The sequence below is a fragment of the Lactuca saligna genome, chromosome 8 (assembly GCF_052625555.1).
Source record: "Lactuca saligna cultivar CGN05327 chromosome 8, ASM5262555v1, whole genome shotgun sequence".
In the NCBI taxonomy this organism is placed as follows: Eukaryota; Viridiplantae; Streptophyta; class Magnoliopsida; order Asterales; family Asteraceae; genus Lactuca; species Lactuca saligna.
The window spans coordinates 67,382,709-67,526,887 of NC_136424.1; the positions used below are offsets into that span (position 1 = coordinate 67,382,709).

The window sequence follows — 144,179 nt, forward strand, 5'->3', positions numbered from 1 at the left end:
ATCGCGGGAAGGCAAGGGCGTGATCGTACAGCTCCTCATATCTCATGATTTTATGATTGGATTTTGGGGATACTCTGATGATTAAACTATTTTGAAAACAAACTGTAATAACTTAATGGTTTAAAATGTTTTAAAAAGTTTTAAATTGGCTTGAATTTTTGGAGGTGTTACAAGTTTGTATCAGAGCCTTGGTTTGAGTGAATTGGAGGAACACTCGTGTGAATCCAGTCTTAAATCAAAGAAAGATTTTCAAAATGATTTAAATGGTTTTCAAAATAAATAAAAGAGGATATGAAGTGTATGATCAGCCGGAGCTAGTAAGTAGAACCCAAAATACCATACAGTTAATTGATATTGTGATATGTTAGAACAACATGCTAGTACAAGGCTAGGGATCTTCGGGAATTGCATGATAGAATTGTCTGATTACATGATGCTTGCTAGCCTAGGGTTTTCCTTATATGAGATTAACATCATTACTGTAGTTGCTTGTGTATGCATCACAACTGTATATAATTAAGATCTTATAGCCTGAGAATGTTTGATTTAGCCTTATGTTCTGTTCTTATTGATTAGGGCTTAGGGTAGGATTGGATATTCGAAATTCTATAGGGTCCAGTGTTATGTATGGCTAGCATACATTAGTGCTGCAGGGTTGGTGGAAATTTCATGGATGGGTGGGCTGTGTGAGGCCAGGAGGCCGGTTACAAGATATCTAGCATTCCTCTAGGAGTGAGGATCGAGCGCTCGCCATGTTTATGTATATTGTTAGGGTGTTGTGGTGATACTCGAGACAAATATGGGTAGGTGTGGAAGGTAGTATGGGCCCGTACTGCTGAAAGCATAGGACCTATAAGCGTATCAAGGAAGTCACAACCCCTAGGGTTGGGTAGGGAGTTGGTCCCCTGTCATATTATGGATTATCATAGATCTTACTAGTATCTTACCAGAATAGTGGTTATGAGATGTCTAGAGGTCGGCTCCAGGTTAGGATCGGGAGCTGCCAGCCAAGATAGGACAACATTGTCAGAGGACCGTGTCAGTGAGATCATCCGGGAGGAGGTGATCGAGTTTGTCTGGGGACAGTTACCGGAGATGTGTGGGTCTATTAAGACCGACATGGTTGAGTATTTCGATGAGTGCTATGAAGCCATTGTTGAGACGGATGTCGCAATAGCTTCAACAGTTTTAACGTTGGCAGGGGAGGAGCCAGTCGGGCTTTCCAGTATCGGGACTTCGATAACGCGAAGCCCCGAACTTTGGCAGGGTTTAGGACCTGGTTATAGCCATGAGGTGGACATATGATATGGAGGGATGTTGCTTCACATGTTCATGTCCTACTAACCAGAAGGTCGGGCACGCTCTGAACCTGTTGAGGTTCGGGGCGAAGGATTGGTGGGAACTTGTTACTGGGACGTATTCTGATGAGCAGAGGGTTGCAGTTATCTGGGATTAGGAAGATGAGTTGTACTCGTTATATTTTTGTGGGTTGAGCAGGAGAGGCTAGTACATGAGTTTCTAGATTTTAGGCTCCGGGGTTTGCTCGAGGCCGGAATGAGAGTTGAGGGGACTCCGAAAAGGAGTGATGACTATGTTCAGCTAGGTTTTTGCAGCTTGAAGTGGAATGGTTAATTGATGGATTGGATTGTCATTTTATAGGGCAAGAACTGTGCCCTTTCATTTTTTTTCGAGCTCAAAGGAGTGAGCAGGCTTGTGACCCCAGGACCAAGTTGTATTCCAGCTCGAGGTTAGTTGGTTGCAGGGATAGACAACATTATTTCAGTGCCGGTGAGCGCAGGTGGGTCGATATGGCATAAGTGTGTTGTGAGGTCTGGTTCACCTTGGATATCTTGTATCGGACGGTAAGGATTGATTGTGCGATGTATTGCACTTTTGGGATTGTAGACTATGTCTTGGGAGTAGTTGTAGCCCGGTTTAGGGCAAAGGTTGTTTGCAGGTCAACTGTGGATGATTGAGCTGGTGAGTGAGACAGGGTGTGAGGCCCTGAATGATATGAATTCTAGATCCGAGAGCGGGAGGATTGTTGGAACACTTTGGGAAGAAGGGTATTATGTGGAAGGTCTGCGGACAGGGTCCTACATAATGGTTATTCAACATTGTCAAGACTCATTGGTTTTAGTAACCGTTATTGACTGGCGGGGGAAAGCACCAAGGGAAGTAGCTCATTGTTGAGACATTAGTTGGAGCATCTATTTTTGGTCTTCAAGATTTGGGTGTGGGATCATTTGGGCTTTAGGGAATGTTGGTTTCCATGGGATTCGGGAAGTGTTCATCTAGTTATTAGAAGTGTGTGATCATTCGGGGTTGGCTACTAATGATAGTAGTTGGAAAGGTTTGGTTGTCATCATATCGATCAATGCAAAGTAAGAAGGATTGGGAATTCTTCAACTTTAATGTATTGTGAAGACTTAGTCGAATCTAAGTGGGGGAGAATTATCATGGGATTAAGAATATAGGAGCAGTTTAAAAATGGGATAAGTTTAGCATCGTTGTCAGGAAGGAAGACAACCCAAGTGGTTGTTAGGTTTGAGGGTTGTGTGAGTTGGGAGTTTGGTAAAACTCCCCAGCATGTGAACCGCGTCTTCTCTATTGTGATATTCATCAGTTATCATTTAATCTAAAGTATCCAAGGTCCATAACTCTATTGAAATCTTTCTTTGAGCTCTTTCCAAATAGTAGATGCAGTTTTCAAATATACGAGAGATGTAGAAATTTCCTTTAAAGTGAATTCAAAATCCAAGAAATAACGATACTATTATCCCGATTCTATGATTTAAGTCGATTTGCATCAGTAGCAGCAGGAGGTTGTGGAATATCTCGAGTAACAAAATCAAGTTTGTTATTGGCGGCAAGAGCTATAGTCATAGAACGGGACCATGAAGAATAATTCTCCCTGGCGTGGACTTGATTAACAAGAAGCGTGCAGATTGTCTGGGTGATGCCAGTAGTATGGATCATCAGACGATCCATTATTTACAGGAGTAACAAATTTGTTTGACATGTTCTCAAGAAGAATGAATCAATTTGAAACAAAAAACAAAAGAAAATTGAGTTCAACAAATTGAAAATAGAGGATCAATCAATCATGAATCACGATGAAACTGGAATAGAGAATGATACCACATTATCAAGTAAAAGAGATGAAGAATGAATGAAATGTGAAGCTTTGTTATCTTCATTGAACTAGAAACAAAGACATATAATATCTTAAGTTGTGCATCATTATCTATTATGAGCCTAACTAACTATAAACAACTCAAGTTAATTTAACTAATGCTAAAATAACCATAGTAATAAAATAATATATCAATAACTTCTAATTGTCTCTAACTGACAAAGCATAAGGCTAATACATGGAGGTGATTTTCTAACCGTGAACCGTAGATGGGGAGGGGAAATTTGAGGGAGACTAGTGAAGGTAGCAGTGGTGGTCATCCTTTTCAGATGGAGGTGGTGGTGTTAGTTGATATGATTGGAGAAGAGTGTGTGTGAGGTCATCCTTTTCAGATGGAGGTGGTGATGTGAGTTGATATGACTGGAGAAGAGTGTGTGTGTGTGGGGGGGGGGGGAGGGGGAGGGGGGAGAGGAGGAGGTGGGAAACAAGGGCTACAATATGTGAAAGGGGGTTTGGGTTGTGGGGACATTTTATATTTATTTAACAAAAAAAAACCCTTTAAAATGGAAAACAATTGAAAAATAATTATATATATATATATATATATATATATATATATATATATATATATATATATATATCCCTATTCTAATAAAAGAATAGGTCTAATCTCCTATTGACAAGTGTCATGCAATTAGAACACCTTATTAATGTTATATAACTATTATCATGCCACATGTCAAACTATTAATTATTCATTTTAAATTTCAAAGTTTAAATTTTTTCACTCTAATTACATTAAACTAATAATTGATTCTTTTATTTAAATTTCAAATTTTAAATTTTCCCACTCTAATTATATTCAATTAATAACATTAGATTGAAAAATAAAATAAATTTAATACATATTATAAGATGATATAATTTCATATATTTATTTAAATCAATGATTATAATTTTATATAACTAAAAAAATTTCTCTTAAATAATAATTTATTTAAAATAATTAATTAATAATTTTGACTTTTTATATGAAAGTTTAATTAATTTTAAAACCGTGGTTCTCACGGTTATAAACTAGTATATATATATATATATATATATATATATATATATATATATATATATATATATATATATATATATATATATATATATATATAAGTCCTTTGTTAATTTTGGGAGGGACAAATTTCATAAAGAAACTTGCTGAAAATGACTATTTTTTCTAATTTTTGAAGGGTTTGATTTGATTTCCCAAAGAAAAAAAAATACAAACTATAAGGACCATTTTGTAGTTTTGTCAAAAATTAAATAAAATTTGACCCTAAATAAACAAAAAAATAAAAAAATAAAAATACCAATTTTCGAGCATACCAATGAACTTGACCAAACCGATGAGGTGTCATAATGGGTTGATTAGCAAGATCATCAAAAGACCAAATTTTTAAATGTACATCATATCTTTTACCTCTCCATCTCAAAGGGACCATTAATTAACCTTCTCTATACCCTAACCCATCTTCTATGTATCTCTTCAACCTCATCAAACTCTATATTCCACTATTCTTTGCAAATCTAACATCAACATCAAAAAAAAAAAAAAAAAAAAAAAAAAAAAAAAAAAAAAAAAAAAAGGAAAACTCAATATCTATACCCTTATAAATGCTCCATGCCTCATCAAGATTTAGCAAACCGAGCATTAATCCTCTTCTGGATCGGAGTCCTGCAAGAGGGACACTCATTCATCCTCTCCTCATGCTTCACATTGCATGCTTTACAAAGAACTTCATGACCACAAGGAACAAAAACAACAGTCATCTCTTCATTCAAACACATCACACATTCCCTATCCTTCTTCTTCATCATCATCTTCTTCTTCTTCTTCTTCTTTTTCTTCTTACTCATATTTCTGAAACCCTCTAACCCTTTTGAAGAGTCCATGTTCATATTCATACTCATATACATTTCAGCAATCCTCTTACTTTCAGCCTCTAACTTCAACAAGGATATCTCATACTCAATCCTCTTGTTTTCAGTCTCATTCTTTATAAACTCTTCCTCCGCCTTCCCTTTCATTTTCTCATATTCTGCCATAGCCAAAGCTTCAATACGTTCTCTTTCGTTCTTCATACATTCAGCCTTGTTAGCAACTTTAGCAGTCTCCCTTTCCTCATTCGCGACCCTAATCTGAAATTTATCAATCGCATTTATAAATATTGTATTCTATGGTAAAATATTAATAAAAAAAAAAAGTACAAAAATAGATAAATATACCAGGGTTTCTGAGAGGAGACATTTGGCCTTTTCTAGTTCCCGTTGCTTTTGACCCACCTGACGTTTTAACACTTTAAGCTCTTCTTCCAATGAAGTCTTTTCAGACCCAAAACTCGACTGAGACTTTTTCCGAGCTTCTTCCTCTTTGATCAGCGCTTCTTCCAATCTTTTAGCTTCAAAGATGCTTCGATTTCTTTCCCTTTCCATCTCCTCTTTGATAACAGATTGTTCAGCCTTGAGCTTAACAATGGTGGAATTAGCCACATTAAGCTCGCTATTTCTAGTATTCAGAGCAAGCGTCGTTTCCAATCGTCTCTTAGCTGTGTTCTCATCCATGGCTTCATTATCTTTCATTTCCGCCTTCAACATATTGACCTCCGATCGATGCTGGTTCAGCCGATTGGTGACCTCCATAACCTTCGAGGTCGCCCAATCATCCCAGCGTTGAAGCTCTTTCTGCAACACCTCAATTTGAGCAACTGCCTCTAATCTCAGTCTATCCTTGTCATCTCGAGGCACATACTCACCCTTTTCATCACAGGGAATGTTTTTCAAATAGTAATCTAGGGTTTTCGGTTGTTCAGCCTTCGGTGTTCCTTTTGGTTTCTCTTCGGTTTCCTTTAATGGCAAAGATGTGTTCTTGTTTTGTTCAGAAGAAGAAGAAGAAGAAGAAGAAGAAGAAGAAGATGGTGATTGTTTGTTGACCAATGACAACTCTTTCAAGCTAAAAACTTGCTTCTTCAAGCCTTTTCTAGTACGTCGTCCCTTACATGGCTTTTCTAGAAGTAAAGCAGCTTTCGCTCGAAGGGTAGCGTCTCGTTTGTGTTTAGCCACTGCGCACCAGTTTCTACAAGTGCATATGTCAACCGTTTTTTTCCCAGATTTTGAGCTTTGAGGGGGTGGTCTTTTAACATTTGAGGCTATGGTTTCTTGATTTTTAGGTTCAGATTTAGATCCGGATTCAGTTTCGGGTTCTGCAGATGTACCCAATTGTTGAAGGTCTCTTTCCATAACACTTGCTTTTGACACATTCAAATCGCACATCAAAAGACACCAAATTGCTTCGCTAACAGATAGATTCGGTTTCATATCTCTAAGCGTAGTCACCATCTCCAAAACCATGAAATCCACCAATTCGTTTAATTCTTGAAACGTATAATCCGCTGAATCATTGTATTTCTTGTTGTTACTTTTAAGAGAAAGTAAAGCACATTCAACAATGTTTGACTCCAGGTTGTTTTCGGAGTAATGGACAGGAGTGAAAGGACCACATCTTAAAATCGCATGTTCAGCAGCTTCCTCAGTGAACCCTTTTTTAGTGATCTTTGTGATAGCGTTTTGAATGCATAGGTTTAAGGTTTCTGAAAGAAGTTTTACGAGACCTTTAACACCTGTAGTATCGCAGTCAGGATCATTCCAGAATGCTTCGACTTCCTCCTTGGACATGACGAGTTTAGCCTTCATTGACTCCATGACTTTGTCTTCAAAATCTTCATATTCGAACAATTTTGTTAGGAATTATGTGTATAATTCGGGCCAACAAGAGGAAATTTGAACAAATTAATGAATTAAAACATTTTTTTTTTTGACATAATCAAATAAAAGCAGCAAATTAATGAAAAAGTCATCGCGTCACCTTATAATCAATGCTAAATTGTATGTATATTCACATTGGTTTCAGAAAATTATGAAAATAATTAACGAAAGGAGCACCATTACCTTGAGCTAACTCTTTCTCAGTTAAATCCGAAAGGATCCTGATACTCGATTGGAAAATTAATCCCAGAAGAAGAAAGCATAAAAGGAAATGTTCATTCAGTCAATTAAACAAACACATAGACGGACATGAATTGAACTAGACCAGCTTCACATAATCAAATGAAAACCTAGGAATCCCAATTTAGTTCAGAACGGAAAACAGCAATTGAATCATCGGAATCAAGAATTAATCAAATTAAGAAACATACCCATCAATCCATGACCAATGATCTTGTGAGAAACTCGAATAATTCAGAAACACAAACGGTGGCCTCAAACTCAAGCGAAAGAAGCAATGGTAGCAGAATTTACAGAAAATGTAGGATGAAACCCAACTCCATTCTTGTCGTTTTACAACCTTGGAGAAGATTCTGCTGAAAATCAGAAGGTGGTTTGGAGCTATTTATAGGGGTCTCGGAAACCCATTTTCAGCAGGATTGAAGAGAAAAATGACAAAAACGGGCACTTTTTCTATTTTTTATTAATAGTTTTAATTTTCATTCAATGTATATATCATTTGAATCCACAATAGGATTCCAATAATAGAAAATGGATTACAATAATAGAAATGTATGTGATAATTTTTATGTGATATGTTACCTTCTTATTAATTTTATCAATGTTATTTTGTGTTTGTTTTCAATTAATTTTTTTCTATATAATATTTTATGGTTTTTTTCATTTTATTAATTTTCAGATAACATTTAAATGTAATAATAAATGCATATTAACGACTTTCTTTTAATTTCAAATTTTCTAAATTAAAATTTCATCAGTTTCATTGGTTTATTTATCTACATTATCTGTTTAATTAAAAAAAACAAACAACTTATTTTTAACAATTCAATATTTTTCAATTTTTTTTTTATAAATTCAAACTTCTCAAATATATAGAATTTCATATTTTTTTTTAAATGAACTAATGTAATACATGGGTCTTACACCTAGTTTATTAAAATATAAAGTAATGTACACGTATAATCCCTGTGATTATAGTAAATTGCATATTTGGTTTGGTTCATATCTTATTTTCTTTTAACTCAGATTATCTCTATGATTTTTTTTTTGAGTTTGGTTCCTGAATGACTTAAAATATCTAAATACCTTAATAATAAAAAATTTTAGAGTTTATTAAATAAAGTTATTTAAAAAGGGAGATTTAAATGTGTGGGTCCACCCACCACATTAAGGTGATATATTTTTTTTTTCTAAAAAACCACTTCTAACCACTTATTATTGCGTCGCGCAACACATGCGCATCACTTGACCATTCGCAGTTGTTTGTATTTCAAAAGACTTCTTACTTAAAAATTGTTGCGTGACATAACTAACACTTGACCCGTTGCTTCAAACATCTTCACACCTCATTTTAACTTATTGCAGCAGTCTGCAGAGGTTAAGAAATAGACTTTTTATCACAAGTTGTGGCCGTTTGGTCCCCCTCTTTTGCTACAGAGGGTTGCAGATGTGGTTTGCAGACTTCAAGCTTTTTCGCTTCGAAAAACAAACAACATCTAACTCTTCCTATAAAACCTCTTCATCACTCTCGTACCTACCATCGTCATCTTTACTCTTTTTCTCCTCTATCTCATCGGTAAATGTCATCGTCTGAAAACGCCACATATCTTAACGCTGCCTTTACCGAAGAAGTGGCACATCGCCGAAAATCAACATCGTCATCATCTCCTCTTCCACCATCACCACCTGCATCACTGTCGGCCATCAGCATCGCCGAAATCGTAAGTGAAGAGGGGCGAAATGTTTGCGGACATCATCCCCCACCTTTCTTTTCCCTTCCTTCCCTAGGTCTTCCATTAATTTCATCTGGGATTTGGTTTTGAGTTTCGCTTTTAAGTTTCATTATTACATCAGGTTTGAATTCAGATTAGGTTTTAAATTCCAGGTGTACATATCCATTCTGATGTATGGATAACTTTGCACGCCCTCTTAACTGTTAACAATCTTTAGCAATGTAGGTTTATGAAATATTTATAATTTCAACTTTCGTTATTCTTACTATATAATTTTTATTAGTACAATTGAAACAATTTATATAATTGTCTCTGTATAACATATTCGTTCTGCTGTTTAGACAGTTTTTATAATCAATTCGGTTTTGATTTTATTGATCTTAACTGATAAGTTTTCTAAAATTTTATAGAATAAAGAAGTATGAAATGGAATCTTTAAAAAAAATCAAATAGATGTGGAAGAGATAATGAAAATTCAAGTGATCTCTTACTTTGAGACCTAAAATTGAAAATGTTGAAGGTGTAAAAATATTGTTATGAAATATACCATTTGTCAAAAAAGGTTATGTCGAGGATGATGGGTTTTCTTGAATGGAGAAGATTAGGGTAAAAGGAAGGGATTAGGAGCTGGGGTTAGGGTGGGACTCATAACATTTTAATGATAACATAATAGTTATATAAGAAATAAATTAATTAAAAGAGAAATATGTAAGGGTAAAAGAGTTTTTTTATATCTATGAACACCAAACCCGCAACAAAATGATAGCATAGGATGGTCCAAATTAAAAAAAAAATAATGAATGAGAAAACATATAAATTACGCCAAACCACATGGACTATTCATGTAATTTATTCAAAAATATATTATATTACATTATCATATAGAAAAATCTACAAATAAATAAATAAATAAAAAGTCCTTACACTTTGGTTCTATTGACAAAAAATTCACCCTTGATTTTTTTTCCAAATTAACTATTGGAACTGACTATTACGTACAATTTGGCTCAATTTACAGGTTACCACAAACAATAGCAGGTTTCGATTGTTAAAATTTAAACAAGATATCAATGGTGACTTTTTTGTCAATAAGCCAAATTATAATTTTTTTCAATGCATAATAATTTTTAACTTCAACTCTTATATATTTTAAGATTCATAAGGTGTTTAAAATTTTATTTTGAATCTTAAAATTATTTTTAGGCAAAATGACTTATAACTTGTGGTGGTGAAAAAATGAGTTTTTAAAAAATATTTGGATTAGTTTTTATGGTAAGGAAAGTCAATAAGTTATTTTTTTTAAAATGTTTGTCTTAACTTATACATATTTTAAGAGATATCTGACTTTTACAACCCAAAAAAGTTATAATGAGTTTTGAAAAATAAGAAATTCTAACTTATTATTTTTTTTTTGAAATACCCTCTAAATATAATTTATATTTATTAGTGCATCTCTAACCCAATCTCATTCTCTATTTTTTCCCCCATTTCTTCCCCATTCTTCTCCAACCCTCTCTCATTTATTACCTCATTTTGGGGATATGAATAATATTACACCAAATATGGTGTTATACTATTCATTTCTTCCAAAATGGTGGTGAACTTTGAATTGTCGGTTTTAGTTCATCTGTTATATATTTTTACATTTCTAGTTCATTTTTACCTACTAATTATAATTTAAATATAATATTTAATACTTATAATATTTTGTTATATATTAAATTATATTAATTAATTATAAATATAAAGTTTGTTTTTTATCATCAAATTCATATAAAAATTTAAATACATATTGAAATTTTAAAAACCGATAACGTATTTTACAAAAAATTATAATTAAAATATATATTACAAACACGATAACATATGTTATTAAACTTATAGTTAACCTATATATTACAATAATATTCTAATAAAAACCAACAAGTGACAATATTATTATTTATTTATTTAATATTTATTTAAAAATGTGTATGTGTAATATTTTTATAAATGCATGTATAACTAAATTAGTAGAGAGGAATGTTTGACAATCTATGAAAGTTGAAATCATGAAATATACTAGGAATATATTTTTTGGGGGTTAAAATGGGATAAAAATGGAGTAGTGTTGGAAATAAAATATTATTTACCCTATTTTTTACTCCACTTTTGGGGGAAAGAAAATGGAGGTGGGTTGGAGATAGTTTTAAAACAATCATAACAATTAGTTTGATTTTAGCATATGATAATAAATAAATTATACTTCTGTTTAATAAAATATAAAAACGATTAAAATATAAAAATACATTGTTATAAAATATATCAGTCACTTTTTGATGATGGAACTAAATCAAAATTTGATACGAAATATGCATCCATATACCAAGTACCTGGTTGAAAATAATGCATTAATTCATCCATAGATCGATATAGAATATGCAAAACAGTCTCATTTGCATGATATAGAAGCTCTATTGCGATAACTCAAACAATAAACGTCACACGGTCTTCTTTTTCTCTTGGGTTTTCATAATGGTTATCAATGTCAATAGTGGTTTCATAATTGCCTAAAAACCTATTTATTCAACTGAAAAAAAAATTAATCTGCATATTATCTTCATTTTAATCGTGCTTTTGATACCAACCCATGAAGATTTTTCAACCAAGTATTTGGTATGTGGATACATTTCATATTAATTTTTTTATTTAGTTCCTTCATCAAAACGTCACGATATATTTCATAATAATATATTTTTACATCTTAATCGATTTTTATATTTTATTAAATAGAAATATAATTAAAAAATTGTATTTATTTATTATCATATACTGAAAATCAAACGAATTACAATGGTTGTTTAGCAAAAATAGATTATAATCTAAGCATAAAATAGATAAGACTTGAGGTTAAAATTACTATACGTTGAAAAAAAATACTTATATTTTTGCTTATTCACAAAAAAAAAAAAAAAAAAAAAAAAAAAAAAAAAAAAAAAAATCATTGATACTTTGTTTACAATTTAATCATCAAAAACTACTATTGTTTGTGGTAACCTGCAAATTGAGCTAAATTCTAAGTAATAGTCGGTTTCAGTGGTTAAAATGCGCGCACGCACACACACACACACACACACACACATATATATATATATATATATATACACACACACACACGTACGCATAGAGAAAGAGCTAGGTTCAAATGTTTCTAGTAACTATTGTGTGCATGTATGCACCAATGACAACTGAGGAAACAATAAATCATGTAAGGGTATTGTAGTAATATTTGCATATTTAATTATGGTAATTCATTAACTTCCTAAAACATAGTTTTCTCCCCTCTTTATCTTCAAGCAATCATCCTCAAAAACCTGTAGCATCACCGCAATCAGCAACTTCACTGTTGTTCCTCTACCAGCCGAACATCACCACCTCAAAATCAAAGTTTTCAATTTCATCTTGCATTCCTCTACCAGTCAGAGTTGGTCCCATTCACCAACGCTTATGGCGTCGCATCCCAAGGGGGAAGGATGTTGATGTTGTGAACAGTAAGCTGATTTCCTCTCCTCTCCTCCCATCCCTAATTTCAATTTAATCCCTCTATTGTAAAATTAGGTCATCCCTGAGATCAACCTACTTAAATCGTGTGCAGACGTAAACCAACTTGAATGCTCCAACTTCAAGGGGTAACGACCACTCTGTTTGTTTCAACCTAGGGCTTTGTTTTCCTCTTTGCATCCTTTCTCCAATCGACACCTGAATAGAGAAGTTGGTCAAACGACATCATACACATTGAGTCTTTCTCACCAAGTGAAGAAGCTCCGACATCTCATTCCAGCCACCATTTCCTTGTTTCTCCATTTATTAGCTCCTGCGATTGGCTTTATTGTATAACAACATAACACAGGTTAATAAATTGATTATTATTATGTACACAATTGAATATCATTCATCATTTTTCAGAAAACAATCATTCTTCACCAATTATGTGGGAAGAGATTATGGAATAAAGCATTCCATTCCAGGTGACTTTCACAAATGGGTTTCAATTCCCACCCACAGCTTTTCAAGCTTTGCCTCTGGCTTCATTCCATTGAAGCACAAGCCATTGGAATCCCTCATTGATGTTGAGAGAGCAAAGCTTCAAACTCCAGAGGATCTAGCTTCAATTTGGGATGATGTATGTTCCTTTCACTTAGTTATCTCTTTCCATTTGAATCCCACTAGTTTTCTTGAATTATCTTTTTTTCTTAAATTTTAATTTTCAATTATGTGTTACTTGGATTGGTCCATTATTTGTGATCTGGATAATAAGAGGTATATCAGTTTCAGGAACAAAAGATTGATAGAACATTATAGTCGTTTTCCATTATATTAATATCTTGTTTTACTTTCCAATTTTCATCATTTTCATGATAATATTGCTGAAGATATCTGATGATAATTGATAAGCCTTATGGGTCCATCTATTATGAATGTTATTTCACCTACTGATAGTGAGTTTACACTTTGTATTCAGTTTCACATTAGAGGAGGTCATATTGATGTATCAATGAAGACAAAGTTGTATAAATTGCTTGAACACAGAGCTGTTGATTGCTAAGTGACAACTTGACTTCCATAATACATTCATGGCCTCTGAAAGCAACTTTTTCAAACACCGTTCGATGAAATGCCTCAATGAACTCTTCTTTTTTATATTTTAAATAAATAAACATATTATATCTATAAGAGTACATAATATGTCATTCTTGAGACACATCATGTTATTGCATATATTGGGAATTCTTGTAGAAGTTTGTCTAAGGGCCTATTTTAATGGAAAATAAAATGAGAATTGTAATTTTTGTATATAATGAAAGATATTGTTTGAGAAATGCGGTGGATATTCTTTTACCTTTCTATGCTGCTATGTGATTCATATTCTTTTTTAATTGTAAAAATTCTTGTTCACGATTCTTTAAGAACTTGGTTATATTGTTCAAAAAAGAATGTGTCAATTGCATTGTTTAAGAAGGGATAATGACTTAAAAAGGTAACGAAGTTTCAAAAGTGTACAAAAAAGACCATTGTTGTTTTTTTTTGTACACAAAATACCATTTTACCGGCTATTGTAGGTTATCCGGTTTCCAAATGTTCAAAAAATGCCATTGTTGTTTTTTTAGTACAAAAAATACCATTAATGTTACTATTTGTACACAGAATACCAACAAAATACACAAGTGTTCAACTAAAACACTGTGGTAACCAGATACTCCAGGTAAATGGGATGAGATGAGCGTAATCAGCAAGTGCTTGTTTAATTTTTGTTGAAATTGTTGGAAAAGATCTTACTTCCACCGTATGATCAGCCGAACAAGATTAAAGGTGATGCTTCGGCTGATAAATTTTTCTTCAAATCGGTGATGAGAAGAGCGTAATCAGCAAGTGCTTGTTCGGCTGTTAGATAGGCTAAAGTAAAAGCATTCTTGTATGCCTCTTTCTGGCTTCCATATGGCATCGATTCACCATAATATCGATGCTAGATCAAATCACGCAGCTTTTGATAAAATTGTATTATTAAAGGTCTGCAAGTGAACAAATTAATGTAGAGTAGAGTGGGCTTTTACTTCGGGGAAGATGACCATGGCACCAAAACGAGGGCGAGTTCCCAAACGAAGTCGATGTTGGTAGCGAACCATTCGATGTAGCCTTCGTTGCCGCAATAAAGGAAGATTGGGCCCAAACGACTAGGGCCTGGGCCCACCTAGTGATCAGAGTTGATGAGATAATGTTGTTGGAACTTGGGAAGATCATTGAAACTGAAATGATCAAGAGTCTGATCAAAGTATCGTGTCTCGTAAGTGTACTTCGGTTGAACAAGAATTTTTGGGTTTTGAGAAGCCGTGGGGATTTGCCGAGAAACAGAGGTGGCTGATGAGATTCAGGTGTTGATGAAAGTAGGCAGATGATTAGGAGGAAGAATAAGAAAAAGGGTTTTGCCATGGTGGTGGAGGGTGGCGATGAACGACAGTAGTGGCCGAAGTGAAGTGGAGGGTTCTTTATAAAAAGTAGCTAAATTTCCATTACATTCAAAGAAGGAAAAATGACTTAAAAAGGTAACAAAGTTTCAAAAATGTACAAAAAAGACCATTTTTTTTGTATACAAAATACCATTTTACCGGCTATTGTAGGTTACCCACAAGGTATTATTTGAACACATGTGTACTTCATTGGTATTTTGTGTATAAAAAATATACTTTAGTGGTATTTTGAGTACTAAAAATAAAATAATGGTATTTTTTGTACATTTTTGAAACTTCATTACCTTTTTAAGTCATTATCCCGTTTAAGAATTATTCTAACTGTAGTGGTACACATCCTTAGTCTTTGATGAAAAGGGTGAAGCTGACATTCTATCAGAATTTGCATGAAAAGGGTTAAGCTGAGGATTTTTTTGTTATATTAGAATGCAAACACATGTTCATTCTATGAGAATATAAATATTACATAAAACACATGTTGCTAGTAATTCTGACAAAATACATATATACATGCTTTAGAATGTTTATGCATATAGAAAAAAAAAAGACTATGATTTAAGTGCATTCTGTTATATATTCTGTTAGAATTTATATATATATATATATATATATATATATATATATATATATATATATATATATATATATATATATATATATGCTTTCTGGTAGAATGTTTTTTGAGAATGTTTGTTAACAACAAGTGTTTTTGTTTAACTGGTAATACTAACGAGTAATGTATCTTATTATTTCAGAATTACATGGAGAATGAATTCAATATTGATCATACAAGAGAAATATTTGGAATCAAGTTCAATAACAAGTATATATGTGAAGATCAAGTGGATTATATGGATCACTGAAGAAGATCAAGTGTATTTTTTCAATAATTGTATATTCAAGAATGCTATTTTTTAAGAATTTTATTCATTTTTGATGATATTCTGTTAGAATATGTATAAATATGTTAAAATGCATAAAGATATTAGTGTGTAAGAATCAGGTTAATTATCAAAAATACATGTATTGGAAATATATTCTGCAAGAATAAAATCAAAAATATATTTACTAGTTTATGGTTGACATCCTGTCATTCTGATAGAATAAAATAAGATTTTTAAATTTGAATTAATTTTTAATATTCAAAATTTTAAAAATAAATGAATTAATTATCCCTAAAAATCTGAAAATTTCATGTAACACCCCAAAAATACGAGCCAAAAATTTCATTTTTAAAACGTGTGCTTAGCCAAAACATTAGGAGTAAAACATTCAACAATCATATCATTTCACAAAAGATATTGCATGTCTGGAAAACATTGTTATAAAAACATAAACGTGTCAGAGTACAAATCCCCAGGTGATATCATAATGCGGAATATAAGCATGTGTGTGATGTACCGCTACCGCGCCAGCTCCTTCCCCTTCGAATAAGAGGTACCTGAAATCAAAACTGAAAACTGTAAGCACGAACCTTAGCGAGTTCCCCCATCATACCACCTACCATACAATCACATGTCATACATATTGCCAAGCATTTCTGGGGTGCCCGACCTACCCGGTACGGCCATTCTGGGGTGCCGACCTACCAGTGTCAAGCCATTCTAGGGTGCTGACTACCCATGTCGAGCTATTCTGGGGTGCTGACTACCCTTCGGTCCTAACAACCGAACCTTGGGGACTATTTCAACCCTACTACTACTATCACATATATAATAACACAAACATAATATCAGACATGTATGGGGTGCCTGAACTACCCTTCGATCCTAACAACCGAACTCGGGGACTAGTCCCCTCCTACTACCTCTATCGCATATAACGTAACAAGCCAACATACAAACATATCATCATATACCGTCAGACGTATCTGGGGTGTCTGACTACCCTTCGGTCCTAACAACCGAACTCTACTATTATCACATACAACATATCATGCTAGCATATAACATATCAGGTAGTAGCAAACCTAGATGATATCACAAAGACAATCATCTATCATACATCTCCTACTAGTGGGTCGCCATTGTGGCCTTAGACCCACCGCTACTGGAAGGTAACTCACCTCGTAGTAGCTGCTGATCTGTGTGGGAATGGTCTGTCTGCTGCTGCTGCTCCGGAAATCCTCCGGCTGCAATTCCCACCAAACACTTAGTCAAATACTGCTAACCGCCTTCAGGGTAAATTGTCCATTTACCCTTAACAAGTCATGAGTCAAGTCACAGTCAACTGCTAGTTGACCAGCCTCGCCGAGTTGGCTTGCCAACTCGCCGAGTCCCTTTCTCTATACCCAAGGCCAATAGTCCTTCATCCTACTCGCCGAGTTGTATGAACAACTCTCCGAGTTCACCTTCATCCGAAGAACACTCTAAGCTGTGACTCGCCGAGTTGTATGAACAACTCGTCGAGTTGTTCTTGAGACAAGAAGATTGCCATGAACTCGCTGAGTCATGGCATTGACTCACCGAGTGACTTCGTGAGTGAGTCTAGCTTCCGGCCTAGTGAGTTGCACCCAATGACTCATTACTCCCAACCCGCCAATGTGAAAAAGGGGAAACTCGGGGACTCGATACTCGACTCATCGAGTCCGAGTGACGACTCGCCGAGTCGGCCACATGTAATTACTATACACTCGATTTTTCTTGAATCCAGCTCATGCCATTCATATATCTGGGTTTCTAGGGCATGGATTACACGTAAAGTTTCCAACTTTACGTGTAGATAATCACCAATGAAGGTTTTAGGGCTCAAAGTGCACCAAAAGGGGTAGATCTAGGGATTTCATGCAATATGACTCCATAAAGGCAGTAGATCCAAGCTCCAGGGACTCAATCATGCCTAGATCTAGAGGCTAACAACTTATTACAACCCACAATGCACAAACAAGCTTGGGGAATGGCTCAAGAAGGACTTTCATGTAGCTAATAGAGACTACAAGCATGAAAATAGAGGGGAAACAAGCTATACCTCAAGGAAAACGCTGAGATGACACAAAGATGCCTGGCCTCCTTCTCCTCTTCTTGATCTACTCTTCTTTCTCATCAAAATCTTCAAGAACACACCAAAACACTTCAATCTCACAAGGAATAAGGGTATAAACGATGTTGGGAGCTCTGAGGGTGAAGGGGGCGAGCTTAGGGGCAGATAAGAGAGTTTAAATAGGCTGCAAACCCTTGAAATTTAGGGTTTCAACAGACAGCGATGACTCGCCGAGTCGCCAACTTAAACGTGTTCCCGGACCCCGTTCCTACTCGGCGAGTCGGGCCTACAACTCACCGAGTCCAAGGCTAAAAATGACAAATTCTTAGATAAATTTTACGTACCAGGAACCAGGTGCTACAAATCTCCCCCACTTATATTTGACTTCGTCCTCGAAGTCTGCCGCTCGATCCTGAAACAGCTCGGGATAATGCTCCATCATTTCTTCCACTGGCTCCCAAGTGCATTCCGAACCCTTGCGGTGCTTTCATTGCACTTTCACTAGCTCCACCCTCTTGTTCCTTAGATTCTTCGACTTCCGGTCGAGGATTGCGACTGGGCGCTCAATGTAATTCAGGCTGTCATCAACATGTATATCCTCTAATGGCACTATCGCTGAATCATCCACGAGACACTTCCGCAACTGGGAGACATGGAAGGTGTTGTGGATCTGGTTGAGCTCGACTGGCAGATCCAGCCTATATGCCACCTTGCCCACCTGGGCTACAACCCTGAACGGTCCGATGAATCTCGGGCCCAACTTGCCCCGCTTCCTGAATCGAATGACACCTTTCCAAGGCGACACCTTCAGGAGAACCATATCCCCGACCTGGAACTCCAGGTCTGATTGACGCTTGTCGGTGTAACTTTTCTGCCGACTCTGCATAGTCTGAAGCCTGCTCCGAACCTGCTGGATTCTCTCAGTCGTCTTGAGCACCACCTTGGTGCTCCCCATGACCCTCTGGCCAACTTCACCCCAGCATATCAGGGTCCTGCACCTATGACCGTACAACATCTCGAATGGGGGACGGTCAATACTCATGTGGTAGCTGTTGTTGTATGAGAACTCTGCCAAGGGAAGATAGGTATCCCAGCTACCACCGAAATCTAACATGCATGCCCGCAGCATATCCTCCAAAGTCTGGATGGTCCGCTCACTCTGACCATCCGTTTGCGGGTGAAAGGCGGTGCTAAAATGCAGACGAGTGCCCAACTCATCATGAAACCTCTTCCAAAACCTGGAAGTGAACCGTACGTCTCGATCTGATATCGCTGACACTGGCACCCCGTGACGCGCCACTATCTCCCTAATATAGAAATCGGTCAACTTTTCGGCCGAGATACTCTCCGGAATTGGAATAAAATGGGCGCTCTTGGTCAACCGATCCACGATGACCCAAATCGAATCTACTCCTCACGCCATTCGTGGAAGCTTAGTGATAAAATCCATCGTAATATCCTCCTATTTCCACAACGGGATGTCCAACGGCTGCATCTTGTCGTGCGGTCTCTGATGCTCGGCCTTGAACTTCCTACAGGTCAAACACCGTTCGATGTACCACGCCACATCCCGCTTCATGCAGGGCCACCAATAGTCTAGGCGAAGATCCCGATACATCTTCTTCCCCCTGGATGAATAGAGAATCGAGATTTATGTGCCTCCTCCATCAAGATCTGGCGCACGCCTTCATGATACGACACCCATACCCTAGCGGAGTTTGCCCCGATGATTGAGGCGCAACATTTGGCACAAGATTTTCTGGATCTCCGCCAAACTACGAGACTGTGGCAGAGATCAATGTCAAGTTTCGGGAGAGGGCTTATTTGGTACCGCAGTATGCAACAGATAAGGAAATGAAAAAGTTAAGGTAACATGATTGATATTGCCATATTTATACATATTTTTAGGCAATATTTAAGTACATTTTTATATATTTTTTGGTCATTTGTATAGAATAATAGTACTTATAAGGGTAAATTATATTTTGCAGCAAAAAAGAAGACGTTTTGAAGAAAAAGGACTAAAAGCGTTAAAGAATGGAACTTTGGAGGTTGAAGGCTTAAAAGACAAGAAAAACACCCAAAAAAGGCGTACTCACGACGTGAACAGGTGATAGTTCATGACATGAGTAGAAAAGTTAGAAGATAAGCATCCGGGTGAAGGAATCCTTGCCGATCACGATTACTTCGAGTTCACGACGTGAGTTTTAAATTCTTACGACGTGAACAGTAAATTTGAAGAGTATATAAATATCTTTACCCATTATGATTGGGAGACTTTTGGCTGACCTAGAAGGGTTCCTGGTGATGAATTTCAGAGGAAAAGAAGATCTGGAAGCTAGTTTTAACACCAAGGAAGAAGAAAATCATAATTTGGTTTATAGATTGGTACACTTAAACATGTCTTTGATTACAATTTTTGTTTGTTTAGCTGTTAGGATGTCCAGCTAAATCTAGCTGCTTCTGTTAGCTAGATGAAGCTGGAACTCATGGTTTTAATGCATTAGATTTGGCTTTACCTGTTGGTGATATGTTTGTGTTGATTGATTTTACCTAGCATGCTTATATTAATCATTTGATTGCTTAAAATTCTTGTTCTATGTAGTTAGTTAACACAAATCTGCATGGATCTGAATACCTAATAATATATTGAACAATAGTTTATTAGAGCTAAGATCAAACCAATCTTAGATAAGTAATTGAATCATTGAATTGAGTTGTGTTAGAGAACTCATATTATGACTATAATTGTGTTTTGGTTAATCAATCTTCATGGCTCCAATCTTATTTAATAATTGATTTTGTGTTAACTATTGTGTGACTATACATAGATTTACATGAATTGATTAATAATTAGTAGATTTACAACTAAATTGATAATACTCATTTAATGGGTAACCAACAGTAATAGTCAAAGCTAATGTATAACCATTGAGTGAAAGCGGATTCGAACTAACAGAAGTGTTTGTTTATTTATTGTGTTTTTGTTAAAGAATTAAGTTCATCTAAACTTGCAAAATTAGATAAAACCCTCTCCTTTGCTAGTAATTAGGTTAGTTTAGTAGTAAATAAATTAATTAGTCAACACCGTTCCCTGTGATCGACACCCGACTTACCAAACTATTCTAGAATTCGACTAGGTACACTGCTTATGTGCATTTTAGTTAGTTAAGTTAGTTAGGTTATAAATTATAAAATTAGTGGGTAATTTCGTGCACATCAAATTTTTGGCGCAGTTGTCGGGGAACGGCTTAGTTAATTATTAAGTTAGTTTGCTTTAAATTAATCGATCCTTTTTGTAGTGTAAAACCTGCAAAAAGTTACTTTTCTGTTTTATTTTTTTTCTCTGCATTACAGGATTCACGACGTGAACCTTTTAGATTCACGATGTGAATTCTGAAGTCCTTAGTTTTGTTTATTTCAGTTCATTTTTCTTAGTTCAGTTTTATGTTTTTTTTTACAGGAGTTCATGACCAGAGGCTCTAACACCCCTTTGGTTATACCACTTGAAGATCCCAAGTCTACAATTCACAAAAAGAAGGACAAGAGCGTGAAAGAAGATCAAACAACAAAGAAGACACCTTTACAAGAATTCAAATCAGTGTTCTCAAAGAAATTGGGGAAGAAAACGGGGGAGTCAAGTTCATCTTCAAAGAACAAGAGCAACCTTGAACACTTGGATCAAATACCCGTCCAAACCGAATCCGAATACGATACCAAGCCTGAATTTGAAGAACATACAAGTGAACCCGAGAATGATCCAAGGAACGAGATGGCAAATATTGAAGAAATGTCCATCGGAGCTTACAGAAAGATAATTCGAGATGATGTTGGTCCAGGCTTAGTATAACCTGCAATCCCTGCCACTACCACATTCGAGCTGAAGGGACATATCCTTTCCGCACTAAAAGATATCCCATTCTATGGAAAGGATCATGAGGATGCATTCAAGCACTTGGATGAAGTGAACGACATTGTTGATTACTTCAATGTCCCAAATGTTAACAGAGACACCGTCTTGCTAAGGATGCTTCCCGTTACCTTTAAAGGAGCTGCAAAGGATTGGTTAAAAGCACTTCCACCAGGTACAATAACTACTTGGGCTCAAATACGTGAGTAGTTTCTAGACCAATTCTATCCACCATCCAAGATTGCTAAACTCAAAAAGGCAATAGCCAATTTTGAGCAAAACCCGGGGGAGTCACTTTACGAAGCTTGGGAATGTTACAAAGGGTTGTTAAGGAATTGTCCTCAACATGACCTTAACATTCAAAAAGAGGTGTCCATATTCTATGACGGGGTCAATGTGATGACAAGACAACTCCTTGATTCTCAAGGACCACTTACAAAGAAAAATTCGGGCGAAGTCAAGGAATTAGTTGAAGAATTCGCAAAACACTCTCATGAATATCATAGTCCAAGGAATGAAGGCATTAAAGGAGTTGGGGGTGCACAAACTGAAGAGATGGCTGCTGTGATGGCAATGCTTAACAATATGGAGAGGAGATTGACACAAATGGACCAATCAATTCATGCAATTAGAGTTGGTTGCGAGAGATCTAGTGGCCCACATTTGACAAAAGATTGCAACTTGGATGAATATGGAAACAAGAAAGCTCAAGTTTGTTATTTGTGTGGGGAAAAGTATGATGAAGCCTAGAGGAAACCAAAGAAAGAGTGGCCGCCCTATGATGAATACAAGAAGCAAAAGGAAGAATAATATAGACAAACTAGCAGAGGCTTCTACCAAAAAGAACAACCACCAACTAAGAAGAAATCAGAATTAGAGACCATGTTAATGAAATATATGGAAGCTTCAGAAAAAAAAAAAAAAGACATGATGCTACTGACGCTGCAATGGAATAACAAAGAATAATAATGAAGAATCATCAATCAATGATGATAGATCAGCAGGAATTAATAAAAAATCAGCAAGCCTGCATCAATAACCTTGAAGTACAACTTGGTCAACTTACCACTTTGGTTAATGAAAAGATGTTCCCAAAAAATCCTGAAAAGAAGACACAAGCTCATGTAATGGCCATATATATTGAAGAAGAGGCAATCTCTGAGTTCCTAGAAGCATTAGAAGTAGAGCCAAGGCAACCCGAACCAGAGCCGAAGAAATTAAAGATTGACAGTCAAAATTATGCTGAATTACAGAATTCACGTCATGAACCGTCTCTGTTCACGTCGTAGGACCGATCTGAATTAAATAATTCATAAAATGTTCCGGTATATCGTCCGCCTCTACCTATTCCTTCCTTCCCGAGCTAATCTTAGTCTACTGGAAAGAGAGCATTTGGAGTTTATTAAGCACGTGAGGGGTATCCCGATTAATACTCCTTTTGTCGAGACGTTATCCAAAATTCCCGAATATAAATTTTTTTTAAAAGACTTATTAGACACTCGTCAGCAACTAAAAAAGAATTCTAAGGTGATTCTAAGTGAGCAAAGCTCAAAAGCTGTATTAGGAGAGATACCTAAGAAGATGGGGGATCCTGGACGACTCATTCTTCCATGTGACTTTGGGAATAACATGAAGGTTTATGCTTTAGCCGATTCTGGGGCTAGCATAAATTTGATGCCTTACTCGTTCTATGAAAAATTAAATATTCAGAAGTTGAAGGCTACAAAAATAACTATTCACATGGCGAACCGTTCAGTGACACAGCCCCGAGGCATTGTGGAGAATATTCTCGTAAAAACTGGAAAATTCGTTTTTCCAATAGACTTTGTGGTTTTAGGTATGAAAGAAGATCCCAATGTACCAATTATTCTTGGTTTCCCTTTACTTAACACTGCTGGAGCTCTTGTTGATATACGCGAGTCTAAGCTCACCTTGAGGGTTGGTAATGAAAAGGAAATTTTTGGGATAGAAGAAGGCTTTCAAGGGAATCATGCTTAAGAAGAGGTTTTTAACATTGATGAAGAGAATGAAATTAAAGAACTAGAGAAGGGAATCATGCTCAAGAAGAGGTTTTTAACATTGAGGTTTTTAATATTCAAGGGACTCTTTAGATGATTCAACGTAGGAGGCACGGAGTACAGCTCAAGACTCCTCAAAAAGAAGCACTTCTCGAGAGGCAACCCGAGTTTGGTTTGCATTTTCTTTCTTTTTCTTTTTAGTTTGTAGCGTGTTTTAGTTCTTAGGAAGTCGATCATGTCATCCGAATTATTATCTGCCTACGGAGTCATTAAAATAAAGTGTTAACACTTATTACATATCTTACAAAAATTAAAATTGGAGAAATTTGTAGTGGTGTTGATTCTGATGGCATATGCGGAATTAGAAAGATCTAGTGAATCATCATGTAAAATTCAAGAACACAAGGAGTAAATAAATCTTTGTAAGATCTTATTAGATCTAGAAAGATTATACAAATAGGTTTGTATACAATTTCTCTCTTTAGTCTAACACTCCAAAATGGACTCTTACATAATGGGAGTCACTCACTTCCTATTTATAGGAAAAGACTCAACCCATTTACACATACAAAGAGGAAAGCCTAAAAAATTACATCCAAGCATGACTTTGCACCCTAACATTCTCCCCCTCAAAGTTAGGATTGGATGTCCGGCTTTAATCTCCAACGAGCTAGTGCGATCAAGACCAAACTCCCCCTCGAAGTAACACCAGTCTTCAAATCCGCAAATGAATATTCGACAAACCCGAGAAGCTTCGAATACCCATCATTCTCCCCCTTTTTATAATCAAAAATGATTATAAAACCCACTAAGGATGAGAAGCGCCCGAGGTCTTCACGATACTCCCCCTTGATGTGTACCAAAAATGAATCACCAAAAACCTTGCACGAAAAAACAATCACGAAAAAGCCACAAAAATTTTCAATTTATGAAATTTTTTGACTTTTTGGGTGAAAGTTGCAAGATTTTTCAAAAATCGGGTAGATATTGTCACTTTTTGAAACTTCCAGGGACCCGTTGTGCCAAAATAGTCAAATATGCGAAACTCTATCCCTTTTGCGAAACCGGACATAAAGCGTAAATTTGCACAAACTGCAGGGACCAAAACTGAAAATTCTGCAATTTCTCAGCTTTAATTGCCATTTGCGAAGTTGGGTATTTATTTCCAAAAATGCGAAACTCCGGGGACTGTTTTCAAAAATTCTATTGTCTTCCCCAATTCACTAATGTTTCACAGTAAAAATCTTCGCATGTTACACCTAGTCAATTTCCGCATCTTTATCTCACCAAATGCAAATTCAAAGGGTATAAGCAAATGCGAACCTGACTTTTCTTTTATATGAAACTACTCCCAAATGAGAACTCTATATCCCATCTTAATATGCGAACCAAAAAAAATCAAGATGCGAATCTTGTTTGAAATCCAGATGCGAATACGATTTGATTGCATATGCGAATCCACTTGATTGACTTTTCAAAATCCGTGTTTTCGCATTCCAGTCGATATTACTCATCAAACAATCAACCATCTGAATCAAAACAAACTCACAAAAAATAAACTTGCAAACTCACACTTTTTACTTCAATCGATTTCATCAGCCTTCCAAGTTCGTTCCAATCGAGTTCCCAAAACGACTTCACAGCCTTCATTCTTTGACAATCTAACCATCAACAACAAACTCAATTTTGTTTTAAATCATTCACCATCGACTTCTTAATTCTTTTTTATCAGTTACCGATTTCATCCTAACAATCCGTCAATACTTCCAATTTCATGACCAAATCAAGATTCGAACATTGATTTACTCCATCGTCACATCCAAGATGACGTCTATTCACAATAAAAACATTCCAGTTGACTTATAACCCAAAATCAACGGACTCCAAAATCATCGACTTCGACTATTACACATGAACCTTAATCGATTTTGATTCTATATCCAAATCAAATCAGTCAAATTTGAAATTGATCCCAAGAACATTCAATATTCGCAACCCATTCAATCGAAATTAGACTCCAATTAATATCAATCTTCGCATACAAACCCTCAAAATTGATTTACCCAAGAACCTGTTAGTCGTAACTAATTCGATTTTGGAATCCTTCCCCGATTCACTTCTCGATCGATTATTGTTCGACCCTTGTTTTCAACGATCGTTAACAGCAAACAATCGAACACAAATTTCAGATTCTTAAATTCAAACAAATCAAAAATCGATTCCAGAATCAAAATAGAATGAACATCGATCGGGAAAAAATGAGATTACGAGATTAAGAAATCAAGAACAATTGATGGTACAAGAACGATATGCGTATGTTGTAAGAAAGAAATCAGTGACAATGTCATTGTATTATCCATTTCAATTGACTGGGCTCACACAATGATAATGGATCAAAATAAATTTGGGCTAACATTTTGAGATGAACAGTATCGGGAAAATAAATGAATATGAATGGAAATTAGGCTGGTTTACATGAACAGTGAAATTCACTTTTGATAAAATGATTTTGGTTTTGATCTTAAACAAAAAATAATTGGATCAATCAATGGGGTGGAAACGGATTCGATCCAATGAGACAAATCGATCAAAAATTGAAAAAGTAAATTGTTATGTGGATATCTAAATTATTAGATATTTGGTTTTGTGTTTGTTGCTTGTTTGTTTTTGCACATATGGGTCCTAGGAGGGAGGCACCTCTTGGAGTTGCGGGTTTACACCCATTTTACAATTTTCCCACAGCAATGTCCCGCGACATCTTAACCTGATGGAACAACAAATTAGGGTGGCTCTACAACCGAGAGATTGCAGTTGCTCTAACAATTAATTAGACGTGGTTGAGGGAAGTCGGGCTCGTGGACAGGCTGTCCCCATTTTTGACAAAAATGTTTATTGGAAATGGGTATTCATTCACTTGTTCTGGATGGCGCAACCTCTTTCGGATTCAAGAGTGCGTGTATAAGGAATTTTGTGTTGAGTTTTTCTCAATAGTGACATTCCATTAGACTGTTCAAGACCCGCATTGGCTACAAGCTTTGGTATTCTGGTTAGGGGGTGAGTATCGGGAGTGCAGCCTCGTGGAATTCGCTTGGAGGGTTGGAATATATGATTGACAAGAGGAAATGACTCCCAAATTTGGTATGTTCTTGAGCGAGGCAGTTAGAGGGTACACGGAGGGTGTCACTGGATATGCTTTCTGGCATGGTATTGCATCCAGGATTTTTAATTCCGGAGTGTCTCCCGAAAGTAGTATTCGGTCCCCTATCCACCGTTTAATCCACCGTTTCATCACATTCTCCATCAATCATAGGAGGCATGGAGATAAAGTAACCAAGAAAAATCTATTCTTCCTATGGTGTATCTTGCAGCCAAGAGTGTGTTGCAACATTCCTTATTTTTTGGCACGTTTTCTGGCCGGGTCTGCAACTAGTTCTCACTCGGGGAGCCCTATTTGTGGAGGCCAATTTATTACGCGTTTGGCCCGTTCATATCATTTGCTTGTCCATGATATTACTCATTCTATGACTTGTGTGGATGAGCATGATTTTGGCATGGGGTATTTGGAGACCATGCGGGTTGTCAGAAACTTTGGGTCGCATTGGGGGATAGTACCTTCCGATGATGAGGGTGATGAGCATCCTGATACACAACCAGAGCAACAACCACAACCACGTCCGAGGCACAGAAACGTGAGAGGAAGAGAAGAAAGGGGGCAACCAATGCATCCACCCGCACCCATGGTAGGATCCCATATTGGGGACGATATGGCTGGGTATTTTGACCAGTTATCATTGAGCGTCAACTGGATTTGGGGTACTATGGAGAACATGGTTCAACATTTCCATGTGGAGCAGCCGCCTCACCTTAGGTATCATTACCCAATTTTCCCGAGGTGGACAGAGTATCGAGGACATGGAGGCGACGGAGCGGGCACTAACGGGGTGAACGAGGATGATGAGGAGGATTGATCGTTTATTTTAGTTTTGTTTGGTTTGGTTTTATTTTGTTTTTATTTTTATTTGTTTGGGATTGTAAAAATAGTAAGATATTATGTTACTTTTCTCTTTCTTGGTTGTTATTTTTCAGCATTGCTAGGAGCGCATACAAAGGATGTCGAGATATGAGTGTGTATGTATTTAGCCGGGAGTGTTTAAAGTCGAGAGTCAAGACCCATAATTTAAATTAAGTGTGGGGTAAGTCAAGTGAGAAGAAAGTTAGAGAGAAGAGTCGAAATTAATAGGGTTACCAGAGTCTTAATCCATTAAGACATGGGGTTGAATATAAGAATTGAAAGAAAGGTTGGAAGAAATATATTTTTGGGATTCCAGTTTTCATGTCATGAATCTTTTGTTATTCACCTCGTGAGTCAGTATATGGTGACTTTCCAGAACCAGCTCCACATCGAATTCACGTCGTGAATTTTACTAAACTCACGTCGTTACTTTGTAATTTTCACAAAAGGAGTCTTATTTTTCCATATTCATTATGTGGTTCACCACCATTTTTTTTGGGACTATTATGAAGATAATCATGGATCATATTCTCTACCATGCAATGTGGCGTATGCTTTCCCACATTGTTCTATCCGTTTTGAACATTTTTCTGCACCACATTGTTAAAGATTGAAGACTCGATTCCATATTGTGTCGGTATATTACTTATCTCGCATGTTCAAGATCCAAGTTTCTATTTCTCAAAGTCTGTATTCAAGATGCACATTCTATCCGCACTTTTAGAGATGATCACGCCTTTATCATAAGGGAGTCTGTTCCTTTTTCTCCCTTCTCTTAACTTTTATTTTATTTTTAGCATACAATGAGGGCATTGTATGAAATAAGTGTGGGGTAGGGGGTAGAAAAGTAAATTGCTAGATAATTTGGTAAATTTTAAAATTTTTAAATTTTTAATAATTAAATCTAGTAATAATAATTTGAACTGTAGTTGCTAATGTTATATGGGATGATCCGATAAGAGCTCAAATGTTTAGTTGAGCCAATACACATTATAGTGCATTTGTGGCTTCCCTTATTCTAGTGAAATCATTTGACAAAAACATAACCCTGCTTAGTTTGAGGAATGCAATATGTTTAGCAGCCTAAACCTGAAATGTATCCAGGAATGATATGTCTTAACTAATAAAGGTTGAAGTTAAGCGCCCATGCTTAAGCATGTAGGTTTTTGTGTGATATAAAAAAAAGTGAGATACATGTAAAAAAAGAGAGAAATTACCAAAAGTAAAGAAATGGAAGAATTTTGGAGCATAAAAGTATCAAGTTTGAAGAACAAAAAGATCAAAATTCTCAAAGTTAAAAGTTGAAGATGCCAAAAATCATGAAGAAAGTGAATTCAAAGAAGTCAAAGATCAAACATCAAAGAAAGAAGAATTCAAGAGCTCCAACTTGTGGTATCTTCTAAAAGTTATAATTCACTAGTTTATGTATGCTTGGGTAGCTTTACAAAAATACTTTGAGGTTAAGTAAGCTTTCTGAGGATGGATTCGGAGGGTTGCATAAAATGAGCATTGTTCAAAAGGTGAGCAAATGTTTATCAGGATTGTGAGTATTTAGAATTGAGGGGGGTTACTTAGGAAAAATTTTAGACACAAATGCATGCGTTGAGGTCTTGGCATAATGGCTGAGCTGAAATTGGATTGTTTTATGTAATGCTAGTGATGAAGGTTTGAGTTTAAATGAGTAGATTTGCTTGAGGGCAAGCAAAGCCTAAGTGTGGGGTATTTTGATATTGCCATATTTATACATATTTTTAGGCAATATTTAAGTACCTTTTTATATATTTTTTGGTCATTTGCATAGAATAATGGTACTTATAAGGGTAAATTATATTTTGCAGCCAAAAAGAAGACATTTTGAAGAAAAGGGACTAAAAGCGTTAAAGAATGAAACTTTGGAGGTTGAAGGCTTGAAAGACAAGAAAAACACCCAAAAAAGGCGTACTCACGACTTGAACAAGTGATAGTTCATGACATGAGTAGAAAAGTTAGAAGATAAGCATCCGGGTGAAGGAATCCTTTCCGATCACGATTACTTCGAGTTCACGACGTGAGTTTTAAATTCTTACGACGTGAACGGTAAATTTGAAGAGTATATAAATATCATTACCCATTACGATTGGGAGACTTTTGGCTGACCTAGAAGGGTTTCTGGTGACGAATTTCAGAGGAAAAGAAGATCTGGAAGCTGGTTTTAACACCAAGGAAGAAGAAAATCATAATTTGGTTTATAGATTGGTACACTTAAACATGTCTTTGATTACAATTTTTGTTTGTTTAGCTGTTAGGATGTCCAGCTAAATCTAGCTGCTTCTGTTAGCTAGATGAAGTTGGAACTCATGGTTTTAATGCATTAAATTTGACTTTACCTGTTGGTGATATGTTTGTGTTGATTATTTTACCTAACATGCTTAAATTAATCATTTGATTGCTTAAAATTCTTGTTGTGTGTAGTTAGTGAACACAAAACTGCATGAATCTGAATACCTAATAATATAGTGAACACTAGTTTATTAGAGCTAAGATTAAACCAAACTTAGATAAGTAATTGAATCATTGAATTGAGTTGTGTTAGAGAACTCATATTATGACTGTAATTGTGTTTTGGTTAATCAATCTTCATGGCTCCAATCTTATCTAATAATTGATTTTGTGTTAACTATTGTCTGACCATACATAGATTTATATGAATTGATTAATATTTAGTATATTTAGAACTAAATTGCTAATACTCATTTAATGGGTAACCAACAATAATAGTTAAAGCTAATGTATAACCATTGAGTGAAAGCGGATTCGAACTAACAGAAGTGTTTGTTTATTGATTGAGTTTTTGTTAAAGAATTAAGTTAATCTAAACTTGAAAAATTAGATAAAACCTTTTCCTTTGCTAGTAATTAGGTTAGTTTAGTAGTAAATAAATTAATTAGTCAACACCGTTCCCTGTGATCGACACCCGACTTACCAAACTATTCTATAATTCGACTAGGTACACTGCCTAGGTGCATTTTAGTTAATTAAGTTAGGTTATAAATTATAAAATTAGTGGGTACTTTCGTGCACATCAATGATATACACCAGGATGATATCAGGGAGATCGTATGTATCTCGGCGTACGAGACCATGAATGATAGGATTTCTAGAGCTCGAGAGCGGGAGATTGATTTGGAGCACATTAGGAAGAGGGGACAAGATCAGGTACATATATTGGAGGGTCCCAGGAAGAGACCCAAGATTTCAAATCAGCTTTTGAGAGACCAGCAGGGTCAGATTCAGTGCAACACTTGTGGGAAACTACTCGATGGAGTTTTTCGTCCCAAGAGTTTGGGTAAGTGTATCTCTGGGTTTGTTTCCCTGCTCGTGTTTGGGTTATATCTTCAAGTGATTTCATATGTCATTTTCATGTCGTGACTTTTTAGTGGTTAACAAAAGGTCATTTCCCTATTCGCGGGTTGGGAGTGTTCAATATTATCTTGGTTTATGGTCGAGATCGGTTCAGGGGTATTATGTTAAAGGTCTGTGGTCAGGGTTCCATAGGATGATTTTTCAGCATCGTCATGATTTGGTGGTTTTAGTAATCGTTATTGATTGACTGATGGAAGTGCCAAGAAAAGTGGTCTACTGCGGAGGTTTTGGTCTAGGCATCGGTTAATTGGACTTCAAGATTTAAGTATGGTATTCTTTCTAGGCATCGAGAGTTATCAATTTCGCTATAATTTGGAAAGTGTTCTTCTAGTCTTTAGGGGTTACATAATATTTTAGGATTGGCTTGTGATGGAGCACTAGTTGGTAAGCGTTGGTTGTCATCGGATCGATCGTTGGAAAGTAAGAAGGATTAGGAATTCTTCAATTCTCGTATGCTGTTAGAATTTAGTCAAATCAAATTGGGGGAGAATCATTCAGGAACAGGAGTGGTTTAGAAGCTTGGATGAGTTTCACATCCCCATTAGGAAGGAAGGCGGCCTAAGTGGTTGTTAGGATTGAGGATTGTGTGAGTTTAAAGTCAAGGAAGCTTACCAGCATTGAGATCGCATTCTCTTGGTGATTGATAGTAGGCTTCGGGGAAATAGGTTGGGGTCCCAGGCATAGCTCGAGTTATGCTTGGGTGTTTGGTCGAGTGTATGCCTAACTCTAGGAGTGTTCGAATTGATAGATTGGTGGTAAGGCATTGGGTTGCAATTATGTAAGTGGAAGTGTTGTAAGACTGCGGGGTGGCTCATAGCATTCACTAGTTAGCAGTTAGTGTACAAGTGTTATAAGACTATGGGGTGGCCCGTAGCATTCACTAACGGTCAGATAGCATGAGAAGTGTTGTAAGACTGCGGGGTGGCCCGTAGCATTCACTAGTTAGCAGTTAGTGTGGAAGTGTTGTAAGACCGTAGGGTGGCCCGTAGCATTCACTAGTTAGCAGTTAGTGTAGAAGTGTTGTAAGACTGCGGGGTGGCACGTAGCATTCACTAGCGATCAAATAACATTAGAAGTGTTGTAAGACTACAGGGATGACCGTAGCATTCACTAGTGGTTAGTCGGTGTGGGAGTGTGGTAAGACTGCGGGGTGGCCCGTAGCACTCACCGGTCCCTATTCAGCGATGAGATTGTGGTAGATCTGTGACTTGCTCACGGATTTATTCAAATGATATAGACCAAGGAGGGTCAATTTGCAAGACTGTAGGAGGGCCACAACATGCTGGAAACAGGAATTGGTAGGTCACGAGAGATCAGGTATGAGGAAAGACTACAGTTGGTCCTGTAGCGTTCAGCTTTGCATCAGAAAAGTGTTAAGATGTTTTGTTTACGGTTTTTAGTTTTGGTTTCAGGTACTTTGTGGTAGCAAAGGGAATAACTTGGGATGACTTCATTGCACACACCATGATGTTTTAGCATATTATGTTTACTCTGATGTTTTTTATATGGATACTCTGATTATGATGTTTTGGATACTTTGATTTATGTTTTGAGCAGATGTTTTGTTAACTATGGTTTTATTTAATAATTAAAAATGAAATTTTCGGGACCATATTTTATGTATGTTACAATTTCTCATCTGCTACTTGTGTTGGGGTACACTAGCAGACTCATTACCTATAGGTGTTGATGAATCATACTATTCAAGGCGTTTGGATTGTGTGTTCATTAGTGTACTCCATTCTTCTCAAGGTTGTCTTTTATGACTTACACCGACCAATTAATCCCCTAGTTGTATAGTCAAATAGTTGCTTTAAACCATTCGTCAGGTAAGATGATTCTTCTAGATGATCGTTAATTTGGATTCGTGAGAATCGACTAGGCGGGGCATATATGGGTACATTGTTTATAGATGTCCTCATTGGATTATATTTCCAAAGTGTATGAGAAAAGTTGGTTTTGCACGTTAATTGATTCTTATTATAATAACATTGTGAGGTTGAAATCCCTATGTATCTCACCATGTTTTCCAATCTGACTCACTCAGTTTATATGCATCATAGGTAACGATGATAAGACGCTGAAGACTTGAATATGATACCGAGTGATTGAAGAGAAGACACAATAATGTTCAGGACCGTTAGGTCTTTACGTTGTAGCATATGTTGTTTATTGATTATGACATCCTTAGAGTTTCATTATTTTGAGACAATCATTTGTACTCAAATGTTTTAATGTACTGGGATTTTTAGCAAATAAAGATGTCATGAATTTTAAAAGCGTAAAGAATTTTTTTTCAGTTCTAGAAAACAGGAGATGTCACATGTCCCCCCAAATGTTAATGACCGGAGGGGTGGATGACGAAGAAGTCTTGAAATCTAATTGCTTCTCCCACAACCTCTTTGTTGTCTTCTCTATCTCCATATCAATAACTAATGGTCTACTTGTACAAGAAGATCTAGTCATACACAATTAGTAACACCGTGTCCCTGACAATGGTATCAATTTGTTAGGGTGTCAAACCCAACAAATAATATGGGTACAAAATGACTCTAAATACACTGTTAATATGCACTAGAAAGTAATATAAGGAAGCAGCGTCAATCCTCAGAGATACGAGACAATTACTTATGCCTTTTTACACAAGATACAAAGTAGGGATTTGTTTGCAAGATTTGAAAAGACAACTAAAGAAATAACGTGTTGTAAAAGAATTCATATTTGTAAAAATTTCAACTCTATGTTTGACTGTCTTGTTAAAGTAATTCAATTATGAAATAACATTCACTCGATTATATCCAAGTTGGTACTTGGAAGTGTTAACAATCTGTAACACTTCCTATTCACCAAATTATTAGATTTAAAACAAGCTCTTTAAAACTAACCTAATCATTTAATTCAAATCTAAATAAGCTCTTAGAAATAAATCAAATGATTACAATAAACTTTACATGAATGTTCCCAATAACACTTAATGCTCCTCATAAGTTTGGGGTTGGGGTTGGGGGGGGGGGGGGGGGGGGGGGGAAGAAGAACGTGTGAATAAGATTTGCATTAAATTCATTCATTGGAAACCAATTTAGTGTTTGTTACTATGTCTAATTCACAAAACAATTATGGATTTTGCAACTTGGATAACTTGAATGATCTAATCCTAATTTAAATGTCCAATAAGATTCAAAATTAAAATCAAACTCTTTGTTGAAACAAAATCGAATTCACAGAAATTGAACAGAAACATGAATTCATATGATTAAACCACAAACAATAAGTCAAGACATAGAATTGGAAAAACTAGGGTTCTAGCCACATATGACTAGAACAAAATCATCAATCCTAGAAATGAAATGAAAGTACTAAAGTGGCTTACAAAGATGAAATTAAATGTTTCCAAATGATCTCCTAAAAGTTAATAGCTAAAACCCTTCTTCAAAAATCGTCCATTGGCCGTCTAGAATGAGAGATAATGTACGTAATGGTTAAAAGTCCAAAATTAGGTCATAATTTTTTTTTTTGCCAAAAGGCAGTTACGCGTCTCACACAACACTATGTCAAATATGGCTATATTGACACCACCATATGTGGCTTCAAAGTACGTTGCCTTCTTTTGACCCGAAAGTTTGTTGCTAAAAATGGCGAAAATATGCATTGACACAACCTCGTGTCAAATTGTGCTAGGTTGACACAACTCGTGTTAAGTGTGATGACCCGTGTGGATTTTAAAGCACAAACTCACATGACCCGTGTGAAGCCTTCCGTGATAAAAACTCAATTTCCACGTTTTCACTCCAAAATTTTCAAAAATCTACATCGGATCCTTTTTCATCATTACAAATTACCTCCAACCTTCGGAACCACCTGAAATGACATAAAAAAAAATGTGGATATGAAACGTGCCAAAATTCATGCCTAAAACAAGTAAATGCATGGTTTATTATTGAAATGCAATGCAAAAGAGTACTTAGCTTTTTAGTTATCAACTAACTTTTCGGTTAGTATTCAATCTAAATATAGTTTATACAATTAGGCTTTTTCAAAACATTGTTAAAGTGTATGGTGTCATTAACTTAAATAGCGGTCTAGTGGTTGATTTAAGAGCTTGAATGCTCACAGCAAACATAATTCATAAATTAAAACTATTTAACTATTAAGATTCGAAGTTCGAAAAGGATCGTTTTTTAAAGCTTTAACAAATATAATGTGGTTTAGGGGTAATAAATAATAAATATAGTCGAGTTGTGTTCAAATGGAAATTAGATAGATGCCCCGGCCATATAAAGTATAAGTTTAGGTGGAGCTGCGGATGCGACCCACTTCACGACGGGACACACGTGCGGGAGACTGAGAGCTACTCTGAGAAACAGAAACATGGAGAAAGGTTCTGCGAATGGCTCGTCGGCGGTGAAGAAGAGTCCGAAATCGTCGGCTAAGGTTAACTAAAACCCCAATTTATTTGAGTTTGTTGCGATCATGGCTTCATTGTTTTATAATTCTGATAAACACGAAGCATAATACGTCTTTCATCTCCTTTTTAGGGTTTTCAAGCGATTTTAGGGTTTTATGTGTACCTGTTACATGTTGTACATTTTCCTTAATCCGATCTGCGTTTTTCCTCATTGAGATTATGATACGTTTTTTAGTTTGAAGTAATTCTTCCCCGTTGCTCAATCTATGGCCCTACCACCAATAAAAAAAATTGTCCGCTGTTTTTCTGTATCTTGTGTGCTGAATACATGGAACTCTGATAGATTAGCTTGATATGCGATTTTTATTAAGCTTGTGTCAATTCTGCACATGAAAAACACCAGGTTGGGACTAAATGCCTTGTGTTCTTGTAGTGTGTGTCAAACAGCATGGTCTTCAATTTCTTTTCTTGGTGTAATGCTTAGTGTTTTAGTGTTATCTTTGTGTTGCTTACTTACTAAACGGCTTCTGTAACGAGTCTACAGCTGGAAACTACACATTATCTGCAAGTAAATTTGTATCAGGTTCTTTCTTCATATGTAGGGTTTTGAAGATGATTTCGTTTTATCTGAAAGTTTTTTGTATATAAATTGTTTTCAAGATTGATGTGGGTGTTATGCAGAGAGTGAGGGGCCCACCTCAGAGTTCTGTTGACACATTTGCTGTGCAATGTAACGAGTGTTTCAAATGGAGGACATTGACAACAGAAGAAGAGTTTGAAGAGTACAGAAGCAAGCAGAGTGAAGATCCATTTGTGTGCAAAAAACTGGAAGGAATCGAATGTGATAGCCCTGCTGACATTGAATACGATTCCTCAAGAACATGGGTGATGGATAAACCCAACATCCCAAAAACCCCAAAAGGTTTTCAAAGAATAATTATTCTGAGAAGAGATTACTCTAAAATGGATGTGCAGTATGTGACACCTGATGGAACAAGGATAAGAGCAGCTCCTGGAATCATCACATATCTTAAAGAACACCCGGAATACAGTGATATCTCAGCAACTGATTTCTGCTTCACATCTCCAAAGGTAATGAGTGATACCATTCCTGAACATATTGAGAAGAAAAGTCCAGGTGGCAGCAACAAGAAACCCAAAAAATCAAGTTGAATCATGTCTCTGCTTTTGCGTGTTTTGAAAAGCCTTTTATTATGATGATGATGATGATGATGATGATGACATAGAACAAGGTATCCTTTCTATCGTATTGTATGTTAATTTTAAATTTTCTGTAGTTTTTTGGTGACTTGGTAGGAATCAGGGAATGGTATCTTGTATGCAGTCTAGTATGTGGATTATGATGATTATGTTGATGGGATTATATTATTATGGATATATAATTGAGCCTTATGAGTTTCATAGAAAGCTTAACTGGTTATTGTCCATTTCCAGTGTAGCTAGTTTTGGTTTGGTTTGCCTTGGCGCTTCAAACCATAAAAAAACATGTTTAAAATACTCTTCAGATTAAAATAAAGGTGAGCGTCATACATAAAATACCCTGAAAATCAAATATAGTCATGACTCAAATATCAACATAAATAAGGATCGCAATTTGCAAGCCTATATAATGGAGTGGAAATCCCGAAGCTGTAGTGTGGAAACTCTGTCAACATCTTTGATATAACCATTTTATCTCCTCAACACCCGGAGGTATCCAATCTTTTTGGAGATTACAAATTACAAGGAATAAAGCGAGCTCTAAATGTGATCCATTTTTTTTAATAGTTGAATTTTATTAAAAAGGAATTAGTAATAAGAGGGAAAAAATACATGAAAAGTAAAGGGTTTTGTAACCATCCGGTCCAAGAAATATAAGATTTTCTATTTCTACAAGAAAACCAAAAAAAACAAATAATCTACCACTAAATGATAGATAAGCTCGACAAATCGTGTTACCAAAAACTACATCATTCGTGTACCTTCACCTTCTCAGGGGTGGGTCATTTGGACAATTGGACAACCGCTTGAATCACCATTTTTCTTTATTTTGGTAATAGCTACAGAATCTGGTTAAGGCAAAAGCCCTGAATCAAATAATTGCAAAGGTAACAGGACATCCAACCACCTAGCAACAATAGCCCAAGTAAGTGCCGCTATCTCACAATCCCCAAACAAGTGTTGTAAGTTTTCCGTCTCCAACCAGCAAACCGGACAGAGAATCATTGTAACATCAACACCTCTAGTAGGAAGGTTCGTTCTAAGCGGAAGACGACCCATAAGCAAACACCATGTAAAAATGTTAACCTTCCTAGGAAGGTAAACATTCCAAATCATGTTACTCTTAACATCGAGCAACATTCATTGTTTCATATGCCTTCTAGTACTTTTGACCGGAAACTTACCATTATCAACCAAGTCCCACCGCCATCTATCAACACCCATTCCCAACCGATATCCCGCTACAAGATATGTGAGCACGCTAAATCGAGAAGTCTTGAATCCAACAACAAGCTCGCGAGACTAATCACAAACACATTGATCATCACTACATTGATCCCTAACTAAACAAAAAAGGTTATGTTCAAGTTGGAAGAGAGTTTGAAACCAAAAGGTCAAAGGGATTCCACCATACCATGTATCCTTCCAAAAATATGTAGTAATGTGGTCTCCCACATTTCAAAAAGTAGTAGAAAAGGAATCACCCTTTTTTCATGCACAACACACAAAGACTTCAAAATACGATTTCCTAACCCCATCCCCGCGGTTAGTAACACCAAATTCAAGAAAAAACAACTCACATGCAAAGCTTTTATAACTTCTACCCATAGTGCATCATGTTTTATAAGAAACCACCATCTCCATTTTTGTAACATGGAGTAATTAAAACATTTCAGACTTCTGATCCCCACACCACCCTGATCCTTTGAAGCAATCACTAAATCCCAAGCTACCCAATGTATCTTGCGAACTATCTTCAAAACCCAAAAAAAGTGAGCCCTAAGCGATTCCAACATCTTTTTTTTACTTGATTCGGCATAAAAAAACAAGGACATTAAATAAATTCTCAGTGATCCAAGGAAAGATGAAAGTATCATAGACGACCCCCTATGAAGAACATTTCAACTTTCCAAGAAGAAAGCTTCTTCTTAAATCAATCAAAAATGCTCTATCAACTTTGAACTTGAGCCATATTTTTATAGTCACTAGAAGCCCTAGATAAAGAAACATAAGCTTACCCGGGGCACAACCAGTAATCTTTGCCATCTCGACCACTTCTTCAGGTTGAACCCCCCAAACCATACAAATTTGACTTATGAAGGTTCATCTTTAACATCGACACAAGGTAAAAATAGTTAAGCATCATAATCATGTTTTCTGTATTTATCTTAGACCATTCACCCAAAAATAACACATCATCCACCACGAAGGTGTGACAAGATAAGATTATCTGGCCCCACCACTACTCCACTCAAAAGCTCTGCAAATTTTGCATCTTCAAGAGCCACATGTAATCCTTCCATACGAATAATGAACAAATACAAAGAGAGCGGGTCACATTGCCTAAGACCTCTCTCGATACAGAACTTCTGAGACGGGTTCTCATTAACTAACACAGGCGCTTTAGCCAAGTTCAACCATGCTCGAATCCACTCTTTCCATTTAACACCAAAACCTATAAACTCTAACATTTGCATCAGATAATCCCAATTTAACGAGTCGTAAGTCTTTTCAAAATCGATCTTGAACACCATCAGTTTTTTTCTCTTCTTTTAAACCTCATTTACCATTAAGGGCCCATCAAGAATTTGATGACCCTTTACAAAAGCGGATTGCTTTATATTAACAATTAACCCAATTACTGAAGCAATCCAATTGACAAGAACTGTAACGTCCCTAAAATTACAATAGAGATATTTCATTTAAATTAGATTACCAAATTAAAATTGTTTGCCAACAATCATTAAGTGAGATTTATTTGTTTGAAAACCATAAGATTAGCAACGTTGATTTGCAAAACAGCAGAAACCAAAATCTTCGATGTGAGTGTACATTCCCGTCGAGCTCTTCAAACAAGCAACATGCAATACATTGAATCCACAACTGTACGCGTAAAGTTTAGTGAGTTCCTCGGTATACCAAATAATCCACCATATATACAGTTCATACAAAAAAAATTATTGGTTGTAAGGCCGATATGCCAACTCTCCTTTCAACATGCATACCACACACATAATCATCATACGTATCGTCCACTAACACTCTTGCCACTGCACATCTTTCCAGGCTACATCCTAGTCTTTCATTCTATTCATTTCCATATCCAAATCCGGGGTAAGTGCTAATACTGACAACCTCATCATAAATACATATACAAATGTGGTCGGGAGTGAGATAGACAGTCGAATAGATGTTTGTAGCGTCTGATTCCTGTAACGTATTTAAATTCAAGTAATTTCATGTTTTGCTTTGGAACTTGGCGAGTTAGAGGCCCAACTCATCGAGTAGACTCGACTTTATTCAGGGGTTTTAGTGATCTACTCGACGAGTTAGGGGACCGACTCGATGACTAGAAGTTGTTTAGATGAAACCCTAATATTTAGGGTTTGCACGCTATTTAAACAACTTATATTGTCCCAACCCAACCTCCATCGTCCCTCCCAAATCATAGAAACCCTAATTCGAAACCCTAACCTTTTTTGAGTGATCTTGAGCCATCTTTGTGTGTCTTGTGGTGGTTTGAAGCTTGAAGAGGAAGTAGAAGCTTGAGTATTCCAGGAGAAGCAAGAAGGTCCAGAGTTTTTGCTCCATTCTTAGTTCGTTCAAGGTAAAAAGTTTCAACCTTGACCATCTAATTCTTAGATCTCTAGTTAGGGCTCATCTCTACCTTTTCTAAGCCTTTGTAAGGCCATATTCGGGATTGGGTGTGTACCATTAAGTTATACTTCAGATCTGGAACCATTGAGGGTTCCCATGGCATAAAGGTGCCAACTTTATGGCTATGGGAGGCCCATGCATCTTATAAACCTCTTTTCATGGCTTTTAGAGCCAAATACCCCATGCATGGACACCAAGTGTGTAACTTTACGTATAATATGGACCCTAGGAGATCATATCTATGTTTTGGATGCTTTGAGACCCACTGAGATCGGTTATATAGTTTTGGACAAAGAGTGACTCGAGGAGTCTTTCATGGGACTCGGCGAGTTAGGTCGTATTTCTCATCAAACCCTTTCTGTTAAGGGGCCGGGTGTTAAGATAGAAGAGCACCCATTCGTTGAGGCTCATTAGGGACCTGGAAATCATGGAATTCAGCGAGTGTATAAACTAACTCGGCGAGTTCAAGGCAATGTCCCAACCCATGAATATGGACTCGACGAGTTCAAGGAGAACTTGGCGAGTCATAGACTAGACACCTTCATTCGGATGAAGACGAACTTGACGAGTTCAAGGATGAAATCGGCGAGTCGGTTGAAGAAGGTCTCGATGTTTTGGTTAAAGGAGAACTCGTCGAGCTCTTGACCAACTCGGCGAGTCAAGTCAACCGGGCGTTGACTTTGACCAGGGTTTTGACTTTGACTTTGACTTGAACTTGAGTTGACCCTTGTAAGGGGGTTATGAGTATTAAATGGTAATCAAGAAAGTTGTTGTGTAGGAATTGAGGAGTTAAGACGAGTTGATTTCCGTACCAAGGACAGTGCAAACACTACATGACATTAAGGAGAGTTACCTTCCAGTAGAAGTGGGTCTAAGGTACTAAGGTTGGCCCACTAGTATTTGATTATAGTTTAGATGATTGCCTTTATTATATTTTTCTGGTTTGCTACTACCTAGTATGTTTATGTGCTAGCATGATATGTTATATGTTATAGTGGTAGTAGAGGGGAATAGTCCCTAAGTTTGGTTGTTAGGACCGAAGGGTAGGCCAGCACCCCGTAACTGCTTGACATGGGTAGGTCAGCACCCTATAACTACTTGAGGGTAGGTCGGCACCCCAGAATGGTCGGACAGGGTAGGTTGGGCACCCCAGAATTGCCCGGCAGTATGTATTCTATGTGATTATATGGTATGTGGTATGAGCTTTGTGCTTACAGTTTTCATCTTTGTTTCAGGTACCTCTTCAGCGAAGGGGAAGGAGCCGATGCAGTAGCAGCACATCACACGCACACCAGATTCCGCACTATGTGATTCATGGGATTGTACTCTGATTTTATTACTATTGATGATATGATTTTGAAACATCTTTATTATGGTTATGTGGATTGATATGTTATCAATATTGTTTTTGGTAAACGAGTTTATAAATTACTTATTTAAAAATAAAATTTTTGGCCTTGAAAATTGGGATGTTATAATCTTCATACCCGAGAGCAATAAATCAAACAAGAAGCATGAAATAGGCTTTTGATCAAGAGTTCTCAGGCTATCCAACTTAAACCATATCTATTGTGACATCCACATTTTCACGGTCAGAAAAGTCCTTTTTATTTATGTTTATTTTAAAACGGATTTTATTTATAACTGCGGAATTTGTCTTATAAAAGTATTTTCGAAGAAATGTTTTTCATTGATTTATTAAAAACTTGAGATGTCATAACTGGTACAAGACACATAAGCATAAACTTGAGATGTCATAACTGCGAAACGAACCATGTCTAACAAGGTTCGAGTACACCTCTTAGCGACACCATTAAGTTGCAATGTCCTAGGAGGTGTCAATTGTGAAACTATTCCACATTCCTTGAGGTAGCTATGGAATTTGATACTAAGATACTCACCGCCTCTATCTGATCTAAGCATCTTGATCTTCCTGCCCAATTAATTCTCAAATTCTTGTTTGAACTCTGTAAACTTTTCAAAGGTTTCTGACTTGTGCTTGATTAAGTAGATATAGTCATATCTATTATAATCATCAGTAAAAGTCACATAGAATCGATTTGCATCCCTTGTGGTGGATCTGAAGGGCCCATACACATCTATGTGTATGAGATCCAACAATCATTCACTTCTTTCACAAGAACGGGTGAAAGGTGGCTTAGTCATCTTCACTAGTAAACAAGACTCGCACGTATCATCTAACTCAAATGATTCCAACACCCCATCCTTTTGGAGTTGGGCAATGTGTTTCTTGTTGACATGTCCAAGACGACAATGTCACAAGCACTCTTTGTCTAAACCATTAGATGAATCAATTTGTAAAACACTATTACCAAAATTGTCTACAACCATCACATTTTCATACACACCATCACAAGGTAAAGCTTCAAAATAAAATACACCATTTTTATAAGCATAAATAGATCCATTCTCATTGTCAAAAGAATATCTAAAACCTCGTCTATATAAAGCATGAAATGAAATGATGTTTCGTGTCATCTCAGATGAGTAGCAACAATTATTCAAATCTAAACACCACCCAATACCAAGCATTAAGTTATAAACTCTAATCTTGGTAACAGGTGACAATCTCCTATTGCCCATGATCAGGTTCATTCTCCCATGCTCCACATCTTCACTTTTTATTAGCCCCTGCAAATCAATACAAATGTGAAAACCAAATATTGTATCAAGGACCCAAGAATGAGGATGTGAAGAGTTTTTAGATAAGATAGTGTAAATACTTGTCGAGGTTGGCTTCACCTTGCCATCCTTTACGTCTTGCGAGTATTTGGGTAGCTTCGTTTAGTGCCCTTTGCCATGGAAGTAGAAGCAAACAACCTCTTTGGGATCGGAAACAGGGGTACATCAGAACTGGACTTGCCTTTAACTCCATTGCTTGATGACCCAGCTTGGGACTTTCCCTTTCAATTCTGTTTAGGAGGACCTTTCCTCTTCTTCCCCTTTCCTTGTCCAATGACCAAGATAGGAGTAGCAGTAGCAGGAGTGGAGGCAACACTTTTTCCTTTTATTCCACTTTCAGCTGTTCGCAGTAGGTTCTGAAGTTGAGCCAATGTGGTCTTTTGGTTGTTCAGATGATAAGTCATGATAAACTGATCATAACAACTGGGAAATTAGTGCAAGACTATATCAATAGCTAATTCCTCATCAAAGTTCACATTAAGCTTCAGCAAGCGTTCCACACATAGTTGCATTCGTTGCACGTGGTTGCTGATGGACTCTCCGTCTTTTGTCTTACTGTTGATGAGGGACTTTACTGCCTCGTATTTTCTTAATGAGATCGTTGGTGGTACTTTTCCACCAAGTCCTTGTTCATATCATACGGCCAATAATCCTCTTAGAAACTATCTAGCTCAGGAGTCATAGTCACTACCATGATGTGGGCAACCTTTTCCGCATCATTGTAGTGTTGCCTATACTTAGCTAGCTCTTCAGGAATAGCTTTTGTTTCATCAATCTCGAGAAGTTCCTTTTCGAGCATATACTCTGTTTCCTCGAAACGAAGAGCCATCTTGATGTTTCGCATCCAATCATTATAATTGGTGCCATCAAAAGTAACCCTCGAGCAGATGTTCAAGAGTAAGAATGTAACATTCGTTCCTCAAGGTATTATTTTAATAGGTAAATTAACATTAGCCTTGGACTTGGAACTTTTTGGAGTAGACCTTAGAAATTTGGGCCAAGAAGATGGGCCACTCATAACCCGTACACCAGGCATAACATGGCATACACGGGGTGTAATGGCCATTGGATTCGAGGGACGTGGGTGCGTACGCCCAGTGTACGCGGGCATATCCTATAAATACCCCAGTATAGCCTCCCCTTTTGTCCTCCTCACCTATCCATCACCCTCAAAGAAACCCTAATTCGTTTATGCTCTTTTGTGTGTGTATTTGACACTCTTGAGCTCATTTTTGTGAAGAAAAGCTTCGTAGAAGCAAAGTGAAGTTGGAGGAGAAGCCCTTGAGTATCTTGAGCTCAAGGATCTGGATCAAGATCATCATTTGGTAGCAAGAGGAGGTATAAAGCTCTTATCTTTCCTCCTCAAAGTCTAGATCTAGGATTTTGAAGATTTGGACCTTTTTAGGTCCAAAGATTGGATCTTGACTATGCAACTTCGATTTTGAGCTTAGGGTTGCCACCCTTGAAGCTCAGTGAGTTCCTTTAGCTATAAAGTTGCAAGATTTGAGGCTTTTATGAAGCCATGCAAGAGATCTAACCATTTCTATGGAAGTTCATGGTCATTTTTAGTGTTGTGCTCATTTGGTGGGTTGTCAGCCACCAAGTGATCAACTTTAAGGGTTGGGACAAAGCATGGGACTCATATCTGTCATTTGGACGTACTGTCTTAAGGGATTAAGCCATTTTAGAGAAAATTGCTTATCAGAATAGTACGTTGGTCGTACATACCAGTACGCGCAGCGTACAAACCTTTTCAACAATACGCCCAGCGTACACTCAGTCAATGGACTTTTTTTATTTGGGCCTTGGTTTGGGCCAAGTGTTGGACATAGTAGTAAGGAGCTGTGATGGGCTTTCAGAAGTCAGTTAAGGGCCCAAGGATTTGTAGGCTTGAAAGGAAAGCTCATTTGAAGAGTTGGGTCCAATTTAGAAAATTGAGCCATTTGGGAACTTAATGGGCCTTAGTGAGGACAAGAAAGGATTGGGACTAGGTCATGGCCCAAATTTGATCAGAAGGGTAAAATAGTCATTCTACCCATAGAAGAACCTTCGGTTTTTGATTAAGTGTTTATTTGGTCATTATAGTCGGGGAGTAGTTGGAGCAGTAGACAGTGTCACTTTTGCATGAGTTTCAGCAGCCAGATTGAGAGGTGAGTTTTCCTTCAGTAGGAATGGGTCTAAGGCATCAATGCCGGCCCGTTTAAGTAGTTATAGTATGTTGGGGTTAGTCCGATGTAGTTTATATGTTTTCGGACTTTAGTCTGATGCTGGAGCAGTCTCGAGAGATAGTTATGTATGCTAGATGTCTTTGTGATTCATGCATGTTACTTGTTATTTATTGTGTGTTCTGGGCTTCAGTCTGATGTCGGAGCAAGCCTGATGTATGCTAGTCTATATGTTGTATGTTATTTGTTCCAGGCTTCGGCCCGATGTCGGGCAAGCCCAATGCAATATATGTGATTAAGTTATATGTTTATGTTATGTTGTGTATGTTTCGGGGTAATCCCGATGCCGGGGTGAGCCAGATGCCCGATGTAGCCGGATGCCGGGGTGAGCCCGATGTCGGGTAAGCCGATGCCAGGATTCGTCCCAATGCAGTTGGGAGTAGTCCCAGAGTTATGTGATTTGGTATATGTATGTGTATGGCATGTGGTAATTTGGGGGAGCCCACTAAGCTTCATGCTTACAGTTTTCACTTTTGGTTTCAGGTACTTCCGGTAGCAAAGGGAAGAGCTCAGGGTGATCACATAGCACACACCATAATTTTCAACCTGGGATTGTTTGAGACTCTGATATTTTATCATTTTTTTTTGATACAGTATTTTATATGATATTTTGAGTCACGTGACACTTGGTTTCTTATTGTTTATGGATGATTATGGTTTTTATAATATGTTTCAAATGAAAATTTTGGGTCGTATTTTTGGGATGTTACAGAGAAGTTGTTGTTGGAGGAGTTGTTGTTGTTGGAAGAACCAAAAGCATCGTTGGGAGTTGACATCTAAAAAGGAAGAAGGACAAATTTTGGTTAGATAGAAATATTCCTCAATATAACACCTAAATGAAATATTAAGGCTAGGATCCAACTAGATATTACACAACTTACAAAATGGATGTTGTAATCTAATTGTGAAATAAATAAAGGTAGGTAAATGACGATTTACCAATTTCACCACGAAATGAAATTTTTTTTAAACGGATTAGGTTTTTAGTGAAATTCCTAGATTTAATGACATATTTAATCTCGATTATATCATTTTCATTTGTGACTAGGATACCAAAGATCATAAACATCACACCACCTTATTCTCCCAAGATGTACTCCAAGGCCTCAAACATCAAAAGCTTCACATAAACATCAAGAAAAATCAAATGGGGCTAGGTTTTTCGATTTAAGAGGGTAGAGGCTAAAAAGAATGACCTAAACCTAGAGTTAAGGTACTTAAATATGGTGGAAACCCTAAACTTCATAGGCTTGGGTTGCAATACCCACGACGTCATTGCCTCCCCTTGTCACGTCGTGGTGTCCATTCGGACATGCTTTTCACTTAAATGTCATGCCACGTCATGGTTATTAGAACACCACGTCGGAACATAAGGTTTTCCCTAAAAACCTCATCTTTGACCTCATTAAGTCTTCAATTAATCCATTTTGGAAAACGGGTGTTACAAGAACCTTTGCAACAACTTTATATTGCATTCCAATAAGGCTAATAGAATGGTAATCAGTCACAAGCAAATAACTATCAACCTTGGGGATCAAAGTAATAAAAGATGTGTTACACCATAGCAGAATTTGATTGTTATAAAAAAAATCAATCATGTACTCCATCACATCATGTTTTAAGCAATCCTAATTCTTCATAAAAAAAACGGGAATCCATTGGGACCGGATGATTTTTCTGCAGCACAAGACCAAACCACTTTCCACACTTCATCCAACATAAAATGAAAGTACAGAAATATCACTTGATCCAAACAAAGTGATTTATATGCCTAACTACATTTGTAAATCGGTGGCCCTTGATCTCGTTGGAATTTAGATAAGAATAAGTAAATTTATTTAAAAAAATAAAATAAACATTTTATATCTATGTCGGAGCAATAATCAATCCCCATCAATCTTGACTCCATGTATATAGTTAATTGTCTTCTCTTTCGTTTGAGCAAACTATTTTTATGGTTTTATCCCATTAAAAGAAAGAATGTGAATCTCATCCGTAGTTTTCATGGGATTGCATTTCAACATTTTGAACAAAAAAACCGTTACACGCTTTCTAAATACTCCAGAACACTGAGTACAACAGGACCTAGAGTAATATGTGCCTTTTTCTACTAGATATCTCATGAGATGCGTGCACAAACACACACACACACACACACACATATATATATATATATATAGAGAGAGAGAGAAAAGAAAGAAAAGGAAAGAGACCTAGAGAGTGTATGTGTTTGTGTGTGTGTGTGTGAGAGAGAGAGAGAGCAACTAGTCAAAAAAAATGATAATTTTGCAATTATGGGCAATTTTGAGGGAAATATGTATAAAAGTCTTTATATTTTGGTTTTATCGACAAAAAAGTCATCCCTGATTTTATTTTATTTTTGCACTTTAACTATTGGAATTGTCTATTATTTGCAATTTGGCTCAATTTTCAAGTTACCGCAAATAAAACAAGTTTCGATGGTTAAATTTTAAACAAAATATTAATAGTGACTTTTTTGTCAATAGACCAAAATATAGGTATTTTTTAATGCATAATAATTTTTAACCTCAATCTTATCTATTTTAACATTAAGAGGGTGGGTGGGATTTCATTTTGCCTAAAACATTTTGAACCTCAAAATGACTTTTAGGCAAAATTATTTATTGACTTATGGCGGTGAAAAAATAAATTTTTTAAAAATTAGCTTTTGTGGTTTGGAAAAGTGAATATGACAATAAGTTTTTTTTGTAAGTGTTTATCTTAACTTATACATGTTTTAAGGAGTATTTGATTTTTACAGCCGAAAAGTTATAAGAGGTTTCGAAAAGTTAGAATTCCTAACTTAGTGAAATCCTTTTTTCTTGTTGAAACACGCTTTAAATTATAATTTTGCTGAGACAGGCATTGCAATTTATTTGATTTTGAATATATAATAATAAATAAATACAATTTTTTAATTATATTTCTATTTAATAAAGTATAAAAGTCAATTAAAATGTAAAAATATATTGTTATGAAATGTATTGTAGGTTTTTTAAGATGGAACTAAATCAAATTTTGATACAAAATACATCCACACACCAAGTACTTGGTAGAAAAATATTTATGTGGGTTGATGTGTATCAAAAAACACGATTACAAGTAAGATAATATGTAGATGGATTTTTTTGCCAGTTACATAAATAAGTTTTAAGACAATTATGAAACCACTGTTCATATTGGTAACCACTATGAAAATACAAGGTAAACTCTTAGTCTATCTTCTAAAACTAGCCATTTGAGTGAAAGTCAACCCATATCAAAAATTCAATGGTCAAAGTCAACTCTAACTGTCTTCCATGTCGTGGCCAACTAAATGGCCACGTTGTGGTCATTCAACCTGGTCCCACTCAAACTCCGCTTACCACGCCATGGCAGACATGCTACCACGCCATGGCAGAAACCAGACAATATAGTCGCGACCAAACCAACCTCCACATCGTGGCAAGCAAGTCAACATGTCGTGGAAACTCTACGGAGACAACTTAATGGATTAAGCTCTTAACTCCAATTCCCAGAGAGGTACACAGCTCATATTTGAATCTCTACAAGGTCTAAATGGATAAGTTTCTAACTTTATCTAATAGGACACCTTAATAAGACAAGATCTTTACTCCAAAGCTCTTAATGAGTGTACCAAAGGCATAGACACTAAAACGATTCATTTCATACCATTTTCCAACTAACACCATGGTCTAGAAGCCAAAAGATGCACCTAAAGGGTCTGGGGTATACTTAAACTCCAAGGACAAGAAGATTGGTACTAAAAAGCTCATAAAAAGACCTAGAATGAGATCTAGAGAAACAAGGATCAAGGTTGAGACTTTGTACCTCCACAAGGTCTGAAATGAGATGAAGATATTAGATCTAAGCTTGAACCAAGCTAACAAAGCACAAGATGAGCTTCTCATTCCTTCAATCTTAACAAAAAGGCTTCACACACTCGAAATACACACATTAGGCTAGGGTTTGGGTTGGGATCGGTTTTGAAGGATGAAGGCTGCCAAATGAGATAGCAATAGGAGTTAGTGCCCTTAAATAAAATATAAACTTAGATATCTAGGGTTTGCACCAAAATTACCGCCACCCCATGGAAAATAGGTTGCCACGTTATGGCACTACGCAGCTTCGCATTTTAATTAGACGATTGCCATGCTGTAGGGCCTTAGCTACCACGTCATGGCCCACCCAAAAGCTTCACAAATAAATAATTAAAGTAAATTACTTGGGAAAAGCAATACCTGAAAATTGGATGTTGCAGTATGACTTTTTTATAACCACTATTGCTAGTTGTAATGTTTTTTCAACAAAAATATATTATGATTTAGATGGTGTTTTAAGGGAAAAAAAACAATAAGTTGGGATTTCTAAATTTTCAAAAATCTTTATGACTTTTTGGGTTGTAAAAGTCAAATACACGTTAAAACATGTATAAGTTAAGACAAACACTTTTCAAAAAACAACTTATTGATTTGTTGAGTTTTCCCAACCACAAAGCTAATACAAAAACATTTTAAAAAATTAATTTTCACACCACTATAAATTAATAAGTTATTTTGCGTAAAAATCATTTTGATATTCAAAAAGAAATCGCAAACACCCTCTTAATCTTAAAATAGATAAGATTCTAGGTTAAAAATTATTATGCGTTGAGAAAAAAATGTATTTATATTTTGGCATGTTGACAAAAAAATCCACCATTGATCTTTTGTTTACGATTTAACCATCAAAACTTATTATTGTTTGCGGTAACCTGAATTGAACTAAGTTGCAAATAATAGCCGGTTCCAATAGTTAAATTGTAAAAAATAAAAAAATAATAATAAATAAAAAATGGAGTGACTTTTTTTTGTCGTCAGAGACAAAATATAGACGTTGATACATATTTTCTCAATTTTAATGGTGCTTTTTGATTTTTTTTTTTTTTTTCAAAAAAAATCATTGGGTAAATTCGTATGAGAAATAGCAATCTTCGATACTCATCACGTGTGATCTAAAGCTCTAAATCAGATGGAATAATAATTGCAAAAAACTTGAATCTGTGTTGTAAAAGTTACACTTATTCATTATTGGAATGCATCAAAATATGGTATTAAACTATGGTATTTTAGAAGATGCAACACTTTTACACATTAGATCATTTGCAATACTCTCCACAACAAAAGTCTTGGAGACTTTCCGGATCAACCACCTTGAGCAATCACGAACCACTCCACCACAACAAGAACGAAGAGAAAGAAATAAGAGAGACACAAAAGAAGACTAAGAGAGAAGAAGAAAACGATTGGCGTTGTCCTTCGTCTTCTCCACCACAAATCACCACGACCACGCCTGACAACAAAGGTTCGGGCTAGTGTGCATGGAAAATGCTCGCGGCCACGTAGACCACGAGCCCCTTAGTTTTCAGTACTCCAGACGGCCTTACCCCCAAATTTGGTGTTAGACCCACAGGGTTTTGAGGCAACGCCAAACATTTATGGAATTTGATGGTGGAAAAAATATTAAAGAGTGACAAGTTAATAATACATGTTACAAGTAATCTGGTTTGATCTACAACAATCCTCAATTACAAATTTCTCCAACATTTGCCTCAAATGAAACGTTCGATTTTTACACCATTTTAGATTGATGATATCCTTTCAGAGGATTGGCCTCGGCAAACATGCTCCGCCAGTTTGAGTTTTTCTCTCAAATATCACTCGATGTGTGTTTCCAAACTGTAAAGGTGTATGTGTGTAAGGGGAATTTGCCATTATTGATCCTAAACTGCTTAATCCTGTCAACTTAATGACTTTGTTGGACCATTTTATTCTCTAATAATATATTGTCCAATATTTTGTTTTCTTTAAACCCAAAAATACACAAGATCTCTTAAAACTTCACTTTTCTGTAAAAGTCGATCTTTGAAATACTCATTTGTTATTTTCTTAGGCTATATGGAGTGGAACTCGTTAAAGAAAGATGCTAAGACGTATTATAAGTGTTACAGACCACCCCTTAAGAGGTGTTAAGCAAGTTGCTAAGAATGAGGTGTTAAGCTGGTAACAAGAGGAAAGAGTTGAGAGAAATTGAAAATAAGTGTTTTGATTGATTGATATTATTTATTTTTTTTTCCTTTTTTTTCTCCTAAAATCAAACCTATTAAATTGATATGTTACCACTCCCTATCTTTTGTGCTAGACTTGCTAAGATTACATGACATTAAAAATAAAAAATAAATAAATAAAAAACCCTTACATGGCAACGTATTAAGAGCATTATCACTCCCTCTAACATTAGTATTACCATAATATCAATCAACCTTCAATCACATTATTTGACTGAAAAGTTAATCAAACCCTCTATATTTTTAATAGATTTGGCAAAATGACTATTTTAACCTCATTTTTATTTTAGTTTTTATTATATAATTAATTATTACTTGTTTTATTTTTTTAATAAATAAGTAGTCTTTCCTTTTGTTTTTTTTTTCTAATTATTTTTCTATGTACGTTATTCATATATAAAAATTATGTAAGAAATTTTACATATCAACCTTTTGTATTATTTATTTAGTTGAAAATATAGAATTAATAAACATGATACAACATACCGACTATTACCACTCATTCTCATTATGATTGGATTTAAAAATTAAGGCTGACAACTTTTTATACGACTTGTGACCCGACATGAAACCGATAAAAAGATAAATGGGTTAAGGTTGAGTTTTTCAACCTATCAACCCGTTTATTAAACGGGTCGTATATGGGTTTGCAAAAAAAACATACATGTTGACCCGCTAATCAATTTAGGATTTTAATAAAATAAAAAAAGTTATAAACTTTATAAGTGTATTAAGTATTATTCTATTGAATCGGATCTGATATGTTGTCTACCTTAAGGTTATTGACCGGTGATCCTTAACATATTAATCATTTTCACCATGTTTGTCCAAAATAATCTCAAAGATAAAATCGAATAAGCCTTTGCCCTTTAGCCTTATATGCATACCATGACACACTCTATGTTCAGGGGCGGAACCAAAAAAAACTTTTAGGGCGTTATATATATAAATATATATATATATATATATATATATATATATATAAAAGACTGGTCCGTTGATTTTGAAAGCCCTATGCGAAAAGTGAAAATGAAACTGTGAATACAGTTTTTTTTATATAGAATAAATTTAAAAAAGAAAAACTAAAAAATAAATTAAATTAGATAAAATGGAATTATACAAATTTATAAAATTTGAGGTGCGAAATATGTAAATTTTGAAAACTAACTTACTAAAATATTTTAACTTCAAAATATGAAAGACCAAAGTGTAACTTTAAAAATGAATTATTTAAATAATCGGCAAGTGAACTACAAATAATTTTTAAATAATTGGCACCAAAATATGTCTTATTTCTAAAAATTTTAAAAAAAAATAAAAAAAATAAAAAAATAAAAAAAGAGTAGTTTTGAGGGTGTGCCCAAGCCTACCTTGGTCTTAAGGTCGTTCCGTCGATATCTATGTTTGTATTAATGTTTTAATATGAACATATTTGGATGTTTCATTTATACGTTTAAGAAGTATCCACATCGGTTTTTATTTCATCTTGCAAGTGATGACTAAGCATATATCGATATTATATATCATATGGATATGTGTTGTAATTCGTTTAAAGGGCGCATATATCATATTTTATATTTTATATATATATTAGAGGGGTACATATTGTGTTACAGGTACTATTTATATATTATATTTATTTTGACGGGCAGCAAGAAATATATATTGCAAGTTTAGAAAGGTTTGCAATTGTAGGATTTATTTTATTATTATTATTATTATTATTATTAATGTCTACACACAAATATATATTTTAAGATATATAAAACATTTTTTAAATTTTTAGTGGAACCATTTTAGAGAAAATGTTAATATTATAATATATATATATATATATATATATATATATATATATATATATATATATATATATATATATATAATTGTTGATGTGGCAATAGAAACCACGTTTAAAAGATAAGTGTTATTACATTGATATAAGTAATTGCAAAGCTGATGTTGCACAATTAAAACATTAATGATATTGCACCGATATAGATGGTCTAAAACTTATGTTTTCTAAAATTAGGATATTGCATTAAAAAACTACAGGTACCAAAAGTGCAATTTCCTAAATTAAAAACTATTGGGACCAAAAAAAAAATTAGTTAATCCATTGTAAACAACAGGGACCAGAAATGTAATTAATAAATTTCCTTTTAGAATTAAGAACTATAGGGAGCAAAAGTGTAAATTGTTAAACTAAAAACTACGGGACCAAAAGCATAATTAGGCGATTTTCTGTAAATTAAAAGGATAGTATAACAACAGTAACCACAACTCATAATCAACTAACTGAATTATATAAAGGGAAATCTCCATTTTAGTCCTATTATTTTACCCGCGTTTATGATAAAGTCCTAAACTATTAAATGTTAACGAAAAAGCCTGAAATACCGGATAAAACGGCGAGTTGACCCAATTTACCCGGTTACCACTCTTGCAACCGGTGACAAATCGATGTGGCATTATTTTGCTTACATGGAAGTTGACTCAAACATACCTCTCTCTCTCTCTCTCTCTTTCTTTATTTACCTCAGTCTATTATGTTGAGAGTACACAAACCCTAAATCGACCGAATTGCAAGTTTTGAATATGGCCTCCTCCTCCTCCGTCTCCAACAGTAGTGTATATAGGTCAGCCAGGCAAGTTCGAAGAAGGTGCGATTGTGATGAACCAGTTAGCAGGTGGACTTCATGGAAGCCGAAGAACCCTGGAAGGAGATTCGTTGGTTGCCCCAATTACAAGGTGAGTATCTTCGAATCTTTGAGTGCGAGGTTTTTATCTTCATGGAAACGGAAGAACACTATATTAGTTAAATGTGAGGTTTTAATCTTCAAATCTTTGAAATTTCCATTAAACACCATAGTAGTTACACTGCAAAATGTCGTCCAATGCAGGATAAGGAAAAGGATTGCAAATTCTTTAAATGGATAGATCCTCCATTACCAAACAACTGGTACAAACAGATGATCTATGATTTTCACAACCAAGGAATTCATGGAGTCAATGATGAAGGGTTTGAAAACTTTATGGGTGAAGATGTGGAAGGAGTAGTGCAACAGATTCCTCTGCAAGTGGAAGGTGTAATGGTTCTTAAGGGATGGAAGATTTGGTGTTTGGTTGGTTTGATTGCAATTATTTGGGTTATGGTTATGTAATTTTAGGATGTTTACTTATGTTTCTATGTAATGTTAGGATTCCCTGTTTGTTTTGGAATGTAATTGTATGAATTGTGGAAAAATTGATCTTCTAATGTAATGGTATATGAGTATGAAATGCATATTTGGTTTGATTGCAATTGTTTGGGTTTTGGTTGTAATTTTTGGATGTTTAATTATGTTTCTTATGGAATGTTCATACCAAACAAATATAGGAAACTGCATTACAAACCATACAAAAGTACATACCAAATAACTATAGGAAATTGCATTACAAACTGATACAGATTCAGAATGGTTGGGCCTTGATATAAATAAGGGTCCCTATAAATAAACTAGGAATATTACATGTGCATTCTAGAAAGGGAAGAAGGGCAAAAATGGAAAGTGGCTAGAAAGGCAGTTAGAGAGAGAGAGAGAGAGAGAGAGAGAGTAGAATAAAGAGGGAAGAGTAATTTCATTTTGGGGATGTCGATTAAGTATTGTTCAATGTTCTTGGTTCTTACCATTTAGCTAGTGAGAGAGGGAGATTCCCTGGGATTGTTTGAGGTTATTGCTTCATTCAATATAGTTTGTAATTCATTTCATTAGATTTAATGATATCATCTTCTTCTTCTCTGATTCTTCCTATTTCTCTTATTTCATTATCTATTGATTTCTATTTCTCATCACAAACCATACAAAAGTACATACCAAATAACTATAGGAAACTGTTAGTGTTTGACTTTCAAAATAACATTATAAACCATACCAAACTACATACCAAAGTATGTCATAGTGTTTGACTTTCCAAAAAATTTACAAAAAGAGAAATTTTTACCCAAAGAGTTATATAAAGCCAACACAATGACTTAATTACAAAAAAAGGGCTACCATATCACAATCATTTGCCCTATTCAACATTAAGTGGTGTGCTTTCAGTCATCCCAAATTTGCTCACCACCTGCTTCTTCAACTTTAACTCAGTTATCCTCTCTGATGGCTTCCTCCTTCTGATTTGTTGGGTCTTCCTCATCGTGCTTTCTTGGGTGTTGCTCCTCATGATTTCTTGGGTATCCTCATCATTGACCTCTTCTTCATTGATCTCTTCTTCATTCACTTGTACTGTTTGAGTCTCTTCTTGAACATTGGTTTCCTGAATACAAAAACAAATAATTTAAAAAATTGGCTTCTATTTGTAATGCCCTTAAAATTAAACACTCACCACATTTAAACACCCAAACTCCTTCAATTGAGATTCATTAATTCCAAGAACAGACATTATTTCAGCATCACTGTAGTTTGATGACCTCAAATTTAGAATGGAACTTACTATTATATCCATATCTGATATATCAATTCCATCCCCCTCATCCACAACATCATGTTTAACCTCAAACTCAGGTTTAACCTCAAACTCAGGTTTAACCTCAACCTCAGGTTTAACCTCAAACTCAGGTTCAACCTTAGCATTAGGTTCACCTCTACCACCTCCTCTTCCACCTCTATTGCCTTTACCACCTCCTCTTCCACCTCTTCCTCCCCTTCCAACTCTTCTCCAATGGGTAAGATTAGGATCTAACTTAGGCCTTCCCATTTTCTTCTTTGGTTTTGGTTCAGGGATCACCTTGGGATTTTTGCAAGAGACCTTATTGTGACCCTTTTGCTGGCAGTTTGTACATTGGACAGTTCTGCCCTTAGACGATACTTGTGAAAACTTGTCCTCATGTTCAGAAACATGCCTCTTTCTCTTGATGGCTGGCCTTCCTGGCATCCTTCTTTCAATAGGTGGAAGGGGCTTTGGATAAGGAGATTCCACCCACATATTGCTACCATTGACTGGTAGTATGTTGGAACCATATGTTAACATATATTTCTCTTTACTAAACCAACTACTAATGTAGCTCACAGGATCTTGTTGTGTATACATAATGGCAGCTTGGGCATGTACACAAGGTATCCATGATACAGCCCACAAATTACAAGTACAAGAATACTCTTGTAAATTAACACAATAAGAGTAAAAACCATTCCTCACTTCAAAAGCAGTTACACCACTAGGATGAACATACTTCAAAAGCAGTTACACCACTAGGATGAACATACCAGGACCTGTAATTAAGAATACATCAGCATATGAAAAATAATATTAGTGAATTAAATTATAGGATAACTTACTTTAAACTTTCACCAAATGCTTCCATCTTCTTAATTGCTGCTGGACATATTTCAGTATCCCATTTTTGTCCTACTTCCTTTAGATTATAGAATCTTTCCATCATGTATAGTCGTATTTCCTCAAGCATAGTCAGTAGGGGCTTTTTTCTAGCATCCACGATAACTGCATTAAAACATTCAGCCATTCCATTTTCTACTGCCTCACATGCCAATCATCCACCATAGAAGGCCATGCACCATGAACTGGGATCCCTTGCCATTAGATGTTCATAAGCAGATGGACTAATATCACTAATCTTTTGCATGTTCATGTTGAACTCCCCTTCAACAGTTGATTTTGCAGCAGCCCATAACATATTTTTAAACAACACACCAGTATACACCTTTCTGAAGTTGGCATATATATGTCTGGCACATTGTCTATGTTGTGCAAGTGGTAGAACTTCCTTTGTAGCCTCAAGAAGACCCTATTCATAACAAACACAATTACATTAGATAACCTAAGTATGAAATATATAGTAAACAAATACTAAAGTTTTGTGAAGTACCTTGTGTTGATCAGAAATCACTACGATACCCCTTCCACCATCCAATTCTAAATCATCTCTTAACAATTCCAAGAACCATTTCCAGTTTACCTTGTTCTCTATTTCAACTACAGCCCAAGCAATGGGATACACTTGATTATTTGCATCTCTCCCTATAGCAGTTAACAATTCTCCCTTGCATTGACCTTTTAAAAAAGAACCATCTAGCCCAATAACCCTACGACAACCAACCTTCCATCCTTCTTTTATTGCCTTAAAACAGATATATATTCTTTGGAAAGTAGTTGTGTTATCCTGGTTTTGACTGACAGTAATTTTAATTGAACTACCTGGATTTGATCTCAACAGCTCACCACCATAATCCCATACTTTAGCGTAGTGGTCACTCAATCTCCCTTCTATCAAAGACATGGCCCTACACTTTGCTCTATAGCACTTTGACCAGGACACATTGCAGTGGAATCTACTTTGGATAATTACCTGCATTTCCTTACACTTCAAATTGGGCTTCCTAATCAGTTCTTTCAGAAACTGTTTCCTAACCATGTTGGACCAATAAGGCTGGTATTTCTGTAATTCCTAACACACTTATGTTTGTCAACAAGTTTCTTAATTTGAAACGACCTCTCAGTGTTCATCCACGAAGCCCTAACATTAAATGGACATTGAAATTTTTGTGGATCACTAGCACATGCAGCAACTAGCCTAAGACTGTCACATTTCTTGAACTTTATCTTATAACCAATATGAATAGCATGGTTAGTTAAACATAACTTTAGTTGATGGGGTGATTCATACCTCTCTCCCAGAAATGGTCTCATCTTGTTCCATTTAACCGTTGGATCGTGGGTGCTGTACTCGAACTCATGCTTAGAATCTTGCTCGCTTTCACTTGATACTTTTTCATCAGACCCACTTCCTTCTCGCATTAAGTCAAATTGATCTTCATTCTCCACAGCATCATCTTCATTTATGTCAACATCGTCATCCATATGTTCAATTTCAAGGATTGCAAAGTCATCACATTCTTCACCAGCTATGTCGGGACACAAGTTGTTCAAGAACGCATCATTGCATCTCTTGGTTTGCTTCTTCAAATCCTTGTCTACTTCAACATCAATAGTATCAAAATCCCAAACATCTTCTATTTGCAAAGCTTGGAAGACTCGAACTCGTGGCCACACTTGTCGTCTTCTTCACACGTAAAAAACCCTAATTTAATGTCGTCTACAGAGAAGATATTTCCATAAGTGTGTATGATTTACCGTTGAAGGAAAGGTTGTGTGATTTGGTCGACTCACCTTCCACCTAATCTCATTTAATGCCACATCGATTTGTCACCGGTTGCAAGAGTGGTAACCGGGTAAATTGGGTCAACTCGCTGTTTTATCTGGTATTTCAGGCTTTTTCGTTAACATTTAATAGTTTAGGACTTTATCATAAACGCGGGTAAAATAATAGGACTAAAATGGAGATTTCCCTTATATAAATTCACACGAGCAACTCCAAACACGTATTCCCAAACCACAAATACCAGTGTTACAATACAAGATGTGTGTGTACTGTGTACCTCTAAAATACCCTTTCAATTAAAGTATGAACAACAAGAGAATTGTGTTTATATTGTATTTGTATGTATATATGTTTACAAATAAAGAACTCAATGCAATCTCCCTATTAATTCATATATACACAGACAATGTTACAAGATTAATGAATCGATGATACACTCTCTTCCCCCCAAAAAAATTGAAGCTTGACACTTACCCTAATGTTAGCATCTGTATCGTTAGCCAGTTTATCTTTGACTTTGATTTTGACTTTCTATGGAGCTAGTCAAGGCTGGTGTACTCTAGCAGCATGTGTGGTGATCTGTATATTTTCACCAATGTCCAATACAGCACCTCCTCCACTCCAAGCTCCCCTTCTGCCCTTGCAGCATAAATATCCTCACAAATCGCAATCAATCTGCATCCAACAAAAACGTTCATTTACCATCACACCAATAAATGTACCATAATGAGAGTGGGACATGTATGGCCCCACACTGGGATGGAATAGGTACCTGTCACAAGAAGGAAGATTCTCATATGGGATTCTCATTCTCAGATCAGAGCACTGAAGCCTTATGAATCTACCAACTGCAAGCACAAATGTAATATACAGACCCCATATACTGAATTTACTCAGTGTCTCTCCAAGAAATCCCTCTGTAGTTTTTAGAAAAAAAAAAAATCAAAATATCAGTGTCATTAATTCATCACACAAAACTAACAAACCCGCGAAACATCACTTACGTGGCGTTTCTTCTGACACAACAATCGCCATGGGCCCCATCAAATCCCCACACACACTTGAATTCAACAGACTTATATCAAAAAAAGACCACCATTCCGACTCCCCACGGTTCAAAACAAGCATCCCATCCACACCATTAGCCTGCAAAACATCACCATTCACAAAGCTAAGCGAATACATTTACAGTTATACCCTTTTACTTGAACGTGTCATTATTTAAAAGAAGAGGAAGGGTAGTTTTGTCATTATATACCTCCTGGTCAAAGGGTCTGACGTCCCCAGAACCCGTAACACGAAAATACCTCGGATACGTGTTGTTTACCCTAAAACTGTTGCTAAAACCATCAAGAACCCGTTTAACTTGGGATGGGTCGGGAAGATCCGATTGATCTAAAGTTTGCCCAAACATGACAACTTCTTTATTTTTAGGCCTTTCTCGATTCAATATCCAATTAAACTTCATATCCATGCCCTTAGCAAGCGATTGACTGAATCTTGTCTGAACAACTTCTGGAACAAGCCATAGATCTGTCGCATCTCCTTGGCAGCAAATCACTTGAATATCATTCTCATTATATGATTCTAAATAACCATGAGGGTCAAGATTTTCAGAAGAACTGACATTCGTCCATGGAGTGATTGCACATAGAGTCGTTTGGTATAACATTATCCTTCCGCCCTCTGTTTTTATGTCGAATTGAATGCTCGCGTCGTTGATAGGGTTTGCAATGTTTGTCGGATTCCCGCTGCTATACATCTGTCAAGCAAATAAACTCCAGATTAATCTCAAAATCTTTGAAATAAAATGCGAAAAAAAAATTGATGGATTTCTTACAAGCATAGGAGCCCAGATGACGCATATTAATATGAAGAATAAGCATATCCCGTTGCAGAATTTCGTCACTTTGGTTTGCTTGTCTCCTTGTTTATGACCCGCCCTGTTTAAATCAGTGTCACATTTCACGAGGTACAAGCTTGCGTTTATGTCCTCCAACTACACAGGACAGATAACAAAAGACTATTAGACCAAAAAGGGCGGGAAAATGACGATGAAAAAGGGCGGGAGATAGAGAACAGGATACTATACTAACCTTGAGCCAGTCGTACATGGTCAACGTTGTGGTGGTGCATGACCAATCAAGCACACATCTTAACTCGTATAGGAATGGTAGGGCCCGATAGAGTCTGTACCCTAAATAGTTAACCCTGGTTACACTGCTGGTTAAAAATTGTCTGTACAGTGTGCTTTTATGTGGGACCCCCGATCGGATTTGCATGGCTTGAAAGGCGAGAGAAATCGCTTTCGTTACAAATATCGCACGAAGGGCAAACCCTGCTGCATTTTGCTGTGATGGCTTTGTGTTCCACGCGTAGTTTGTGACACAGATGGTGAAAAGAAGGAGGTTACAAATGTAAAATATCACTTTTCCAGTGGCGAATGAACAGAGGTAGATGATTCGATCAAGCACGATCAAGAAGAAGACTGCCATTAAAATGAAAACAAACTCTTTTGGGAACTGGTCTTCGAGTTGATAAACATCGAGTAATTCGCTTTTGTTTTTGATAACGGATTGGTAGAAGATTGCAATCAAGAAGAAAACGACCAAATCTGCACCGAATGTATACGCGTAAAGATCGATTTCTCTTTTTCCTCCACCGATTACTGAAATTATCGGGTATGGAAACCCGACCCGTTTGAAAATATCTTTATTTTGTGCTTCGATTATCTCCTTGGCTACATCTGCTGCAGGAGTCAAAGACTTGTACCTTTCGGTCAAAGTGCATTCGTCACGTGGTGATGAGTATACGACCTCGAAAACAGCCATGGCAATGTTGGAGTCTTCTGTACTCCTTTCGATGCTTTGAACTTGAAGAACACTGGGACACGGGCAAGTTTCCGGGTTGGGTTCTTTACATCTTGCATCATGAACAATTCTAAGAGCTTGGTTTAGACCCGATTCGATTCTCGCGGGTTGAATCCCGTCTTCCGGACGCAAACAAACATCCATTGATAACTGGATAAAGTAAGGTGGCGATTCCGCTTCTTGTGTTAAAGATTTCCAGTATCGAGTACAGTTTCTGATTATCAATATAGCCAAGTTTTTTGCGGGTAGGACAATCTTTCGAGCCTTTTCTTTCCAATTTGAACTTGAAAGAAACTCGTTTTGGTTTACGATTCCTGTGGTAAGACTGCTGAATTCCGTTGATGAAACCAATCCGCTGTCTTTTGCGGTTATCGAGCTTTGAATCAGGGTGAATAGGTACACCAGAAACAGAGGAAACAAACTGATTACAAAAGACGCGGTTATTTTTTTCGCTGGAAAACCCCATTCCGTCAGAAAAGCCGATTGGATTGTGAAACCGCAGTGTTGGATGATGATCTGATACATGTATTGAATCAAGATGTAGAACTCTGTGTACATCAGCATTACCACCCAGAAAGTGTAACTTGGTCCCGTATTGACACACAGTGCGTACAAAAACAGAGCTGCAAGATACACCATTGAAAGCAGGCTAAAGTTCCAAAGATAGACCAGAAGGAAACAACAATAGCAAACAATATCGTTGTTTGACCGCATTTGTGCCCAAATATGTCGAAAGATTTGACCGATGTGGATGCTCGGTGACTCAGAACTCATTCTACTTCTCTCGGATTCCACCGAACCTGATCGATCAAAATCCGTGTAATCTTCGTCTTGGTGTTCGACCTCATGTATAACAGGAACCGAAACCGGAATTGGGACATCGGAATCAGAACCGGAACCGGAATCTTGAGGAGGAATGTTGAAGTAGTTTGCTAGATTCGTAACCGCCTGATTCCCGATCGATTGCACCTGCGAAACACCGTCTCCAATCAACTGTACAGCAGAAATCAAAGACCTTTCCTTTTTCCCCTTATTTTTCTTTTCAATTTCCGGAATATCCTCTTCAGTGATTTCAGAAAGTGATATTTTTCTCGGAGATTGCATCGCCGATAAACTCTCGAAAGGAAACATCGGGTCACCAGAATGTTCGCGGTCAATACTTCTCCGCCTCCTTAACCCTTCCCAGTGCGGCGACCCATCACTACCACCACCCGCCACCGGTGCCGGTACCGGAGCTGGTTCCGTACTATGAAGCTGAATCTGTAAATTGAGCATCTCAGATTTCATCTTTTCAACTTGCAAATTCCTCTGTCTTTTCTTCTCTTCAGCTTCACGAATGTACTGCAATTGTGCGGTTTTCCAAGCCGCCTTTTTCTCCTGTTCGCGTACAATCGCACCGATTTGCTCGGCTTCCAAATACCGGAAAACATAATCGAATTCTTCAGAAGCAAACATATAAGATTGCAAAGACACCAATATAAATATTATGATTTCAACCAATGCGGAACGTGACGTGATTTTGAACCCGTAATCATACTTATAAAACCCGATAACTTCATAAATATAATCAACCGTGTCGCATTTTCCTTCGTTAAAAGAACCAATAAATGGCGATTGATAAGTCAACGAAAGCACGATGACCAAAAAGTTATATATCCGCAACCATCTAAAGATCTTGTTCTTCTTTTTCAAAATCGTGAGCCTCATTCGAAAGAAAATCAACGCGAACGCAAGATATCCAAGGTGTAAAATATCATATTCAAGTGTTCCAGTTATTAAAACCAACGCGAGAACAAGATCCAACAAATGGCAATAACAGTATAACCGAAGATAGTCAAGAAAAGTCCACATTGACTTTGTTTCAAACGAGAGGTCCCGCCACACAAACGCGTTTTTCCTTTGCGATAACATTTGTCGATAAGTAAACGACCCGGAAAAACTTCCGAACCGATCCGCCCGTAATTTGAAACACGCGAACATGAAAACCAGAAAGTAACTGCTCAAGACCCGCGGGTCGTCCACGGTTAACCCGAGCCAGCAGTCAAGACAATAGCTGAAGTACAAATCAGAGCTCCGCCAGCAGTCGTGGCAGCGCGTGGTGGTTTCCGGGATGGTGTTGCGCCAGGTGGCGAAGTATTCGAGTACGAGTACAGTGGCGAACATAAAGACAAATAATGGCCATGCTTTGCGTATAAACTGGCGACCTAAAAGCACACATGCAGCAAGTGATGCGATGTACAGCATTGACACGATGTTTAAAAGTGCAAAACTTGTAAGAAGCAACACGATCATTGTGATTTCAAGCCCGAAGAGAATAAACATGTTTTCCATCCAGAATTTCAAGTAGACTTTCAATGAAGTTTTTTGCATTTCGAATCGTTCTTTTCTCAATGCAAGAACCCGTTTTTTATTCCATTTATGGCTCTCGTTACTACCCCAAAGATACCCGAGAAGATTCCGTTTGCTACTACTTTCCGGAATCCCGGTTTTCTTACCGGAATCATCGATTCCAATTCCGGGCCATGAATTACTCGTTTTGATCTTGGTTTTTTCTAAATTTCGGGCAGACACATCCAAGACAACGGGCAGCACGTCTTCTTCTGAAAAAAACAACGGGCAGGGTTCTTCCCATTGACCGACACCCGAGAGCCAGCTAGGCATCAGTTCGAGCCAATGAAAGACATTGTATTGAAGCGTACAAGCTGCAACCACTAAAACTTTAGCCCGCAATCCGGCTTCCACCCCCCAAAACCCAGGCTCATACACTTTCAACCCAAGAAAAACGGATACATCATAATATTTTTGACCCGGGAACATATGGATCCGTTTACCCAACATTTGAAACAAATACTCAATTGTAACAAGAAACCCCGTGTATGCCAGAAACGATTTCGATGGGACCCGCGAAGCTTTAGGTAAAAGTGAACAGAGCACAATACCAAGAAGATACACGAACCCAAACGCGCTTATTGGTGATAAAGCAGCGTAAAACATCGCGACAAATAAAATCTTTTGACTATGCCAAATCAAAAGCCTTCTGATAAACCCGATTACACCAAACTGTATTCGATTCGGATCTTCAACAGTTCGAAACCTGCTTTGTCTTCTCTCGTAGCTATAAAGTTGCATAACAATGGTGATTGCTAATGGCTCTGAGACATTTTTCAACAGTGAAGCTTGAGGATTGTATCCGAGGATTGTGTAGAGATCGATGTTTTCGGATACCCAGATCTCGAAAGATGGAAAGATGCTTAAACTGTAGATGAGAATGAACATGGTGATGGCGTATGCTTTTAATGGGAACCATAATCGGCGTTTTGTTTTCTGAACAAGTTGTCGACCCGTAATCCAGAAGAGAAGAAGGAAAATGAACCCGAATGATACAAAATTTGGGCTTGCCATGTAGACTGTGATGAGTATTGTTATAAACGCGATGTATGTGCCAAATGACCTGTATAAAGATAGAAATTTCTGCCCGATTGCACTTAGATATGAAGCCACTTTCCTCTCTGAAAGAAAAAAGAAAAAAACACGTGAATATTCACTATTAGTAAATCTTGATACAGTGTAAGGGATGCGTGCTTTGAAACAGATTATTGCAACTTGAATAAGTGGAAATAGAATTAAATAATCAGTTTGAATTGAACATGCATCCAAACACCCATTAAGACATGATGAAATTTAATGTATGACAAAAGTAAAGACCTTGAGATGGAGTATCATCGTTGATTCTTGTTCCCGATGCATAAACAGACAACAAAACCGATTTATTCAAACCTGCTTTCAGGATACTGAATCCAACAGGAGGATATGGTGTATGCTGTACAATTGCTGAGAATGAAAACAGCATTTTATACCCGTGTTTATCAATGGCACAAAAGCACGCAAGCAAAGCTATTTCAAGAAAATCCCATGAGCTACCATGTTCACGAAGACCTGTAGCAAATCTGGTCAGATATTTAAAAAAAGAAAAATGCAACATAATAAAAAATAGTCTAATAGAACCATTAGACATACCCAATTGAGATAAAACTTCCATAGTTATTGAGCCACTTTTCTCCAATGCTTGAGAGACGAGAGTTATTTGAAGAGAATACAACAAAGCAAAATGAAGCTCGCATAAAAGAAGTAAGACGTGGCGTACTTTGTTGCTGATTGTGTGGCTCAAAAGATAAAGGAAAAAGAATATCACTGGATCAAAGAATTAGGGTTTTATATTAGAGACCTTGTTCTGAAAATTGGATTAATAAAAAGATTAAAATTAAAATTAAAACGTACTGTATATAGCATGGATAAAACCGGGTTTCATAGCAATGAGAAATATGAGCACCAGCATAATAGCACGAGAGCATTTTCGTAGTCCCCAAGCAATTGTAGCCACAATCAGCACTTTTGTTTCTTCTTTAACTACAAGAAATAGCAACTTGTGTTCATTCATTTGTTTTAACTGCAAGAAAAAGAAGTTAATCTTGGAAAAATAGGTATTTTGCAAGATCCATTGGCAAAATAAGTGGTTATTTTGTGATAAAAGTTGAAAGGAGATCATTTAGTGATATTACCTTTCCCATTTTTGGTTATTTTTGTGTTTATCCCTAAAAAAACATAATCATCTACTGACCTTCATGATTTACATCTCCATTTGAGGCCTCATGGTCCTCATCAGAAATGTAAAGAAAAACAGAATTGTTGACAAGATTCCCAAGGGCAACCAAAACCCCAAGACAAAACTGAGCAAGTATAAAGAACCCTGGAATCGGATAATGCCACAATCCCACCATTTCCCAAATCTCCATATCCTATTTAACCAAATTCAAAGTCAAAAAAAAAAAAAAAAAAGAAGGAAAGAAGGTGAATAATAAATATTGTTTACCTTTCCAAGTTCAAAGTTGAGGTATGCAAATGCAACATTGAAGATATATGTGCTAACAGCCCATAAGAGAATGAAGATGAGAAGCAGCCCATTTAATCGGTGCAATTGGAATAATGATGGGAAAGCAAATATAATGTAACCCACATATACAAGTAACCCAAACGCACATACACTTGCAAAATAGAAGCTCCATAAAGAAAGTGCAAACAAAGACACCTGTCAATTTCATCACTGAAAATTTAACAAATAAGCCCAAACAAATATAACTGCTTTCAACCTAACACACAATTGTATTTCAAGGGTATATACCGGAACTCCATATGTGAAGAAGTTGATACTGAATGTCCTAAAAACAGCACCTCTCACTAAAAGATTTGTGTGTCTTACACCAGATCTGCAAATAACATCACATTTAATTACAGAGTCAGTAAACTGCATTTTTTGGAACAGGGGTCAAATTTGCTAAAATCAGCTATACTCAGGGACCAAAAATGTGATTTACATTTACTCCTAATTAAATATCTCTTTTGCAAAAAAAGGGGGGGATTAATTACCTTGATTCACGAACAAAAAAAGAGTCCTTTAAGGGCAGAAGATGCTCAGTTATGTTGCCTTCACTTGTGGACATGATGGAATCCATTTCTTCCAAATCATGTTTGACAAAAGATAACTGTGAATCACCAAAAGCGAATGAAAAATTAAGTATGAGTTTTAGAAATAACAGAAGTAAAAGGTTACATAATAATAAGAAAAAGCACACGATACCATGAAGCAATATATGATTAATGAAGCAGCAGAACAAAACTGTGTCCACTCAGAGGTTGTAGAGATTTTGTAGAGGCCAATGAAATCAGCTATTGTAGAAATGAAGTTTGGGAAGTCTAGGGGAAGTTGATAGATGTATAGCAACAAAATATTTAACCCCGCATAAAACCAGAGATATCTCCACCACCTTCATTATGATGTAAACAAACTGTCAACAACTAGGAATGTAACATGTAACATGTAAAATTACCAAACTATCCTTGAGATTACCTGAAGAGGCCATGAAAGTTGCTTGTTAAGGACCAATCAACAAGGCCCACACAACTACAAACAAAAAAGGGCAAAGAAATCCAAGAAGAATTGCTGATTCCAACAACCAGTTGAACAGCAGGCAACAGCAAGCAGAAAGCAACCTTCAAGTGTGAACCTTCCATTTCCATATCATCAAAGCTTCATAAGTTGTTGAAGTTTTCAAGTAAACAGGCAAAATGCAAGATATTTTGTACTTATGAAAAAATCTACCCAAGTTTGTATTTGGATGGCATTGCTATAATTGGAAAGATATTTCAAAGTATTTCTTGTATTTAACCCTATTCTAAAACTGAGGAGCTAAATCAAGTTGTTACTAACCTAATCGGTCAAAAGCTGATGATGAACTCCCGAATAACGAAGTGCTGTGTATAAACAAACCTAATCTGCTTTCATGGAGTTCAATAAAAGCAGCGAATGCAACTAGTAGTTGAACAATCAAAAGATAAATCACTATGGGTGATCTCCATGTTGTAACTCTGAAAAAACAAAAACAAAAAAAACATACCTCATGAGTCTGCATAATATAATAATCACAATAAATGACTGAAAACTGGATTCAAAATCTCACATCATAAATCCTATGAGCTTTGCCCACCAAGGTTCTTCTGCATTGCAGCCTCCACACTCAATAGCCCATGTGATTAGAAATGTTGTTTGTGAAAGGATTACAAGAAATGAGAAGAGTATGATAATCCATAGTAGTGGTCTCCCTCTGGATTGAAATCCTACAAAACATAATGATTATGATTTGCAAAATACACATGGAAAGAGATATTTGTTAGGTTAAAAGTTTAATCGAGAATATAGAAGACTAGATGAAATGCTTTACCTCGTTTAGGAGGAGTGAAAAGAATAAGTAGAGCCGCTAGCAAATTTCCGAGAGAGATCAAACTCCAGTTGAGTAAAGCGGCTGCAAGAGCATAAAGAACGAGAACGTATAAGACAATGAATTACAGACCTCCATTGCAGTTCACAATTGAACATTTAAGTGTGAACTGAATCGTTTTCAACTTCAAAATTGACAAGAACTACTTCCTTTGGATAAAAAAACAAACTTCAAAACTACATTAAACTATCTCAAGTACCAAAATTTACAGACATTTTGGGGTTAAAAACAAAATCTATGTTAGAAATTATCTAGGTTTAAAGCTCTAAATCATAAGTGGGATGAAAGAAGATACCTGTTAAGAGCAGTACAGGCAAAATAAACCCACCAAGAAATCTCCCCATAATTCGCGCTGGTAGATTCAAAAGAAGATCGGTTCATACCACGTTCAGGTCAATCAAATCACCCGGACTTCAAACTTAATCTGGTTTTCACATGAAATTACAGAAAACCCAATCAGGTTAACTTCGTAAGCTGAAATTTTCATCGACAAACTAAACTCACAGAGAAGAAGGCTTTGTTTTGGGTATTTGATTGGGTTTTGCTGAAGTAACGGGTGAGAAACTGAAAGTCAAGATACTATCGGATCTTAAATTCAACTGTGGGGTAATTATTTATTGGTGGGTGTACAGAGTTGAGGGATAGAGGTAAGTTGATCTGTGGAGGTTTGAAGAGGGAAAGCGGATATGTAGCAATCTATTGAGAATAGGGTTCAAGATTTGAACGCATGTATTCGTTAGATTGATGCACTGGTTTTGTTGGGTGTTGTAGCCTTGTAGGACCAAAGTCCTGGCTTGTTTGATATTTGAAGGAAAAGGTTTTTTGTTTGGAAGATATTTTCTTGTGGTTTTCCTTTTCAAATATAAACATTACATTTTTATTAGAATATTATATTTTTAATTATATTTTTAATTGGTTTAGTAAGACATATGTGTTTTCTAAAATATATTAAACTGTAGTATTATGTTTCTATTGTTTTAATTAAAAAAAATTGTTTTAAAAAAATTGGTAGATATCTCAAAATATGTTATTATAAATTTTATTAAACAATTGATAAATATTATCTCTTTCAAAAAGATTTTATAAATAAGAATTATAAGTTACAAATTTGTTTTTAACGTTTTGGTAGTCGACAAAAGCCATACTCTTTCGTACAAATTCCAAACACCTTATGTTTTTTCAAAAGAATTTATTTTCCTTCTACTTTGCTAGAAATGAGAATGTAATGTTCAATGCAAAAACCACATTTGTCGTTGTAAAGCAAAAAACTACAATTCTTTTTCTATTAAAAAAGTATAAAAAACAAAACCAAAAACTGAAGTAATAGCAAATAAGAGTTTGATTTGTAACAGCAAGTTGAAGATAAGGTTGAGTTGACATATAAAATAGTGTCATAGAAATACAACACTTACAGTCCATTTAAAATCTAAAAAATCTAGAGTGGAAAAAACTATTTTTATTGTATTTTCCACATAAAGAGGTAATATTATATATAATAAATAATATCACTTGTTTAATAACAAATCATAGTATCCTATTATTATTTGTTTTCTTTATTTATTATTCTTTATGATTTATTTATTTTTTTAATGCATTTTATTTTGCCATATATCTAATTATAATATTGCATTTTTAACTTTTGTTTCTTATTAAATATTTTACATTAAAAGATCTATCAAGCAGGAAGATTCGTCTCTTTGTGATGCCGCAAACAACCCCATTGATTCCGACAACATTGAGTTTTTTGGATGATAAGACCAAGCATTTAAGTACCTAATTGCAGAGAAAAAAAAAAGCATTAAACTTCATTCACATGAAACATAAATTCTTGACTCATATTGTTGGTACCAACTATTTTTTTTAAAATACCATGAAGGTATCATGGGGCATTTCATATCTAGAGTACCACAAAGGTATCATGGAACCTTTCATTTCTTTGTCTACTTTATTCAGAAGGAAATTTGTGGACCATGTGTTTGTTCACACATATGAAATCGAACATGAAAAGGCAAAATCCTTATGCCAATGGCAACAGGTTCAAAATTACATATATCTGAATTTTGGATATTGTATTTTGATATTTGAATTCGTATTCAGATTCGAAATCTCAAATACTAAAAAATTTTGATATAGATACCAAAATTACAACTTACATATTATTATCTTTTAAACAATCTCATTAAATAGTTATTCTTTATTTATTTAATATCACATGTAAGATCATATAACAAATGTCAATTTATTTATTAGTTGAATACAATAAAAAATAATAATAAAAAAAAAAAGGAACCGTTGTGAATGAACTCCCTTATATTTCTTCAATTGTTGTATCGAAGACTTGTATAACAAATATATAAAAATATTTATATGGATTTTCGATGATTTAAATATCTTTTTTTGGAAAATCACTATCCAAATTCATATAAAAGAATCATGTATCTAAAATTTTGAGTAATTTCGATTCTGATTATTGAGTTTAGATAGATTTTTGAGAAGCTTACAATATATGGCTTACTAAATATTAGTTATTTCGATTATGATTATTGAGTTTTGATAGATTTCTCAGAAGCCTACAATATATGACTCACTAAAGATTAGTTACATCACCGATGAACATGTTCTTAATCATTCATGTATTCGGTATTCTCAAGAGTTTGATTTGATTGTAAACTAACAAACAAGTTAGATATAAACTTTAACTTATGTATTTTTTAAATTTCATTCTACGAAATATTGGTGTTTTTCATTTGAAAAATGTGATTTACGTTTAACCACATATAAACATGATTGTTTTGTATTTGAATTTAATGAAATAAGTTATGAAGATGTTATCTCAAAAAAATAAAGTTTGAACATATCTATTCAGGAATAGTTTTCAAAAAAATAAAGTTTGAATATATATATATATATATATATATATATATATATATATATATATATATATATATATATATATATATATTAGTAGGATACCCACGCGATGCAGCGGCATGAGATAATTTCTTTCGGCGATTAAGGTTTTTTCAGCAGTTTGGTTCGAGATAAAAATATGGCATCTAGTGATTAGTTTCTTTTTAACAGTTGGCGAATAGTTTATTTAGCGGGTGGATGATAATTTCAACTTGACAATTAAATTTCTTTGTAAACATGTAGTAGTTAACAAAAAAAAACCTTTGTTTGTGGTCCTTTTGTTATTAAAATTAATGGCTAATTAAATACAAACTCATGTTAACATTCCGTTTGAAATTAAATAAAATAAGTAAATAAATAAATAATTCTAAAACCCTGAGATATAAATTATATTTTATTTTATATTATTGTAGCCAAAGTCAATAATAATTTAGCAAAGTATTGGCTTCGGGGAGTTAAACATCATAATTTTGAAATTGGGGATTAAAAGTGTAAGTTCGGATTGGTTTTGTAAATATTTTCAGAAGTTAGTGAGTGTTTGGTAAATAATGGACTTCAAAATTTAAAGATTTTGGAGGCTAAGGGGCTGAATGGTAATATATAGACTTAAGTTGAAAATATTTTGTAGAGGAGGGGCTATTTGGTTAAATTTGGAGTTAATTTGAAAGAAAAAGGAAAAAGAGGGACTGATTGTGTCAACATGGGATGAAGTTCTTATGGAGTCAGGGTATATAACTCATCACCCCCCTTAACCCTAACCCTAGTAGTGTTCATAAGCCGCCACCTTATATCCCCTAACCTCCGGCCGCCGCCTTTTTATTTGTCGAAGCCGGAAACCACCAAAGGAGCACCGAAACTTCCATCGTTCTCGTCTCACTGCCGGCGAAAGCATGGGTTGCGAAGCACAAGCCAACACTATGAAGTTGGGAGACCGGTCGAACTGCAACTGTCGGGAAACGAAGTTGCAGGTGTTGTTGTCGTCGTTCTCTAGCTAGACTGCTCTTCTCGTCGCTACATTGCCACCTCCAAGAGGACGAAGCCATCGTCGCTCGCGCCTTCTCTCTGCCACCTTGTGACATCCTCATTTTCACGACTAGAAAATACCGATTTGTTTATGCTTATATTTTGAAAATCAGAGTAACCTTTTAAAGAAAAGTGTTTCGTAATTTGTTCCCAGAAAAAACATGATAAATACGTTATCAAAGCATTTCCGAAGAATGTATTTTATTCATTTTAAAACATTGGGATGTCGTCGTCAATACAGAAACATAAGCATAAACAGACTTTACATTTGTTATCACTAGTGATTTATATCTCCTTAATCTCTCAGTGTAATGTAACTTCATATCGATACCTGTGATACAAATAAACCGAATGGGTCAGATTGGAAAATCTGGTGAGTACATAGGGTTTTCAGCCCACAATAATATAATTATTATGTTTAAACATCAAACAATCAACCCAATTACCCATCCCCATTATATTCTTTATTCTTAAGGATCTATCCTAAGAATCAGCTATTCCTCGTTCAGTCGTTCCTAAGGATTATCCTAAAGAATAGGCACGAAGTCCATCGTCGCCAATATTTATACAACAGGCACTAAGTCCATAGTCATCAGGGTTTATACAATAGGCACTAAGTCCATAGTTGTCAGGGTTTAGGCACTAAGTCCATAGTCGTCATGGTTTATACAATTGGCACTAAGTCCATAGTCACCAATGTTTACTTATATCCTATTTCATCCCTCCTCATTCATCTACCCATGTTTTACCCAACATATTCGTAGATATAAAATACATATAAAGTTTAGGACCTTATAATTGGTAAACAAGTTGTACCAGACGCTTTTCTGCAATAAAATCATGTGCAAGCTTGTTTCAATTTTGTTTCTACTCCGATTCTTATTCTATTTGATTGTTTAATTGCTTAAAGATCCGTTTTAGTACCTTACAATTGGTATCAGAGCAAAACCAATGTCAAAGCATCTTACAATCAAGTTTTTGACCATTTAAACTCGTGTTCTTCACTGTTCGAGACTGGGTTTGGCACTTTCGCTGTTAAAAGGGATCGAATCCTCTTCAAAATCATGTTTTCGTGAACCTCTGGGAGTTTACTGCCACAAGCTTACGACTGTAAACCTAGTTTACAGCCGTAAACTCAAGAACATTAAAGGACCGCAAACTGTGTATCTTCAATAACCGTAAACTAAGCTTCAAAAACCGTAATCAGTGCAACTTTATTAACCGTAAACACTCAGACCATAATCTCTCGACCGTAAACTAATTTTATGGCCGTAAACCCCATCTTGACCGTAAACTCAAGTTTTTACCTAAAAATTGAATTTTTGACAATTTTGTTATAAATCTTTACCTCAAAGCTTAATAATCAATGAATTCTCAAAGCCAAACACATCATCATGAGCCGGATTTTGTCATGGGCACAACTATACGCATTCCAATACTTCTGTCTGCAGATGGTTTTCATGAGTGGAAATACAGGATTGAGAAGTATATTAAAATGAAAGACTCCAAGGTTTGGAGAAGCATCATCAAGGGTCTTGTCCGAATTACCACCACTGTTGCATGACAACTAACTGACAAAGCAGTTGAGAACTATACAGATGAAGACTTTGAAAAAGTTGAGGAACAGGAAAGGGCATTGGCCACTCTGACCATGGCTTTATCTCTGGATATAGCTCAAGGTTTCAGAGAGTATACTTTAGCTAAAGCCTTGTGGGAGGTATTGATTAAGATATATGAAGGAAATGAATATATGAAGGAAAGCCGCCAGGATATGCTGCGTCAAAGGTTCAATATGTTCGACTACATTCCCGAAGAAACCCTAGAGGCACAGCTGCAGTGATTCACAACTCTCACTACCGAAATGAATATAGATGGGATCTTCTTAACTAAATCTGAGATAAACAAAAAGCTGATGAATGCTCTTCCAAAGTCATGGGACGTGAATGTAGCTGTTAGTAAGAAGACCAAGGATCTAGATCGCATCACTCTTGCTGAAACAATGACGATCATCAAAGCTTGTGATATTGATGATAAACAGCGAGAGATTAACCATGTGAATTCGTACTCGACTGCAAATCTCAGAATTACATGTCAATTATTAAGCTGATCCTTCCTCCAACAACGCTCTTTCATCAATCATTCCTTCCTCAGGTCAAGCATTTGTTGTTCAACAACCTCAGATCCCAACCATTACTGCTGCGTCATCCATGCCTCACTCGCAAAGCTAATTACATGTCAATTATTAAGTTGATCCTTCCTCCAATGTACCAGTTCTGCCCTCTTCCTCAAACACAAAGGAATGTGATGACAATCTTGCCTTCGCCATAGGACTAGTGAACTGCTATAATGCTCTTGTTGCTGGAGATTTTCCACCTCAGTTGTCATTTGCTGATTTGGATCAGATTCATCCATAAGATGTGGAAGAGATGGACATCACATGGTAGATAGCTATGGCAGTATTCAGAGCTAAGCAGTTTTTCAAGAAGACTGGGAAGAACAACTGGGCTATGAATGCTGATAAAAAGGCGGGGTTCAACAAAGGGAAGTTGCGTTGTTTCAGTTGTCACGAGCCAGGACATTTTGCTCGTGAGTGCCCAAAGTCGGATATAATATTGAACAATGACAGGAAAATGGTTGCAGTGGGAAACAATCGGGGAGGTGCTCAGGTCAATGGCGAGAAGGCTATGATTGCTCAGTCATTTGATTGGGAGGACCAAATACAAGCGTTGAACATTTCAAGACCTGAGAATGCTCACCTGGCCCAAGTCAATGATGAATACCCCATGAAGAATGTTGCAGCTGATCCATAAGAAAAGATAATGGAGCTGCAGTTTGCACTGATGGTATCTTCTACTTCCGAACCCAAGAAAAGTGAGGTAAGTTTACCGTCTTGTTCTTAGGCATGTGTTGATTATGTTAAACTTCTTCGTGAGGAAATAAAATCATTACGTAGAGAAGTAGAGGACCTTAGATACGAGGGCTATCAACTTAGAAAAGGACAAAAACCCCTAAAGTCCCAATTAGAGACAAAAATAAAGGACTTTAGAAAACTTCAGGAGGACTATAGTAACAAATGTGAAAACTATGACTATATTAAGAGACAGAATGTTGAGTTAATTACTGAGCTTGATACATTAAAAGACAAATTTGAAACTGCAAACTTTGATTTTAAAAAGTACGATGTATCAAGCGAGGTAGTTGCCAACATGATTGACCATTGCCTACAGTTTAAACAAAACCAGAAAAAGGGTTTAGGAGACGATAAAGTGCCTCCCCCTTTCAATCATAATTATCAGTATCACCATGTCTCTGATGAGGAGATTGCCAACAAATCTTTCATGGTTTATGGCAAGCCAATTGGTTTTGTTTCGGGAGGAGTTATTAATGTTGAAAGTTCTAACATTTCTACTTCCCTTGTAGATCAATCCTTAGATCAATCAAAGCACGAAGTTGAAGGATCTGTTTCTGATAACAAAACCGAGTCTGAACCTGAAGTTTTAGTTTCAAATAAATAATTTATTGTTTTTTATGTTAAAAATGACAATGTTTTTCGTGATACTTCTGCATCTGCTGATACTGAATTAAACTTTTTTGAAGTGTTTGATGAATTGTTTGATAATTCTGATGTTTGTAATGCTTCTGATGAAAACACACTAATTCCACAAGTTACACCATCTGACGCACCCTCACTTATCTGACAACCTGCTTCTTGTACATGTTCTTGTGGTAAAAGTAAGGATGTCAGGAAAGAAAATAAATCTGAGAAAACTAGTACCAGTTTTAATAATAAACAGATTTGTTTCAATTGTGGTATTGGTAGACATATAGCTAGGAATTGTCCGAATAGGATTTTTGTACATTACATGTCTCCAAGAGGAGAGAATGAATCTAGAGAAAGGTCTTTAACTAGAAAGTCCTCCAGAACTCGTTCAGAGGATGATGATTGGAAGGATGATCGAAGTAGAAAAAAGGGCAGTTTTTCAAAAGATCAAAAAAATGTTTCATGACAACATCACAAACAGTTTTCCAAAACCGAACAAGGCTTCGCCAAGATCGGTTTCGTCAAAGAGTAGTTCCGGATCTTCAACCAATTCTGGTAGAACATCTAGACGGTCAATGCAAACTAATAAAAAACCTATTTCAAAACCACATGTGACTGTTAAGAAACCCAAATATCAGTGGATGCCTAAATTAACTTCCAATCAATCATTAGCATCCTTTGAAAAAGTTAAAAATGCTGACTTAAATTTGAAAATTTTAAAAGATCATTCAGAGAAAGTGAAGGGTCAACCCAGGAAAGTGATGACCTGGGTTCCCAAATCTAAATGATCCCGCTCATTTTGCAGGGATAGTTGCGGAGGAATGTCGTCAGACCTTGGTACATCGACAGCGGCTTCTCCCGGCATATGACAGGAGACATCTCCCAACTGAGCAACATTCAATCCTTTAATGGGGGGTATGTTTCCTTTGCGGGCGGAGAAGGTGGCAAGATCACTCAGAGAGGAATCGTTACAAATGGAGTGCTAAGCTTTGAAAATGTCAACTTTTCTCCCGAGTTAAAACACAGCTTGTTGAGTGTTTCACAAATTTGTGACAAAGGATATTCTACTCATTTCACCGACAAAGAATGTATGATTCTCAAGCCAAGAATTTTCATCCTATAAGAGTGTATTCTTGTTAAATCAAAGCGGAATGGAAATGCTTACATTATTGATATAAACAACAACATTCCCGAACAAGTCACTTGCCTCTTTTCGAAGGTCTCAGAACATAATGAAATGTTGTGGCACCGAAGACTCGGTCATGCTAATGCCAAGAACCTAAATCGTCTTGAGAATAATGAGATGGTCCGTGGATTACCTATCAGAGATTTTATAACCTTTGAAAAGTGTGTGTCATGCACTCAGGGCAAACATCATAGAAAATCACACCTACCAAAACATGTTAACTCAATCAATCAGGTGCTCCCATTGCTGCATATGGATTTATTTGGTTCAGTCAACGTCCTCAACATCAACAGAAATTCGTATTGTCTAGTTGTGATTGATGACTTCTCTCGTTTTACGTGTGCTTTCTTCTTATCCAACAAAGTTAGGGTTGTTGATCTGATGAAGAAGTTGTTTACAGACCTACAACGGTATCCTCTTCACCATCTGAGGGGAGTCCTTTGCTTCACCTGAGGGGGAGTCATCTACTTCACCTGAGGGGGAGTTATCTGTTCCACTTCATAGTCCAAAATCTCCAGTTCAAAATGATACTCCTGATGCTGATGTTACACCTCTTACTCCTGTTGAAAGAGAGTTCGTGTCTAGAGACGCTTCCGTTATCATTTCAACTCTTATGGAACTACTCTTTTATGAAGAAATTGCTAATGAGTTTGTAGCAGATTTATTTAATGTGGAAAAGTCAGCAAATGATGGAGGTTTCAACATTCACAATTTTCCCGTTTCACCCAATGATATCAGCCAGGAGATACCCTCAAGAATTCAACGCGATCATCCGATCGAAAACATCATTGGTCAGCTAGGCGGCGAAGTTAAAACTAGAAGTCAGAATGGAGATGTTAATGCATGTCTCTACTTTTGCTTTATCTCTCAAATAGAGCCTAAGAACATTAAAATGGATTTGAATGAGCCCAGTTGGGTAGATGCTATGCATGAGGAGCTGAATCAATTTGAGAAGCTTGGGATTTGGAAATTGGTTGAGTTACCGAAGGGCAAAAAGTCTCTTGACACACACTGGGTCTATCGAAACAAGCAAGATGATTTCGGAGTCATAGTGCGCAATAAAGCAAGATTGGTGGTTCGCGGGTTTAGATAGATCGAGGGTCTTGACTACACTGAGGTTTATGCTTCACTAACTCGCTTGGAGGCTATTCGTGTTTTCCTTGCATATGATTCCTACATGAACTTCACGGTTTACCAAATGGATGTCAATACAACCTTCTTGTATGGCAAGGTGAAGGAAGAAATCTATGTTGATCAGCCCCCTGGGTTCGTTAACTCGAAGTTTCCTAAGCATGTCTATAAGTTAGACAAGGCGTTGTACAGGTTACATCAAGCTCCTCGAACATGGTATGCAACTCTCACAAAGCACTTGCTCGAGCATGGATACTCTCATGGCACTATTGATTAAACTTTGTTCATTAAGCATGTGGCTAATGATCAAATTCTAGTCCAGATCTACGTTGACGACATTATCTTCGGGTCTACCAGTACACAAATATGCAAAGAGTTTGAAGGCGTTGTGAAAAAGAGGTTTGAGCTGAGTTCATTGGGTGAGATGACCATGTTTATGGGGCTTCAGGTCAAACAAAATTCAACTGAAATCCTGCTCCATCAAGCTAAGTATGTGGAGGATATTCTTGAGAAGTTCGGGTTTCAAGACGCAAAACCTGCATCGACGCCGATGGCCGAAAGACCCCTGCTGAATCCAAATACTGATGGTGAATCCGTAGATAAGACTCACTACAGATCGATGATCGGATCGTTGATGTATCTTACTGCAAGTCGTCCAGACATCATGTTTGCAATGTGTCAATGTGCACGTTATTAGGCTAATCCTAACCTTTCACATCTTATTGTTGTCAAAAGAATTTTTCGGTATATCAAAGGTAGCCCAAATTTGGATCTTTGGTATCCGAAAAATTTCGAATTTGATTTATATGCTTTTGCTGACAGTAATTATGGAGGCTATGAGCTTGACAGGAAATCTACATCAGGAGGGTGTCAATTTTTTGGAGATAGGCTGGTGTCATGGCAGTGCAAGAAACAGCATACCGTCTCAACCTCAACAGTAGAAACGGAATATGTTGTTGCATCTGCTTGTTGCTCTCAAGTTATCTGGATCCAACATCAATTGTTGGATTACGGTTTGAATTATCTAGAAACCCCCATTTACTGTGATAATGAGGTTGCGATTCAAATTGCTAAAAATCTTGTCCAACATTCCAAAACCAAGCACATTGATATCAAGATCTATTTTATCAGAGATTGTTATGATCGTTCGCTCATCCAGCTGGAACAGGTTCCCACTAATAATAATGTGGCGGATCTGTTTACCAAGCCTTTTAACAAAGCTCGATTCGATGTGCTTGTGAGATTTTTGAAAATGATTCGTTTTGAGGATTAACTTTTTGTTTTAGGTTAGGATAGTTTAAATTTGCGCATTTTCGTATTTTCATTCTCTCCTATGCATAAATTTAGGGGGAGAAATAAACAAAAAAATGAAATTTTCAAAAATCCAAAAAAATTAAAAAAAATCAGAAAATCAAAAATACGTTGTTAATTGTTTTGCTTGTAGGTGATGTGATGGGAAGTGATATTATCAAGTGATAACAGACAATCTGAATCCGCTTAACGTACCAAATTTAAATTGTCTACGCTCTGTGTTCGATACGCTGGTAGGCATGAAAGATTCTAAATTGACTTGACTAGGAAGAGTTGAACTTAAGAAATTCAAGGACTTGATAAATCTTGAACTAGTTAGATCTGTTTAGCCTGACAATACGACGCTTGGATAGGTTGAGCAGGGAAATATACATGAGAATCTACTGGTCACATTAAAAGAATCCGTATCTAGAATTGTGGATTAACTTTTCCTCGATGTGAGGATTCTGTCCTTAATTCCGGTATTGATGGGGTGACTGGGGAATTCCGATAAATTAGGTCTGTAGAAGGTTATTTTCTTTCTTTCTTTCTGTTATTCATATGTTGCCTCCTCTGCGTGATCGATAGATCCGACCTGGATTGTAACATATGCAAATCTATCTCTCTGCATCTTCTATCTATGCAATTCTTTCTATCTGTTAGCCATATATTGTCTCCTTTGCGTGACTTACAATCCGACCTGGTACAGAATATATGCATTATTCTTTTTCTCAATCCCTCTAAAACTTCAGTTAGTCATATGTTTCACCCTCTGCGTGATTGGAAGAGATCCGACCTAGGTGCATAGCATATGCATTCTAAATCTATGTTCTCTTTTAATAAATTGTTTGCTTACCCGATGTAAGGGGTATTCTGGAAGTCCTTGATTACTGGAGCATATCAGAAAGCGGGAAACATATTCTAGTACAATTAAAATTGAACAATTGCAGATTGTCTGTAGATATCACTGCTCAATTTAGGTGGATAACAATATCCCTAGTCGTCGTCAGCTAAATGGTCTCTAGGAAATTTATCCAAGAACACAGGATCAAAAATTCCTTGTCTTTATTAGCTTGTCCAAATTTATTGCGAATTTTCGTGTTTAAGTGGATCACAATATCGGCGATCGACCAGACATAAACATGAAGGTGAAGGTACCGACAAGTGTATTAAGGTTGTCTAACAACTTTGATCCCTGTATCACAAAATTATATTCAGTGTTTTAAGTTTAGTCTTATTGAATTTTTTTTTTATTTTTTTTTATTTATTTTACTTTTATAATTGTCAAAATTTTAAATTTTAAATTTTTAGAAATTATTTTATTTTATTTTTTTATTTTTATTTTTAGTTTATGTTATTTTTAATCTTAATTTTATTTTTTAAATCCTCAAAAAGTTTATTTTTTGAAATATTTGGGTTTTGGGCTATGCCTTACATTGTGTGGACAACAAGTAAAATCGAACAGGGTATAAAAGGTGGGTTTATAGCCGGAAACCCTTCCACTCTTCACTTTTATCTTTCCGGCCGCAAACTCTCTCCCACTCTCTCTCATCTTCGAAAAATTTTTCTTGTGTTTGTGAAATTGTTCGGTTAATCTTGAAGGTATGTCAAAAACGACCATGAATATGTGTTTACTTCATGAAATCGACGGGTTTTGGGGCTTTAATCGAAGGAAAAACGTTTGTTGGAGCTTAAGGCTAGGGAGCTTACGGCCGTAAACTCCGTTTGTGGCCCTGAGCTTACGGCCACGGATTTACGGCCGTATACCCTAGGTTGACCGTAAACTCCAGTTTGGTCAAAATGATATTTAGGGCCAAAATTAAACCGATCAATTAAGAAAACTTAAAACATTAATTGCTCAAATATTTTTATTTTCTTACTTAGCTCGTTTTAGTGCATATCAAATGGCTAACTTGAAATTTGCGGATATGCACAACTTGGCTATCGTGCTAGATGATCCTCCTGCAGCACATGGAGAATTCCGGTCAATGATCCACAGGCTGAGAGACTGTCGCTTGGCTTTTGGTATCACTGTGAATCCCGTGGTTTATCAGAATATCATAAGGGAATTCTGGTAGACTGGAAAAATGAAATGAGATAATGACAGAGCAATTACCGTTGATGCAGTTGTGAAAGGATGCAAGATTGTAATTACTGAACAATTTATCAGACAAGCGTTGCTGATTGATGACCAACCTAATTTTCCTACTGAAATTGGGATTGAGGATGCTCAGAAGGTACTTAAGAAGATGGGTTACAAAGGCACTTTTCCTCCTACAGTGAAGAAGCTTTTGCCACTGTATTGGAGATTTCTAGCTCATGTCTTTGTAAGCTGCATTTCTTGTAACGCCCGTAGATCAGGGCTAGTCAATTTAGAGACGATAGGCGTCAAAAATGAATTTTTGATGAAAGATTATTTATAATGAATAATCTTAACTAAGTTGTAGTATATGTTACAAGGATTCCGTACATATAAAGAACGTCGAAATCCGAGTTATAACGAAGAAGTTATGACCTGTCGAAGTTTCGCGACAGAACCGGCACGACACGGCGCGACGTAAAAAGTGAATTTACGTTAGAGCGATATTTAGCCTTAGAAATCTAAATGAAAGTCGTAGAATACGTTAAACCATGAGCGTGCATAAAAAGAACGTCCAAATCTGACTTCGTATGAGGAAGTTATGATTTTTCGAAGTTTCGACTTAGCAGTACACAACCCGAATGCTCGATTTGAGACCGATCGGTTTTTAGCCGAAACAATCTAAATGAGAATTGAAGATCTCATTAATTGTAGTAAAACGATAAAAAGATAGGCGAAAACGGACGTCGGGTGAAGAAGTTATGATTTTATAACGGAGTTTTCCTGTCCCGGCCTACTAAAAATAAATAATAAAAATAAATTCAAAATTAGCCAATGGAGTCTAAAAGAAAGTTGTAGATTGTAGTCTCACCTACGCGTGGATACAAAGAACGTCGAAAACGGAGTTCGTATGAGGAAGATATGAATTTTTGAAGTTTATTAAATATTTTCGATATTTTATTTAAATATAAATTTTCGATATTATCCAAGGGGGGAGTCACCAGGCTTATCCAGGTTACGCCCCGCGTAAATCGGACTTCCAACCCCTATAAAAGGGTGTCGAGGGCAGCCGAGTAGTTTGCTCATTTCTTCCCGTTTTCTCGCGTTTTTGCATCTTTTTCGTGCAAGAATCATCCCGAAGCCCCGGTATCATTCCCGAGCCCCGAAGCAAGTCCTGAGGCCCCGAAGATCCCGAGAAGTGCAATTCCCGAGCCGAAGCTCTGCCCGCGAGGAGTCCGGTTTTTGTGAAGATCTTCCAGATCTACCGAAGAATATTACTTCTACAAGCCGTAGTGTTGTCCGATCAACTTCTGATCAAGTGAGTGTGTAGTTACTTTATTCTAACGCATAATTATGAAGTATTTTATACGAAATACATGTTATGTGTATGTATATTGTTGTTTATATGTATGAGTGTGTGGTTACTCTCTTCTAAACACATAAATATAAAGTATTAGGTATGAAATCCGTGCTATGCGTTATATATTAATTGTCTATATGAGATGGGCTTGGAATTGATGTTTTTATACGGGTGTTAAATGATTTAAACTATATATGTAATTTATATCTACAAATATGTTGGGTAGAACATGGGTAGATAAAATAGTTGGTGTGTGTTGAAAGAATGTGATAAGAGAAAGGTGAGGATATTATGGTGATGATAATTAGGTGATGATAGATAGGTGATGAATTACGAGTCCAGGCGATGTTGTAGCTATGTATTCATGCGATGATAGTCTATCCCTTATTATGAATTATGAGTCCAGGCGATGTTGTGGCTACGTATTCATGCGATGATAGTCTAACCCTTATTATGATTTACGAGTCCAGGCGATGTTGTGGCTGTGTAATCATGCGATGATACCCTAACCCTTACTAGACATATATTGAGGGAGTGATCCCCGAATTAGTATTGTCTATATGATACATGCGATGATCCTTAGGAAAAACTTCTTAGGAACAAGCATATAAGGATATAAGATGTAAGGAGATGAGCGGTAAATATGATATAGGAGATGACCCTTAAGATAATATCTTTAGGGAAGTTAAAAGAAGATAATGGGGATGGGTAATTGGGTTGATTGTTTGATGATTGAATATAATAATTATATTATTGTGGGTTGAAAACCCTATATGCTCACCAAGCTCCCAAGCCTGACCCACTCAGTTTAATTGTATCACAGGTATCGATACGAAGCTGCTTTGCACTAAGAGATTAAAGGAGATGTAAATGATTAGTGTAATTAAATGTAAGTTCTGTTTATGCTTATATGTCTGTATCGGAACATGACATCCCGAGGTTTTATTATTAAATGAAAATACATTCTCTTTGAGAAATGTTTTGATAAGTTATTATCATATCTTGTTTTGGGAACAAATTCCGCAACCGTTTTCTTTAAAAGATTACTCTGGTTTTATAAAACAAAGCATAAACAAATCGGTCTTTTCTGGCCGTGAAAATGGGGATGTCACATTTTTGGCAGGAGGTCTGTCGCTGATGAGATCTCTCTAAGGAACACTGGAGCCATAACATCTCTTGCTATACGAATAGACTTCAACTTCTCGAGGTTTATACTGGACGAGTTCGTGGTGAACATCAATGCAATAACCCAGGATACTTTCTTGCTATATCCAAGGTTCATCCAAATGTTTATTAACATTCAATGAGATGGTCAAAGAGGGTGAAACCCTAGATATGAAGTCACTAGGCCCTCACACTGTTGGGCTTATCAAGCAAAATCGCAAGGGTAAAGTCATTTTCCAAGGATTGTATCCGCTTGTAAAGTTTGGAAAATTTTCTGAATTAAACGAAAGTTTTGAGTCTCATGGATCGTCTGATAAAATATCCTTTGAGTCTGCTTCTTCAGAAAGGGTAATTTCAGAAGATAAAGTTATCACGATGTCAGAACATGACGAAGAAAGAGAAGATACAACTGTTCCCATTGCAGTTGTGGTTGAGGAACATGATCTGACTTCAGTTCCACTACAAAGTGATTACAATGAAGGGTCTTTAAAGAGTGTGACTGAAACTGACTTTTATGAAGATCTTGATCTCTCTGGCTTCGATAAGGATAAAATTCCGGTGAATTTTGGAGGCAATGAAGATTTCTTGTCAACTGATAATCTCAACTTGCTACTTGACAATATCGATGATGTTGCTCATCCAGCAACGGAGATACGGAACTCTGATGATATTCTTGAACCAACGCCTCCTACTACCAAACAAGTGGTTAAAACATCAACTCCTATGGTGACGGTGTCAGGGAATACTCCCCTTGACATTGTTTCTCCTACTACAGAACCACTTCAGAGTGATCATACAACAACCCAAACCTCTCAACCTCCTCTGAAAAGGAAGAAGACGTGATCCCAGACAGGGAATTCTTGATTCTGATATACTTCAAGACCTCCAAATTCCTCCAACCACCACTCATGTTATTGTCTCATCATAACCTATAAGTGAAGGTCCTAGCACCACGTATGAAGCTGGCGGATCTTCAATTCCTATAGGATTCTCTCCTTCCCGGCCAGATCTTGATGCTGCCTCCGTGAGGCTGGCCCTGCATTTGGCTCAGGAACAAGGTTCAGTGCCTTCCCCCAGAGCCAAGGGAATTTCTTTTTAGGGAAGGTATCACAGGAGAAGACAATCCTTCTATTGTTGAGCTTCAAAAGGAAATAAGTGTGTTAAATTAAAAGAACATTGAGCTTTACATTAAGGTGACTTATCTTATGAGTGAAAATATCATGCTCAAGACTCAAGTTTTTGATCTTGAAGAAGATAAGACTTTAAAGACTAAGCAGATCTCCAATCTTCAGACTCACTTTGGTCTCCTCACAGCTTGTTATTTTAACTTGAAAAAGAAACTGGCAGAAGAACTTGGTGACAAGTTTAAGTCTACTGTTGATGAATCGAGTATGTTTCTGCCATCTCAAGATCCTCCGGTCGTTCCACCATCTGCTCAATCATCCCACGTTGTAGATCATTTTGAGGTAGATCTTGTTCAAGCTCCTAATGCCGTGGCTCTTAAACGTGCTAGACTAAATGAATCTACTGAGAAGGGATAACTTTTGTTTAAGAAGAGATCTAATCTAAATGCACCTGGGAATCAACAAAAAATAATTGTTACTAATCTCGAAGAAATACGTTTTCCAGATACATACAGTGATAGGTCCAGAATTGTCTCTTGGGGATTTCACGACACGTTAAATATGTGGATTGTGAGAAGGAAGAGTGGCAATGCAGAACTTTACGAAGATTGTCATGACTTCCATTCTTGGACCAGGGTTGATCTTTCAGAGTTATCTCAAACTCCTTTTGCAAATCCCTCACAAGATCCAAAGGCAACTCACTTCAAGCTCTTTTTGGAAGACCAAGTGAAGAAAGGCTTTCCGGTAATGAAGACTGTAGAGTCTATTATCAAGCAATATCCTGATGTGATTGATCCTAAGACTGGTTATCCACTTCAAGTTATGATGTGGCATGCTGCCAGTCAGGTTAAGCAAATTTCGGTGCTTCAAAACTATCCAGATGGATCCTTAAGCTCCATGCTTTACTAGGTGTTTGACGAAACAACATCCTTCGGTGTCATCAAGCTTAAAGATGGATGCATTCTTCTATATGACCGCAGAGATCTGTTCCAGTTTGGGTAATGGGATATCCATCAACTAAGTCTTTATCAGATTAAAGTTGCAGAGGAAATTTTTGAGCAAGCTGCCAAAGAGTGTACCTCTATGGTTGCTGATATTATCAACAAACAAATGCGGAACAGAGCAATGGGGAAGTCAGACGTGTTGGTGGTCGACAAATATTGAATCCAAGCTAGCCCCAACCCAAGGGGGAGATTGAAGGGATCAATTAATGGTTTGGTCTAGGCTTTGAGTTGTAGTAGTTCTTTTGAGTATTTTTGGTGTAATAGTAGGTCAAATTAGGGTTCACGGTTTTGTGGTGAGTTTACGACCATAAACCCTATTTCCAGCCCATGTCCTGTTTGTGGTCATTGTCCCCTATAAATAGAGGTTGTGTAGGTCATTATTGGTTGTTGATACCACAGAGTTCACGGCTACTGTAAACAGGTTGTACCATACGTTTTTCAGCAATAAAATCGTGTGGAAGCTTGTTTCAGTTCTGTTTCTACTCCGATTCTTATTCTATTTGATTGCTCGATTGCTTGATCATTGATAAAGATCCGTTTTAGGACCTTACACATATGAGTTGAAAAAGACTCGGGGGTGAAATTGACCTAGGGGTGAAATAGACCCGGTATAGACTTGAGCTGACGTCTATGTATGGTATGTGGTATTTTGGGGAAATCACTAAGCTTTGTTCTTACAGTTTTCAGTTTAATGCTCAGGTACTTCCGGTTCGGAGGGGAAGAGTTCATGATGATCGCATTGCACACACCATGATTTTCCGCTTATTTGACTCTGATGTACTTTGGGGTGTTTTTTAATACACTATGATCACTTTATAATTTTCGACAAATATGTTTGGTTGATGGTTTAATTAATATAAAAATGAAAAATTTTGGTTCTGAGTTTTGGGACGTTACTAGCATAATATTGAAGCTATATTTCAAGGGTTGTCATATGTTTAGCAAATTGAAGGTAAATTGTCATGGACCAACTTATCAATAAAAGTAATAAGAAAAATAAGGGAATGGTTGGAAATGCCTCTACAACAAAAGATCGGTGTTAGTTGCCTCTTCCTCCTTATGTTGTTTTTGATGTGCATAGATTTGAATTAAAACAATGTATGTAAACTTTTAAGTCATCTTATGCTCAAGCTTCACATGATAATTCAAAGCTTTGAAGAAAGTAGAGTAATAAAAAATCTATCTCGTAAGTCATACATAATGATGTCTGGACCAAGGAAAAAGAATCAAGAATGACCCTGTACCTAGCTATTATCGATCATATAAGAGCGTAGGATTTTTCCAAATCAAAAAAACATGAGTCATCATCTTCTTCAATATCTATATTCATCGTCTTCTCCAATATTCATAGATAATGTGACAGAAATTTGGAGAGAGGGACTATGTGAAAAACTGAATCCACAATCTTTAATATCTCATCGTCTTATCCAATATTTAGAGTCGTTGTCTCGTATTTTTCCTCCATTGGTTTGATAATCAGATTTTACTGCTTCTTGGTTCCTAAATTAATACAACGATAGTGTAATGTTAATTCTATCTCGCTCTCACTCTGTAACTTGTTGGTATAAAACTGGTGATGAAGATCATTTGAAGGAACATGTAGTTAGGGGAACATGATAGACAACAATAGGAAATTAAAGACAGAGATAGGATTTGTGGGGCAGAAGAAACATCATGGAAGCGGAGAAGAGGAATGGGAAGATAGCGTCGTGGAAGAGCTGAAGACGGAAGTGTGCAGGGAAACTGAAGAAGATAACGGTAAATAGTGACTTTAAATGTCTATGTAAAATAGCTGTTAATCTAATGGTTGTGAATGGAGAGATGGTTTTTAACCGCTCTCCGTTAATAAATATATAATATTGTATTCTTTTAATCATGTTTTCAAACAGAAACTATTCTTCCTGACAGATACACTACTCTTATATACTTGAAAACTATGACCGCAAAACAAACGCCACCAAAAGTTGGTGTTGTACGATGCTCCTTTTTATTTGTACTCAATGCTTTCTTTTTTTAGGTCTTATCTTTTATTCATGATTCTTTATTTTTTTTTAATATAATTAGATAGTGTTTGAAAGTGTTTTTCAAAATGATTTATTAATTTATTGTTTTTTTCTAAAAAGTTAATAAGCTAAAAAAATATTTGGTAAACACTAACTTTTTAGTGAAAAAATGACCTTTTAAAAAAAATCATAAAATTTTGGTTTTTCCAAAAAATTAATAAGTAAGATCAAAAAGCACTCCTAAACATGAGTTTAGTCATAAGAACACCATACTCTAGTAGTTCTACAAGTGATACCATTGTATAATCATTACTTTATTAAGAGGGTGTGTGGTGAAAGCTTAAAAAATGATTTTTTTGGCTTATTATCGGTTGCTAATAAGTATAAGGCCCCGTTTAATACGCATATTTTTAGGTCCAACCAAATTTTTCTGGTCGAATGGACCGGAAAGACTGTTTGATTTGCACAAAAAATGGTTTTTTTTCAGTAAGATATGTCTTTCCCAGAAAGCCCCTTAAATCATATTTTTCTGGCTGAATGAGCTGGAAAGACAATTATGCAGTAAACCCCGCCTCTTTATTTCTTTCTTGGATTATTAATTTTTTTAAGTAACATTTTTTTAAATTTATTATTTATTGAATTAATACTTTTTTAATGTATTGTTTTATATTAAGAAATCTTGTTTTAATATATAATATTTATGTATGAATAAAAATTATTTTATTGGATTATTAATTTCTTTTAAATATATATATTTTTTTAAAATTTTCTTTTTAAGGATTAATTCTTTTTATTGGATTATTATATATTCATAAATATTATAATATATAATATATAATATTTATATACTAATAAATATTAATTTATTGGATTATTAATTTTTTTAGTTAATTTTTTAATTTATTTTTATTAGATTAATTTTTTTTGGACAATACCACCATCATCCTAATTTATTTAAAAAAATCTCATTCATCCCGCCACTATTGGAAATAAACCGAATTATTTTTTATCCTTCAAAACAGTCAATTAAATGTATAATCAAACAAAATAATTTCTTTCCCGATCAGTAAACTTTTCCAGACATAAACTATTAAATGGATCTAAATAAAAAAAAAAGTTTGAAAGTACTTTTTTTTTTTTTTAAAAACACATATCTAATAGATCGACTAATATATCCCTTTAACCTAACGTTAATCATTTTTAAGTTACTTTGCCCGAAAACTCCTTATTTCACCCTTTAACAGATTGACTAATATACCCCTTTAACCTAACGTTAAACATCGACACAAGAACGCTCGTCTGTTCTCCATCGCATCTGTTCATCGCTGCTGCTGTTTGTCTACCGTGAATCGCCACCCCTCCCCTGCTCGCAGCCGTTAGCCTTCTCTCCCCACCGGACGGATATCGTCGCAGCCACAGGTAAGCTACCGTGAATCGCCATCTGTTCCTCTCTTTCTGCTTTCCTTCGTGTTTGTGCTGCTGTCGATTTCCCTAGCATCAAATCCATGTGCTGTGTCGATTTTTTGATTTGAATTGGAGCTGTCGATTTTCTTGTTTCTCTTAGTGGCCGTCAGACAAATATACTAATATATTAACGTGTTCAAACAAATTCACAATGTAGAAATCCAAAAACTCAACTTCAATCGATTTGGAGTTTTTGGATTTCTACATTGTGAATTTGTTTGAACACGTTAATATATTAGTATATTTGTCTTGCGAAAATCCCTAGGAAGGATCAACATTAGCTAACAAAGTTATGCCCATGAGGTGTTTGATGAAATGTCTCAACAAAAAAAAAACATGAAACTAACACCCAAAGTTTCATCTCACATTAACAGGTAGCTCAAAAATGGCAGCAAGTTCTGTTTCCAAATGTTTTCGTGGTAAGTTTTGAATCCTTTCTCTTAACAAATTTTTCCATTTCATGATTCTTTCTGATCTATTTTGTATAGTGGGTCATTCTTTGTTGTCTTCCAGTATCCAAAGATCATCATTATCACAAGAAGCCACCTGCAACAATCTCTTAACTCAGGTCTGTTCTTTAATGTATAAAGTTTGATTCTTTTTAAACCATTTTACAAAATCTTGAATCTTTTTGTACTTTTCAACAGCAAATAAGGACATTCATACAGATGAGGACGAATCTGAAAGTTGTAGACAACTCAGGGGCAAAACGGGTAATGTGCATACAGGCTTTAAAGGGGAAGAAAGGGGCAAGATTAGGGGACACGATAGTTGCATCAGTGAAGGAAGCACAACCAGGGGGGAAAGTGAAGAAAGGGCAGGTTGTTTATGGTGTGGTTGTTAGGGCAGCTATGCAAAAGGGAAGGTGTGATGGAAGTGAAGTGAAGTTTGATGATAATGCTGTTGTGCTTGTGAATAAACAAGGTGAGCCTATTGGGACACGTGTCTTTGGACCTGTCCCACATGAGTTGAGGAAGAAAAAGCATGTTAAGATATTGAGTCTTGCACAACATATTGCTTGAAGGTATTGCTTTGTTTTTTTACAAGGTGAAATGAATAAGATTTTGAAGATTTTTGGAACCAAAAGTTGTTATGGTATTATTATGATGTAATCAGTGTATTCTGTTTTTTGAAAATGATTCTTGTGTTTGTTAGCTCTTAATTGTGACATGTACCTTAATTCTAGCTTCTAAACGCTTGAACACGATTTATTAAAAACAAATTTAACATTTCCAATGAATGGTGTAAATAGAGAAAAATGAAATTAAAATTAAAAATAAAGAATAATTTCAAACCTGACTTTGCTGCCACGAATGAAGACATGTTCAAACTGAGCCACCTTTGCCATAATGAAAATGTGCACAACCAACAATATCAGGCTACAGGTTTTAAAAAAATATATAAACTTAATTTCATTAAAAAAAAAGTTCATGTTTAACGTTTCCTATATCTAGGTTATGATTGTTTAACTAGCTTTATGCTTCGTATCTTCTCCATATTTTTTCTGATGACATGTTTCTTATAGTAACAATGTTTCATAAAAGCAACACAACGACTAAGAGACAAGGATCTTGAAGTAAAGTTTTCTAAAACAATTTCTGAAAATATTCTCTAATAAAGAAAGGGACAGGTAATATTCTAGCAAAACAGGAAGTTTTTCCTGTGCCATTGCAATTTTCTTCCACTCCATAATTTCTAAAGTTTAGTAATCAGTATTATGACTTACGATTAACTAAACATACCAGTCAAAACATATGTACTCAAATCCTATTTTAATCATAGAATTTCACAGGTATCTGCAACTCAGTATTCTAGTTATGTTTGTTATTTCTTTTAATATTTGTGTTCTTCATTGCCCATGCTGCAAAAATTCTAAAAGTGATCTTGTTATGTTCTTAAACAAAATGCTACGAAAGTGGGAACTTTTGTTTGGATTTTTTTTTTTTCTTTTTGTAGTTTTGCAACATAAAATTAAAATTGATACAGGAAAGTTAACATTTGTGTTTTGGAATTTGTCAAAGCGGATTTCTTTGACCATTTTTGTTACGAACAAAACAACTTTGTATGTGAAAAAAAAAAGAACAATATCACATTGCATGAATGAATGATGAATCATGTAATATGAACGTGAAAATAACGACAATATTTTTACTAACTTCTTCACAAGTCTACGCATTGTGTGTGAACAGGTGGAACTTTACCACCCGAAACAAACATTTGACCTTCACCTCCCTTTGAAAAACTCAAAATAGAACATTTGAAATTAAAAATACGAATATAGTATATTTCAAAAAAGAATCATCATGAATCCTGTTAAATAACTCCCATAAATTGGCGGATATTATTTTTTTTTTCAAAAAAAAAAAAGATTCAATAATTTTTTAGATAATGCCAACCTATTATGTCACATAAGCAACACATGGAACAAACTCAACAAATAATAAATGGTCAATTTTACACAAAAAAAAAAAAATGAAAATGTGATGACTTTAGGAGGAAAAATAAAATTATGGGTAAAAGCAGATAAAAAATAAAGTTATGTCAAATAAAATCTTTTATAAGACGGTAGTTCTTTCACCATTTTCTCTACAGTATTACATATTTTGGTAAAACAATATCACAAAACTGTATATTTAGTCTAAAAATTACCTTTATGCCATAAAATATAGCAAAAGATGAAATTTTATTATACAAACAAATATTGAATTTAATACTAGTATTAAACAAACAATTGTTTGTGTTTGTGAATACCACGTGTAACTTTATGCTACATCACTTGTAAAATACATCAAATTAAACTTATTTTTATAGAAACCTATGTAGGTCTTTGTGTATAATATTTTATGATAAAATCATAAAAAGTTAAAATAAAAAGCAATCAATTTAAGTCTCATACAAGTTAAGTGATATGTGGAAGAGAAAAGGATCTTGTCAATGTATGTTTTTAATGTGTCCAAATATGACTTGACATTTGACAATATTACATGTAATCGTGACTTAAATTAGCCACTATTTTCAGCCTTGATTTACCCCATACACATCGTCATCATTGATTATGTACTTTCCATTACCAAAACCCTCTTGCTATTCCTACAAATCACTCTCACTCGAGTTTTTGTGAGGAGAGGGTTTCCATAAGATTTTCATTATGCCTTGAAATACAAGAAATAACAAACTATTTTCACTTGTTTGAGTAGTATATCATCGGATGTTGATTTATTTATATTATAACATTCTACTTAAAAAATACTACACATGAAATATCTGTTATCTATTCCAATTATAGAATCTTTTATTTTTATTTTTCTTATTAGGACATTACACTTGAACTTTTATTTGGGTAGATTTTTTAAGAGTACAATGTTGTAATAGAAAGATCTTAAAGTAGGATGTTACAATAAACAAACCATCAAAAATAAATTGCTACTTTTTGTATTTAACCCAAATCTAAAAGATAATCACTATAGAAATCTTAGACATGAGTAATGTTAGGGTGTAAAGTTCTCATTGGATGTGATTTACCCTCTTTGATTGTGTAATGGGTTGAGTTTTTCCTATAAATAGAAAGTAAGTAGTTCCTATTTTATGTAAGAACCCCTTTGAGAGATTGGTCTAGTGAGAGAACTATTACATAACCCACTTTGTAATAGATTGCTAGATTAATGAGAGCTTAAACCGTCTTATATAATTTTTGTGTGTTCTAGACATGATTTGATTCACTTTATCATTACAATTCCACATTAATCATCGTAATCGGGTCACTACAATTGGTATCAGAGCGAGTGCTTTGAAGTTTTTAAGAAATTGATCCATGATGACATTTTTTGATTGGGTAAATCATAAATCAAACTTCATGTTGTAGGTTTTCTTTCTTTTGAGGGTATTTTTGGTTCTAGAAATCGAATTAGTTCTTTGATCTTGATTAAAATTCGATTTTCTCTCTCTAGAATTCATGTAGAAATCACTTTCTCTTTAGATATACTTTCTATCTTTAGAAAAATCTAAGTTCTTGTGATCATTTCGTTTTTGGATTTGAATTGGAAGAATCAATTTGTGACAAATGGTTTGTACAGGAAGGAGGTCATGCATATTCATATAATTTTGAAGAACTTTTTTCTTTGGTTATTGGGTATCTTAAAAACTATTGTGACATCCCCAATTTCACGGTCAGAAAAGACCGATTTGTTTATGCTTTGTTTTATAAAATTAGAGTAATCTTTTGATTAAAAGAGTTGCGGAATTTGTTCCCAAAATAAAATATGATAAAATTTATCAAAACATTTCTCAAAGAGAATGTATTTTCATTAAATAATAAAACCTTGGGATGTCATGTTCGATACAGACCAAAAGCATAAACAATATAAAATAAATCTTACAACAGTTATTTATGACTACTGATCTATAATCCAAAATCTCTCGTCAAGTCCACCGACTTATACTCTTGTGCCATCACCTGTAATGTAAAGAAAACTGAGTGGGTCGGGCTTGAGAGCCTGGTGAGCATATAGGGTTTTCAACCCACAATAATATAATTATTATATGTAATCAGCAAACAATCAACCCAATTACCCATCCCTATTATCTTCTTAAGGTTTTACCCTAAGAACCAACTATCCTTCATTCATTTATTCGTAAGGAATTTGGCACGAATTCCATTGCTGCCAAATCTTATTTATCAAGTACTAAATCCATAGTTATCTGGCGCTAACTCCATAGTCACCAAGGTTCACTTAACAAGCGCTAACTCCATAGTCGCCAAGGTTTACTCAACAAGCGCTAACTCCATAGTCGCCAAAGTTTACTCAACGTGCGCTAACTCCATAGTCGCTAAGGTTTACTCAACGTGCGCTAACTCCATAATCGCCAAGGTTTATACAATAGGCGCTAACTCCATAGTCACCAACTATTCCATCTACCTATGTTCTACCCAACAATTTTGTAGATATAAATACTTACACAGTTTAAATCATTTAACACCTGTATAAAACTCCAATTTCCATGCCCATCTCAAATAGACAAATAACATATAAACACATAGCACGTATTCCATAGTAAATACGTCATATTTGTGTGTTAGAAGAAAGTAACTACACACTCACACATATAAACAACAATAAACTTAATACCCTCAAACCATACTTGTATTATTATCGTGTTTATGAAAGGTAGTATACACTCACTTGATCAGAAGATGATCGGACAGCACTACGACTTGTAGAAGTAGTATTCTTCGGTAGATCTGGAAGATCTCCACAAAAATCGAACTTCTCGCGGGCAGAGCTTCGGCTTGGGAACCGCACTTCTCGGGATCTTCGGGATCTCGGGACTTGCTTCGGGGCTCGAGAATAATACCGGGGCTTCGGGGTATTTCTGGCACGCAAATCGATGCAAAACGGGAGAGAGAATGGAGAAAAATAGCAAAGAAGCCGGCTGCCCTCGCATCCTATTTATAGGAGGCTGGAGCCTCGGAGTACGCGGGGTGTACTGGTCCGAAATCGTCACTGCGTTCGTCATCCGAAGTCCTCGAGTGCGAGTGTCGACATCTTCGGTGTACGCGGGGCGTACACAAGTACGCAGGGCGTACTTCGGATCGGATCGCTGACTCCTCTTCGGATAATGCCGGGGTTTAATAATTAATTTTAATTATTAATTATTTAATAAACTTCGGAAATGCATATCTCCTTCATACGAACTCCGTTTTCGACGTTTTTTATATCCACGCGAAGGTGAGACTACGCTCTACAACTTTCGTTTGGATTCCGTCGGCTAATTTTGACTTTATTTTTATTATTTATTTTTAATAGGCCGGGACAGAAAATTTCGTTATAAATTCATAACTTCTTTGTTCGACGTCCGTTCTTGCCTAAATTTTCGTCGTTTCGCTACTAACAACGAGATCTTCGATTCTCGTTTAGATCGCTAAGGCTAAATATCACTATAACGTAAATTCACTTTTTACGTCATTCGGCGTTGTGCTGGTTCTGTCGCGAAACTTTAACAAGTCATAACTTCTTCGTTGTAACTCGGATTTTGGCGTTCTTTATATGCACGGAAACCTTGTAACATATAGTACAACTTAGTTAGGATTATTCATCCAAAATAATCTTGTATCAAAAAGTCATTTTTGACGCTTATTGTCTCTAAATTGACTAGCCCTGATCTACGGGCATTACAACTATTTACCCATTTCTTGTGGTGAAAAAGATGAATGTGGAAAGATGATTGATCATCCTCTTAATCATGATAATCATAAAGTTTTGCTTATCGTTTGGTTACTATTTATCATGAGAGAAGAATGAATATTGTCGATCGGCTAGGTAGAAACACGTCCCGTGTTAATGCGACAAGAATCGCGTTTCAAACGTAGTCCTTTACTATGATGACAATGTAACAATGAATCGGGTTATGTCTTCATGTTTTCTGCAATGGAATGATCGGTTCATCTTCTCTTCATTCTCAAAAGCTCCATGCCTCCAAGTTCCATGTCCCATGCATCCAAACTCCATGCTCCATAATGCCTACAAAATAAATAAAAAAAAAGTGAAGTACCAGACATTCCTGACGAAATATGCAATTGCCCTAATAATCAACTAAATGCAAGAATTATAAAGTAGAATGCTATGAAATGACAGAAATAAACATGCAAAATAGGTGCATAAAATGCACCTATCAAAAATTAAAAATCATAAACCTGATACCTGCAAGACAAATGATTCTAGAAACTAAAAATTGTTCCAGAAATCTCCAACTCGTTTAAGAAATCAAATGTTGTAGCAGATCCTTTTAAAAACCTAAAATCTACACACTGGTTTTTCTGCCTTTGATCTCAACTGGTTTTTACTGAAACCCTTAAGCCGTTATCGCCATTTGTTTCCTCGTTCTTCTTCCAGATCAGAGAACACAAAACACAAACACACATGGTGTATGTGTATTGATCCGAGAGAAAGAGAGTGTGAGAGAGAGAGAGAGAGCAAACAAAATGTCGCCATCGTTACCTATACTCTAGGGTTTTGAGAAATAAGGAGGAGATGTGTGGTTTCAAATCAAGAACTTTAGGGGTTTCATGAAGGATTTCACTTTATGGGTTTTAGATCGAGCGTTACCACCAACAATAATCTCTTTTTCCTTCGTGTATCACAACCACAGTTGGAGTTTAACTGGTGGTTTCAGGAGTAGAGTATACATAGTGGGAAAGAGGTTGTACACGCAGAGAAGGGCCATCGATGGAGACCATTTGTGTTTGATCTGAACCTGCTTCTCCGATTTGAATCCCACTATTCTCCGATGGACTTGTGACTTGGTCCGGTAAGGAGATGCACAAAGACAAACTGAAGTATAAATGGGGGGAGGGAGACGATCTGTAGGTTTAGAGTCTATTTTTTTATTAAAAGAAATAAATTTTTTATGATAACAAATTCAATAAACAATTAACAAATAACAATTAAATAGAAAATAAATCAAAAAAGAAATAAACAAGGGCAAAATTGTCTTTTTATGTCGGGAGGGATGAAGCGTGTAACTTTTAGCCAAACGAGGGATGATCCGAGTTAATTTTTGAAAATAGGGACTGAACGCGCATTTTGGCACCTGAACAAGGGATGATTCGTGTAATTTACTCTAAATAAAAACATAAACAAACATTTACCAAAAAAGAATTCTATACTAAAACATTACAGTAAAAAAATTACCAACTAAAAGTTTGTTGTGTACTCCAAGCTTCTATTTTTATCAATTTCTACGTTGAGTGTTGACCACATGCAAGTTATAATGAAGACAAACGTTAAGACTGGTAAAAACAGAAGCTTGGGGTTAGCCTTTAGAAGAATAGTAGGGTTATGGTCATCTATAATTGAGCAAATAAGTATTGAGTACAAGAATATTGAATTCTACTGGAACTATCATATGAAAAAACATCGATAAAAACTCACAGGAATACTAGTAAAAACTCATTCTGGTTAATTTATCTAACCAAAAAAAGGAAGTTTTCCCAACAATTGTTAATTACTTCAAAAATCCAAGCAAAGAAAGCATGCTCTAAGAGTTGATTCCCCTGAAACCACAACCATTTATCGGTGAGGGAAAAAGCAGCAGCCACTGGTGGTGAAAGAAGCAACGGGCCAACATCTAGGGATTATAGGTTCAACACAACCAGTATCTTTATGTGTAAAAACGAATCTGTAAGGGCTGTGATACAATAAAAATGAAATACCAAAATCACAAATATGAAATGGTTTGTTCAAGACAATAAAGCAATAAAAAGGAGGGTAACTTGTTAAAATTGTAAAACACCAAGAAAAACCGTAGGTTGATTCAACATTCGTTGGATGGAAAGTTCCATATTTTTGGACCTTCAAAACAAAATCAACCATGGTTCGTTCAACATTATTTAGCACCCCATAAATCAATCCAAGTAAAAAAAACCCAACCTTTCTCTTGTTTTTTTAGTACACCCTTGGAGGACTTTAAGACCATCTGAGCCTTAGCAAATGAAATCGAAACCCACACACAAACCGGTTAACACACACGACAAAAGGAAGGAGATCGGGGTTGACGTTTTTGAGCGAGACAACAGGAAGAATATCAGTGAGTGAAACGACAGTCATGGGGGTTCATCGTAGGAGAAGTAGTGCGAGAGCAGATGGAGATAGAGATAGAAATATTTGGTGGTGTAATGGCATAATATTGGTGGTGGCGCGCTATGGGTGAAATAGTGGTGTGGCACAAAGGGGAATGAGAAATCGATTCATGATGGGGGCTTTTTTTTTGGTTTATGGTGTGCGATGTCTGGTGGCGATGGTGGAGCCACTCTAGGGTTAGGCCTTGCAGTTAACAGTGTCTGGCGGTGGCGTTGATGGTGTCAACGATATGGAGTTAGCGTTTCTCATCTAGACATAAGGTAGAAGCGGGGATGCAGACGTCGGTGAAGGTAACGACAACGTCGGGAGGGTGGCGATAGCGACAACTTTAGGAGGATGGTGGCAACGGATGCCTATCGGAGATTGAAGAAAGTAAGAAGGTAGACAGAATAAATTTGGAAGAAACGACGACTGATAATGGGTAGAGGATATTAGGATTTTCCACATACATAAGAGAAGCTACGACCGTACGTTATGATGATACGTGCATGTATCCGTTTACATTATAAGCTTAATAGGATTGTATATCGTGTTATAAAATGTATACCTCTTAATTTTCAAGGTATGGGCAATATGCTTAATAATATAGTGGTGTGTGTATATATATATATATATATATATATATATATATATATATATATATATATATAAGCGATATGCTCTATATTCTAAGGAAAATGGAAGCTATTGAATTAATGTAGGATTTTGTTGGATTATTGTAGAATTTTTGTTGATTTTTGGGGAATTTTAGAAGGAGGTCAAGTTTAGGAGTGGATAGGCGGCATCCTCTGTGACAACCGTCAAATTCTGGTCAATTCAAAGTCAAATAAAGTCAACAAGTCAGCTCAACTAACCCTTGTGTATTAGGACTTACGTTTAGCATTTACTAAATAACTCGCTATTCTGATAAGAAAACATAAATCGAAAAGTACGTACAACTAGATCTCTTTAACCTAAAAGCTGCGGTAAGTGGCAAGCCAAACCGATAAAACAATGATGCTTACTCATCGGGAGTGTGTAGGATCCTTAAACAAGGCTTAACAGGGTTTACGAACCATGCATTGCGATGCCGGACACTCACAACTGTCGCACATGGAACCTCTCTCAATCGCTTTCACTTTATCTCTCTCTATGTCAAATCTCTCCCAAATCCCTCTAAGTATGTGAAATCTCTCTCAAATATCTCTTTGTATGAAAAATCTCTCCAAGAATGTCAAATCTCTCCCAAATCTCTCCAAGTGTGAGAAATCTCTCCCAAATCTCTCTCAAAAGTTTCCGTAACTTTTTGGGATCATTCGGGTCATTCTGACCCTTAACCGGGTCAAAAACGGCTCAAAACGGGGCGAAAACGAGAAAAATAGGCTTTAGGAACCGAAACCAAGAAGAGAGGCCTCTTAGGCGAGGACCGAGCCTCTGTTGGCTGTGGCACGCGAGGACCGGGCCTCTGTTGGCTGTGGCACGCGAGGACCGAGCCTCTGCCTCTGTTCGCTTCTCACACTCTCTGTTCGCCTTCCGCCTCTCTGTCGCTTCCTCTCCTCTCTGTCGTTTCTTCACTCTCTGTCTCTACCCGCCTCTCGGTCTCTGCTCTCTCTTCTCTTCTCTCGGTCTCTCTTCTCCTCTCTCGGTTCCCTCTCTCTCCTTTCTCCCCTCTCGGTTTCTACCCTCCCTCCTCTCGGTTTCAGCATCAGAAGGCCGAACCTCGGCCAGAATTCGGAAATTTGTCACTTTTAGCCCACTTTTGATATTTTTAACATTTTAAGCCCGTTTTTCGTGATTTTAAAGCGGGATTTTCTCCAGAAATTATATTTTAACATAATAAACTCTAAATATTCATAATTTAAACATATTTTGATGAAAATCATTATTTTAATAATAAAAATCAAATGGGTGAATTATTAAAGGTGGAGTGTTGACTTTGTCTTATCCAATGTCACAAGCAACCACCCCACACCCACTCTTTGACTAACCACACCTCCCCACCTTACCTAGGTCACTTCAATGTCCCTCACACTCAATTTACACTCATTCCCACGTTTTTAGAGCTGGAACAAACATCCTCTCTCCTCATTTTCTCTCATTTGCCCTCATTTCACTAAGTATCAAACACCACTTTTCTCTCAAACTTTTCCCACTCCAATTTTGAGATTCAAGGCTGATTTTCAAGTGTTCTTCCACTCTTAGTAAGTATAATTCATCCTCCTTATGATTATTTCACTTCATTCTACTCAAATTATGAATATCTTACACAAACTCCATCATATTAGCGTTAGAGCTTCGAATCTTCAAGTGATTCTTCAAGTGTTCTTGGGTTGAACACTTCTCTTCTTCAACACTTATCTACTGAAATCACTCAAGGTGAGTTCATACCCCTACATTTTCATGTTTTCTCAAGTTTTCAGGGGGGGGGGGGTATACAAGTTAAAACACCAAGAATATAACTAAAATTTTCTAACAGCCTTCATCAGAAAAGTTCAACTCCATTCACGGACTGTTTTGGACAACTTAAACATTTTATTTTCCAAAACTGTACAAGATGCAAATAGTTCAAGTTCTTAGCTTTAAAATGACTACTTGCACATCTCCACACGATTTTTCTACAATTTATGGTGAATTTTACGAAACTGCCTATCATTTCAAACACCAATCCGGACCAGTCTGTGATTATGGACTTTTTCACCCAAATTTGAGGTCGTTAAAAATCTTGATAAAAATTATGAGTAAACTAGACACATTTTTTGAACTCTCAGAATTTACGGATCTAGTTTTCGACTTCGTATGATTTTTCTAAAACAGTGCTGAAAGACTAAGAATTAATTAACAGCTTCTAACTATCAAAACACTTTGTAACATGTTGAGCAAAGTGTTAAAACTTTAATAACTTCATATATTCATGTATTTCTTGTTATGATATAATTATATAATAGGAAATTACTTGCGGAATTTATAAGAATCCTCCATCATAATCATTAGTACGAGACAAAACAAGTTAAACATAGCTATAATGTACTATACATTTAACTTCCATAGAATGGGATTCTTAAACACCACAAAGAAATATACTAAACTATAATAGGTATAGTTAGGGTACATATACATTTCAAACATTTTAATAAACTATAATAGGTATAGTTTATGATCATTTATATAACATACTCGTATAAAACAAAAAGGGGGTACAAATACAAAGTGCCGGGTTTCATATACAAAAAGGGGTACAAATACAAAGTGCCGGTTTTCATACAAAAAGGGGTACAAATACAAAGTGCCGGGTTTATATACAAAAAGGGTTACAAACACAAAGTGCCGGTTTTCATACAAAAAGCGGTACAAATACAAAGTGCCGGGTTTATATACAAAAGTGGTACAAATACAAAGTGCTGGTTTTTATATAAAAAGGGGTACAAATACAAAGTGCCGGGTGTTCACTTGAGATAGTTATTATGATATTAAAACTATATTGCATCTAGAACTGTTAGACTTCAACTATAATCGCTGAGCGTACATGTTTGAGTCTTATAAGAATTTTGTCTCGATTGACCTAGAATTAGTGGTGCCTGCCTCATCTCCTGTTCCTTGTTTGGTTGTGGACCTAGGGCAGACCCACTATATTCAACGTTTTATCTAATTTAAACCTTAAATAACTTATATACGCTGGGCGATTATAGAGGAACTCTACGGGTCATTCTAGGGTTTATTAATGCATCATAAAGGAATATTTCTATTCACACTTAACTAAGAAAATATTGGATTTTATGCAAATCAAACTATATCGATTTTACAAGGAAAATGGTTTCTACTTCAAACAAAACTCTTATGAACTCACCAACTTAATTGTTGACACTTTTCAAAACTACTTGTATTCTCAGGAAATCAGTGAAACAGGAAAACTTCATCGCTTTGAGGATGGGACGTTAAACCGTCAACAATTTATTTTTGTCATCATAATGTAATTGTTTTTGAAACATGTAAACATATACTTTGGTGTAACTTTTTCAATTATATTTATGGTGGTTGTATTTACTTTGAGCACTATTATATTCGTTGTTGTGATACTGTACATGAAGTCCTCCACACCCGGACGTTTCCGCCATCCTTGGTTTGGGGGTGTGACAGATTGGTATCAGAGCATTGTTTATAGTGAGCTAATATATCGAACCACATAAGATATACAAACTATAAATGCATTGGGACTAAGGTCTCTGATTTTAAGTTTTCTAAACCACTATACCTTTAGGAATAAATAGCTTTTGTTAAAAGTATACATGCATGCATACATACTAAGGTCAGCATCATTCTAGGACAAAACAAAAGTGATGATTGTTGGATATCACAGGTAAGCCTGGGGATGTATGGTCAATCTTGGGAGTGGCATAGCCTGATCAACTATGCTGGTCCGAGGAGTGATTAGCATATGCCCATGAATGGTTGTGATGTGGCAACAAGTCAAAAAAAAAAAACTTACCAACATTACCACAATGAAATACCATAGGGGTATTTTGGCATTATTATAATTCCTTATCTGAGAACAAAATAGATTTTTATCAATAAGTCAATAATTGCTTAGGGGATACATTAAAATTATATGTATCCAGGACGTCATAGACTTAGAATCTGTGGATCTTTGCTTTACTTCCTGTTCTCGTTGGATTGGGGATATTGAGTTAGGGTCGCTTATTCGAAGGTCTATCCTGTCCCGAATACATATAACTAGTATGCACTAAACAATATGTTGAAGTACCTGATAAAGATCATCATATAATTAGCTAATTAGTACGTTTGCTTAGTTATTTCTTATATCCCCATTTCTCGCGAAGATATCATGGCTGGATTCCATCCACACGACGACCCGTACTACCCTAACCATGACAATACCAAATGGCTCGGAGAGGAGCCAGAGAATGATTACCCAACCCCTGGGAATGGTCACCAAACTGAAGGCTATGCTGATGGTTCTGACCCCGATCCTGAAGTGGAGAACTTAACCCCGATGACTCTTGTTCCAAATCCTAACCCTTGTCCAACTTTTCAAGGCTCGACGCCTCCTTGGGTAGAGTGCTTGGAAACCTGGAGCGAAGAACAAGACCAACATATGTCGTTTAATAGAGAACGAAGCTTCTACAACATAAACGAAGGAAGCTCAACAGATAGAATTTTTCCAATCCTGGTCCGTAGAGTTGCCCGAAACGAGATTCAGGGTAGAACAACTCTCCATAGTATCGCAGAGGTTGATGCAAATACAAGAATACATACGATTCGCACCAATCGCCTTGAGCACACTCATGAAAAATGTAAGAGAGACCACAAAACTTACTAACTCATGAAGTTCATTCATATGGACTTCCTTTATGAATTATATATAAGGAATTCTTAAATCGGAGAATAACGCAGGAAAAATCTAATTCTATAACAACTGACTTGTCTTTACTAGTAGAAACTTACCATCTGATCATTTTTTTTTGCAAACTCATGACAAAACGATGCCACCAAGGAAAAGACCCAGACCTTCGGGCAGCACAGCGCCACCACCTCCGACGCCACCTCCTCAGTTTGATCCCGAAATGTTCCAAGCTGCAGTAACAGCAGCCGTGGAAGCTGCAATGTCACAAATTGGCACAAATAGCATTGGTGGTGCTGGATCTGGAGCCACAAACCCTAACCACGGGGATAGTGCAGGACGCACAAGGGAATGCACTTACAAGGACTTCACAAATGGCAAACCCGATTCCTTCGATGGAAGTGGGGGTGTCCTCGCACTAATTCAATGGTTCGAGAGAACCGAAGTAATCTTTGAGATTTGTGCTTGCCCCGAAGCGAGCAAAGTCAAGTACGCGACATTCACCTTCATCGGAAGAGCTCTCACTTGGTGGAACGGCAAAGTTAAGTCGCTTACGTTTGCAGTGGCTAACTCGTTAAGTTGGGAGGACTTAAAGAAGATGATGCTGAAGGAATATTGCTCAAGAGGTGAAGTGCAAAAGCTGGAGCAAGAACTATGGAATCTCAGAATGGCAGGCTCCGACCTTACAACTTACACCAACCGATTTTGTGATCTAGCACTCCTTTGTGCCACTATGGTCACCCCGGAAGACAAAAAGTTGGAGTGATACCTCTGGGGATTGTCCCCCGAAATTCAAGATAGCGTGCTGGCCTCAAGACCAACTACCTTCGACAGCGCCAAGGAGTTAGCACAACAACTCATTGACCATCATGCCAACCATGACACTATAACAACCACCCTTACCCAAGCAAGAGGAGGGAACAATGAAAGAAAGTTTTGGGACAACAAGAAGGACCAATCAGCCCAAGGCCTCGCTAAGAAGCAACATATCTTTGCTATTCATGCTGCCACAACCCTCACCACGCCAACTCCCATGAAACCATACGCTGGAACCCTTCCGAAATGCAACAAGTGTAACTTCCACCACACTGGGGCTTGCCGAAAGATGCGTTGCAAAAACTGCGACAGAGAGGGGCACACTGTTCGTTTCTGTAAGGCACCAGCACGACCCATCAACCAGGTCCCTGGCTTTGGAGTAAGCCCAACCTGTTACAAGTGTGGAGAAACGGGTCACTTTAAAAGGGAATGCCCAAGAACAAGAGATGCCGGTGGTGGTGGAAGGGTGCTTGCAATCACCGAGGGAGAAACCACCCCGGAACTGCCCGCAAATATCAGTACGTGTTTCTAACATCGACATTTAAAACCCTAATTTCTTTATATGTTAAATCTAGCATCGATTAAAGCATGCATAGTAATAATCATGTGACATCGGGCGAGTTTTTCCTCACTATAATCAATTTCTTGCACTATGAAAAGTTTCCCCCATCTTTCCTCTAAATTCTTGGATCCCCATTCGAAGTGCAAAATTTCGGGACGAAATTCCCTTTAACGGGGGGATGATGTGACAACCGTCAAATTCTGGTTAATTCAAAGTCAAATAAAGTCAACAAGTCAGCTCAACTAACCCTTGTATACTAGGACTTACGTTCAACATTTACTAAACAACTCGCTATTCTGATAAGAAAACATAAATCGAAAAGTACGTACAACTAGATCTCTTTAACCTAAAAGCTACGGTAAGTGGCAAGCCAAACCGATAAAACAATGATGCTTACTCATCGGGAGTGTGTAGGATCCTTAAACAAGGCTTAACAGGGTTTACGAACCATGCATTGCGATGCCGGACACTCACAACTGTCCCACATGGAACCTCTCTCAATCGCTTTCACTCTATCTCTCTCTATGTCAAATATCTCCCAAATCCCTCTAAGTATGTGAAATCTCTCTCAAATATCTCTTTGTATGAAAAATCTCTCCAAGAATGTCAAATCTCTCCCAAATCTCTCCAAGTGTGAGAAATCTCTCCCAAATCTCTCTCAAAAGTTTCCGTAACTTTTTGGGATCATTCGGGTCATTCCGACCCTTAACCGGGTCAAAAACGGCTCAAAACGGGGCGAAAACGAGAAAAATAGGCTTTAGGAATCGAAACCAAGAAGAGAGGCCTCTTAGGCGAGGACCGAGCCTCTGTTGGCTGTGGCACGCGAGGACCGAGCCTCTGCCTCTGTTCGCTTCTCGCACTCTCTTTTCGCCTTCCGCCTCTCTATCGCTTCCTCTCCTCTCTGTCGTTTCTTCACTCTCTGTCTCTACCCGCCTCTCGGTCTCTGCTCTCTCTTCTCTTCTCTCGGTCTCTCTTCTCCTCTCTCGGTTCCCTCTCTCTCCTTTCTCCCCTCTCGGTTTCTACCCTCCCTCCTCTCGGTTTCAGCATTAGAAGGCCGAACCTCGGTCAGAATTCGGAAATTTGTCACTTTTAGCCCACTTTTGATATTTTTAACATTTTAAGCCCGTTTTTCGTGATTTTAAAGCTAGATTTTCTCCAGAAATTATATTTTAACATAGTAAACTCTAAATATTCATAATTTAAACATATTTTGATGAAAATCATTATTTTAATAATAAAAATCAAATGGGTGAATTATTAAAGGTGGAGTGTTGACTTTGTCTTATCCAATGTCACAAGCAACCACCCCACACCCACTCTTTGACTAACCACACCTCCCCACCTTACCTAAGTCACTTCAATGTCCCTCACACTCAATTTACACTCATTCCCACGTTTTTAGAGCTGGAACAAACATCCTCTCTCCTCATTTTCTCTCATTTGCCCTCATTTCACTAAGTATCAAACACCACTTTTCTCTCAAACTTTTCCCACTCCAATTTCGAGATTCAAGGCTGATTTTCAAGTGTTCTTCCACTCTTAGTAAGTATAATTCATCCTCCTTATGATTATTTCACTTCATTCTACTCAAATCATGAATATCTTACACAAACTCCATCATATTAGCGTTAGAGCTTCGAATCTTCAAGTGATTCTTCAAGTGTTCTTGGGTTGAACACTTCTCTTCTTCAACACTTATCTACTGAAATCACTCAAGGTGAGTTCATACCCCTACATTTTCATGTTTTCTCAAGTTTTCAGGGGGGGGGGGTATACAAGTTAAAACACCAAGAATATAACTAAAATTTTCTAACAGCCTTCATCAGAAAAGTTCAACTCCATTCACGGACTGTTTTGGACAACTTAAACATTTTATTTTTCAAAACTGTACAAGATGCAAATAGTTCAAGTTCTTAGCTTTAAAATGACTACTTGCACATCTCCACACGATTTTTCTACAATTTATGGTGAATTTTACGAAACTGCCTATCATTTCAAACACCAATCCGGACCAATCTGTGATTATGGACTTTTTCACCCAAATTTGAGGTCGTTAAAAATCTTGATAAAAATTATGAGTAAACTAGACACATTTTTTGAACTCTCAGAATTTACGGATCTAGTTTTCGACTTCGTATGATTTTTCTAAAACAGTGCTGAAAGACTAAGAATTAATTAACAGCTTCTAACTATCAAAACACTTTGTAACATGTTGAGCAAAGTGTTAAAACTTTAATAACTTCATATATTCATGTATTTCTTGTTATGATATAATTATATAATAGGAAATTACTTGCGGAATTTATAAGAATCCTCCATCATAATCATTAGTACGAGACAAAACAAGTTAAACATAACTATAATGTACTATACATTTAACTTCCATAGAATGGGATTCTTAAACACCACAAAGAAATATACTAAACTATAATAGGTATAGTTAGGGTACATATACATTTCAAACATTTTAATAAACTATAATAGGTATAGTTTATGAGCATTTATATAACATACTCGTATAAAACAAAAAGGGGGTACAAATACAAAGTGCCGGGTTTCATATACAAAAAGGGGTACAAATACAAAGTGCCGGTTTTCATACAAAAAGGGGTACAAATACAAAGTGCCGGGTTTATATACAAAAAGGGTTACAAACACAAAGTGCCGGTTTTCATACAAAAAGCGGTACAAATACAAAGTGCCGGGTTTATATACAAAAGGGGTACAAATACAAAGTGCTGGTTTTTATATAAAAAGGGGTACAAATACAAAGTGCCGGGTGTTCACTTAAGATAGTTATTATGATATTAAAACTATATTGCATCTAGAACTGTTAGACTTCAACTATAATCGCTGAGCGTACATGTTTGAGTCTTATAAGAATTTTGTCTCGATTGACCTAGAATTAGTGGTGCCTGCCTCATCTCCTGTTCCTTGTTTGGTTGTGGACCTAGGGCAGACCCACTATATTCAACGTTTTATCTAATTTAAACCTTAAATAACTTATATACGCTGGGCGATTATAGAGGAACTCTACGGGTCATTCTAGGGTTTATTAATGCATCATAAAGGAATATTTCTATTCACACTTAACTAAGAAAATATTGGATTTTATGCAAATCAAACTATATCGATTTTACAAGGAAAATGGTTTCTACTTCAAACAAAACTCTTATGAACTCACCAACTTAATTGTTGACACTTTTCAAAACTACTTGTATTCTCAGGAAATCAGTGAAACAGGAAAACTTCATCGCTTTGAGGATGGGACGTTAAACCGTCAACAATTTATTTTTGTCATCATAATGTAATTGTTTTTGAAACATGTAAACATATACTTTGGTGTAACTTTTTCAATTATATTTATGGTGGTTGTATTTACTTTGAGCACTATTATATTCGTTGTTGTGATACTGTACATGAAGTCCTCCACACCCGGACGTTTCCGCCATCCTTGGTTTGGGGGTGTGACATCCTCCACTAAATAGATTCACTAATATGGGTTTTCCACATGTAGGGCATATAAAAATCATTTATAAATATTAATATTTTTTTTTGAGTTTTTGGTTTGCCGAAATCTGTAGGCTGTTTTTTTCTTAAGCCCGTATTCTCGGTTCATCTAACCATATGTTTGAACAACCGATTAAATTGATTTTGAGTTCTAATTTAAGTTATTTTTAATCACAACTATCTTCTTCATGGTTATGATTTGGGATTACGTTCCAACACAGACACTTGCCTCCTTTTCTCTTGTCTATTACCAGCTGCCCTATCTACGTTCGTTTTCTTTATGCCACCTAGCATGTCACATATTCTTCACTACTTACCCTCAATTAACAAGAAATGTTATCTCCCTCTACCTATCGCTTGTGATATTCCTTTCCGATCAAGAAACTTCTTCATCTCCGATATCCATCTCTTCTTTCCCATCTACAACTCAAACCCTAAAACTCTTATTAGTGTCAATGACTACTATCATCTTGCATTTATGTTAGGGTTAAGATTGTAGATGAAGAGGGCAACTCACGAATAACAAAGCTTTTGACAAATAGGACCAAATTGAGCTCAAGCTTGGTAAATCAATCGATGAAAACCCATGTTTTCTTTCCTTCTCCGCCTCATCGCAGACATAAAAAAAACATCGATACAGAGCAATGTGATGTCATCATAAGAAATCCCTAAAGCTTTAGAGGACGCATATGGTTTTCTATAAGCACGTCTCTTTAAATGGTTTTCTAGACTAGATTTTCTTTCCTTTTCTGTCTTAGAAAATTAAAATCTTCTTATTTAAGGTCAGTTCTTGACCGCCTCATGCTTCTGTCAGGCATCGAATGACTGTTAATACTTCCCCCACCTCACGCCACTGTCATATGCCAATAAGCTTCGTGTATGACTTCTTCACTCATTCTTCATCTTCACCTTAGCTTCACACCATGTCTATAAGGCGGTCTTCATGGGTTTTGAAAAATGACTCCATCTGCCGGTCAACACCTGCCAGGCTTCTGTCATTCTTGCTTCAGGATGAGGCAAGATACTTACTTCATAGTGGGTTTTGCTTCATTTTTGGCGTTTCCCACAAAGCAGCTTGTTATCTCCTCTTCCTTAAAGAAACATGTCCACTAATTAAATTAATATGTGTATCCAACACCGTCTTTCCTCCGGACGACAACTCTTTCTTTTCTTTTTCAAGAATTGTGTGAATGTAAGCATATGACTCTAAATTTAAACTCAAGGTAGGTTCTGAATTTACATTTCATCTAGGGTTTTTAAAATTTTCACAGGTGAAATTGGGGCAAAATTTGTTTTTCCTTCTATTTACTAATTAGTTCAACTTTTTTAATGGGGCAAATGTCATATTTGCCCATCAAACTTTTCGTGTTTGTTTTAAAAGGTCCCCAAGCTTTTTTTTGCACATTAAATAAATATACTTTCATTTGACCGTTTAATTACATCCCTTTACCGATTGTAAAAGGTTTATCCCTTATTTTTGTGACATGGACACCACTTTTGAATATTACTGTTGAAATCTTGGTCCCCAAGAATTGCCAAGTCATTGTTAATGGTCCCCTTATAAACCGTCTTCCCCACCATTTTGTTACCCTAATCCGTAACATTCACATTATCGGCTTCGCTTTTTTCCCACTTATAAATAAAGAAGATGGCCTCAGAACAAAGCTTATCCTATGGTGGTTTCAGAGCTTCAGAACTAGACTTACCAACTGATTACGAACTTCATGCCATGGAAACCCAAGTGCAGATTGAGGAAGTATGAGATGAGATGCGACAACAGCTTGGCGAGTTTAGGGAGGAGATGTGCAACTTGAAAAAGAAAGTGACAATGATGGGTGTTGTTGGAGTTGCAGTGATGTCGTTGATTGGGGTTCATGTTTGCGTCGCATGCAGTGGATGGGGATTTTGGTGGGTCTAGTTTAGTTCGTAGGTAGCACAATGGTGATTAGTCTCTTTTGGGTTATCAGGGTTGTCGAAGGTTGTGTCTTTTTGTCTAATTTCGTCATCTGCTAGTATATATGTATGTATTAGGTTATGTGTTGTTGGTTGTTTTGAACAATGGTGCCCATTGAGGATGTAATGGTGTTTAGAACCAAAGTTTTTGGGGGGTTTTGTTAAGACAATAACCTCAGTTGTAATGGATGAATAAAATGAAATGTAGTTCCTATTGTAACCTTTGTTTTGTCTTGCATATGATGTTATGGTTTGTAATGAAATGTACCAAATGTGAAGGTCGTATGTTGCAGGACTTCAATTTCCCCTTGAAGTATGGTTTGTAATGAAATGTACCAAATGTGAAGTTCCCATTATAACCTTATGTGGAAGTACATTGTTATAATTCAAGTCCAATGTTATATGGAATTGCATTGGAAGTACATTTAGAAAAAAAAAGATTCATGTTATGTTTAAACTAAAGAAACTAACATTCATGTTACAAACATAAAACAAACATCCATACATTCATTAATATCATAACTTGGTGTTTTAAAGACTTGTTAATATTCATGTTACAAACAGAAAACAAACATCCATACATCCATACATCCATACATTCATGTTATGTTTTAAGACCTTCACCGTTTTTGCCTGCAACCTTTTTTGCCAACTTTTTCTTTAGTATCCTTTCTGACTTTTTTCTTAATTTCAATGTATCTACTTTTTTACCATTCTTCTTAGTCACACCACTTGTTGAATCACATTCACCTTCTCCCATTTTGAAACCAATTCCACTTCTAGTATAACCTTCACCCTTTCCCTTCCTATTTTGCCCTTGACCCTTCCTTTTCTTTAATGCACTAGATTCACCTTCACCTTCAGCCTTCCTCTTTTTCACTTGACTTTTTTGGGGATTTGATACTGCATCACAAGTTGAATTATTGTGGCTTGATTTCTTACAAACACCACATAACATCTTTTTGCCTGCCTTGGATACTTTGTATGATCCAGTAACCTCAGTAATATCCCTCTTTCTCTTAATAGTAGGTCTCCCTGGCATCTTCCTTTTCAATGGTGGAAAAGGTGGTATGTACTCTGTTGGGGGCCACATTGCACTCCCATTCACTGTAACAGCTCAAATTTTCAAATAAAATTTTCATTTAAAACAAAACATCATTATTCGACAAAAGAGTTTATTCCAAGTTTATTGCAAAAGTATAAATAATAAATCTCCAAGATCTTCAACAATGGCAGTGTGTACGTGTCATGCCGGCGCCTTCCCACGGTCATCACTAGTACCTGAAAAACGTAAACACAACTAGTAAGCATAAATGCTTAGTGAGTTCCCCAATATACGACTTACCCACCTACGCCTTCCGGCCCGGACCTTTAGGTCCACATAACATTGCCTTCCGGCCCATAACATAATCGCCTTCCGGCCCATAACATATCGCCTTCCGGCCCGTATTACATTGCCTTCCGGCCCATAGTATTTTGCCTTCCGGCCCATAACAGTATAAACAAAACACATATAGCATATCACACATAACACATAAGTCATACATCATACCATTCTTTCTATCACATAAGTCACGCCTTCCGGCCCGTATAAGCATACATCACATATAAGCATACATCACATACCAAGTATCTACCTCCCTAGACATAGCATAAATACAACACATACGACCTTCCGGTCTCACAGTCAAACCCTTCCGGGTGAAGTATAGTGAGAAGACTCACCTCGTAGTATGCAAGCTATAAACCCTTCGAGCTACTCGCACTCGGTCCGCTAATCCGCAGGTTCCCTATAATACCACACACCTTTATTAATGATCTTATCAAACAAGACAACTGATCCTACTAAGTTACATACAGGTCAACGGTCAATCTTGACCGGACTCGTCGAGTGCAAAGGGCAACTCGGCGAGTATAGACACCCCGACTCCACTCGCCGAGTCTAAAGAACGACTCGGCGAGTTCTAGTAGATCTTCAAGCTACTCGCCGAGTCTGAAGAGCAACTCGGCGAGTCTTAGTGAATCTTCAAGCTACTCGCCGAGTCTGAAGAACAACTCGGCGAGTCCTAGCCATGCAGTCAACCCGCTGCCTCCTGTATTTCGCATGATTTCGAAGTATATAGATATGGGGCTTCCTGGACTTTCACATATACTATTACAGGGGTTTTTAAACACTTGTAACAACACTATAATCTAACAATTCCTTAAATGGGTTTCCTAAACCCTAAATTCACATACAACGTAAAAGCTACAGATTATGATCCGAAGATTACCTGGAAACGTGTTCCCTGTGTCCCCAACCTCCAGTACTCGACTCCTTGGACTTCCTTTGATCACTACCTTGCCTCTCCTTGTCTAACAATCTCTTCAAGCTTCCTCTAGCCCTCACTCTTGCTCCAGATGCCCACAAACTCCCAAGGTATCTTCAATCGGCCAAAAGACGCGACATGACGGCCATAAGATCATTATATACGATTCAGAATCGAAACGGCTAGGGTTCAGCTGAACAGCGTCGACTCGCCGAGTCCCTATTGGACTCGTCGAGTCCATTCGCGTATCTGCGACCAAGACCATGGCCCTACTCGGCGAGTCATGCATCAACTCGCCGAGTCCCCTCCTAAATGTGCCCCAAAAATAATTTAAAGAAATACCTGAAATTCCGGGCTGTTACAACTCTCCCCCACTAGAACTAGACTTCGCCCTCGAAGTCTCATTCTGCGAATAACTCCGGATGTTGCTCCCGCATTTCTCTTTCCGGCTCCCACGTCATCTCCGATCCCTTCCGATGTTGCCACTGAACCAACACCAGAGGTATCTCCTTGTTCCGTAGAACCTTGATCTTCCGATCCCTGATAGCTACTGGTCTCTCGACGTAATTCAGGCTCGCATCCACCTGAATATCTTCTAACGGAACCACCGCTGCTTCATCGGCTATACACTTCCTCAACTGTGATACGTGAAAGGTATTGTGAATCTGACTCAGCTCCGCTGGCAACTCCAACCGATAAGCTACCCGACCTACCCTTGCAATTACCCGGAATGGGCCTATGAACCGGGGCCCCAATTTGCCCCTCTTCCTGAACCGAATCACCCCTTTCCAAGGAGAAACCTTTAGGAGAACGAAGTCGCCGACCTGGAATTCGAGCTCGGACCGGCGTCTATCCGCATAACTCTTCTGTCGGCTCTGGGCGGTCAATAACCTCTGCCTCACTCGTTGAATCTGTTCGGTCGCCTGAAGTACGATCTCCGTACTGCCCATCACTCTCTGTCCCACTTCTCCCCAGCAAATGGGAGTCCGACACCTCCTACCATACAACAACTCAAAAGGTGGCATACCAATGCTCGAATGATGGCTGTTGTTGTAGGAAAACTCAGCCAACGGCAGATGCGCATCCCAGCTACCCCCGAAGTCTAACACACACGCTCTAAGCATGTCTTCCAATGTCTGAATCGTCCGCTCGCTCTGACCGTCGGTCTGGGGATGGTATGCGGTACTAAAATGCAGTTTAGTACCCAACTCCTCATGGAATTTCTTCCAGAACCTGGAAGTGAAACGTACATCGCGGTCCGAAACAATCGAAATCGGTACCCCATGCCGAGACACTATCTCTCTCACGTATAACTCTGCCAACTTCTCTGCTGATGAACTTTCGCTAATGGCAAGGAAGTGTGCACTCTTTGTTAGCCTATCCACAATCACCCAAATCGCATCGACTCCCCTGGCAGTTCTCGGCAATTTAGTGATGAAATCCATCGTGATCTGTTCCCACTTCCACTCAGGAATCTCCAAAGGTTGCAACTTACCGTGCGGTCTCTGATGCTCGGCCTTAACCCTACGGCAGGTCAAACACCTCTCAACGAACCAGGCAACGTCTCTCTTCATGCAAGGCCACCAGTACTCCTTTCTCAAATCCAAATACATTTTCGTAGCACCGGGATGGATCGAGAATTTTGATCTGTGTGCCTCCTCCATCAAAGTAACACGCGTACCGCCCACGAATGGTACCCAGATCCGACCCTGAAATGTCAGAAGTCTCCGTCCATCCATAACGAACTCTGAAATCAATCCGACGACCCGCTCCTTTTTCTGCATCCCAGACTTCACAACCTCGGCCTGTGCCCCACGAATAGCATCTAATACCGGAGTCATCACCGTCAATCTCAAACATACGTCCCGCAATGGAGTGCTCTCCGCCCTACGACTCAATGCATCGGCTACTACATTAGCCTTGCCTGGGTGGTATAGGATCTCACAGTCATAATCCTTAACCACGTCTAACCATCTCCTCTGACGCATGTTTAGGTTGGGTTGATCCATCAAATACTTCAAACTCTTATGGTCCGTGTATATGGTACAACGAACCCCGTACAGGTAGTGACGCCAAATTTTGAGGGCGAACACTACTGCCCCCAACTCTAAGTCATGCGTGGGATATCTCGCTTCGTGAGGCTTCAGCTGCCTCGATGCATAGGCTATCACATGGCCCTTCTGCATCAACACTGCACCCAGTCCTGAAATCGATGCGTCGCAATATACGACAAAGTCCTCCATCCCCTCCGGGAGAGCTAATACTGGTGCTTCGCACAGTCTCTGACGGAGTGTCTCGAAGGAAGTCTGCTGCTCGGGTCCCCATGAAAATGTAACACCCTTTCGGGTTAATTTGGTAAGCGGCACCGCGATCTTGGAGAAGTCCCTAATGAACCTTCGATAGTACCCCGCCAACCCAAGGAAACTCCTGATCTTCGAAGGTGACTTCGGTGCCTCCCAACTCATCACCGCTTCCACCTTGGCCGGATCGACCAATATCCCTGCCTGATTTACAACGTGCCCCAGAAATTGAACCTCCCGTAACCAGAAATCACATTTGGAGAATTTTGCATATAGCTTCTCCGACCTCAGTACCTCAAGGACCTCCCTCAAATGTCCCTCATGCTGCTCCCTAGACCGCGAATACACCAGAATGTCGTCGATGAATACAATCACAGACCGATCCAGCATCGGCTTGCATACCCTGTTCATGAGATCCATGAACACTGCTGGGGCATTGGTGAGCCCAAAAGGCATCACCACGAACTCGTAATGCCCATACCGCGTCCTAAAAGCTGTCTTCTGGACGTCCTCATCCCGCACTCTTACCTGATGGTACCCTGATCTCAAATCAATCTTGGAAAACCAAGATGCCCCTTGCAACTGATCGAATAGATCATCGATCCTCGGTAACGGATAGCGGTTCTTGACCGTCACCTTGTTCAGCTCCCGGTAATCGATACACATCCGGTGTGAACCATCCTTCTTCTTGACGAACAGAATCGGTGCTCCCCACGGCGAGCTACTCGGCCGAATAAATCCCTTCCCCAACAACTCTTGAAGTTGCGAGGACAATTCTTGCATCTCTGGAGGTGCAAGACGATAAGGCACCTTCGCAATAGGCGCAGCCCCTGGAACTAGATCGATACCAAACTCTACTTGCCTCGCAGGAGGTACTCCCGGCAAATCCTCGGGAAAAACATCTGGGAACTCGCGCACCACTGGAACCTCCTTCAGTGTCTTCGGTCTCTCGGAACTCTCCCGCGTATCCATCACATACGCCACAAAACCATTACATCCCCGCTGCAGGCATTGTCTCGCCCTAGCGGCCGAACAAAAAGCTGCTCCCGAACGGGTACCCTCGCCGTATACCGTAAGAACTCCCCCACTAGGGTCTCGTATAGTCACCAGCTGACGCTCGCAGTCGATGACAGCGCTGAATCGGCTCAACCAGTCCATGCCTACAATGACACAGACATCCCCCATCACAATAGGAATGAGGTCAATCGGAAACGCGACCCCGAAGATCTCTAGCACACATCCCCGAAGAACCTCCGTAGCACAAATCACCCTCTCAGCCGCAATAGAAACGCTCAAAGGCCGCCTTAACGGCTCACGACTAATGTCGATGTGCTGACTAAAAGCTAACGATACAAACGATCTACTCGCACCCGAATCAAATAACACTAGAGCAGGCATAGAGTTCACAAGGAAAGTACCTACACATACATTAACATAAGCATAGCATTTCGATCTTTAAGTACACACGTGAATGATAACATACCTGCCACAACATCGGGCGCAGCGCGGACCTCCTCCGCAGTCAGCTGAAAGGCTCTCCCGCGAGCCCTCAGGGCCTCGACCTTCGCCGGTCGGGTCTCAGTAGTCCGGGTAGTAGGTGTAGCTCCCTGACGAAGTTGCGGACACTCGGCCTTCCGATGGCCTGTCTGGTTGCAGTGAAAGCAAACCATAAACCCCTTAGGGCAATCCCTGGCAATATGTCCCTCCTTGCCACACTTGTAGCAACCACCAGCTCGACACACCCCCTCGTGACTCTTGCCGCACTTCGCGCAAGTGCGACCCTTCGGACCTCCCATCCTCGAATCAACGAACTTAGTCCGCTTGGCTGCCGGCTGAGACTGAGCCGGTCGTCGATCCACCTGCCGAGACTCAGCCTCCTCCCTCGCTTGAGTCTCCAACTCGATCTCGCGCTTCCTGGCGTTCGCCTGAAGCTCAGTGAAAGTACGATAGGTGGAGTTTGACACAAACTCCCGGATCTCCCTCTTCAAAACACCCAAATAGCGGCTCATCCGCGACTGTTCCGTAGATACCAGCTTAGGGCAGAACATTGCCCTCTCATGAAACTTCCGCGTGATCACCGCCACGGAATCAGTACCCTGCTTAAGGGTCAAGAACTCCTGAATCAATCGCTCCCTCTCCACCGGGGGAACGTACTCGTCTCTGAACATCGCTGTAAACCTCTCCCATGTTACCGCTGAAATCTCTGCCTGAGTAAAGTTCGCCGTCACGAACTTCCACCAATCCTTCGCTCCCAGACGGAGCTGGTTCAAGGCGAACCGTACCCTCAAGTGCTCCGGGCATGAGCAAGTATAGAAACACCCCTCAATGTCGGCGATCCACCTCATAGCCGCAATCGGATCCTGCGTCCCATCGAACTCAGGGGGTTTCGTGTTACTGAATTCCCTGAATAACAACGAATCACCCCCTTGCGGCCTAGCAGCAGCCACAACTGCGGTAGCGGCAGCGACTGCAGCTTCAGTAAGTGCGGCGTACCGCTCCTCAAACTCCTCCATCAGGGTGGTCTTAATAGACCCAAACATCTCCGGGATCTCAGCCCGGACCGCCGCAGCTACCTCTTCCTGAATAATCTGACGAATCTCCTCGTCACTCGCACCGCTCGAACTCGCCCCATTGTGTGTGATGACCATGATATCTCTGAAATACAATATAAAATCATCAGAGACTCTACCAAGTACAATTGTACTCGATACACGCCCTACTCAGTCTCCGATTTCCAGGGATTCTTACTTGAGTCTTCCACTGATCCGGTGCCTTCGGTAGTACGGGCCCAATACTACCGACCACACCGTATCAGTATTCGTCCCAAATCTTCCTCCCCAAATCCCGAATAATGAGTACTCTACCTCTAGTATGCACTATCTACTTGCACGCTACCAAATATCTCATATAAACAATCTCCCTAGACTAAGGCATTACAAAACAGGCAATTCTAGTTCTATCATGTATACCTAGTCTTCTAGCATGCATAACAATTCATAATTCAGTGCATAACATAACTTTGTAAGGTATTCTGGGGATCTTTACCGTTCGGGCGCTGGCTGATCGTACACACTGCTCCGTTCTTGTTTTACCGCCTTACCATTTATGAAATGTTGTGTCCTTATTATTTTAAAAAGATTTTTCCTCAAATCCACGGTCTGAGTTCAGTTGCACCCGAAAGTACACCCGAATCCCTCAAACCAAGGCTCTGATACCAATTGTAACAGCTCAAATTTTCAAATAAAATTTTCATTTAAAACAAAACATCATTATTCGACAAAAGAGTTTATTCCAAGTTTATTGCAAAAGTATAAATAATAAATCTCCAAGATCTTCAACAATGGCAGTGTGTACGTGTCATGATGGCGCCTTCCCACGGTCATCACTAGTACCTGAAAAACGTAAACACAACTAGTAAGCATAAATGCTTAGTGAGTTCCCCAGTATACGACTTACCCACCTACGCCTTCCGGCCCGGACCTTTAGGTCCACATAACATTGCCTTCCGGCCCATAACATAATCGCCTTCCGGCCCATAACATATCGCCTTCCGGCCCGTATTACATTGCCTTCCGGCCCATAGTATTTTGCCTTCCGGCCCATAACAGTATAAACAAAACACATATAGCATATCACACATAACACATAAGTCATACATCATACCATTCTTTCTATCACATAAGTCACGCCTTCCGGCCCGTATAAGCATACATCACATATAAGCATACATCACATACCAAGTATCTACCTCCCTAGACATAGCATAAATACAACACATATGACCTTCCGGTCTCACAGTCAAACCCTTCCGGGTGAAGTATAGTGAGAAGACTCACCTCGTAGTATGCAAGCTATAAACCCTTCGAGCTACTCGCACTCGGTCCGCTAATCCGTAGGTTCCCTATAATACCACACACCTTTATTAATGATCTTATCAAACAAGACAACTGATCCTACTAAGTTACATACAGGTCAACGGTCAATCTTGACCGGACTCGTCGAGTGCAAAGGGCAACTCGGCGAGTATAGACACCCCGACTCCACTCGTCGAGTCTAAAGAACGACTCGGCGAGTTCTAGTAGATCTTCAAGCTACTCGCCGAGTCTGAAGAGCAACTCGGCGAGTCCTAGTGAATCTTCAAGCTACTCGCCGAGTCTGAAGAACAACTCGGCGAGTCCTAGCCATGCAGTCAACCCGCTGCCTCCTGTATTTCGCATGATTTCGAAGTATATAGATATGGGGCTTCCTGGACTTTCACATATACTATTACAGGGGTTTTTAAACACTTGTAACAACACTATAATCTAACAATTCCTTAAATGGGTTTCCTAAACCCTAAATTCACATACAACGTAAAAGCTACAGATTATGATCCGAAGATTACCTGGAAACGTGTTCCCTGTGTCCCCAACCTCCAGTACTCGACTCCTTGGACTTCCTTTGATCACTACCTTGCCTCTCCTTGTCTAACAATCTCTTCAAGCTTCCTCTAGCCCTCACTCTTGCTCCAGATGCCCACAAACTCCCAAGGTATCTTCAATCGGCCAAAAGACGCGACATGACGGCCATAAGATCATTATATACGATTCAGAATCGAAACGGCTAGGGTTCAGCTGAACAGCGTCGACTCGCCGAGTCCCTATTGGACTCGTCGAGTCCAGTCGCGTATCTGCGACCAAGACCATGGCCCTACTCGGCGAGTCATGCACCAACTCGCCGAGTCCCCTCCTAAATGTGCCCCAAAAATAATTTAAAGAAATACCTGAAATTCCGGGCTGTTACATTCACACTTCCAATTGTGTACTTGTATGTGTTCATATATATGCAAGCACGATATAAAGGATCAACAAATGCCTCTACATCTCTATTTACATAACTAATGGCTGCCATTGAGTGTACACAACCATACCCATTCATTTGTCAAATCCTACAAGAACATGTTTTCTTTTCCAGATCAACTCCATAAGACTATCCTAAGTTTCTTGTTTCAAATGTATTCAGGTCACTAGGAAGCACTTGCCAGTACCTACAAATAATCAAAGTTAACAGGGGTAATTAAAGTACCTTGACTGGATATTCAATTCAATTATAGTGAATAATATAGTACCTTTGTTGGATCTTTAATTCATTTAGGGAAACCCTTATGTTTGGACGGACATACATCAAAATATCCCCATCCACTTCCTTTATGCCTCAAACTACACATCCTCTGCATCACATATAGTCTAATATCCTCCAACATTGTAATAATTGGCTTCTTCCTAGCCTACAATATAACATCGTTTAAGTTTTCAGACAACCCATTCTCAACTGCATCACACCCCCTTCCTAATTGAAAAAATGCTCTTGACCATGAGTTTGGATTTCTTCCCATCAGATGCACATAACCAGTAGGGCTACTCATTTGAATCTCTTTCATTGCAGAATTGAAAAGAGGTTCAGTTGAGCCCTTACAAGCCTTCGAAAATAGTTTGTCATACTGAACCCCAGGGAATTTCTTCTTGAAATTAGAAAGAACATGCTTGGTACATTGCGTATGTTCTATCTTTGGAAACAAATCTTTCACAGCTTCAATTATCCCCTGCATTTATATCATCATAATATTAAGAATTATATCACATTTGAAAGAAATTAGGTATGACATTATAAAGTAGAAACATACCTTATGTTGATCTGACATCAATGTCCTACCAAAACCACCTTCAAGATGCAGATCTTCTTGAACCATCACCAGTTGTCTTTATTTTCAACACAAACTACAACCCAAGATATTGGGTATATATGATTGTTACCATCCCTACCAACATCCCATAATAACTAACTAGTACACATTCCTTTTAGAAAACACCCATCTAAGTTTATTATCCCTTTACACCCACTTCTCCAACCCTCCTTTAGTGCATGAAAACATATATATATATATATATATATATATATATATCCTGCTAAAGTAAGTTTTCCCATCTAGCATAGAGTTCACAGACAACTTGACTGTTGACCCTGGATTAGACCTTTTCATATCTTCACCATAGGACCACAACTTTGCATAATTTTCCACTATGGTACCTTCAGCAAGAGACATTGCATGTTGCTTAGCTCTCTTAGATTGTCCCATACTAACCTCTATGCCAAATTTAGTCTTTACTTCCTCTTTTAACATCCTAACATTGAATTTCTGATTCTCAATCACTTCCCAGGTGAAATGACTTCCAATACATATGTAATTAACAATTGACCCTAATTTAAAATTTCTTGCACAATTGTGGTCAATGATAAGGGACTTGATTTGGAAATAGTGCTCCTCACTCATCCATGATGCCCAAAGCCTAAATATGCATTCACCATTACTACACTTAACCAATAACCTTTTACTGTCATTTTTTTCAAAGTACAATTGATATCCATTTGCTACATCATAATTACAAATCATAAATTTTAATTGTTTAGGGTTGGTGAACCTCATACCTAGAATTGGCAACTGCTTCTTCCAGTGTATGTCTTCATTAAACATCAGTTTTCCTTTCACATCTGGGACATTATCATCTTCATCATCTTTTGGATCACCTTCTGTGACCTCCTCATTTCCATTACCCTGAATTACTCCTTCATAGGTTACTCCATCCATGTTGATTTCTTGTGGACTCTTAAATTCAGTTAGGTCAATACCTTCTTCCCATTCGATTGACATGTTTGACTTGACAGAACAATTATCCTCATTTTCATTTTCATTTGCCTTTGTTACATGTACAGTAGTACCAAAATGGTCCTCGTAAACAAAAACTTGTACTCCACATTCATAAGCAATGTCTATAAATTCTTGATATTGACTTTCATTCGAAATCAAGGTTAAACCTTCTGGGATTTGTAAATCGGGTTGACAATAATAAACTTTCTGTAACGACCCAAAATCTAGGACCAAAAATTTCTTTTAATAAAACATTACTTAAAGCAAAGTCATCATTCCAAAACATAATATGAGTATAAATTTTCAAAACACATGTTCATTATCAGAGTAAACGTTCCCATGCTGTCTAATCTATGGTGTGTGCCATGCGATCACCCCGAGCTCTTTCCTCCGCTACCGGAAGTACCTGAAACCAAAATTGAAAACCGTAAGCACGAAGCTTAGTGAGTTCCCCACCTTACCACATACCATGCATAACCACATATTGCACATACTGGGCCACACCCGCTATCTTGGGCCTCACCCCCTACCTCGGGCCTCGCCCGCTACAACGGCCCCGCCGCTCCAGGCCCTACCTGGCTTCGAGCCCCGCTCGGATACAGATCTATTTTACTTAGGCCCCGCTTGTCACAGGGCCTCGCCCGCCAATAATTAACATCACATGAACATATCACAACACACACATACAACTGGTTCTGTCCTAAGGCCTCGCCTATCCCGGGCCGCACCCATGTACTGCTACTGATGAGTCATGGAACCCCGTCCACGCTCCTAGTGGCAGTGAGATACGGGCTCAGCCCACCCTCACTCCTTCCCTAACTTGGGCCTCGCCCCTGTTATGCTATTATTGAGATGTGGAACCCCATCCACACTCTGCTATTGGTGAGATACGAGACCTCACCCACACTCAACTCCCTACCAGACACATACATGTATCACACAGACAACAAGTATAAACTATCATATAAACAAATCCTTGGGCACCCGCCCGCTATTACTGGACCTCGTCCTGAAAATCATACTAGCATACTGTGCTTAGGGCTAACCCCCGGGTCTTCTACTCATAACTACATGGGCCGGCATTGTGGCCTTAGACCCATTCACACAAAGGGAAACTCACCTGCACTGGCTGAACTTGCTGATGATCTCACTAGCTGCTGCCCGACAACTCACTAAACTCCTGCTCCCCTTGCTCCCCGAACTACCAATATCAATGCAACACTGAGTCTAACTGACCCCCGAAAGACAACCAAATCAACCCTGGTCCAAGTCAAAGTCCTGGTCAAGGTCAACCTTCCAGGTCAACCCTACTCGCCGAGTCACCCTTCTGACTCGCCGAGTTCATAATGTTCAGAATCCTTCCATTCGCGACTCGACTCGCCGAGTCAGTCCATGACTTGCCGAGTGTACCGATTTCTGAGTCCTGACCTGTCCAACTCACTGAGTCTCCACCCAACTCACTGATTCGAGTCTCAACTCGAAGGGTTTGGGGTTTCGCGACCTGACTCGCCGAGTCCAAGAACAGACTCGCTGAGTACAAGGAAATCTTCATATGACTCGACGAGTTGTTCATCCCACTCGTCGAGTTTCTCCACAACTTCATGCTACTCGCCGAGTCCACTCAAAGGACTCGCCGAGTGCCTTCAGTTCTCCTTACATGCAGAGGACTTTTGAATCATGCATGGACTCCAAACTGTAGATCTACCCTTCCCAAGCCTATTCCTCACGTAAAGTTGCAAACTTTACGTGTAGAGAAGGAGATCTAGGCAAAATATGCTATAAACTAGGGTTTAAGGCAAAGAGGCTCCATGATCGACTCAAGGGCTGATACTTTTTGCTTTTCCAGGCCATAACACACTTGGATTTAAAGTAGCAACTACAGATCCGACTTCTAACCCATAAGGGTGGCTAATCATGGCTTAAAAAGCCCAAAAATCACAACCAAAAATAGATCTAAGGGAAGGAAATGACTTAATACCTTCAATACCTCAGAAAGACTCCACAAACTCCAGATCTGAAGCCAATCCTTGAAGCTTCACTGATTCCTTTCCCTCTTCTTCCTTCAAATTACCCAAAAATGGCTTGGAAGCTTGGATGCACAACAATGGAGGCTTAGGCTTCGTTTTCTGAACGAGGGATGCTATAAGGAACCCTAATGGAGAGAATAAGAAGCTTAAATAGCGCCCAAAGTCCTGGATTTAGGGTTTTCCTCGCACAGACCGGACTCGCCGAGTCCACTTGGCCGACTCGCCGAGTTGGCCACTTACACCTTGACCCGGATCCCCCTTGGACTCGCCGAGTCGACCCCTAAAATTAGGGATTTCTTTCCTGTCTTGGCCTTTAAAATTTTGGGTGTTACAACTCTCCCTTATTTAAACTAAACTTCGTCCTCAAAGTTTGCTAGGATCCACCGCCTGCGATCTGCCTCCCATACCCCACCATTCATTCTAACACCAGCTGCCTACCTTCGATGGCCTTTCGCTCAGTCATTCAGACTAATGTCAATCCTTACAGATAATAATCTCGGGTGCATCCTGACCCTGAACACCCTGGAACACAACTTACTCAACCGACAATCTTTCTGGTATTCTCCGAGTACTGCAACATAGGAGTTCACCCCTTCTTTCCTTGCGCGATTTCCTTGCCTTCCCAAGGCAACGCTCCATAACCATCTATCTCCTCTGCCACTGTGAAGACCCTTTCTTCACACAATCTATTACTCCCGCTACTCAGTACGGGTCATCATTGCCAATATCCACTTAGCATTCTTTCTACTATCATTCGGTGTCGAGCACCCCACGATCGACTAACTGAATTCCACCATACTCTGCATACTCGCACTGCTACTGACTGAAAATCCTGTTATTCCTTATCAGGCTTCCGGATGAACTGTGACCACCCTGGTCCCTACCAACCTATCAATATCTACATTACCGGCTTCCACCAATCGCTGACTCAACACAACCACTAGTCGCACCCAGCAACATTCGAAGAAACTTCCGCCACCTATACTGCTCAATCTATTCTACCAGGTTGGCACTACAATATTCTGGGATCCCCGATCCCCTATCTAGACACTAAGATCCTTACCAGGTCCCACCTGTGCTGCTAAAACTTACGGGCCTCGCCCACGGGTCTCACTCGTCCCTATCCTTTTAGTCCCACTTGTCTAACCACTCTCGCACAGGCCTCGCCCACGGGTCTCACCCAACCATACTACTGAGTAACCCTGCTCTCAGGTCTCACCTATACTACTATTCTCATACGGGCCTCGCCCATGGGTCTCACCGACTATATCCTAGAGCAGCCTCTCCCAAGGTCTCACCTCTCAAGGGCTATACAGGCAACTCATTACCATTCTCATCCATTACCCATTCCTGATCCCTATCTGAATGCTAGGAGATAAGGGCCTCACCTCGTCTCCGCCAACGAAGCTACTATGGAATGCTACGACTTACCCACAATTTTACATCACCTTCTATCGCCGTCTGCTAGTGAATGTTACGGCTTCCCCGTAGTCCGACAACACTTTCCATTACTGACTACTGCTGAAGAAAACTGAGGCTTTCCTGCCACTCTTCCATGCTCTACATGCTGCTTCTGCCACTGACTACTAACACGAAAACACCCCATGCTATCTGACCTCAAGATCTTCATTCCGAATCACCCGAGTCCTACAGGCGACCCTTCAACCTGAATCCGAACCACATACTCACCATTACCCTTTACACACACAAACTAATGGGGAGTTTCTCAAACTCCCAACCCTGAACTACTCAATCCATCAAACACTGAACTACCTCTTTTCCTTCTCAGAAATCACATACTCGTTTTGGATTTGCATGCTCTTACCCCCATTCATTCGAAGGATTCTCCCCCACTTCGATCCTGCTCACACCTAGCTGCTCAATGAATAGAATTCCAAATCCTTACTACCATTCCATAATTAATTTGCTGAGGAATCCCATGCTTATCATAATTAGGGATCTAACCAGTCCATTTCAAAAACTTATACGGCTCCAAACTAGCGAGACATACCGAGTCCCTCCATGGCATGCTACAAATACTGCACCCTAAGTAACCTTCTTCGATAAAACCCATCCCTTAACTACTAACCAAATATCCAAGGTATGCAAATAGCATATAACTCGATCACAATTAAACCGCTCGAAAATGAAATGCTCAACCGATAATGATGCAGAACCATAACAATATAATCATGCACAAAATAAAAGAACTGAAAAACGGAAGTCGCATACCTGCAACGTCCGGCGCTGCTCGCGTCTCCAAGGTAGCCATCTGAAAAGCCCTGCCTCCTACCGCAGGCGCCTCCGCACGGCCCTGACGGCCGTCTGTGATCCTCAAGGTTGCAGGGGTAGGTGCCATCACACATCCTGCTGAAAACAAACTGGGGCACCGGGCCTTCTTGTGGCCCCGCTGATTGCAATGAAAACATATCAAGTCTGATCCCTGAGTGATGGTAATAGTACAATCTCTGCTAAAATGACCAGTCCGACCGCACCTGAAGCAGCCAGACTCACCACCACTACCACTCCTGCACGTGCCCCCGTGCGTCCTGCCACACTTTCCACATCGACTGCGGTCTTGATAATCCCTCGATCTCGAATCCGATCCCTTGGGCCTTTTGCCCGAACTCGCGGCTACCTAAACCTCATCCGGCTTCCTCTTCCGGATCTGCTCCAAATCAATTTCCCTCTCCCTGGCCCGAGAAATCATATCTTCCAGTGTCTTACAACCAGACCTGCTCACGAACTCCTTGATGTCGTCCCTCAACATCTCGTGATATCGTGCCTTCTTCATCTCCTCATCCACAACATACTGCGGAACAAGAAGGGCTCTCTCCCTGAACTTGGCGGTGATCTCCGCCACAGTCTCAGTAGTCTGCGTCAAATCCTGAACCTCCTGGGCCAATTGCTGCACCTCAATAATCGGCGAAAACTCCGCCCTGAACCTAGCTGAGAAATCACTCCAAGTCATCGCGTCCAATGCGGCATCATCACCCAAAGCATGACCAATCTCTTCCCACCAATCACTCGCTTTGTCTTTCAGAAGACAGGAAGCGAGTCTGACCTTTTCCTCCTCAGGACACCGGCTCGTACGGAATGCGTAGGCAACATCAACCAACCATCTGCTGCTAGCGATGGGGTCCCTATCCCCATGATAATCTTGTTGGATAAGGTGTCTAAGTCCATAACTTATTTGGTATATACTTGACCCGACCGGCATGGTCCATTTGGGTTGCATCTCATCCAAACTATTTATGGATAATTTTATGAGAGTTATACACATATGTTTATTAATATATTATAAGTTATAATATATTAATATGAAGTTATGTTATTTAATTAGTTTTAGTCTTAAATTAATTATGAAGTAATTTAGAGATTAAAAGGAAGACTAATTAGATTATGGGCTATTTGTTTTATATAGCGTGGGCTAATACTCATTTGTTAATGGGCTAGGCTTATATGGAAGTCCATGGATGATCCATGGAGCTTTTAACCCATGGATCCTTGGAAAGGAAAAGACATGGGTTATTAGGGTTTCACCCTAACCATGCACACTATATAAGCATGCTTATGGAGCATGAAATGGCAACTAGTGAACTAGTGTGTGTGCTTATGTGTGGCCGAATTTATACAAGTGTGTATACTCTCTCAAAGTTTTCCAAGAGTTTGTGGTGTTTTGTGATACCATTTGAGGCATTCACACTATTGGTGCTTGGCCCTCAAACTCCTTAGAACCAAACTCATCAAAAGGTATGTAATCTCTTCTAACTCTTTTATGTTGAAATGTTCTCCATGCCATGTTAGATAGGTTATAAACCTTGGAAAATTTATTATTTTGCATGTATTTAGACAAACATAGATCCAAGGTTTATTAGGGTTGGATGCACACTTAGAAAGTGTTAGATTGCTCAAAACCCAACAGTGGTAGCAGAGACTAGGCTTGCTTGTTTGATACTTGATGCAAAATAGTGAAAAAAGTCGAAATCGTTGCTGTCTACATGATGGACTCGCCGAGTCCATGGGGGGGGGGGACTCAACGAGTCCAAGGCAAACTTCAACCTACTCGTCGAGTAGGTTCATGCACTCGACGAGTAGGATCGAAAGAGTGCAGTTTTTCGACTTTTGCTGCTGGAAATGGACTAGAAACATTACCCTAAACTGTTTTGGTGTTATAAAACTTATTTTAGTTGGTGTAATGGTTGTTCTAATCCATTTACAATAGCATATATCAAAATTCCATGATTTTATGTGTTCATATAATTCTTGAAATTTTTGATGCTCATGTTCATGTTCTTATGAATTTAGAAAATGATAGGAATTATTTGCTGAATTGTTTAGAATTGATTCTTGATCATTTATGTGTTTTAATGGAGTCCATAATTTGTCCTCAAGTTATGGATTTCCAAAGGTCACCTTTATTTAACACACACTTAAAACACATAAGTTACATGAAAATGAAGAGTCTTCATTTTTATGAACCTTTAATTCATAAATTATGAAATGAAGAGTTTTGCATAGTTACAAAACTTGCCCTCAAGTTTTGGAATTTGTAAAGTTTCACACACTTTAATAAACTTTAATTCCAACCCTTAGAGTTTTAATAGTTAAAATTCAACCCTTATACTATTTATAACATAATGGTTAATTATTATATATATATGTATAAGAATAAGTCGTTTTACCGTTAGTAGGCCTCATTCACGAAGCCGGTCTATAAGGTGGGTATAAGGTTGTTGCTTATAAAATGGCGACTTAATGAGTGTCCATTCTCACCCACCGCTTGCTTGATCGGTGGAGGGTCGTTAGCCGAACGGGTAGAACAATGACTTTAAATCCTCATTAAAAGTATAATGATTATTATAAAGTAACTAAACCTTTTATTTAATTCCCAATCTTAGTTACCTTAGGAAAAATGTGAACATGGTGCTAGTCCATGGAATTCACACTTTGTACCTTACCAAGTCGTTGGTGGAGCGTGTGTGGTTAACCGGCACACTAACTAGGACTAGTAAGGATCACGAAGGGTGACTTAATGTTTGTCATAGATCAATGGAGTGTGTGTGGTTAATCGACACATTGATTAGGTGATAATATTAAGGGTACCAAGTGAATTAGCATGGTTATTCACACCTTGTTTTGTGATCCTTGGCATCCCAGTCACAAAACTTGAAAGGCACAATCGAGATTGAAACATGCCATTGAAAAGTTCAATGAATCTCAAAAGAATCTAGGAATTTCAAATCCAATTAAACCTAATAAATCATTTCGTTTTCGTGGTGGAAATTGGTGAATCGTCATTCACCTACCTTTCAAATATATTATTACTTAGATTACGGTATACCTCTTCTAAGTGTAATATATTGTGATTGGATCCTAGCCTTAATATTACATTTGGGTGTCTTATTAAGGATCCTATATATCTAATCTAAACCTACTCTCTTCTTTCAGATGTCTTCCAACACTAATGCTTCGGGATCTAACCCAACTGGTTCTTTCTCTCTCATGAATCTTTGTGGGAGGGTCATCTTTGATGGTTCCAACTTAATGGATTGGAGTAGGAACATCAGGATGGTTACTCGTTATGAGGACAAGCAATATGTCCTCGATAAGGAGTTAAAAGAACTTGATGAGTCTACTGCTACTCCTGAGGAGATCGCTGAATTTAGGACTCATGAGAGAGATGCTACTAAGGTGGCATGTATCATGATGGCCACGATGACAGCCGAGCTCCAAAAGTCATATGAAGATTTCTACCCTTTTGAGATGCACCAAGACTTGATGGAAAGTTACCATCAGAGTGCTCGTCAGGAGCGGTATGAAATAATCTCCTCCATAATAACTACCCGCATAAAGGACGGTGAATCCGTCACGGCCCACATGCAAAAGATGCAAAGGTATGTGGACCGTTTGCTGAAGCTGAATGTTAACATCCCTGAGGAGTTGGAAATTGACATCATTTTGCACTCTTTGCCTTCTTGTTATGATCATTTTCGTATGACATATCATATGAACAAGGAGGAAGTTACTCTCAGCAAGCTTCAAGGTCTCTTGAAGACTGCGGATTCCGGTCTTAAGGGTAAAGCGGTTGTTACCTCTACTACTCCTACTCCAACATCTACCCCTGTTTTAGCTATTGGGCAAAGCAAAGGGAAGAAGAGGAAGCACCCTTCGAAGGGTACCAAGGGAAAGTCTCTTGAAGGCTCCTCATCAAAGACCAAGAGTGGTTCTGTCACTCCTTCTGCCATTCCTAAGGATGCTGAATGCTTTTATTGCCATGAAAAGGCACACTGGAAGTGAAACTGCCCTAAGTACTTGCAGGATCTAAAGGATGGGAAAGTGAAACCCACCCATGCAGGTATTTACACTATATTGTCTAATTACTCAACATATTCTAACTCTTGGGTGCTTGATACAGGATGTGGTATTCACATATGTTCTGATTTGCAGGGCCTAAGAAAAAGTGAGAATGTGGAGCACGGGAAGATAAACTTGATCATGGGGAATAGGAAGGCTTCACCTGTTTCCAAGATTGGAGTTTATACTTTGTTGCTTAATAATGGGTTGAAATTAGATTTGAATAAATGTGTGTACTCGTCTGAAATGGCGAGGAATATTATTTCTTTTCTTGCTTTGTACAAACAAGGTTTTACCTTTTCGTTTGATAATTAATGTGGTGGTATTAATGCTTTCTCTAAAAATGTGTTTTATTTTAAAGCATTACCTTGTGATGGTGTGTATGAAACTGTGTCGATTGTAGACAACTTAGGAAATAACGTGTTGTATATTGATTCTTCTACTAGCCTAGATAAAGCATCATTGTGGCATTCTCGTCTTGGACATGTAAACAAGAAACGCATAGGCCAACTCCAAAAGAGTGGAGTCTTGGAATCATTTGACCTTAAATCGGATGATAGTTGTGAATCTTGTCTACTTGGAAAGATGACAAAATCACCCTTCACTGGAACTTGTGAGAGGGGTGAGGGTTTGTTGGACCTAATACATACTGATGTATGTGGGCCATTCAAAACCGCCACAAGGGATGCTAATCGGTATTATGTGACTTTTATTGATGATTTTAGTAGATATGGGTATGTCTACTTAATCAAACATAAGTCAGAAACCTTTGAAAGGTTTAAGGAATTCAAACAGGAAGTAGAAAATCAATTGGTCAGGAACATTAAGATGCTTCGATCCGATCGAGGTGGTGAGTATCTTAGCACCGAGTTCCTTGACTATCTTAAGGAGTGTGGGATTGTCTCACAATTGACTCCTCCTAGGACACCACAGCTGAATGGCGTAGCTGAGAGGCGTAATCGAACCTTGTTAGACATGGTTCGCTCTATGATGAGTCGAGTTTCGTTACCAATCTCTTTTTGGGGGTATGCCTTAGAGACTGCCGCCCATATCCTTAATCTAGTCCCTACAAAGAAGGTTACAAAAACACCTCATGAGATGTGGACTGGGAAGGTTCCCAATTTGGACCATATCAAAATTTGGGGTTGCGAAGTTTTCGTGAGGCGTGAAACTCATGATAAGCTTGAACCCCAAAGCGAAAGGTGTATTTTCATCGGCTACCCACAGAAATCCTTCGGTTACCTCTTCTACAGACCCAGTGAGAATGTGGTCTTTGTAGGAAGAAGAGGGGTCTTTCGCGAGAAAGAATTTATAAGCCAAGGAGACAGTGGGAGGCAAATTGATCTTGAAGAAATTCAAGAATCAATTGGTGAAGGAACCTCAGACACTAGCAATCAACCTGAGGAGGAAACTCCTGTTGATCCAGCTGACGAGTCTATACCTCCGAGGCGTTCTACACGGGTTAGAAACACACCTTCGTTTTATTATGGCTTTCATATTACTACAGAAGGTGATACGTTTATCAGTGATAGTACATTGGTAAATTTGGATGAACCCAGCAGTGTTAAGGAAGCCATGGCAGGCCCGGAGTCTGCTAAATGGAAGGAGGCTATGGACAACGAGATACAGTCCATGTATGACAATCAAGTTTGGAACTTGGTTGACCATGTACCAGGCCGTAAAACAGTCGGGTGCAAATGGATCTTCAAGAAGAAGACAGACATGGAAGGAAAAGTGCATACTTATAAGGCTCGACTGGTTGCTAAGGGTTTTATTCAAACTCTAGGTATTGATTATGATGAAACCTTCTCGCCGGTAGCAAAGATTAAGTCTATTAGGGTTATGCTAGCCATCGCAGCATTTCATGATTATGAAATATGGAAAATGGATGTCAAAACCGCTTTCCTTAATGGAAAGTTGGCTGAGGATGTGTACATGAATCAGCCAGAGGGTTTTGTCAGTGCAGAGTACCCAAATAGAGTATGCAAGCTTAAGAAGTCCATTTATGGATTAAAACAAACATCTCGTAGCTGGAATCTTTGTTTTGATGAGAAGGTAAAAGAGTTTGGCTTCTCGAGAAGCGAAGATGAGTCTTGCGTGTATGTCAGAGCTAGTGGGAGTATAGTTAGCTTCTTGGTACTGTATGTGGATGACATGCTACTTATAGGAAATGACATCCCAACCTTGCAGGAGGTTAAGTCCTGGCTTAGGAAGTGCTTTGCTATGAAGGACCTAGGGGAGGCTGCCTATATACTAGGGATAAGGATATTAAGAGAAAGGAGTAGAAGACTAATTGGACTTAGTCAGAGTATCTACTTGGATAAGGTGTTGAAAAGGTTCAACATGGAGAATTCCAAGAAAGGAGATTTACCGATCCAAAGCAATACCAAACTGAGTAAGACTCAGAGTCCGAGTACAGAGGTAGAGATAGCTGATATGAGCCAACTACCGTATGCTTCCGCTATTGGCTCGATCATGTATGCTATGACTTGTACCCGCCCTGATGTGGCATTTTCTTTGAGCATGGTCAGCAGGTATCAGGGGAACCCTGGCAAGGCTCATTGGACTGCGGTAAAGAACATTCTCAAGTACCTGCAGAGGACTAAGGATTGGGTCCTTACCCTTGGTGGGAGTGATGACTTGAGAGAATTAGGGTATAGTGATGCTAGTTTTCAGACTGATAGGGATAATTTCTGCTCTCCGTCAGGCTGGATCTTTACCTTAAATGGAGGGGCAATCTCTTGGAAGAGTTCCAAACAGGAGACGGTGGCTGATTCGACTTGTGAATCAGAGTATATAGCAGCGAGTGAAGCAGCAAAGGAGGCGATATGGCTAAAGAACTTCATCGGAGACCCTGGAGTTGTACCAGCTATTAAGGAACCTATGGAGATTTTCTGTGACAACAATAGTGCAGTTGCCTTAGCCAAGGAACCAAGAGATCATGGTAGATCCCGACACATTGACAGAAAATATCACTTCATAAGACACAAGATTGAAGAAGGACTCCTCGTGGCAAGGAGGATATCGTCGGATGAGAATCCTGCAGATCCCCTTACGAAAGGACTGACGAGGGTTAAGCATTTTCAGCATGCGAGACGCATCGGGCTGAGGGACGATATTAGTTTTACAGATTAGATAGTTTTCCTGAAACTTGTAAAATGTAATCGGCGTTTGATGATGAATAAAATTTGTGATTTATTTATGAGCAAAGTGTTACTATCAATGTCAATTATTTACTATTGTTTCAGTTTTGCATGTTTTGACTTCCAGAATAATTAATTTATTCAAACCTCCACAATCGATCATACGTCGGAAGTAGGTATGAATCAAGATTGTCATGAATAGGGTTTGTAGATGGCTAAAAGGTGTTTAGACATGGCAATGGTTGCTGCAACATTCATGAGTACTCATAAGTTATGAGTATTGGTATAAACCCACGCTTACTTGTATCACTTCATGGAATTTATCTCGAGTGATCGTGAGACGATAACATCATATAAATCTTTAAACCTAGAGATATGAGTTGTTTCCTATGAGTTGGTTGTGCATTGATTGCACGTAAACGCATCAGTAACTTGATGTTATAAAACGTGCCTTTGTGTACAATTCAATAAGTAGTAGAACAAGCATATCAGTCGAAGTTTATCTGTTCCTTCTAGAAATAGAAGCGATATCTGGGCCCCTCGATGATTTTGTGTTGACCCATGTACCGGGCCCGGTCAGAACTAAACCGATGTGTTCAGTGAAGTTCTTCGTCAAACAAATCGGAAAATCGAGAAACAACTGCTAGACAATAAGCAAGACATAGTTCCATGTGTTTGTCTGGCTGATATCATGAGAACAGAGGATTATGTGATCACTTGTCTTAAAAATGGCGCTTCATAGTTCGACGGAGTTTTCGAGAGCTACGATTGCTGGTTGGTTCCTGAACTTATATAGGCAAATACAGTTATTAGACTTATCCAAGTGGGAGTCTGTTGGATAAGGTGTCTAAGTCCATAACTTATTTGGTATATACTTGACCCGACCGGCATGGTCCATTTGGGTTGCATCTCATCCAAACTATTTATGGATAATTTTATGAGAGTTATACACATATGTTTATTAATATATTATAAGTTATAATATATTAATATGAAGTTATGTTATTTAATTAGTTTTAGTCTTAAATTAATTATGAATTAATTTAGAGATTAAAAGGAAGACTAATTAGATTATGGGCTATTTGTTTTATATAGTGTGGGCTAATACTCATTTGTTAATGGGCTAGGCTTATATGGAAGTCCATGGATGATCCATGGAGCTTTTAACCCATGGATCCTTGGAAAAGAAAAGACATGGGTTATTAGGGTTTCACCCTAACCATGCACACTATATAAGCATGCTTATGGAGCATGAAATGGCAACTAGTGAACTAGTGTGTGTGCTTGTGTGTGGCCGAATTTATACAAGTGTGTATACTCTCTCAAAGTTTTCCAAGAGTTTGTGGTGTTTTGTGATTCCATTTGAGGCATTCACACTATTGGTGCTTGGCCCTCAAACTCCTTAGAACCAAACTCATCAAAAGGTATGTAATCTCTTCTAACTCTTTTATGTTGAAATGTTCCCCATGCCATGTTAGATAGGTTATAAACCTTGGAAAATTTATTATTTTGCATGTATTTAGACAAACATAGATCCAAGGTTTATTAGGGTTGCATGCACACTTAGGAAGTGTTAGATTGCGCAAAACCCAACAAATCTGGTGCCCCGCAAGCCCTGAACTCCCGAAATGTCAAGGTACGCGCTCCCAACAAAGCCATCATCTCAGTACGGAAGGCTCCCAGCCTCTCATCCAAAATCTCTAATATACCCTCCTTGACCGTGCCAAAGATCACAGGAGTCTGAGCTAGAATATTGCGCGTAACCTCGGCTGATATCAACTCTCTCATCCGCTCCTCGAGCTGCTCGGCCCCTGAACCCGAACCTGAACCCTCTCCGGCGCCTGATCCGGCCGTTGGTCCCTCTCGCAATGTCACCATACTGAAACATATAACATAACCATTATCAGAATACTCCTCACTACTGCGAGACCAAACATACTCACTACCAGGTTCTCGGTCTTGTCTCGGCCTTTCCCGAATCGAGTACGGATCCTCTGCTTTCAGTAGTACGGGCCCATACTACCTTCCACATCTATCCGTACTTTCCTCAAGAACTGCTTTGACTCCACCAGGTCCCTTTTCTACTTCTACTGCTCCCAGCACTACCTCATCCTAGGCTTACCCTAGGGAAACCTCTGACTCAACTCAAACCAGCCCTCAACTGCTGAAGGTCCCTTTGTGATGCCAATTAGCCATCACCTGGATACCATCACATGTGACGAGGCTCAGATAATCCTTCAAGTGGAGGACTCGTTCCTACAACGGTTGCACTCAAACAAGAGTTGCGCAATAGGACCAAATCCAAAACTCTGAGATTATTCAACCCTGATCACATGTGACGTACTGTATCCACCTAATGGCTAACTCCCATCATTTAGAATCCCACCATGCACAAAGCAAGCAATATTCAGAAAAAGGGGAAATCTAACCATAACATAGTCAAGCAATCATATCCACATAGCAAGAATCCGAACTAGCATGCAACACAACTCATAAACTCAGGCATAACCTAAACAGGCTATCCTACTACTCTCTATTCAGCACTATCATGCAGATCAAAAGCACATATAATAGGCACATAAGGCATCAACCCTAGATCCTTAGTCCTAGTCTAGCATGCTGTTCTATTAACTAGTAATCAAAATATAGACTTGTATGGGTATTTTGGGGTACTTACTTGAGCTCGGTTGATTGCATGCACCACACCTCTTTTCTCTTTTCAAAGTTCTTTTCTTTCTAAATTCTTTTTACTTTTCTAAAACCATTTTCTTTCTCGAAATTCTCTTTTTACAAAACTGTCTTTTCATTTTGAAAACTCCCATAACAAATACTCAGTTTGAGTTTAGACACACCCGAGAGCATGTCCGAATCCCTCAAACCAAGGCTCTGATACCAACTTGTAACGACCCAAAATTTAGGACCAAAAATTTCTTTTAATAAAACATTACTTAAAGCAAAGTCATCATTCCAAAACATAATAAGAGTATAAGTTTTCAAAACACATGTTCATTAACAGAGTAAACGTTCCCAGGTTGTCTAACCAATTTAAATTTTTCAAAAACAACCCGATTTCATTAAACTGTTTACAAAAAGGTTTTTAATACAAATCATTTAGAGTATTCCTAGAATCACATTGCTACAAAATCATGAGGAGCGGTACAATCACGCCTTCGCCTTGCCACAGTCTCCTGAAGAACCTGAAAACATTAAACCACAACTGTAAGCCCGAAATCTTAGTGAGATACCCCCAAAATACCAACCACATATACGCCCTTCCAGGCTACGACCTTCCGGTCCAAAACATATTGCCTTCCGGCCCATAACATATAAAACATACATAACATAACAGAACATAGAACATCCATGCATATCGGGTCTACTGTGTGACTGGTCCGCCGTATCGGGCCTTCAGTCCACCGGATCCATCCTCCGAGTCTAGTCATGTCCTTCGAGTCTACAGTGTGGTTGGTCCGCCCGCACCGGGCCTTCAACCCACCTGGTCCACTCTCTGAGTCTACAGTGTGACTGGTCCGCCCGCATCGGGCCTTCAGTCGGCCTGGTGCACTCTCCAAGCCTCGGCACGTCTGGTCCGCCCTCGTAGGGCCTACAACCTATCCAGACCGCTCGCTGGGCCTTCGGAATAACCGGTCCGCCTTGGGTATCTTGGCCTACAACACAAAGCAGGACCCGCCTCAACCCATGTCCAGTCCAAACAACCATGTGCACATAACATACAATCATATAACAGTCATATTCAACAAACCGAGCAAGCAGATCACATAGCATTTCATTACCCTATCCAGGTTACCGACCTACCCGGTCACTAGCATAGCATCACTCTACATATTGGGAAACGGACCTTAACTAGGTCTCCAGTATATACCATCCTAGCTACCAGGATGCAGACATATCAAACAATAACATAATAACCATATCCGAATCTCCATCCAATAAAGGGATGGCCTTGGTGCCTTAGACCCTGTTGATATAGTGAGGATAACTCACCTCGAAATTGCCGGCTGAAAGGATAAGATCCCGCTACTCCGAACTCAAACACGAACTCCTCCACTGAACACCAAAACACTCAACTCAATATATACCCTTATTTACCAAAATACCCCTGGAAGACAACTGGTCAACCCTTGGACAAGGTCAAAGTCAACCCCTGACTGACTCTACTCGCCGAGTCAACCCCATGACTCACCGAGTCCCCAAGTTCAGAACTTCCCTCAATCCGCGACCTGACTCGCCGAGTCACCCCGAGACTCGCCGAGTCCAACCACTCTGAGTCTACTCGCACCCAACTTACCGAGTCATCCCTTGACTCACCGATTCTCGACTCGGCCATAAATTATTGGGACTCTTCGACAAGACTCGCCGAGTCCAAGAACAGACTTGCCGAGTCCAAGGCTATCTTCAACCTAATCGCCGAGTTGTTCATCCAACTCGCCGAGTTCCAGCTCATCTTCAAGCAACTCGTCGAGTCCACCCTTGTGACTCGCCGAGTACCACCGGTCTGAATCCATACAGAAGCATTCCAGGCCATGCAATTGATCCAAAACATAGATCTAGCCTCGTATAACCCATCCATCACGTAAAGTGGCAAACTTTACGTGAATCCATGAAGATCTAGGCATTATACAAATTAGGGCTAAGGTTTGGGACAAGATAGCTTCTCTATATACTCAATCACAAGGACTTTCAGGCATTCCAACCCTCCTCCATTCCAGATCTGAGTTAGCAACCTCAGATCTAACCTCAAGACTCCAAAACACCAAAAGATGTGATCTCAACACCCCCCAAAAATGAAGAATCTAGACAATAGTAGCTCAAGAACGAGATATTACCTTCAAAGAATGTCCCAACCGCAATGAAACTCGAATCCAAGCAAAACCCTTTGATCCAAGACTTTTCTCCTTCAAGATTTCTTCAACTAGCACTTCTCCAAGCTCCAATTTGCCCAACAATGGTGTTCCTCCACGAAATTAGGGTTTCTGGGGCTCAAGGGGGATCAAAGAGGCTGGGAAGGAAACATAATGTTCTTTATATAGAGCTCAACCCCGAGAATTAGGGTTTTCTCCACCCAGCACCTACTCGCCGAGTAGGCCACTTGACACACGACCAAAGTTGCGACCCTACTCGCCGAGTCCATCCATGGACTCACCGAGTTGCCCTCCAAAACTTACACTTTTAGCCCTTCAACTCTACTCTTGCTATTCCGGGATGTTACACTTCTAATTTATATTAACTGAAAATGATTGTTATTGTTTAGTGGATACACTTCGTTGGATACTTTTTTCTTGATGAAATGCATGTAAACTGTTTGAAACAAAATGCCTAGATGAGATTTCAGTTGAATATTGATCTGAGATTGTAAATAACCATTAGAAGTGAAGATATTGATTATTGCTACTGAAAGAAAGGATAAGGTTTTTGACAAGAAACCGTAAATGATTGGTTCTTTAATAAAAGTTGTAAGTATTATTGTTGAAGATGCACAACCATCTCTTACTCCTAATCCTTTTATTGTACCAGAGTTTACTTAAGTACTTTTGGCATAATTGTTAGTATCTCTTACTCCTAATCCTTTTATTGTACCAGAGTTTACTTAAGTACTTTTGGCATAAATGTTAGTTTTGTCAATAATCATTTTTCTTCATATTCATATTTTTTCAACATGTTTCTTGAATGGCCTCCATTGTCCATATGGTGAAGGTTGATACATGTTTATAAGCTAAAACAACATAAACATGTTTTTCTTATATCTATCAATTATGCAACACTAGAATGTCATATTAACTAAATTATAAATCAAGCCTATAAACAACCGATCTAAAATTTAGCATTAATTAAGTTTATTTGATGCTCTATTTTATACAACTTCATGATGGGTAATGATGAAATTCGGTATTTGCAAACATGAAACAATATCAAAATTGGAAGTCAGAAGCAGAGCAATCCTTTCTCCTATCATCACATAATAAGGTACTTTTGTGATATAATGTTGTTCATCAGAAAATGCGGATTTGTTTTTAACATTAATTTTTTTTTAACTGTTTCCATCATCGTACATTTAACTTAAGCATAACAAATTATACTATTAGTGATATTAGATGAAGGCGTGGCTTGTCATTTGAATGGGAAGCTGTGAGTGCCAACCTTTGAAACATGACTTGCATTACTGGAAAATATCAACACGGATCAAGAAATCGTTCTTTGTATATATAAAATTTTTTTTATTAAAATATTAGGGTGCGTTTGGTTGTGGAAATTGTTTTCATTTTCTAAGAAAATGTTTTCAGAAAATAGAGTTGAGTTTTCATATCCAATTTTCAATGAAAATTTTAGAAAACATATTTGGTTGAAACCGGAGGAGTTTTCATTTTCCATCTTAGAAATTTGGAAAACTGTAAAAATCACTTTTCTAATTTACATACAAATTGGAAAACTAAAAATTTTCATTTTCTTGGAAAATTTTGGAAAACTGAACGAACCAAAAGCGTTTTCAAAATTTCCGTTTTTCTTGGAAAACTTTCCTAGAAAACTGGAAAATTTTCTACAACCAAACACACCCTTACTTTTTCTATTATTTCTCAATAATCATTATCTTATTTATTGTAGAGGATGCTACTTTCCAAATGTGAAAAAGGAGTTCTAGAGTAAAAGGAATCGGATGATACGTTAAATTAAAAATATGAATTTTATTTTCATTTTTTTATGTACCCATATTTCATCTCTGTATCTTATTTGCCTTTAGGTTTGTAAAGCGTTTAGAAATGTGGTTTGTTTTTATTGTGACGAGACTGAATAGAACTCAGGCAACACAATTTTGTATTCATATGCATATAAAAGCATTTTAATTTCATTTTTCTCTGTTACAATATTTTCATTTCAATTTTTTTCTTCTTCTTAGGGTAGTGTGCTTTGAAAAGTGATTGTGTGATGTGTGTGTCATGGTTTTCTGTGTGTACATGTGTGTGAGTGTGTATAGATTGTGGTTGGTTTAAAAAGTTATGATTCTATTGAATGTGAAATTTTAAATTAGATTGCAAGTGGGTAGAGTGAGTGTTTCCTAAATTGAAATTGATATTATTTCTGCTCATGTGTAAAAGGCATGATAATAGCTTATTATACATTAGATTGCAAGTGGATAGAGCGAATGTTTCCTGTATTGAAATTCAGGTACTCTTAGAAATTCAGTCCTCTTAAAAATTCAGATCTTATAAATTCAAATCCTACCAAACAGTCTCTTAGTCTGAAATTTCTGATGCTAAGCTTTTGGAAGAAACTAGATCTATCAAAGTACTTTTTTTTTTTTTTTTTTTTTTTTTTTTTTTTTTTGTAAAATAGCATTCTACTTTAACCTTTCCCTTTTATAACATCTTATGATGATATTATACTTTTGGAACGTGTTTTATTTTGAGATGCCAAAGGAAATACCCAAATCACCTTTCTTATATGATTAGCATTCTTGAAGGAACTTTCCTCAATTATCGTTTATTACTTCACCCAAGTGAACATTACTAAACCTAAACCTAGACCCTAAATCCTAAATCCTAGACCCTAAACCTAAACCCTAATCCCTAAATCTAAACCCTAAACCCTAAACCTTAAACCCTAAACATAAACCCTAAACCCTAAATCTAAACCCTAAACCCTAAACCCTAAACCTAAATCCTAAACCCTAAATCCTATTGTATCGATCTTGGATTTACATCTTGAAGTATTAACCATGAATCCATTAACCGTAATCTTTATATAGGAAAACAATGTATTTTCAAGAGGTTTAGTACCTAAGCTTAGGTAGAATTGTTATGTATATTCCCTTTTCCCATATATATATATATATATATATATATATATATATATATATACACTCGAAAAATTGATCTAAATTCATGCATTTCAACCAATTTGGCCAAGAATTTCATCAACCAATTGAAGGAACGAACACCAGAATGATGGAAACACCTACAAAGCTATGAAATCGTAGCACTATCAATCACTCCATCAACCGACATCGAACTTAAAATGTGAAAATTACTTTTCGCAACATATTCTTACCCATTACCATTTTCTAATCATGGATTCATCCCTTATCTTGTATTATGAGCTGCTTATGTAAACTCTTTGCTTGATCTTGCATTATCTTATTACCGTATGCGATAAATTGAATTGTTTGAGTTAAGAATTTGAGTATTTTAGGCATGATTTTGAATTTTGAATTTCACTAAAACCCTTAAAAATCTTCATTAGTTTAATTTTTGCAACTTCAATATATGGCTCCATTGACAACCGTTGACTTTCTTAACTTGGGAAATTGTATTTATACAGATTGCAAGTTGGCTAAAAAGTCACCACTTATATATATTTTTCCGAATAATCTTGTCTTCCTCACAAATGAATATATCACCTCCATTTTTATCAATAAAATTGGATAAAAAACCCTAAACTTTCTCTTTACCAGCCTCAAATGGCTGCTTCAAATCAAATCATTTCCCCAAATAATTTCGTACACCATCCTCGGTTTGAGACACCATCCTGTAATGTAATACCAAAGACAGGATGGCCATTCGGAGAATCTTTTCTCTCTCTCCCCTCATCGGCCTCCTGTCTCTATTCTTAATCATCACCTTAATCCTCCTAACAACCACTGCTGCCACCACCAACATCCGCCTCAGCCTCACCAGAAAACGCTCAAAAACTCTCCCCGTTTTCCGGGAAGCCCCCGCCTTCCGCAACGGCGACACCTGTACAAACACCCGTGTACACATCGCCATGACTCTCGACTACAACTACCTCCGTGGGACCATGGCGGCTGTTTTGTCCATCTTGCAGCACTCGTTTTGTCCCGAAAATGTTTATTTTCATTTCTTATGGTCGCATTACGACGAAGAAATATATAAAAACATCAAAACGACGTTCCCGTATCTGAGGTTTAAAGTTTATAAATTCGATTCGAATCGTGTAAAGGGGAAGATATCGAAGTCGATACGACAAGCGCTTGATCAACCATTGAACTACGCGAGAGTTTATTTAGGGGATATATTGCCGATGAATGTGAAGCGTGTGATTTATTTGGATTCGGATATTATAATGGTTGATGACGTGGAGAAGTTATGGAGAGTTGAGTTGGAGGAGAAGGTGCTTGCTGCACCGGAATATTGCCAAGCGAATTTCACGAGATATTTCACGAATAACTTCTGGAGGGATCCGGAGTTGGTGAAAACGTTTAAGGGTCGAAAAGCGTGTTATTTTAACACGGGGGTGATGGTTGTTGATGTGATGAAATGGAGAAAAGGAAGGTATTCATATAAAGTGGAAAAATGGATGGTGGTTCAAAAGCAGAAAAGGATATATCATTTAGGTTCGTTGCCACCTTTTTTGCTTGTTTTGGCTGGGAATATTAAAGGGATTGACCATAGATGGAACCAGCATGGGTTGGGTGGTGATAACATTGAAGGAAAATGTAGGAGTTTGCACCCTGGTCCAATTAGTTTGCTTCATTGGAGTGGGAAAGGTAAACCATGGTTGAGATTAGACTCCAGGAAACCTTGCACTGTTGATCACTTGTGGGCCCCCTATGATCTTTATCGCTCCAAAAATCATATCCTCGAAGAATAATCACCATAACTAATGAGTCATTGTTTTGTTTGATTCATAAAAAACCAAGAACCGAAACCGAGTGAATGGGTTTGGTTAACTGCCTGCCAAGTGCCAAGGATGGAATCCAGTGTGGTGTCGTCCATGTTAATCTTCTGATCATCAACTTATCAGAAAAGAATCTTGCATATGTTGGAATGGAATGTATGTGCAAGTCGAAGTGTGAGCCAACATGTTAAAATTTCATGACCTTAATCATGTTAGTTAAGTTAAAGAGTTTAGTCTAATATTTTGTAGAAAGTAGTGAAGAATGTTTTGAAGGCTAATATAGAATATTATAGATTATAGATTATAGATTATAGATTCACACTTTTTTTTTTCTTCAAGAAAAAAACTAAACTGCCTATAAACTAATAAAAGTCTATTTAATTAATAACGAATTAATGCCAACTCTAACGTGAAATAAAGTGCTGCTGATTAAAAACATGGTTTTGAATTTTAATTAAGCAACACTGATGCCTAAATCGGAGGTGGAGTCCGCTCTATGTGTTTCAGCTACAAGAAGACGACCTCGTTGGGCACGAGGAGGTAGATGTTTTGCGGGTTTTCTTGACCCGACAGTCCACGGTAAGAAAACTCCGGTCCCGCCACGGGGTAACCTTCTCGGGGTCATCACCATTGGACGGACTGGTGCTAACATAAGCAGTTGTGGAGCACGAAGGACGCCTACGCCCCATTTAGAAACGACACCTGTCCTATGATCACAGCCTTCAAGTGTTCCAGCCGGTACATGATTTGGAACACTTGGTTGCCACACTGTGATTGCTGATGACGTGTTCTCACAGGTGTCTGTTATTCGTACTTTAAAGAAGGTGACACTGATTCGCTTAGTTGGAGATTGACACATGACGTGGCGAGCCATGTCAGCGCTGTTGCCCCTCATCACTAACAGGGATCTGTATGTACAAAAAAAGAAACATTATTATCTATATTATGGAATTTGAAATTATGGTATCTGCTTACCCTTGCTTTAGGGAAAGCATGAGTGATCCTTTGTAGTTTCCATCGTTGTCGCAGACTAGAGTACGCCCGAAGCCCATTGTTGATTCGGAAAGAAGAAGAGTGGAAATAGGTTGTTCTAGATGAGGTGGTTTCAAGAAAGGCTGTGAAAATTCACCCTGTATGAAAAAGAAAAAAGTAAGCTTAATTATGTAT

General features: G+C 37.7%; 8 protein-coding genes and 1 non-coding gene across 10 annotated transcripts in view; 4 read left to right on the top strand and 5 right to left on the bottom strand.

The window, feature by feature from the left end:
• Positions 1-4,536: 4,536 nt before the first annotated feature.
• Positions 4,537-7,519, bottom strand: LOC145011803 (putative E3 ubiquitin-protein ligase RF298). The gene is made up of 3 exons (XM_078970537.1): positions 7,381-7,519; positions 5,414-6,903; positions 4,537-5,326 (listed from the first exon to the last, which is right to left on the bottom strand). Exons 1-3 carry the CDS (start codon positions 7,382-7,384, stop codon positions 4,817-4,819), a joined length of 2,004 nt encoding a protein of 667 aa, XP_078826663.1. The 5' UTR covers positions 7,385-7,519; the 3' UTR covers positions 4,537-4,816.
• A 14,543-nt stretch (positions 7,520-22,062) lies between these two features.
• On the bottom strand, positions 22,063-22,169 carry LOC145013458 (small nucleolar RNA R71). The gene has a single exon (XR_013665017.1). It is a non-coding gene; the product is annotated as a small nucleolar RNA R71 (small nucleolar RNA).
• Positions 22,170-23,397: 1,228 nt separating this feature from the next.
• On the top strand, positions 23,398-23,814 carry LOC145009719 (uncharacterized). The gene has a single exon (XM_078968360.1). It carries the CDS (start codon positions 23,398-23,400, stop codon positions 23,812-23,814), a length of 417 nt encoding a protein of 138 aa, XP_078824486.1.
• Positions 23,815-35,514: 11,700 nt separating this feature from the next.
• LOC145012733 (methyl-CpG-binding domain-containing protein 4-like) lies at positions 35,515-37,081 on the top strand. Its single transcript, XM_078971519.1, has 2 exons — positions 35,515-35,679; positions 36,335-37,081. The coding sequence occupies exons 1-2, from the start codon at positions 35,617-35,619 to the stop codon at positions 36,824-36,826; spliced, it is 555 nt and encodes a 184-aa protein (XP_078827645.1). The 5' UTR covers positions 35,515-35,616; the 3' UTR covers positions 36,827-37,081.
• An 18,492-nt stretch (positions 37,082-55,573) lies between these two features.
• Positions 55,574-57,903, bottom strand: LOC145012781 (uncharacterized). Its single transcript, XM_078971577.1, has 4 exons — positions 57,453-57,903; positions 56,905-57,371; positions 55,952-56,838; positions 55,574-55,882 (listed from the first exon to the last, which is right to left on the bottom strand). The coding sequence occupies exons 3-4, from the start codon at positions 56,654-56,656 to the stop codon at positions 55,640-55,642; spliced, it is 948 nt and encodes a 315-aa protein (XP_078827703.1). The 5' UTR covers positions 56,657-56,838; positions 56,905-57,371; positions 57,453-57,903; the 3' UTR covers positions 55,574-55,639.
• A 1,146-nt stretch (positions 57,904-59,049) lies between these two features.
• LOC145010336 (piezo-type mechanosensitive ion channel homolog) lies at positions 59,050-69,215 on the bottom strand. 2 transcript variants are annotated; one of them, XM_078968892.1, is made up of 20 exons: positions 68,953-69,215; positions 68,744-68,872; positions 68,392-68,472; positions 68,131-68,287; positions 67,881-68,038; positions 67,521-67,677; positions 67,251-67,437; positions 67,040-67,155; positions 66,795-66,879; positions 66,486-66,701; positions 66,234-66,411; positions 65,894-66,022; positions 65,633-65,806; positions 65,321-65,551; positions 60,842-65,124; positions 60,586-60,744; positions 60,004-60,507; positions 59,750-59,891; positions 59,518-59,662; positions 59,050-59,420 (listed from the first exon to the last, which is right to left on the bottom strand). In XM_078968892.1, the coding sequence occupies exons 2-20, from the start codon at positions 68,790-68,792 to the stop codon at positions 59,285-59,287; spliced, it is 7,287 nt and encodes a 2,428-aa protein (XP_078825018.1). In that variant the 5' UTR covers positions 68,793-68,872; positions 68,953-69,215; the 3' UTR covers positions 59,050-59,284. The 2 variants fall into 2 exon arrangements, with proteins under 2 accessions (XP_078825018.1, XP_078825016.1); XM_078968890.1 differs by having other exon boundaries at positions 68,744-69,215.
• A 20,334-nt stretch (positions 69,216-89,549) lies between these two features.
• On the top strand, positions 89,550-90,882 carry LOC145013381 (Ribosomal protein L14p/L23e family protein). Its single transcript, XM_078972171.1, has 4 exons — positions 89,550-89,683; positions 90,103-90,147; positions 90,217-90,296; positions 90,376-90,882. Exons 2-4 carry the CDS (start codon positions 90,114-90,116, stop codon positions 90,748-90,750), a joined length of 489 nt encoding a protein of 162 aa, XP_078828297.1. The 5' UTR covers positions 89,550-89,683; positions 90,103-90,113; the 3' UTR covers positions 90,751-90,882.
• A 50,912-nt stretch (positions 90,883-141,794) lies between these two features.
• GATL4 (galacturonosyltransferase-like 4) lies at positions 141,795-143,319 on the top strand. Its single transcript, XM_078967380.1, has one exon. The coding sequence runs from the start codon at positions 141,927-141,929 to the stop codon at positions 142,983-142,985; it is 1,059 nt and encodes a 352-aa protein (XP_078823506.1). The 5' UTR covers positions 141,795-141,926; the 3' UTR covers positions 142,986-143,319.
• A 56-nt stretch (positions 143,320-143,375) lies between these two features.
• Positions 143,376-144,179, bottom strand: part of LOC145008765 (RNA demethylase ALKBH10B-like) — a 4,557-nt gene continuing 3,753 nt past the window's right edge. The window contains exons 5-6 of the mRNA XM_078967379.1: positions 143,988-144,142; positions 143,376-143,920 (exon numbers count right to left, since the gene is read on the bottom strand). Of these exons, the coding sequence (XP_078823505.1) occupies positions 143,467-143,920; positions 143,988-144,142 (609 nt within the window). The 3' untranslated portion in view covers positions 143,376-143,466. The remainder of the gene's footprint in view (positions 143,921-143,987; positions 144,143-144,179) is intronic.

Bases quoted from the DNA above. Each gene is read 5' to 3' on its own strand.
- LOC145011803 (XM_078970537.1), bottom strand. The intron at 5,327-5,413 runs GTATATTTATCT...GATAAATTTCAG, and splicing joins GTCTCCTCTCAGAAACCCTG to ATTAGGGTCGCGAATGAGGA.
- LOC145009719 (XM_078968360.1), top strand. From the start codon at position 23,398: ATGGGGGATCCTGGACGACTCATTCTTCCATGTGACTTTGGGAATAAC.
- LOC145012733 (XM_078971519.1), top strand. From the start codon at position 35,617: ATGGAGAAAGGTTCTGCGAATGGCTCGTCGGCGGTGAAGAAGAGTCCG. The intron at 35,680-36,334 runs GTTAACTAAAAC...GGTGTTATGCAG, and splicing joins GTCCGAAATCGTCGGCTAAG to AGAGTGAGGGGCCCACCTCA.
- LOC145012781 (XM_078971577.1), bottom strand. From the start codon at position 56,656: ATGTATACACAACAAGATCCTGTGAGCTACATTAGTAGTTGGTTTAGT. The intron at 55,883-55,951 runs GTGAGTGTTTAA...TTTTGTATTCAG, and splicing joins AGTTTGGGTGTTTAAATGTG to GAAACCAATGTTCAAGAAGA.
- LOC145010336 (XM_078968892.1), bottom strand. From the start codon at position 68,792: ATGGGGAGATTTCTTGGTGGGTTTATTTTGCCTGTACTGCTCTTAACA. The intron at 66,702-66,794 runs GTATATACCCTT...TGAAATTGACAG, and splicing joins TCTTCACATATGGAGTTCCG to GTGTCTTTGTTTGCACTTTC. The intron at 60,508-60,585 runs GTAAGAAATCCA...TTTGCTTGACAG, and splicing joins TCATCTGGGCTCCTATGCTT to ATGTATAGCAGCGGGAATCC.
- LOC145013381 (XM_078972171.1), top strand. From the start codon at position 90,114: ATGGCAGCAAGTTCTGTTTCCAAATGTTTTCGTG. The intron at 90,148-90,216 runs GTAAGTTTTGAA...TATTTTGTATAG, and splicing joins TGTTTCCAAATGTTTTCGTG to TGGGTCATTCTTTGTTGTCT. The intron at 90,297-90,375 runs GTCTGTTCTTTA...ACTTTTCAACAG, and splicing joins GCAACAATCTCTTAACTCAG to CAAATAAGGACATTCATACA.
- GATL4 (XM_078967380.1), top strand. From the start codon at position 141,927: ATGGCCATTCGGAGAATCTTTTCTCTCTCTCCCCTCATCGGCCTCCTG.